Genomic DNA, 124,956 nt, shown 5'->3' on the forward strand with positions numbered 1-124,956 from the left:
TGATTGTCCTGTTGGTGAGTTTCATTGATGCCAGTTAACATGAAAAAGCCAGTGGTATGTGACCCAGCAGCAGGTGTGGCATCTGTCAAACCTTTGACCTATGATAGAAAACAGTGACACCCAGATGCTATGTCTGCTTTTGTCCTCTTCGACTTTATATAAAGCACAGAAGCAGGAGCTGCCACAGAAAATAACACCGGGCATGTTGACATGCGAGCTTAAATACTCAGAAAAACGAGTGGAATCCAAAAAGACCAGAAAAATATATATAATGTGTATTGTGACGGTTTTATTACTATATAACCCTGATTCTGTTTAAGGCAACTTTTAGCATGCGGTTATAGCAAAGGATGCCTTTTTAACACTGCGTATCTGAAAATTGATGTGCAGCGGTTTGTAAAGTTGTCTGTGTCTGCATTTCAAATGTGTGGTGAAGCTCAGATTTAGACAGCCATGTTACACCCTGTAATTCTACTCAAACCTCACTGCTCTGGAAGGAGAGTGACAGGAAGAGGAGCAGGCCGGGGCGCCAGTTTTCACTGGCACCACAAAGATGTTTGTGTGTGCGTGTGCGAATATTTGTCTGTGTTGGTTTATCTAAATGTGAAAACAGACTCTAAGCAGCATAATGGGTCAATTAAGGATGATTGATGCCGTGTTTTAGTGTGAGGGGAAAGGTTTCATTTAGTGGTTGACGTTACTTTTGGACTAAACTACCTTTTTTTACTACTAGAGCGTACATTAAGAGTTTATATATGCCTTTCACACAGCTCTAGATGTGTGCGTCCGTTTGTGTTGTATAATCCCAACTACAAACCAAAGACATTTTCCTCTTCTTTCATTCCAGCAGCTGCAAAACAGCCTGACCAAGACCAATAATGCATGATTTGTATAAAGAAGGAGACACCAAATTGATTATGCACTGTGTTGTGATTACAATACTGGCAAAAGAGCCAACCGTCATTTATATTTTGCCAGGAAAAATATATGGAAATACACATGCAAACATAGAGTTTGTACAATTCTAACGAGCTTGAAAGTGAATATTTGATATATTTGGCACCTCTATTCTTTAAGTAGTGTTCAGGAATAGTTCTCCAGCTTTCTTGAAGGACATCCAAAGCTCTTCTTTAGATGCTGGCTGCCATTTGTTTTGTTGCTTTAATAATGTTGAGGTCCGGCCTCTGGGGAGGCCAATCAATGAATGATGTCAGTGTTTATTGTGTGTTTTTCTATCCCGGTATGCTTTTACTGCCCTGGCAGTGTGTTTGGTATCACTGTCGTGCTGACAAATGAATGAGACAAGTTCTAAATTGTGTTGCATACTGGATCAAAGTCTGACAGTACTTTTCTGTGTCCATCATTTTTGACGAGAATTGAAATATTTCAATTTCTATTATCTTTTGCACTTTTCATAAATTCAACTAAAGAAATGGGAACAAATTATTTTTAACAGGCTGCTAGTTACAAAGTGTCTAAAAGTTATATTTTTGATAAGTTGACACAACACTGGTACACACCTCGATGTGCCATTTTTAAGCTTGAATCTTTCTCGGGTTATTTAATCCTCTAATTATGGTCAGGTACAAGGACTGGACTAAAAAATGAGTGAAAAGCAGCAAATGTCTAAAGAAAACTGTCACAGACTTTCAGGAAACCCAGAGAACTATTGCTCAAGACGCCTTTAATAAAGTATAACAAAGTCTGGCTCCTTGGAAGCTAAATATAAATGATGTGTGGCACAAGACCTTTGAGCAACACTGTATATAATAATATTTTACAAAGGCAGGTCAGTTTAAGGCAATTAAAAATACCACCATAACAAGAAGGTTATCAGATGTCATCCCACACATTGTTTTTCTAGGCATGATGTTTGCTTTGCTAAGAATTTCTTCCTTCACTCTGATGTTCTGGTGATTATCGATGTTGATTCCATGCTAAACAGGAAATTGCATATAACTGTGGGATATTTACAAGATCTCATTAAGCTATGCTGGAGTTCCCACATTAGAGGAAAATCAAGTGTATTTCTTGGTCGTGGGAATCTAATCAGGCTTTCTTACAAATCTATCTTCCTCTTTACCAGTAGGGAATAGTTCCTACACATCATTTAATATTAACCTAATATTAATTTCTCACTTACAACCGTTATCTTAAAGTATCCCTTATCAGCAGCCTGATCAGTCAGGGGATCTTCTGTCACAATCTTCTGCCTCCAAAGGAAGCATAAATCACATGTCATCAGATTTAAATCGGTCTCCGTTACTCATGCCCCCGCGGCTCGCTTTCTCTGCCTCTGTTTTCTAAAAAAGCCAGAAAAGATGCATTCTTTGTGGACACAAAGGGGTGATTCTGTGCAGCCGCCAGCCTTGAGTCATCGGTGGGGTCAGCTGCCGGGTGAAGAGCGAGGCCTGTTGTGTTCTGAGCAGGAGCGGAGAAGAACAACACAGATGAACCCAACAGAAATCAGCATTTTTAAGATGTTTTCATTCTGTTCTGGGTTCTTTTTGCTTTAGCTGAAGTTGTTGTAATACTGCATTCTTGTGGTCATGATAGTGCATTTTGCTTTTCAGATGTTGAAGCACGCACTTACTTTTTTATTCATAAAAGAAAAAGTCAAAGAGAAGAAAAATTAAATATGTGCAGTGAACGTAGGAACTATTTCTGTCTGACTGAACTTCCACAATATCACACATTCCGGCATGAACGAACTGTGGGGTCCGGTGCCGTCTTCAATGGCTCCTCTGTGCCGCTGTCACCTCAGAAACAACAGGAATGCTCATTCACTGCAGCCCTCCCTCACGCCGCAGGCCAAGGCCTGAACCGAGCGTTAGGGGAATGGATTGGGCTGTCTGAAGAAGAAAGCTGATGACAGACAGTAAGGCAAAGTGAAAGAGAACAGGGAAGAATAGAGAAGATAAAAGAGTGGGCAAGAGGGAGCATAAAAGAGGGGGTCAGGAAGGCAGACAGGCAGAGGCAAGATATGACTTTTTGAGCTATAAGTACAGACGGGTGAAACTGAAAGTCAAAGAAAAATGATACACCAGAAGATAAAAAATAGAGGGAGGAAGCTGAGCTATACTCTGTTTCCCCACCTAGCTTCCTGTAATGTATGGGTGTATGAATGCATATTTTAGTATCTCATTTACAATCCCCTGTCTGCATTAACCCACGCTGTCTCTCAGCAGGACCACTGAGACCCCAAGCCCAGAACTGGGGACGGAAAATGACCTTCTTCTGCCGCCCCCCTGCATTTCCTCTCTGAATTATACTGTAACTGAAGGACTCATTTCACATGACAATCCCTGAGTGAGCCCACTTTAAGTGTTAGCTGCCCTGAAAAAGAAACGGGTCTATGGGTGGCTTTATAACCATATGTTTTGTTTATGTCATACATATTAAAGATGTACTTAAATTTAGTTTAAAGGGGAAACGAACACAGATGTCATAAAGTCTTTTACTGCTCCTCTACTTCCTTATATATGACTGGTAATTGCCACCTATCCACACACTGATTTTCCACACCTCCACACCTTCCACAGGCTTGTTACCTCTTTTCTTCCTGGATGGATGAGTCAGAGTTCCCACTTATTTGAAACCCTGATTCATTAGACTATATTTACTAAGAGATTTGGAAGATACCGAGGACAAGCCCAAACAAAAGTCTGAAAAAAGTCTGAGAATGAAACTGTGCGTCACTGTATTTTGGGCAAAATGCTCTCTCAGGTGTCCCTTGTCTTGGTGACTAACCTGCTGAGCTCCAGGGCTTCCTGCAATAACAACCGTCTCCCCTGTAGTTTTAAAAGGTAGCAGGTTTGTTTGTATTTTCTTTTACTCTTGTAGCACCTGGCGGATGATTCACAGTGTTAATGACTACTGTTTTCTTTATGACAATTGCGTGGCAACTAACAATTTGACGCAGCAGTGAGAACCGAAGGTAGACGGTTTAATTTTTCCATCTGACAGCCGTGGAAAGTGTGAAATGCGGAGCTTATACGTGACAGCTGTGTGTGTGTGTGTGTGGACGAGCATTAGTTGAAAGCGCCATCTAGTGCCTCCGGCCTCTGCTACACTGACATCATATATCGCGGTGAAGTCCCGATAAGGAAATCCGCCGTGATTTGGAGAGGAGTGGGACTTTTCCCTCCTTCCTCTTGCCTGACAATTGGATGTTGTGGTTGAGGGTGGAGGAACTGGAGCAGAGTGCGCAAAGGTGTGCGAGCGTGTATCGTGCGCTCCTCGGCTCTGTTTGTTTACCTGACTGGGATGTAAAGACTTGATCGCAGTGCGGTTTACTGGGACTCAGATTCACAGGAGAAAATTATGAGTGGTGAGTCAACATTTAAGATTAAAGTAACAGATTTTTAGTCGCTGTTTAGCGTAATTTTTTAGCTTGATTAGCTTGAACGGTGTTACTAGTAACAGGTTACCAGACTTTTCTAGCAATCATTAACCGAATAAACAGGTGTTACCGGGCAGCAGGAGTGTGCTGCTGTTACTGGTTTATTATCAGTGGTACGCTTTTATGTCTGATTTCTGTAAACAAGCATAACAACTGCTGAAGTAGTAACAGCTGCAGTGATAGTCTCTGCAAGTTTATTTATTTATTTTTGATTTTTTTTAAGGCCAGTTTCTTGCAACAAAATAATTTCAGACCATAGTGATTTGTGAAAACTTCTAGTATATTTTTAGTCATTTCAAATACAAACTAGGGATTTTCCCAAAGTCTGACAGAGTCACTCCTTATTGCTTTATGTTTTAATTGGAAAACTGAAAATGGTTACAGCAGTTTAAAAAATATGCAAACATAAATGGAAATACAGTATAAGGCAAAAACGGAGTCTGTATAATTATAACATACTTGAAAGTCAATATTTGTTATGACCACCTTTAATCAGATTTCTTGTTCTTCAGGAATAATCCAGATTATTCCAGACTCAACAGTGTGTTTTTTCCATTTACACTTTTACTGTATTGGCAGTCTGTTTGGCATCATTTATTGTCGCCAAAAAATGAAATTGTTTCTAATCAAATGCTACTCCACTATTCTGCATTCATAATTCTATCAATTCAGGGAGGATCACCACTGACTGACAGAGTCTCCACGTGTTTTACTGATAGATTTATAAACTCACTTTTGTACCTCTTTCCTGATCTTCTCCAAACTTACAGACGATTAGCCAAAAATTTCTAACTTGAATACATCACTTCATAAGACCTGCTTTCATTGCAGTTCTTCTGTAATTTGGCTACCTCGGCCTTTATTCCCCTTCATTAAGAATGACTTTGTTACAGTAAGCCTTCTACTGAGATCATTTTTGGTTAGGCTTCAGCGGTCTGTTACAGTCCACGGAGCAACAGAAGGGCCAGTTGCATCTTTCAGGTCCTGTGTTGGGACTTTTAACAACAGGACTTCCAGGTACTGTTCATCTGCTTTAAATGGTTTTGTAGGCCCGCCAGTTTTTCTTTTTTTTATCTACTTCTGCAGTTTTTTATGGACACACTGCACACCACACACAGCACATACTGCTGAGATATCCCAAGTTTCCGGCTAATGGCTCTTTAGCTCTTTAGAGTAGTACTTCTTGGCTGTCAGATTGTGTTGCCTTTTTGTCTTTGACATTTTTCATAGATTCAAAAAACAAATGGGAACAAACTTCTAGTAAAAAAGTGCCTCAAGATACAACTTTAAATTGGCTCTTTGCCAAATTTTCTTTTATCTGTAGACACAACAAACACTGTTTCATCCCTCGAGTTAGCCTGAATGCTTCGAAGGTCAGCGTTAAGCAGCTTAACAAACAAAAAATAATACTCCCCTGAAAATTGTCAGGTACAAACACTGGACTGAAAACAAGTGGGGAAAGCGGCCAAAGAAAGAAAGAAAAACTTTGAAAAAGCTTCAGAAAGCTTCAAGAAATATTGATCAAGACTGCTTTTTATATTTACAGGAAAGTCTGAGTCCTTGCAAAATATAAAAAATCAGGGTTGACTCAAGACTTTTGCACTTTACAGAAGGTGTGGGGGTGTATTGCATTTCCAAAACAAACAATAAATGAAATTTACTGAAAGATATGGAGATGAACCCTTTGATAAACAGGTTTCAAGCATAATCTTCTCATTGAACCAAACGATACTTAATTTTATCTTATTGGTGTTACTGTGTGCCGCTATTTTTATTTACTCTGAATATAAAACAGGTCTTTGGTTAGCAGTGCAGATGAACTGCTTCCTACAGCTAATGACTATCCAGTATTTGTTTTCCTTGAGTGTAAGGAGTTGCTTTGTAATCCCATGAAAACAAAGCCTTGATAGACTGTTTATGGGTAATAGCAGAGATTCCAGATCACCCAAGCCTGCCTGAACCTGCCTGTTACCTCAGACTGCTTTGATCACCTGCACAGAGTGGCAGGAACTGACATTATCACTCAGGCATCAATATGGGAAAAAAATCTCTCTTTTTTGTAATGGATCAGTTTGTTGGCCTTCCTGGAAATATAAACCACTATACTTGCCCCACCAACAAAAATGACATATGTCTGCGATCCATGCAGCGTTTGGGGGCCTTACGGTAGATTTTCGTACTTTATAGTTCACTGATAACTGAATCACCGCCCTTTATGTTGTCTCTTCTTTAATATGTAGGAATTCTGTGTGACGGTTTCTATTCACTTTCTCCCCTTGTCTCGTGAAGTGAATCAGGCTGAGAAAGCTTTTGTCTGTGGTCCCCTGGAGTGTTTGTTGATGTGCAATATGAGTCACACCTATCTTTGCATTCCTGTCCTCTGAGCCCATGATTCGGAGTCCTCCCCGCTACTTCAACAGCAGACCCTTTGCTCTACAACAATTTAACTACTTCTGATTTGTTATATTGAAGTTCCTGTTCACTTACTTCATCAAATCAGTTTCTCTTTGTCTCTTTAGTCTTTTTTGGAGACTCAGTTCCACAACAGTCCTGTCAGGCTGTTTTGTAGTGAGTAGACTCTTCTAAGTAAAGGAGCCCCATCTCATTTCCTCGCTATGCAGCAGATTAATCCAGTAATCCTACCAGGATTTATAGCCTTTCAGTGTGAGGCACAGTGAATTATGGCATGAAAGTATATTGAACTTGCTCTCAAAAGGTTTTTGTTATTATTATCTGTTAAAAACAGATCGTTAATGTTTAGAAAGCGCATAAATGACACAATGTTTGACCTACTTTGATGTTTGAAGGAATACAGATAAGAGGGGTCAGACAAAAACAAATTCACAAAGGAATTCTGCTTGGGAAAATATTTAGTCTGGGAGTGGACATAGGGCATGTCTGGAAATCTGGCTCGTAAAGTTGAAGTGGGAGATGAGCAAGGCCCAAGGCAACAAGCATATTTTCGGTAAATGGAAAAAAACATGAACTGAGGGACATTGTTTTATCTTTCCAGACCAGGCTCTTTTCTGAACTGATACGTTTTTTGGTCGTGTGCAGGTGTCACCGTCTGGATGGAGGAGGAGGACGACATCGCTCAGGAGGAACCACAAGCTTCTCCCTCGTGGCCAGAGGAGCGCTGCGAGGAGCTGTGGGACCGCGTGGAGGGAGTACGGCACAAGCTCACGCGGATCCTCAACCCGGCAAAACTGACACCGTACCTGCGCCAGTGCAAGGTCATCGACGAGCAGGATGAAGATGAGGTGCTCAACTCCACGCAGTACCCCCTGCGCATCAGCAAAGCTGGTGAGAGGAAGAAGAGCTCGGCTGAAAAGTCAAATCAGTGATCGGCACCTACAGATTTATAGAGACATGAGGAAAAGATAGTGTGTTACTGCTGTGTTAGTTAGCACTGTGATGCTTCAGAACGATACGAACATGCCATACCACAGGGGTTCAGAAGTATTGTAGCTTTCAACAGTGCACTCACCCAGCAAAACCATCAGCGTACATCCTCCGCAGTCAGTGCGACGCCCAATAACAAGATATGGGTCACATCCCACGCTTCCTATAGTTTTCTTTCTTAATCCGCTTGTACAGACTTGTACTGCCACAGCTGAAAGTGCAGTAATCCAAGCTTTAGTCACAACCAGCAATGGTCTACTACAGTTCGTGGGAGTGTAACATAACACTGGGCCTTTCTCTGTTGCTCAGGGAAACCCAGATGTTGTAATTTGGCCCGTTAAATGATTGTAACTGAGATATAATTAAATACATTTAAAGTCTCAGTGCGAGCGACGCCTTGAGGAAATGATTCATAAATTGTCATTTTCAGGTTTTCTTTAGAATCAAAGTGACATCTGTGCGTCAGCATCGTTTCAATGGTGTCAGAGCACTGAAATTTAAGCAAACACGTGATTACTCATTTGACACTGAGCTGCAGTCTTAAAAGACTACAAGAAGTGGGTTAAACATTAGATGTGAATGTTTGTCTAACAGTTCATCAGTCAGAAACAGGAAAACTGAATAAATGCTCCAGTGAGAGAAAAAAGCAGGAACTTCATTGCTAAGTCGAGGCAGGCAGAGAGAAGGACGAGGATAAAGATGAAAGGTATGTTGTAAATTAAGAGACACTGAAGGCAAACACCTGGTCCAACCCCCGGAGAATTTTGTTGTTTCAGTCTTTTATCATTGTCGTGTTTGAAATACCAACAGCATGTAACTACAGAGGTAATGACACATGCATCAAAGAGGTAGCATTCTTGTGCTGAGACTCTTTAATCTGTTAGTTAAATGTGCTGCTTTACCCTAACCTGACCTTTCATTGCACTTATCCTTCAGCATTGTCACTGTATAATGTCATGCGACGGAAAGTAAATTATTCCACACTTGCAGTGTTACTCACCTTGTGTTTTCTGTTCCCTATTTGTCACAAAAAGGCCGTTTGCTGGACATCCTGCGCGGTCAGGGCCAGCGAGGTCTTCAGGCCTTCATGGAGTCACTGGAGTTTTACCATCCAGAGCAGTACACACAGCTGACCGGGCAACAGCCAACACACCGATGCTCCCTCATACTAGGCAAGCAGAGATTTTTTTGTGGATAGAAAGAAGAATGGCATAGTAGTGGGACTTAACCATAAATTAACCTTAAATTAAAACTTTAAAGATAAAGTAACTCAGGCTTAAGAAAAATCACCCAAAGCATTTACGTGACATGGAAAATGTTCCATGTATGGGGATATTCTAGATTTCATGATGAACTTATACACTCAAATTACTGTGGGTGTGTTTTTTTTTTTAATGCATTTTAGCTTAATTCACTATAAATTTTAAAAACAACTGCTGTTTGTATGTTTGCATCCGAGTGTCTGTGAAGACTACTAAAGTATTTTGATGATTACATTTAAGGATTTAAGGTTTATATTTAGGCAGTACAATTAGGGATGCACCGATACCGATACTGGTATCAGGTATCGGGGCCGATACTGTAAAATGTGTGTGTACTCATACTCGTAAAAGTTAACCGATACCATGAACCGATACTAACTTATTTCATTAGTCAGAGGGTGGCTGGTCATTTCTGCTGTAGTTTTTTAGATTGGCCACTAGGGGGACATCCCGCACTAAACAGGCACAGGGTTAGGCGAGTGAGACTGGCGGCTCCAGATAAAAAAGAGAAACTGGAGGCTGCTGTAGCTAGGCTAAACAAAATGTCAGCAGTGTGGACCGGAACAGCCAACTTTAACTCAGGTTTTGGAAAAGCGATGAAAAATGTCAAGAGAAAATCCATGAGCAGTTTAAATAACAGAGGCTCTGACTCATTTTATCGCTCTGGATGACCAGCCAATGCCAGTCGTGGAAAGCATAGGATTGCACCGTCTTCTCAGCATACTCAAGCCGCGATATGAAATTGGACACTCTGCAATAATTTAAAAGTTTCTTTTATTCTCAAACTTAATTTGTATTTATTTTATTCCAAACAGAAGTGTTTATTTATTATTCTGAAAGCTCGAGGCAGTGCCCAATAGTTCAGTGATATTTTGTTAAATTACAATGTGGAGACTCCGCAATAATTTAACAGAAGTGCTTATTTTTCACTTGAAAATTTTTTTGTGGTCATTTTTATTACGATTTTATTTTTTATCGGCAGAGAATAAAATAAGACCTGTCTTCTAATTAATTGCATTTGTGTGTGTGTGTGTGTGTGGTAGAAGTATCGGTTTTTGTACTCAGTATCGGCAAGTACTCAGATCCAAGTATCGGTATTGTATCGGTTTGAAAAAATTGGTATCGTTGCATCCCTAAGTACAATGGTTAGTCTTTCACGTCACAGTCACTCAGTCCCAAGTGTTAACCCACTTATGTTCTACCCGTGCCTGCATGGGTTCTCGGCGGGTACTCTGAGTTCCTCCCACAGTCCAAAAACATGCACATTGGGCTGAATGATGATTCTAAACTGTGACTTTGAACTTTAATGGTTGTCTATCTCTCTCTGTTAGCCCTGTGACAGACAGATGTACCTGACATCTAACCCCTATGGCAGCCAGGAACCTATCCCAGCTGTCATAGAGGTTCTCACAGTGATGCTGTGAGAACCTCTATGACAGGATAATAACATCGATGGTTGAATACACTCATTTTCACATAATTCAGCTCTGGACTGCAAAAACTAGCCTAGCCCAAAGTGATGAGTTCGATGAGTTCTTCTTTACTGACAACCAAATTAAAGCCAAGACATTTAAACTTAAAAGGGCGCCGTATGTGAATCTTAACTGCAAACACATCTGATTTACTTTCATTGCTGACCAACAGAAATGGTTAACAAACAACTGGAACATAAGCGCTTTCTTTGAAAGTGAGCATATGATTATTTGACAAAGCTATTATGTTGCCCAAGAGCAGAGAAAAGAATGAACACATTTGCACATTTGGCATTGATGTTCTCTTGCGTGCCATTTACTGACGACCACAACACATAAACATTTATATTTGTCCTTTCTCCCCACACATTAAAGCCAGTTTCTCTGGCTCACAATTCAGTTTACAATTTCCATTGATTCACAATACCCTCCTTCCATGATAATGACCTCCACGTGTGACTCTCTTTCTACACAGATGAGGAAGGTCCAGAGGGTTTGACTCAGTTTCTGCTGCTGGAGGTGCGTAAACTGAGGGAGCAGCTTCGAAACAGCCGCATGTGCGAACGCCGCCTGTCTCAGCGCTGCCGGATGGCGGAGGAGGAGCGAAGCCGCGCTGAGCGTAAAGCTCAGGAGTTACGCCACGACAAACTACAGCTGGAAAGGTTTGGGCTTTTCTAGTTTCCAGTTTCTTCCTTTAAAGCTTTTCTGTCAGAGAATCCAATATGTCACAGAAACCTGTAAATTCACATGGGGTGAATTTACAAGGTGACATTAATAATCCACAAAGGCTGTCAGAGCTACAGAGGTCAGGGCACCATTGTTCCCGCCTACTTTCCCTCTACTTTATATCCCAGTGAGAAGAAACCTGATGTGCTGCTACAGCGTTGGCTCCAGAATGTGTTTCTCTGTCATTAAACGACTTTTGAACAATAAAAAAACACTTTTATGAACATTTCATGTTACTTTCTTCAAACTGTTTTACTCTCATTCTGCAGAAATCATTTTAAACACTGAGAAAAACATAAAAAAATAAACATGTTGGTTGTGGTGGCATCTTCCTCTGACACACCATCTCTCCGCGAGTCTTCCTCCACTACATCTATGAGCTTCCTCTGTGGACTTCCTCTTGTCCTCCAGCCTCATGTCTGTGACTTTGTCTTTGCACCACTTAATCTGGTCTGTCCCCCTGATGTTCATTTCTAATCTTGTCCATCCTGCTCACTCCAAATTCAAATCTCAACATCTTCACCTCTGCGAATTCCAGAGTTATCTAAAATTGTTGAGCCACGAAAATTCATCTTTACATTTGTAGAAAAACGAGTTGGTAACAAAAAGTGAAAATGTGTGATCTGGATGGTTTTTGATCTCAAGGCTGCGTCAAGACTGGGAGTTAGCCAGTCGAGAGCTGGGAAAGCTGAAAGACCGACACCTGGAGCAGGCTGTGAAGTACTCCAGGGCCTTGGAGGATCAAGGCAAAGCCTCAACCAGAGAGAGAGAACTGCTGAGTCAGGTCAGTTGGTTTGGGTGAAAGAAAAATATATTTTTATATTAATGTTAGTTCTCTTGCATTTTGCATCTGTTTGATTTCACTTTTAAGCTGCTGTTTTAGGTGCTCCATGTCAGCCAGAAAGGGCTTTGTTTGCTTTGATACAACTTTGATACCTCTTGCTGCCATGCATATAACAGAAACAAGCGCTGTTCTCGGAAGTTATGTGTTGTCTGAAGGCATAAAAAAGGGAACAAATAAAAGCACCTGAGGCAACGAAACTTCTTTGGATGGCACGCAGCAAAAGAGCTAAATGAAGCGGCTCGAGCCAGCAGGGGCAGATGTTATCAACCACGCCAGGATTTGTTACAACATGTTGACAGAACCACTGAGGAATGAACCAGCTGGCTGTAAAAATAAGGCGATATTAATAGCAGCAAGTCAGTGTATGATCTACAGTCTATCTATGATCTTTAAAATCCTATATTTTTATTAGAATAAAATCATCATTATTTAGCCCTGGGTTTTTTCTTATTATTTTAAGTCCAAAATGGCAAAACAAAGAGAGGTTCACCCACCCTATAGGCCTTCCTGTCACCTTCTGAAGAGCCACAGTGGACCAGTTGACACCTTATACTTTTATCCCGAGTCCCAGCCTCTGAATTCAGATTACTGAAAGATTTTCACAGAAATCTTGTGGAATTCTCTTTGGTTTTTGCATTTAAATGTTCCACCTTAAAGCTTTAAGTTCATTTCCAGCTGTTTACTGAAAGTCATTCTTATCTCAAAGTGGGATCTTTTTGCCAGCGGCTGCTGTCTACTGTCTAAAACAAGCCATTTAAGGTTTCTCTCCTTTGAAGGCCACACACCATTTAAGCCACTTTACTTCTGTTTGCTGTCCCTCGTAAACACAGAGTTTGTTTAGCGGTGGGTGGGGCTTCAGTGTTCCCAGCCTGATCTGTGTGACCATATTAGGGATGCCCGCTTTGACCGACATCATGCTGACCTAAAAGCAGAAACGACTATTTTAAGAACCAAGAGGTTAAAACGTTTCAGTGACGTCATTTCCTTTTTAATTTTTTTAATTCTCAGTTAGGTCACACCGTTATCTATTTCCCTTCCTGTCTGTGAGTTTTCCATCCTTCGTGGCTAGATGCCCGTTTTTAAATAGCCAATGCCCCTGCCCCATATACACACCTCCACCTTTGCACTGCTAATATCATCTTTCATTATATTCATTTTGTCTTCTTTGTGACTTTCCTTGGGTCTCACCTTTTGAACTGGTTGTAGATTACGAGTGTAACAAGTCCCCTTAATGGATAATATTTGTAGACTTAGAGATACTGCCATCAGTGGGACCTTTGTGTTATTGTTCACATATTTGCCTGAAAAACAAAAGATCCCTGGTTCAATATCAGGGGGAAAAAACATTTGTCGTGACCCGCTGTGGTAACCCACTGTCAATAAGGGAGCAGCTGATATTAGCTCCTGATATTAATATATAAAAGAGTCCCACACTAGCAGGTTATTGATATGCTTATTATTTGCTTGTTCTTCATACATGCAGGTAGAGGAGCTGAAGTCCAGGCTGGCAGCAGCAGAGAAAAAAACAAGTGCTGCCCCTGATGCCTCTAAAGCTGTAGCTGGTTCTACACCTGCTCTAGAAAACCTGCCTAAGAAAACTGAGACTACAGGAAGTCAGATGACGATCCCACCCACTGGAGTCGTTGTATGTTTTTGATTGCATATTGTGTATCATCTGTAATCATGTTTTTTAAGCTGTTATCATTCTTTGTTGTATTTTTTTTATTTATCTGTGTTCATTTTGTTTTGGTTCGCCTCAGGCTCTGATGGATATCCTGAAGCAGGACCGCAGGGAGGCTGCCGAGCAGAGACAGGAGTTCTGCGATATCATCACCAAACTACAGAGCGAGCTCCAAAACACTGAAGAGCAAAGGGACAAGGTGAGAGGTTGTCTGCCATCATATTATATAATACATTATAACATTATAATGACCTTTTCCTTCATGATGCTTTCTTTTCTGGACTGTACTTGCAGTTGGAGTCTCAGTGCGAACAGCTACAGCTGAAGGTGAGGACTCTCCAGCTGGACTGGGAGACAGAGCAGAAGAGGAGTGTGTCCTATTTCAACCAAATCATGGAGCTGGAAAAGGAGAGAGACCAGGTTAGTGAGAGCACACTGTCTAACCACAAAGAGTTCATCAGTCACTTTAGCTGCTCTGGCTTATCCTCACACATCAGCAACCTATTCACTTTCTGCACTTCTGTCCTCTCATCTCAAGGCCCTGCGCAGTCGAGACAGCCTGCAGCTTGAGTACACCGACTGTCTGCTGGATAAGAACCGTCTGCGTAAACGCATTGCTGAGCTGCAGGCCAACCTGGAGCAGCAGCAGAGAGAGCTGGACAAAGACAGGGAGAGGAGCCAGGAGAAAATGGAGCCAAACAGCTCCTGCCTGCATTGTGTGAGTTCAAACGCTAAGTCATGAGGACAGCGCTCACCTTCCCCTGCCTTCTACAGAAACTTTTTAATGCAAGTGTTGTCCTCCATCTCTGCCCCCCAGTCCCACCTGTCTCTGTGTAGTGAGGAACAGTGCTTTGGCCCCTGCTGTTCCCCCGGCCTGGATCTGAGCCCGCAGCCTAGAAGAACCAATCTGTTACTAAGAAAGGTCAGTGCTGCGGTTAATACCAGTAGTTTAGGTATTATGATGAGAATTGCAATAACAACAGAATCACAACTGCCCTGTTTGATTAAATTAAGATCAGAAGGAATCGAAACAGGCCTTACTGACCTAACTGCTGTGTAATCACCACGTAATTTTTATATCATAGGAATTCCCACAGGATAAAAACTTGTTTTTTCATGCTGTTTGTGTGCTATGCAGAGAATGTATCTTTCTGACTGCAACATTTCATTGCAGCTAGACAAGGCAAGGGGTCCTATTATGAGCAGGAAATGTTGCAATGCATTCTTGTGCAACTCCTTGCATGTTAGTGCCTGTACCTTACATCTCATTATCTGTCAGCTCATACTCTGTTGACTCATCTTTTCTGTGTCACAGGTGCCCTCTAGTGGCCCAGCCAATGAAAACTCAGAGGGTAAGTCAACCACACTGGCAGCTGGATGATGCTTATCTAGTGTTTCTTTGTGCAAATCCTTGTGCTTTTGTACTTTTCATTTACACAAAGTAGGAAGGTCGGTTGGGGATTTCATCACCTCTCACAAATAAGTGTTTTAGGTTAAAGTAAAAAGGGTGTTTTTCTGCTGATTCACAGATTCTGGTTCAAACTCAGAGGAGAACCTCTTGCTGTCAGTGAGTATCAAAGCCCTGCTCTTAATAAAAATAATAAAAATAAGATTCTAAAGATCTGCATCTTTATGTTTACTTCCTCACCCTCAGACAGAAACCAATGAAAAGGAAATAAACCGCCTTTCCACATTCCCCTTTCCTCCTTGCATGAACTCCATCAACCGTCGAGTCAACACAGAGTGAGTTCATATATTTTTCACCCTGCAATTTTCCCCGTTATTCTCACGTTGATTACCATTTTCCTCGTTTTGCTTCCACCAAGGTTTGACTTGGACTCATGGGGCAGTGATGAGAATGACAACATTCCAGGTACATTTGACTCTTTGCATTTACAACCAGCACAATCTTTTTTTTAATCAATGTGTTGGTGATTAATCATGTTCAATCTAATAATAACAAAAATGTAAGTGTGCATTGAAAGGCTCTCTGGTGTTTTCAGGTGAGCAGAGTGAGCCTTCTCTGTCAGATTCGTGGAGCTCCCTGCAGTCTAATTTTTTCCCCCCCGACCTGGTCAACCTGCCCATAGTCTCTGCACAGCAGCCCAGTCCCAAAGTGCCCAGGTACAAGCTTACAGCTTTGATGCCTGTCACTGAAACCAGTAAAAGCTCTGTTAAACTGTCATTTTTCTCCTTAATTACAAGTAATATTAATTTCTGCAGTGCAATCTCTTAATCTTCGTAGGTGAGAATGATGGTCCTAAAAGGTCCTAACATTAACATTAGTATAGAAGAGCATTAACATTTCTTTTGTCAGAGGTATGTTGTGGATATTGGGCCACAGACCATTACACAACTCAAAAATAACTTTATTTATTGTAAACAAACAGGCGAGAACAAACCAACAAAGCTAAGAAAAAAAGAAAGAGCAGATGTCAATCTACAGCTTCAAAAGAAAAAATCTTTCCAGCACATGAAGTAAAATTTTCAAATTTAAACAATTAAAGAAAAAACCTTCATGGTTTAGATGTTGAGATGTCTTTAAAATGTATCTGGTTTGTCCTTCATTTTATTTTCTCCTGGTGGATTATTATTATTATTATTATTATTATTATTATTATTATTATTATTATTATTATTATTATTATTATTATCTTTTTGGTATTAAAAAATGGAGTTCATTACATAATTACTGTATGATAAAAATTTAAACAGTTTTGAATGTGATTAATATTATATAAGTGCAATTTTTTGTCATAGTGTACAACATAATGTAAAGAGCACAAAAGTGGCACCAAAGTAAAGTGAATGCCGTTACAGACTAATGTTATGTAATAACATATAAGTAATATGTAACAGTCTTCTGCCATCTCTCAGGAACCTACACTGCTCACCATCTCCAAGTCCCCCAACCTCTCCAAAGCACGGGAGAGCAAGTCTTGCCGATGACATCACCATCATTGGAGGAAGCCAAACAGGGATATTTGTCAGCCATGTGAGAGCAGGTTCCCCAGCTGAACAATATGGACTGAAGGAGGGCAGTGAGCTGCTGGAGGTGGGCGTCTGCATATGCGATTAAATCATATATGAGTACTTTTAATGTGTCCATGTGGAAATACGTGTCCCACAAGGACAAGTGTGTGCTTATGCTTCTATGAAAATGAGGCCGTAGAATGACATGCAGTTTTTGTCCTGTTGTTTTTAGCTGGAGCAAGTCCTGTTTGGTGGGGGAACTGTGCTGCTGAGTCAGTGCACTGCTGAGGTGGCCCACTTTTCTCTGCAGTGGTGGACCGAGCCGTCAACACTTAAATTCCAGAGCAACCCAGAGGGTGAGTCTGTTACTTCAGAGGTTTGAAAAATTCATATGAGGTCGGTCAGTCTGCTCTTGAAATCTCCCCTCGTGGTGCAGAAAGGTGACGCTAAGGTGCCCCCTCTCATGCTTTCTCATCCTCAGGGTACTCAAACCTGTCCTCGCAGGTTTCATCGCCAACTTTTTTGGGTCCCGATTCTTTCTATGTGCGTGTTAATCTCAGTATGGAGCCTCATGGTGACCCGCCATCTTTGGGTGTTTCTTGTGATGACATTATACATGTCACAGATACAAGGTACAATGGAAAATACCAATGGCGCTGCTCCCTGGTGGATCCGAGCACAGCCAAGCATTTGCAGACAGGATCCATGCCCAACTACAACCGGTATGTCAGTCAGACTTTGACGTGACTTTGCTTTATTATTATTTTAAAGGCACAATTCAGTCCCGAAAGTTCCACGAGGCCAGTGTTATTTAGCTCAAGTACATATAAGAGAAGGTAGATATATTTACAAAACTGGCGAATAAATTTAGATTGATAACAAAATAGCTGTGTGACTAGTGTAAATAACTAAGAATATATCGACTTCTCTTTCAGGGCTCAACAGTTGTTACTCATAAGGTTACGAAAAATGTCAGTGGAGCAAAAGGACTCTAAGAAGAAGATGGTAAGTTGATGCATATTTAAATTACATGATCAGCATGCACAACGACTGTGGTTATAAGTGCCTCATGTTACAGTTTTTGCCCGTTTCCTCATTGGAAGATGTATATTTTTCTTTGCGTAGTTCTTAAAGAAAACATCAGGCCGCGTGCGATTGGTCAAAGCGGTGGATCCAAACTGCCGTGGGATTGGTTCCACACAGCAGGTCCTTTACACGCTCAGCAAACGTAAGTTGAAGCCCTGTCGCTCCCTCAATGAAATAGCATGTTTGTGTCATAAATGACTTGTTTGTGTATGTGCACACTTTGTGTTGATGTATTTGTACTTGTTTTTGCCATGTCAGGCCATGAGGACCATTTAATCCCTTACAGTTTAGTACAGTCAGTGCAGGTTCAGACCAAGCGGCCAGTCATCTTCTCACCGTCTCTGCTGTCCCGTGGTCTGATAGAGAAGCTCCTGCAACCAGCACAGTCTGGATTAAAGTTTAACACCTGCCAGCCAGGTATCTGCACAACACTCAGACCTGTCCACTCACAGTGACCCAACAGTGCACAAAGTTTGGTGCTGATTTGTTGATCATACATTAAATATTTTCAGAGCCCATTCCAGCTTCAGAGAGACAAGACAAGAGAATATTCTTGTTGGATTCTTGCAGTCCAGAGAAGGCCCTTGGCATAAGGCTGCAGTCAATACAGGATGTCATCAGCCAGGTAAGGTCAGCAGTGTTTTCTGGGGGTGTGGTTTTCAAAAAGAAGCTTTTGCTTTGCCAGACAAAAATGCAAAAATGTCACCACATTTTGCTTTACAACCATCCTACTAAATGTCTTCCTCAAGGAGAATGAAGAATGCTGTTTTTAGGACGATTAAGTAACCAATAAAAGTCAATTACCGACAATCGTGGGGAGAAATTTCCACAGGACTCTGAAATCCTTTAAAAAACTAGGTCCACCCTTACTGCTTCCATAATTAAGAATTAAGAGGAAATTTAGAGAAATTAAGAAGGTAAGGAGCAGCCAGGAGCTGCTAATCAAATCCACTTGATTAATTGATCATCAGCAAGTGTGAGCACCTCTATAAAAGGAGATGTTTTGGCAGTTTGCTGCTCCTGAACATGCAAGTGTGCAGGTTGAACTCTGTTAAGACAAAACCACAGTCGTCCCAAGGTCAGATTGTGCAATGATCAGAAAAACTGCAAAAAAACATTTAAAATCCCAGGTGCTCAATCTCAGACTCACCTGGCCTCAGTTAGCATGTTAAATGTTAAAGTTCATGAGAGCATAATTTAAAAAAGACTAAACAAGGATGGCCTGTTGTATGGCAGCATACATACGGAGATGTTTGGTCATAATGGAAGGCACCACGTTTGTAGAAAACCAAACACAGCAGGTTTTGCAATGGCCCAGGCAAAGTCCTGACCCAACCTGATAGAAATGGTGTGTTGGGACCTTAAACGAGCTGTAGATAAACAGATGCTATCTCTTTGTCTCAGGATAAACACTGCCTGCTCGAGCTGGGCTTGTCCAGTGTTGAAGGCTTATTGAGACTTGGGATTTACCCCATCGTCATCCATATTCGCCCCAAGAACAAAAAACACAAGAAGCTGAGGTAAGCGCACACACAGGCAGTTTTCAGTTCATTGTTACAGTAAGTTCTGGTCTCACCATAGCAGCACTACTGTACTTTATCCAAGCTTTGTATGTATTTAATGGCAATCCACTTTGTGGAGTAAGGAGCGTTTAACTTCTCTAGAAGGATTATTTCTTACTTTGAAATACATATATTTGAAAAAGTCATGTCTTAGATACTCTGTGATTATTTATCCATCACTTGAAACAGAAAGTTTTTTCCACGTTGTGGGGAGGACAGTGTGATGGAGGAGCTGTGCCACGCCGAGGAGCTGCAGCTGGAGACACTGCCCATGCTTTACTACACCCTGGAGCCCAACACCTGGAGCTGCACTGATGAGCTGCTGGCTGCTTTACGTACCAACATCCACAGCCAGCAGAGGGCGATGGTCTGGGTTGAACTGGATAGGCTGCAGTAGAAGAGAGAGAGTGTGTGGTACCATGTATTCACTAGTGCATGTGCCAGTATCTACTAAGAATTTCAAAGGAGCCCACACTAGGCTTGTGTACATACATTTTAACATAATTTTGAAATTCTCATAATTATAGGTCTCTATAATAGCCAAGCTGGACTGGCTAGAATAAATAAAAAAAACTGCAACTTATTTGAGCCGCACAAGGAAGGTACATGTAAGTACAAATGTACTTACCTCATTAAAACTGCAATCTTCCCTTCAACTTACCACACTTAAGGTTTTATTATTATACTTCTGTACTTCAAAACTATATTCAATAACACAAGGAGCCTAGTTTTTGGTATTTAGGCCACGGGTCATTTAATTATGTTTTGAGTGAAAAGCTGAAGCTGTGAGAATATTAAGTGTGACAGATGTTGTAGGTTAAGGGAACTGAAGCTTTTTTTCCATACAATGTTATCTGTGCATTATATATCTAGGCCAGTGTTTGTTTGGACAGTTACATTTTATGTCAGCCTGTTTTCTTCAGCTTTTTTCATTTGAAGTGAAATAATGAACGCTCCATTAAGGTGTCGAGTTTAGACAGAGTGGATTCATTATTGTATTTCAATCTGAATGTACTGCAAACTGAACTGAATGCAAAGCAAAGAGCCTGAAACAATAGGTTTAGCTGCTCAAATGTCTTCTAGCATGGACACTAAACAACTATACATATCATATTTAAGTGTTAAACAATGTGACTTTATGTGAACACATTTTAAAACACAAACTGTGCATTTTTTGATCATTGTAAGTGGATCGTTTTTGACTAGTCGGGGAGTACTGCATTTCTCTGCTATAGTGTACTCTTTTTAACTGCTATTTGTATCCATTTTAAAAAATAAATGAATTAAATATCACTCGTGTCTAAAGTGATTTGCTTTTTAGGGGGCGATCGTGGCTCAAGAGTTGGGAGTTCGCCTTGTAACCGGAAGGTTGCCGGTTCGAGCCCCGGCTCAGACCGTCTCGGTCGTTGTGTCTTTGGGCAAGACACTTCACCTACCACCTATTGGTGTTGGCCAGAAGGGCTGATGGTGCGATATGGCAGCCTCACTTCCACCAGTGTGTGACTGGGTGTGTAAAGCTGAAGAAAAGCGCTTTGGGGTCCCTAGGTGGGACTAGTAAAAGCACTATACAAATACAGGCCATTTACCATTTTCTTTAATTATTGAAATGCTGCTATATATATAGATAGATATAGATATAGATATATATATACATACATACAAACATATATATACATAATACAGTGTGCAAAACGGTGCTAGCGTGGTCAGCACTGTGGGCTCACAGCAAGAGGATCCTGGGTTTTAACCCTGCTGGGGGATCTTTCTGTGTTGAGTTTGTTGACCGTAGGTGTAAATCTGAGCAGTAATGTTTACCTAGAGCTGGTCACATGTGCTATAGAACAGATGTGATTTAAGCTCAGGGCCTCATTCTGAATTCGATGAGTGTAAGAAAATGGATGGATGGGTTGATGGATAAATGCAGTGTGTCACAGTGTTAAACATTTCAATGTATAGCTCACGGGAATAAGAAAATTCAGTACAAGCTCCAAATAGTACCATATACTGTATAATATCCTATTACAGTATTAATTAAGTAATTATTAAATACTTACATCTGAGCACATTTATTATTTTATCTAAACTAATTAAATGTCAAACATGGAAAAGGGGGTGGGGGTGGGAGGCGCTTGCTGTGTTGTGTTGTGTTTTGTTTTTTCAGCACATTTGTTTACTTATTTATGCATGACGTCATGTTCCAGAGTTATCATGTTCCAGAGTTAAAGCGCCCTCTGGTGGACAGTGTAGGCGCGAGCCCTGCTCCTCCTCCCCTCTCTGATCAACAACGAGCCTGGTGATATAATACGCTGCCTAAAAACCTCCACACAGAAGCAAAATGGCCGATAGTAAACTAACCGATCACAGAGCGTCTGACAGTAATCAAGGGGTTATGCATGTTTTGTTTACAGCTTGAGAGCTACAGTCGCGCAAAAAAGGATACTCGCCTTTCTTCAGTTTTTCTACGATTAACATTTCGCCTTTCGGTGATGTCATTTCTTATTCAATTTAGCCTTGAAAGCCTCGAAGAACTAGCTCGCTAGGGTAGCTACCTTGCTAACCTGCTAGCGGTAGGTTTGCAAGAATTTTTGCACAGAAGCACTTTATGTCCTGCGTGATTCCCGAGGTGAGTACTAAAACACGGACGTTTGGCCTTCACACAACAGAAGTACCGAGTAGCAACGCGAAGTATTTATTCACTCACACGGCGAGCATTCGAGGTTTCTCGGTTTTTGGAATAGGCTCGCTTGTTAGGCGTTGAAAAGCTGGGTAAACGTCACAGGTTCGTCGTGTGTTTTGGCCCTGACGACCCCTTGCTACGGACTGGTTTTCGGTGTATTCGCTGACATGTTAGTCCTGGGTTTTGTGCCCGCCGTGACGTTACGAATTACAAGAATAAACCGTGTAAAAGGAGGGGGCAGCGTGTGGAAATAATGGGCCTGACGTGCCTCATTCTCGGCAGTCAACTTCGCTCAGGTTACGATCGCGCGGAGCCACAGAGGCACCTTCCTCTGTGACAGCTCACCGCCGCGAGCCCGGGCTCTCGGGTCAAAGCGCGAGAGCTCACCTGCCTAGCTGCTTTAAAACCCGCTACCATTAGCCAGTTGCTCTCCCGGTGCCCCTTCGTGGCTGCAGGTCTGTTCCCTACCCTACCGACCTGTTATATTTACATGAGGTGCAGGTTGTTTGCTCCCAGTACTGCGCAGATATCTGGCTGTGCTTCTCATCATTACCTGTAATGTCAGCGAGCGACATTAAACAGTGAAGGGTCGCGACTGTAACTTGTCGGGTTAGCATTCAGTAGCGTCTTGTGTCGTGGGGCTAATTATCAACAGCTTGGCTAACAGAATTACTTGGCTTAGTCACATTTACAGCTCTGTAGAAGCTGGGATCCCTTTATGTTTCCCTCTGTGGCCGTTTTTGCTATTTTAATGTCATCTGTTTTGTTGTTAGATGCGAGCTGTGCGTTTGCATATGTCATTTGTTTACTTCTGGCATGGTGGGGAGGTCATAAACAAGTGTCTCCTTCATAACAGTGGACAGGTCGCTATTTCTTTTTCTTTTGTACCCTTTGGGTCATTGCAGCCATTTTACTTCCTACTTTACTGCCTGAAAAAAATCCCAGTTTTTTTCCCCTTTTTTTCCCAGAAATGCTGTAGACTATAAAGTCATATGTTTGTTTGGCTGCTGCTCTGTTTGTCCACTGGTTGAATTGCAGTTGCTTGCTGGTTAATGAATTATGCAGTGAGAAACAAGACTACCAAGGGCTGTTGTCAAGCTGTCTGCTTCTGGTTAACGTTACAGTTCTTACAACACTGACTGTGTAGGAGTACACTTGGCGGTGATCTCGTGATAGCATGTTATAAATTTCGAGCCAGAATTTATGTGTGTGAAACAATGGTATGCTCTCTTTATAAGCAACAAGCCAAATTCATTGAGGCTTTAGTTAGATAAATAATTGAACATGTATATTTCTCTTTTCAGACAGGAGAATCAAGAAGGGGAACAGTAGTTCATGGAAGACAAGAAAAAGAAGAAAGAAGATAAAAAGAAAAGGGAAACCTCTCAGAAGGTATGCTGTGCTCTGTGTAGTTTGCAGACAGTCTGTTTCTGTATCACTGACTGTTTGTGTTGAACAGGAGTCAATAAAATTTACATTTTATTTGCCAGATTTTTGAGCCCTAATAACATCATTTGAAATTTTCAGAGCTGAAATTGCTTTAACATGCTGTAACTTGACAAGCTGCCTATCCCACACATTGGTATGACTCTTGAAAGTTTAGCCAAAATGCCCTGTTTAGATAAAAAAGATTAAAAAAAACAAAACAAAATAAACCCCCTCCCAAAAACCAAGCATGCCAAACGATTGTTTTTCTCCCTTTGTGTCATAGACATTGAATTGGTAAAGATTTGCTAGTGAAGATATTATATCCCATTATATTTCTTGTTAATGCTGGTTATAGAAAAATGTTGAGTCGACCAGAAATGAGATTTTGGCTTTAGATTGTGACACTTGAAGCGGATGTAAAATTGCCGTTTGCTTTATTGTGCACACATGGCCAGCCTCCTGTATTCTAGAGGACTAAAAAAAAGGCTGGAAAATAACACTCTAAAATAAAAATCACAAGTTATTTATTTCAAGGGCCTTTACCTCATAAAAGTTTGAGAGTATTGTGGCAGAATCTCCCATATCTTCAATAAATAAACTTAAGGTACTGGACAAAAATCTGAGATTCTCAGATGGGTATTTTATATGGAATGTCCCCTATGGACATAGGTAGTCACATGAACCTTTTTTTGCATTAAAAAAAATCTAATTATCTCCTGCTTTACATCTCAGTTTCTTTTCTTTCTTTCTTCTGTTTTTTAGGTGCCAGAACAAAAAATCAAAGGTATGTGTTTTTCATGTCACTCTTCCTTCCTCCATCACTGAGTATTCCACATGTCAGTTTAATGACTTTGTTTCTTCTTCTTAAATATGCTGTAATAAACTTCAGTATGAGGTAACGACGTAGGGAATTTGTTGGATGTGGTTATGCACATGCTTACATATATGTTAGACCCATAGTGAATGTTATTAAACTAATCATAAATTGAGTAACGCACCTACAGATTGATGGTTTCTCTCATTTGTGTGTCTACCAGTGCCAGAATCAGCCAAGCCCTCCTGTTCCCAGCCACCTGTCACCCCAGGCTCAGTGTCCCCCAGCCCTGGCCCTGTTGCCCCCTCATCCCCCAGTCCTGGTGCAGCTGGGGGTTCTGCCCAAGTTCCTCCTGGTGGTGGGAACAATGCAAAGCAGCGGACTGCTGTGGCCAACGGACAGCCCTCCACCTCACCCTCTGGAAGTCAGACTACCCAGCAGCAGCGATACATGTCTCGCGAGGTTCCACCAAGATTTCGCTGCCAGCAGGACCACAAAGTGCTACTGAAGAGGGGCCAGCCACCGCTGTCCTCCATGCTGCTGGGTGGAGGTGAGGGGGGCTCTGGAGGGGCTGAAGGAGGCAGCGGCTGGGGGGCTGCCCCACCTCTTCCCTCACAGGGAGCAGATAACCCCAATGCAAACACAGCTGGAGGCACAGGTGGGTTAATGTTTCAGAACATACGATCAAGTTTAATAGGTAGACCAGTAACACAGTAGTAGTCTTGTCCTACATTAGAACAGAAACTTTCTTTTAAGGTGAATTTTTACAGATAACGCAATGGAGAGAATCAATCAGTGGCCTTTACAATTAATTTATTAATTATAAAGTTGTTCATGACAGTAGTGATATGCGTTCGCTGTTCTAATTAGTCAGGTAATGTTAGCAACATGTAGTAAACTCTGAAAGTTTTGAGTGTTGTTCATGATTAAATAAAGGTTTGCAATTTTTTTCCGTAGATTCCAACCTGGGTTCATCCTCCCCTTCACCCCCAAACTCCTCCTCATCCTCATTATGTGTCGCTGCTCCGTCGTCTTCTACTACTACTACTTCAACTTATGCAAATTCCACATGGGGGGCAGGCTCTGGCAGCCAGTCCTCTTCTCAGGGCTGCGGGAAGGTGTTTGTGGATGGGACTGACCTGGAGGACTGGCCTACCATTATAGGGGGGGCCAAAGTGAGTTCCGATGGGGCTGGAGGAGGGGTGCAGGACTGCCCCGGAAACAACAACAGTAGTGCCTCATGGAGTGAGATAAGCATCCAGCAGAAGGGAGGAGCAGGGAACATGGACAATCCTTCCCCCCCTCGTTCTTCTCCTCTATCCTCCACTTCCTCACTAAACGAATGTGTTCAGTCAAGTGGTGGTGGTGGCGGCAGTGGTGTATGGGTCTCTCCCACCTCATCTCAGGTGGATGCGGGGCTAGGATTAGCAGCATTTTACAATTCCAAAGTCTCTAATCTTCTTCCTAGCCCTCAGGAGAGCCCTGTAGGTGGCAGCAGCAGTGTCCCTGGTGCCAATTTCAACCCTGACATGAACCCCTCCGCTTGGCCCGCCCTGGTGCAGAGTGGGACATCAACTTCGGCTGGGGACAGTGCTCCACTACACTCATCCGTTACTTCATCTTCCTCATGTTCCGCCAACACCACCCTCATCACCACTCACACTTTTTCATCTGTGAATCAAACTGATCTTTATCAGCAGCACACTGAAACAGCTGCAGGTGCCAGGAGTGGAGAACAACAGCAGCAGCACTTAGGAAACCCAGGACAGGAGCTGGGTTCAGGTGGGGCGGCACGAGAAGCAGGACCAAATCAAGAAGGTGGCAGTGAGGGGGATTGTGGGGCTGCTAGTGAAGAAGAAGGGAGCAGTAATCTTTCTGGCTCTACGTCTTCCTCCTCTGCCAGCTCTTCTTGGAGATCCATACCCCCAGTGTCCACTGACCTCAGTGCAGGGGCCTCACAGGCAGATGGGTGGGGTGGAGGAGGGACTGGAGCTCAGGGGCAGGAAGGGAATGTTTGGGGCTCTGGTACCCCAGGTAACAAGACAGGGTGGGGCAGGAGAAATGGTGGTGGTTCAACTACCCCAGTGGTATCTCAGGGACCGTGGGAAGGAAGCAGTTCAGATGCAGAGTGGGGTGAAACTGCAGGAAGTGCAAGTTCAAGTAATTTAGCAATAGCCAGTGGAAGAGAAGAAGAGGGGAGCAGCATCAGCAGTAGTGCAGGCAGCCTTGGTGTTGTTGGCAGCAGTTTGGAGGATTCTTCCTCACCAAAGTTTGCAACTATGACAAAAGCTTGGGACAATCAGAAAGGGATTGACACTGGGGACGGGGCAGTTATGGAATGGGGTGGAGGCACTGGAGGTGAAGGACCATCCTCTAGTGGAGGAGGATCCATAGCTGGAAGTGGTGGAGGAGGGAGTGGTAGCGAACAGAAACAAGAGCATTCCTCATCTGAGCACCACCACTCCCATCAGACCTCCAATGCTGAAGTGGCCTTACTTAGCTTGCTCAATCGGCCTGACCTGGACCCCAAGGTTCTGTCAAACACGGGCTGGGGGCAGACCCAGATTCGACAGAATGTGGCCTGGGACCTGGACACCTCATCAGGAGTCGGAAACAGAAATGAAAGAAACACTTCATCTTCCTCTGCGTTTTCATCAGCAACCATGAACACTACCACTAGTCGCAGTCCTAGGTACCCATCTAACACTGGTTCAGTAACTAATGATACATCTGGTGGCAGCCATGCAACCAGCCTGAACTCTACAGTAAGGGATGGCTGGGATGGTGGCGCTACACAGTCCACCTGTGGTCCTCATATGCCAAGTAGCACTATAAGGAAGCTGGGATCACCAGAAGAAGATCTAGAGGTCAGCCAGGGGAAGGCAGCTGGAGGCTGGGGTGATCTCCCACCTGAAAGCCAGGGCAAAGCATGGGGGGCTGAAGAACAACAATGGGGGGATCAAAGAGGAGGTAACTGGAGAGACATAGGAGAACAGGGTAGTGGGTGGAAAGATGGTCCAGAAAATAAAGGAACAGGGGGGTGGAAAGGAGGTGGAAGAGGGGAGACAAGTGGTTGGGGGGGAGGTGACAGGAGACAGAGAGATTCTACACCTGGAGGTGGGTGGGGAGATGGGCGAAGTAGAGGTGGGAGCAACTCTGATGAGGGATCTTCCTGGGGTGCATCGGATGAAGGAGGGTCTCAGCGAGGAGGATGGGGAGATGGGGGTGGCGTCAAATCCCATCCGGACTGGGGGAGTACAAAGCCCCATACAGCAGCAGCACAGATACCAAACAGCCAAGCGACACCAATGAAAGCCCCAAATCAGCAGCAGCACCAATCACAGGGTCAGCAACCACCAGGAGGTCCCATACAAGGAGGGTGGAACAGCCGGCCAAATGTTGGAGGTGGAGGTCCACCTTCCAAGAATCAGAACCAAAGTTCAGGCTGGACCTCTGGCCCGATTCCCCAAATCTCCGGAGGTGGCAGTAGTGACACCCTAGAACCCAGCGGCTGGGAAGAGCCCTCCCCTCAGTCCATCAGCCGCAAAATGGAAATCGACGATGGCACATCAGCCTGGGGAGACCCAAACCGCTACAACACCAAGAACGTGAACTTGTGGGACAAGAACAGTGCAATTGCAGGCCAGAGCCACAGTCAGCAGGCCCCACCACCATCCATGCAGCAACAACCACCTAGAAGACAACAGGGGATGCAGTCCAGCAGCACAACTCCTGGCAATGGTGCCGTGGGTAAGAAAAAGCTTCTATTTCAGTGTCAGCCTTGTTAACAACCTTATGGACATTTGCTATTAAAATCACAAACTATTAAGCTTCTCTTACGTAGTACTTTCTTCTAAACTACAATGTCTAATTTTATTAAGGTGCAGGCATGTGGGGAGGAGGTGTACAAACTGTGGATAATGGTACGGCAGCTTGGGGTCAAGCTTCAGATGCAACATCAGGTTGGGGTGATTCAGATGAATCTGGTAAAGCTTCTGGCTGGGGGAACCCTTCACCCAACCCTGGTAAACCTGGTAAGGATTTAAAAAAACAAAACAAACAAAAAAAAAAAAACAGCATTTTGTTTTTCATGTGTTGATGATGCCTCAGAACCACATATCAGACATTTAGCAACATTGCACTTCTTAGTATGACTAGGCTTCATGAATGTTATCTCCACAATCCCCAAATAGAGAAACAGCTGACTTTATCATAACCATCTGTTTTGTTTTCACTGCAGGTGCCAAGTCTATTGAAAACTGGATTGGAAAAGGAGACTCTATTTCAGCTTCCCGTCATCCAAGCTGGGATGAGGAAGAAGATGGTGGCGGAGCCTGGAACAGCACGGGCTCCCAGGGAAGCAGTTCTTCCTTCAACTCTGGAGGCTGGGGTCAGACACATGGGGGGAAAAGAGGAAACATGAAGGTGAGGAAGAAAGATTCAAGGACACACAAACGGCTATAAACTACCAATTGAAGTTCATTGTACTGCAACAAAACACTTTGATTTTTGTTTAGCACTTAAAGGGTAATGTTTGGATTTTTTTTCCTTAAAGGCTGGAGGAGGGGACAGTTGGATGAACCCAGTGTCACGCCAGTTTTCAAATATGGGCATTCTGGTAAGATACAATTAAGATAATTATTTAAAAAAACATTTTTTAGCTCTCCTCTCACAGTCTAAAGACGTGCAATTAGTGGAGTTCAGTTAATTGGTAATTCTAAATTGCCCATAGGTGTGAATGTAAGTGTGAATGGTTGTCTGTGTGTTAGTCCTGCGACAGACTGGTGACCTGTCCAGGGTGTAACCCGCCTCTTGCCCTAAGACAGCTGGGATAGGCTCCACCCACCCCGACTCTGAATTATATAAGGGAAGAGAGTGGATGGATTTTTAGCTTTCATGTATTTGGTCCCATTGCTGCTGTATGATTTGATATGATATTTTTTTCCCCCTCTATCACTAATGTTGTTATAATGGTTACATTATCAGTGAGGGTACTATCACTGTACTACTAAAGAGCGAGGTCACTTTTTTCTTTTTTCTACCTCTCTCTAGGATGATCCAGGTGTCGACAAAAAAATGGAAGGAGACAAGAGAGGAATAACTGACTATAATGGAGAAATGCGGAGGGGAGGAAGAGGTGGAGGTGGTTACCGCATGCCTAGTTCCAAAGACATGGGCCCTGTTGACATGGGGCCCTATGGTGAAAAGGTGTGTTGGGAGTGTTAAGTAGTCTTTAATTATTATAAGAACCTTGTGTTTTTCAAAGGTAGCTGTCAGTTTGAATAATTTGAACTTTAGTACTCACAGTATCGACTGAGTGTTATAAAAATAAAGTAAGGGTTTTAATGACCAATTAAGGAAGCTGGAAAGTTTTTAGATGTAAAGTGGCACTTCTACACTTTGGCAAGCTTTATCAGTGCTATGAAGATTTAATCAATTATGGCAGGTAGAACCATGGAGCTAAAATTGAAGAGAAATGCTCCTTTCCTTTTAAAGATAGCATGATATGAACTGTGGATGCTTCGTTTTCTCTTGCTGTGCTCAGGGACTGCACAGAATATTACCAAGGGCCTCCACTGGCCACACTTCGAGAGCCCTGGCTTTAGTTGTAAATTGTTTCTATTCTGCTCCAGATGGGTGGCCACGGAGTGTTTGTCAGTGGCGGTGGAGGGATGTCTCAGCCTCGAGGGATGCACCAGCCTGGCATGCATTCGATGAACCCCTCCCAGGGGTTACGTGCACAAGTGCCTCATCCGTTCCTGTCTGCTCAGGTTTGTTTCCTACTGTGATGTTATTAATTACGATGAAGCTGTTTGTACAAGGTTTTTGTTTGTTTTGGTTTGTTTTTTTGGTATATTGGATATCTTATACAAATGCAGAGCATTGGGTCATCAAGGTCATCTAACCTCACACATCTGGCGGTCCGGTCTCACAAGTTTTTTGAGAAGAGTTCATACATAATTATTAAATATATATAATAACATAGTCCATTAAACTTTGTGCCAATTTTATGAAGGTAACAGAAACCTGTACATGACACTAAATAAAAAAAACAATTGATTTTCACTATGCATGACATAAACAAATTATAGCATTACAGTTGGTTAGTTAATATTAAATTATATATAATATAGTTATATTATTTTTAACAACTAATTAAACTTTAGCTTAGTTATTTTACTGACTACTCCCACCACTTATTAAAGTAATTATAATGGCGTCGCCAACTAATATTTAGTCATATTCTGCAATCACAGACTATAAAAATTTCAGTTTTATCGAACTAGAAGCTGCCTGCCTACAGCGTGCAGAGTCACTGCAGTATGCAGTAGCACATGTGATACAGGCACATAATCTGCCTCATGTAAATGTGACACCAATTTGAAATGTTTTTAAACTGAATATCAGTTTTTGACAGGGCTTTCATACATTTCTTGCGGTTGGTTTCGATGCTCCAGCTTATCCTGCACTGCTGGAAACCTGACAGGGCTTATTGATAGAGTGTCCCTGTTTCTCATAACGTGCTTTGCCCGGAGTGTCTTTCAGCACCCATATACTTGTGAATTCTTGTGGCTTGCAGGTGCCGGGTCCTATGCTGAAGCAGATGCCCTCTCCTGGTGGAAGTGTGGGTGGTGTAGTTGGAGGAGTAGGAGGTGTGGGTGGTGTTGGAAGTGTCGGAGGGGTTGGCGGAGGCGTGTTCCCTCCCCAGATTTCCCCACAGCAGTTAGCAATGCTCAGCAACATTTACCCCCCCATGCAGCAGTTCCATCTGGTAAGTGCCTGAATGATACGTCATCAATTGATTGATTGCAATAAAACATTGTCAGTAGTTTTTCTTATTAGTTTATAGTGGAAAACATTGATGTGGAAGCAGAAGATGTAGACTAAATAATGTTACTTTGTAATTGATTAAAATGTTTGTGAAAACAGCTGTGTTATGTTTTTTTGTTTTTTGTCCGCCAACACACAGGCTTGTCAGTTCCTGCTACAACAGCAGCAGCAGCAGCAGCAGCAACAGCAGCAGCAGCAGTTTCTGCAGAACCAGAGGAAGTTCCCTCAGCCTCAGCCTCTCAGGCAGCAGCCAGACCCACAGCAGGTGAGCGTGCATGCCAATAAAATGCCATCGGCCACATTTTACAGAAATGCTCAGAAGTTCTGTGAGACTAATTAGCTGAGGTGTAGTTCACAACCATCACTTTATTTTTAACCTTTGATGACAGATGTGACACTAGTGTTTGCTTCAGTCACGTCAGACTAGAATATGTGAAACTATGTAATATAAATATAGATTATTGGTGACCATTCAACTGTACTTTTTTTTTTTTTTTTTTTTTTTTTAAATTTCATCTTGTCAGCTGGCGAGGATTATGGCTATTCTGCAGCAACAGAGACAGCATCAGCAGGGTGGAGTTGGAGGTGCAGCACCAGGAGGGAGTTCCAAACTGTCCCCCTCTCACCTGGGAGGAGGCCTATCCAAACAGGCCATGGTAGACCCTGTTCCACATCCTGGAATTGGGGGAACCTTATCAGACCTTCACACCAAAACACCAGGGATGTACTCTGGTGAGTGCTTGTGATTAGGTGTAAATGCAGCGCTCCCGAGATTTGCATAATATTTGGTTTTATTTTATTTTTTATAGCACCAAATATCACAACAGTCACCTAAAGGCGCTTTATATTGTAAGGTGAAGACCCTACAATAATAGACAGAAAATCCCAACAATCGCCCTGGAAAGACAAATCCATCTGCTGTGACCAGTAGTGGGTGAGGAGAGGGAGACGGGATAAAAGGCACACTGTGGAAGAGAGCCAGAGATTAATAATAACAATGGTTAAATGCAGAGTGGTGTGTAAATATTGAGTGAAGAAGAAATGCTGAAAGCTGAAGGCTCTGACTATCAAAATATTATGTGCGTATTAAAGCTGACACTTTTTTTTTTCTTCATCTTGCCAGGGCTTACTCCTGGAAGTAACCTGTCAGGACTGGAGCTCGGTCCCATGATGGGAGGGATGAAGGATCTAGGAGGACAGCAGTCCCGCTTTAAATGGATGATGGAGGGACACTCTCCAGCTCCCTCTCCCCCCGACTCAACCATTCACAAGAACGGTAGGTAAACAGATGGTCTGTTCCTATCAGCAACTCGTCTGGTAATCATCTTTGTTCACAGTGTATCTGAATGAGCCGCTGTGAACCAAAATGTTGCGAAACATATTCATGTCAGTCTGTCTGACCTCCTTTCTCTGTCATGTCCCATTTTAAAGGCCCTTTACCCAGTGCTGTAAAGGTTAGAGGAGGGTCTCCTTACTCCCAGTATGAAATGCTGGGAAGTGATGGTTTGGGGATTCCCCCTCAGGGCTCTGCAGACAGCTGGCACCGGACCCCTGGTAGTAAAATGGGGAACAAATCTGCCACATCAAGCTGGCCTCCAGGTCAGTGTTTTTTTTTTTCTGTTTGGTTTTTTTTTTTTTTTTCTGCTACTTACCGAAACAGCTGTTTTTCATTTTAATAACTAAAGTAATTAATTTGCTTCTAATGCCGGGGCCATCCAGTATGTGTAGTACTTAGGTTGAAGACTTGGAGCCAGCATAGTTAACAAACCCTGCAGGCACACAGTTATTAGGTTGGACTGTTTTGCACGGCATATTTGTTAATCAGGGTTTTGTTTTTTGTTTGTTTTTCCTCCGTAATGACAGAATTCCAGCCCGGTGTGCCCTGGAAGGGCATACAGAACAGTGGAGACCCAGAGTCTGATCCCTATATGACCCCTGGTAGTGTTCTTGGCTCCCCAGGATCCCCAAGCCTCAACGACTCTGACCACCAGTTACTGCGAGACAACATAGGTATTTGAAGTTTTGACGAGCATAGGTGTTGGTTTTGGCTCTGGTATTAAGATTTGTGTTACAACAACTCTGCTTCTGTCCCAAATAAAGCCCAGAATAGATTACAGGGACTCACTGTGCTAATGATTAGTCATTTTGAGAATGAACCTGAATCTGAAATTCTGCCGTCTAATCTGCTATATCACTAAAGGTGCAGTTGTTAATAGACTGCATTACAATCTAAGTTCCCTTTTGAAGGCTGCAGCTCATCCCTACGAGGATTAAGGCTAAGTACTAAATCTTTTCACCACTTACTGTTATAGCCGTCAGCTGGTGATTGTTTTATATGGCAGGCATTTCTTTTGTTTTAATTCTTACTACAGAGCTGTTAGTTTGGCTCTCTTTCTCAGATTTCTACCAAATAAAAACAAAAAATCCCAAAAAACAGGGACTCGGATCTGAAAATGACATTTTTACTTTGTCTGTTTCTCTTGTAGCCTACAGTTGTCTGCTATGCCAAGCTCAGGACCGGATAAAGCAATTTTAAGCATATTGCTGCTTCTTCTTAATCAGTATAAGTTATAGAGGCTGCATCCCCTAAGGTTCCTAGTTCTGCATTTGTCATATACAACAAAATAAGCTGCACTAGTGCTTTAAACAGTGTCACACTCTGTATAGTATAAAATAGGAAAGACTACTAATAGTAGAAGAGATGAGAGGAAAAAAATAAGCAAATAAAAATTCTCTCACACAAAGGTGGTAATTTGAGGTGGTAGACTATGCTTTAAATATAAAATGAAAGACAATGATTTGGCAATGACAAAGTCACAGCATTCAGGGTGGTGATGGCCTTTGTGTATAAACTTTTCAGAAGTGTAGTGGTGTTTAGATAATATTGTAATGTTTTGTAGGGCCAAATCCTTCTCTCAACACCTCGCTGCCTTCACCCGGTGCCTGGCCCTACAGTGCCTCAGACAGCCCCCTCAGCAATGCACACAGCACAGGTGGGTTTTTGATTGGTGGATATTGTTAAACTGTGTTTACATTTTGACTTATGCTTAGTCTTATTAGCTTCATTATATTGTTTCTGTCATGTGTTAGCACTGTATTTCACAAGTTAAGAGTTCTTTTGTTTTACGCCTCTTTCTTCCACTCACCTTTTCCTTCTTAGGAAAGTACTCTGATTACAAGCCCAGCTGGCCTCCAGAGCCCATTGGACAGAACAAGTTGTGGAAGACCAGTCGCAACAGCTCCCAGCTGCCACGCCCCCCTCCTGGCCTAACCAATCAAAAGCAAGCCTCACCCTCGCCATGGGGTACTGGTGGCCCTAGGTTGACCCGGAGCTGGGGAGGGGGTGGGATTAATCAAGAGTCAAGATTTGGGCAAGGTACCTCTACAGGGACCTTATTTCATAGTTTACAGCTTAACTGTTTATGATATAGAGGATGAAGTCAGTGTAAATAAAGAAATCTTACATTTGTCATTTTATCCCTAATTTATAGGCTCAGCTTGGAGTGATGGTGCAGCCTCCAGAGGCAGCTGTTGGTTGCTGTTGAGCAACCTGACCCCTCAGGTAAGGAGGAGGAGAAGGAAACACTGAGAAACGACTAAACAAGGCAGTTACTGCCATCTTCAGAAACTGAACTTGTGCGAAAGGGTGATGTAAAATCGTAACAGGACCGTGTTGTATGAGCAGTGTGTCTCACACTTCATGCATTTGTTTGATGATCGCCACGTCATTCATATAATTATGTGAAAAAATAATGATCGACAATTTAATAGCTTGAAGGAATTTGGATGAGCTTTTCTTGTGAAACATAAGAGAAGGAATGGGCGGAGGGGGGATCTGTGATGGCATTAAAGAAGTCCCCCCAGATCGAGCTACAGCTGGAAAACCTTAAAAATCAGTCAAGCAGTCACATGGAAAATTGATTATGATGATTCAGTAATAATCAAATTCTAATATAAAGATTTTGTGTAATTTATATATTTGTGGTTTTTATTACATATTCCAAAAGTAGAGTAACTGTGTCATTACTTTGTTCGCCCCTTATTCTTCTTCTGGCTTTGCAATAAAGGCGTTAACAGGCAGAGAGGTGCTACTGCTGCTGGTGGTCAGACCAGGATGAGCTTTCCCTGCCATCAGTAGCAGAACTATATCATCCAGTTTAATAAAATGAATGTGATCTTTGCACAACCGTTAAAGGTGCACAGTGAAGCAGACAACAAAGAAGAGAAACAAGTGCAACAGTAAGTGGCACAACAAAGGGTCCTGTTAATTTGAGCCGATGAAGGAATAGGTTGTAAAAAAAAAAAAAAAAAAACGAAGTGTATAGACTTGTTTGGTAAGAAAAGAAACCTGGAAGCTATACAGTACTATACCCAAAGACAGTGTAGCTACTTTCAGCTCTTCCCTTATTTAAAAGCAGGTGTCTGTTTGATTTGGCAGGGTTTTTTTTTTTTTTTTTGGTTTTTTTTTTTATTTAAACACTGAATAACACTCTTGACATGATCCCAGTGGAATTTGTCTCCTGGGATCAAACCAGGGATCTTTGTCTCATTAGGCAGGTATCTAAACCACAGCTGTTTTCATATGCAACATGAAAATGTGCACAATGGACTTTGTGTAGTATAAAATAGTCATGAGGAATAATGTACGCTATGATAAAATTATAGATGCGTTTCAAATTATTTAAAGTGTTTTTTGTTTTTACCTCGAATGGTTCATTGAAGTCCTCAGTTTTAAAAATCTATTTTCTTAAGTACTTCATGTGTTCACGGGTTAAACCTCTTTGACACAACAGAATTGATCATGGCCATAAATACTTAGACCATATTAACAGCTACATGTACAGATCGGTCAGGGTTTAGGCACTTTAAACTGCTTTTCTCATTCATTTGCATTCCCCTTCACTCTGTCCTATGCAAATTACACGGAGCCATGAATGACCCAGCCGTAATTTGATTGCCAAGTTGGATGAGCCATTTAATCAATTAGAGCTTGTATAAATGACACTTCCACGACTTCCTCTGTGAAAATCATAGAAATTAAAGTGTTTTCCAGAGTAAGACCAAGTTTGTTCTTGTTAGAAAAGTTGGTTTTTCAGTAGTTTATTTACTCACATCTCACATGCAGGCTTGCACAACTTGAAGATCTTACTGTAAATGTAACTTTATTACATGTCATAAAGCCACACCTTACCACTCAAATTATTTATTAGTGCACAGTTTTTCATGTACATAATCATTGTTGTGTGGCCTCCTTACCTGACCTTTCTCTGGCCCGACAAGTGATCACTCAAGATAGTGGATAATTGCCCTATGAACGTTACATCACACATCCACGCGTTATGCTGAGGACATTGGTCAATGTAATATAACTCGCTCCTTACTTTTATCTCTACCATTGCAATAAAGTGACTATCAGTAATCTTTTCTAATCAAAGTCTTACGTTATGTTTGGGTTCCTCAGAACTCAAGAATCTCTTCACAGTAATGGATTTTTCACCAAAATTGGTCCTTCTAAATATGACAAACACCCTCCAGAGTCTAATCCTATACGGTATCTATACAATTATTCCTTCTTCCCTGTAGATTGATGGCTCCACGCTGAGGACTATCTGTATGCAGCATGGCCCCCTGCTGACCTTCCACCTTGGCCTGACCCAGGGCACCGCTCTGATTCGTTACAGCACCCGGCAGGAAGCAGCCAAGGCCCAGGGTGCACTGCACATGTAAGTTTACCTATACCCTCACTGCTCCGCGTGAAGCAAACGGTAACCCTGCACATGCTGACCTGAAGAACCTTGTCTTATAACTTTCTTAAACAGGTGTGTCCTGGGCAACACCACGATCCTGGCGGAGTTTGTGAGCGAAGAAGAAGTTGCTCGCTATGTTGCACATTCCCAGGCCGGAGGGGCAGAGGGAGCCAGCTCAGGAGGGGCAGCGACCGGTGGGGCACAGGGTTCATCCGGAACAGGCACAACTGTGGTGGCCAGCAGTGGAGGAAGTTCTCCGGGGAGTGAGCGGGCAGCTGTGGGGGCAACTTCGGGTGGAAACGGAAATGGCAGTGGAGGAGAGAGTGGAGCAGCAGTTCTAGCTGGAGTTAGGTCCTCTGGCTCTGGCTGGCAGAGTCTTGATGGTACAGGTAGTTCTTCAGAGAGCTCCTCAGCCCAAGGACCCGGGCTGGGGATATTTTCCCAGTGGAGCACCAACGGGGCTGGGGAGGGAGGAGGCGTTGGGGGAGTCGAGTCTGGGAGGTCTGGGCTTTGGGGAGGCATGACTGCAGGATACCCCAGCAGCAGCCTGTGGGGGGCACCGCAGATGGAGGAAAGGCACCAAATGGACAGCCCTGCTGGATTGTTGCCCGGCGACCTGCTGGGGGGAGGAACCGATTCCATCTGAGGATTTTTTCCCCCCCTGCTTCCATTTGTACGTGTAGGTTTGGACACACTGATACAGCATACACTGGGATTCATATGTACTTACTATGGCACACGCACACACATATACACATACACACACACACGCGCATTACATGGTATGCATATAAATGTACTACACATATACACACGTGTGCATACGTATACGTAGTATGCAAATTTATGTGCACACACAAAGCAGAAATGTGAGACATGCTTACACACATTCTCGTGGCCAGACTTAAGCTATTATATAAAACAAATGCAGGGACTGTTAGATGTGTATACAGCCTTTTTTCCACAGATGAAGATTTCAACTGCTTAGACTTGAATCCTGAAAAAAAAAAAAAAGAATGAAAAGTCAGTTGGTCTGAAAGACTTGACTGGATTGCAATGTGCTTAGTAAATAGGTGACTTTTCAGCAGATTTACATACACATGCACACACCAAATACAGAGAAGCCTTCAGACAGATAGGCACTGTAAACAGCATTACCTTCATCGTAAAAGAGAACTTAAAACTACTACATGATGTGAGGTTTAAAGTGCAGTTTGTATTCACGTCCCCTTAAAGATGGAGATCGAATCCAAACACATGCAAACAGCTCTGATTGACAGCAGAACTGTATCTTACTGTGTATGTTAAGTTTGTTTTCTGTTTTGTTTTTGTTTGTATGGTTTTAATTTTTAAACAGTGAAAATACTGAAAAATGTCATTGTTCTGTTTTCAAAATGCTGACCTCCTACTGTTGTATCTCACGCACTCTTTTTCTCTGTTATTCTCTCTTGAACATGGTTGTTACTGTTGCAGTGATAAATGTTAAATTGCAGGCAGTTTGAGGCTATGATGCATTTCTCCATGTGTTGATACTGTGTGCACGCGTAGTGTCGTACACACAGAGCGTGAGTGAGACTGAGACCAAGTAAGTGGATTAAACCACCGCAGTTGTCATGCGTGAGTGCGCGTGTGCGTGAATGTGAGGGTGATGTGTGTGCATGTTAATGCCTGTCATAATGTGGGCAAGGCTGCTTACTTATACAGAAGGTCTATACAAAAATGTTTTTGAGTGCATTCAGTATACTGCTGACTGTGTGTTAAGAAATATTCGCACTAATGCTTTTCTCTCTCATTTGAAGTTGTTTTTTCTTTTTCTTTTTTAAAGCAGACTTGTCTTTTTTTATTGTCCGACCTGCAATAATAAAAAAGAACATTTTAATGACACAAAGAGCTGAAGGCATATGCGTCGAGAAAAAAAGAATGGACATGCCAAAATCTTATCAAACTGTGTAGAGCGGGAGGGAGGGGTGGGATGGGTTGTTTACAGATGCAGAGTAAGCGTTACCGTACGTTTTTAATGTTCTGTTGTTGTGTATTCGTTTTAAATTAAGACAGGCTTTAACACTCCTGTTCAGTGTTTTCGTTTTGAGATTTTACAAATAAAAAAAAAAATTTATTTAAACAAAATGAGAACAAGATTAATAAAGATGAAAGTATTGGCTTCTAAACTTGTCCTGGTTCTTCTTTGTTATGTCATTTGTGTGTGTGTGAATTCAGGTGTCTGTCTGCTGTAATCCACACTTGGCTCAGCAGGTGATCATGACTAAAGAAAAAAGGTGTATGGACATGTCACATGTCAGTCACCCTCTCATCACTATTGACAAACCAATCCTATTTAACACTTGCGTCAGTCTCTGGTAAGCCAGTGCTTACTGAATGAAATTATTTACCCACACTGATAACCTTTATGAGTTCATCCTGTGTTAAGTCTGTATGAGGTTGTCCATGTAACCTTTATTATACACCTTAAATTTTATGGATTGATATAATTTTCAAATGCCCTTGCATATAGTCCCGATCAAAATTTAAGACCACTTGGAAAAATGGCAAAAAAATCATATTTTGCATGGTTGGATCTTAACAAGGTTCCAAGTAGAGCTTCAACGTGCAACAAGAATTGGAGATGAGACAAAAAAAAATTTGAGCATGCAATTTATTGAAAACAACACTGAAACTGAAAAAGGCTGTTTTACAGCTGATCAAAAGTTTAAGACCACATGCCTTTAAAGAGCCAAATCTGTGCAAAAATGTGGCTTCGTTGTCATTTTCTGTCAGGTAGTCACACTGTCATGACAATCTGACAGCAAAGGTGAAATATTTCCCTTTTTAAACGTGGTTGGGTTGTTGAACCTCATAAACGGGGTCTCTCGCAGCACACCATCGCTGCTGAGGTGGGACGCAGTAAGACAGTCATTGGAATTTCTTAAATGATCTTGAGGGTTATGGAACAAAAAACTCAAGTGGAAGACACAAAAAATGTCACCAGCACTGAGCTGGAGAATCCAATTGGCTGTCCATGAAGACATAGGCCGATCTTCTACCCAAATTAAGGCTGTTACTGGTGCCGACTGCAGCCCCTTAACCATCGAATGGCATCTGACACTGAAGGGCTTCAAAAACAAAAAACGTTTTCAATGGCCTTGTCTCCTTGAACGCCACAGAACTGACTGACTTTCCAAGAGAGCACCAAACATGGGACATTGAAAATGTAACCTTGATGGCCCTGATTGTTTCCAACGTTACTGGCATGACAAGTAGATCCCACTACTCAAAACGGCCTACTACGTCAAACAGCCACTGGCTATGTCCAGATGTTGCAGAGAGCATCCCTCATGACTAAGGGCCCTCGTCTGTGTGGTAATGACTGGGTTTTTCAACAGGACAATGCTACAGTATACAATGCCTGCAGGACAAGGGACTTTTTCCAGGAGAATAACATCACTCTTTTGGACCATCCTGCATGTTCCCCTGATCTAAATCCAATTGAGAACCTTTTCAGATCAATGGCAAGGGAAGTTTACAAAAGTGGACAACAGTTCCAGGCCATCTTCCTGCGACCATCTTCACCACTTGCAGAAATGTTCCCACTCAGTTCATGGAAATGCTTGCATCAAGCATGCTGCAACAAATTTTTGAAGTGATCAACAGTAGCAGTGGAGCTACTCATTACTGAGTTCATGTAGGGAACTTGATTTCTGTTTTGGGAGGGTTTACAGATTTTTTTTGGTGGTGTGGTCCTAAAGATCAGCTGTAAAGCAGCCTGTTTCCATTTAAGGGTTGTTTTCAATAAATCGCATGCTCAATTTTTTTTTTTGTCTCATCTCCAATTCTTCTTGTTGCATGTTGAAGCTCTACTTGGAACCTTGTTAAGATCCCACCATGCAAAATAGGATTATTTTTTTTTGCCATTTTTCAAGTGGTCTTAAACTTTTGATTAGGACTGTATGTAGGATGAGCTCACTCTCTCTCTCTCTTTCCCAACTGGTCCTAGCTGACCCCTCCCTGAGCCTGGTTCTGCTGGAGGTTTCTTCCAGGAGGTTTCTTCCTGTTAAAATTGTCACCAAGCGCTTGCGCTAAAGTCTGACTGTTGAGTTTTCTCTGTATTATTTTAGGTTCTTTACCTTACAATACAAGGTTCCTTGAGGCAACTGGTGATTTGGTGCTATATAAATAAAATTGAATTGAAAATGACTGGATTCAAGAAACGACCTTTGGCATCAGATTTTAACACATGGAAGGTAGGAACAAGAATAATGGCAAAGTGAAAAACTGTGCAGGGACATAGTTTATCCAGGGATTTAAAAAAACAAAAATACTTAGTAGTAGTACTACATAATTATCTCATTATTAATGCACACAGTATGTGTGAGTATGCACACACTTGACTATTTACACTAAAAGACGAATGACAGTAATAATGGTATTGGATAGTTATTCGTGAATGGTAAATTTGCAGATATAGGAGTCGTTATATGTGGCGTTTTCCTTTAATGGCAGTGCACTGACATTCAGGGAATGACATCATTGCGCTGTGAACACGCACGTCGTTAAGTAACGAGAGGGGGAGACAGACTCGAGCGGAGAACGGCCGTCGTACTGCCGGAGCATCTCAGGGACTATTAACAGGGAGTGCAGTCGACGACTGAGCTAAGAGCTGGGGGTATGAGAGCCACCAGAATCCGCTTCCATCCTCCACTACCCGGGCTCTTGTCCGACTGACAACCATCGGATCAGAACCTCCACCAACCCAGCTCTCGGACGAACCTAATATCGGGTGAGTGCTGGGTCAGGGAACCGGAGAAACCAAGGGGGAAAAGGGGCCAGATTCGGCCGAATCAGACGCTCCTATTCACGGCTTCCAAGAGAGGGGGAGGGGGCGCGTAGTAGGGATCTGCACAGGCTTGTCCAGTGACATACATGGGTGCGGTTATAATATAAAATGTGACGAAGTATAATATTAAATATTATTAGCTTTCTTTATTTTATTTTTTTACAGTATTAACGGGGCTACGCGTATCACGGTTCCGTTAACGTATTTATCCTAGCTTACTCTTAGCAGCTAACTCTTAACTAATGTTGCAGCCTAGCGCTGATGTTTTTCACTAACGTTACTCGAAACGTCCTCAAATTATACAGAAACACTCAATAAACACTCAGTAAATACTCAGTAAATCTTAGCAATTAAAAAAAAAAACGTAACTGAAACTACGGCAGATTTGTTGCTCTTGCCTATTCGCCACTGGCTTGCTACTTGTCAAATTGCAAACAGGAAAGAGAAATGTAGCGTTGCCGTTATAAAAACAACAACAACAACATACATTTGTGTTGCAACTTTAGGCGATATTAACACACGCATTCAGCGTGGAGTCTGTAACACGCGAGTTGTTTGTGTAGTAGTGACAGCTGTCCGTGTGCGAGAGGCATAACGTTAGCTCTGTTCTTTTCTTCGTGTGATTGTGAAATCTTTTGGCTCTCTGTTACAGTACTTGTTTTGTTTGTTTTAAAAGAGCGATAATCATTTCCAAGTATAGCACTTTTTAAAACATCCATCTAAACGATTACATGTCCGGAAAACGCACGATAATTTAACTTCAGATTGAGGTCATTTTAGTGATATATTGTCTGTGTGTGTGATTTTTCAACCACAGTGTACAACATCCTCAGGACATCCTGTCTCAGCAGTCACCACTAAGACTCCCCCCATCCAGCAGATGTGTACTGTACCATCTTAACCAATCCACTCTCGTGTAGACGATTACTACCGTAATAGCACATGGTGTTTTTCCAGTGCAGTGTGACAGGCTAATTCCACTTGCTTCACTTCACACAAGGCACCTTTGAAACCTCAAATCACAGACTCTTCACGTTACTGCAATAACTGCATTTGCTGTACTAAAGTCTGTCTTAGTCTTTTAGTAGCTCATGAGAAAATATCTCAAATAATATGGGTAGAGTCTTGTATTTAGCGTCTTGTGCCACTGTTCCTATATGAAGTAATTAACCACTGGCACTTTCGTTGTACCCTTTAGGTGTAACCTTGTGTTAGTGTTCCTCCCTAAATTGGGAGACCTGGCTGCAGCACATGAGACACGAACACTCACTCTTTAATGACCCAGATCCATCTGCCTCTATCACATCCCCTAGCAGGCTGTCCTCATCAGGTAGAGTTCATCAGGATCATACGGCCTTTGTGATGCAGTTGCTGCTGATGAAAAGCAAGGTTCAGTTGATCCATGATGGTGATTCCTGGGTGTTTTTTAGAGCTTGTGTCTGCGTTCCAGCAAAACTAATATGTGGAGTCATTTAAAGTTGGGATTTTATAATGGTTCTTGAGTTGGCAGATGCAACACAGGGATTGTGAAGAAGATGCAGGGCGTTCTGTGCTTTGCAAACGTTCGGTTGGAAAGTTGAGGGTTGAAACTCAAAAGTGACAATATTTTATAAACAAGTGTCACCGTAATATGATGTTTTGTTGCAGTAGTGTTAAAGGGTGGCGACAGTAGAAATGTCCATGCTGATAAAGTCTGTGCAGCGCTTTGTGGAGTTTGACATAGATAAAGCCAGTCAGTGCTCCCTGGCTGCTCATGCCTTCACTCGCTTGGCAGTGCCAGCGCAGAGCGGCAGAGAGCTTAGTCTTGCTTTTGCAATGGCTGCACAATGTGGCGTGGTGGAGCGAGCACTAAATAAGTGATGATCCTGCTCCGGCATCACGTGCAAATCAGCTCGACACACACGCACACAAACCCCCCAAAAAAAGCTGTTTCATTTCCTCGTGTGTGCCAAGTCCGTTGATTCTGGTTCACTCCACTTCCAAGTGGAAACTGGCATTTGTGCATGACCTCTCTGTTTTTTTTCCCTGTTTTTCTTTCTCCTCCCTTCCATGTTTTTGCTGATCTCACTGCAGCTGCCTCTCTCTCACCCCTAGCTGCCCTACAAATCTGATCTTGTATTTCTGGGCACCAGACAGCTGTTTGCTAAACAACTGGCCCTGTTTGGGCCACATTCTGTCTCAAAAACATGTGAACACTTGAGTGCTGAGGGATTGGTACACATCATGTGAGCAGTTGACTGACCCTCGAGGATAAATTCCCTCTTTCTGCCCTTAGGGGAAAGTTCAGGAAATGGTCATGGTTATAGCTGAAGTGGTGAAAGAGGAGCGATGATGCTCAGTTTGTATGTTTGTTGCTTTATTTTTAATATCTGCGTTTTCCCACTGTGACAGTGACAAGTTGGCAGCATGGAGCTGAGAGTTGGGAACAAGTACCGGCTCGGGCGAAAGATAGGGAGTGGTTCTTTTGGAGACATTTACCTCGGTAAGTTGAAGCATCCACTTTCTTTTTTCTTTTTTTTTCTTCAGTTCTTAAACGCTTTACCCAGCTTTCTGCCAGTGAGGTTCTTTCCACATTAGTGTGTGGAGAGCCTGTCTTTTCAAACTGTACCATTCTCTTTTTTTTTTTTTTTTTTTTTTCCCCTCCTTTATCCGGGCACTGAACTCAGATTTTCCTTTATGCTCATTCGTCTTTGGTCCTCGTACATGCAAAGGTGCAATTGTCTTGACTGCTGTGGGTATTTCTGCACGTGTCTCTTCAGGTGCCAACATCGCCACTGGTGAGGAGGTAGCCATCAAGCTGGAATGTGTGAAGACCAAACACCCACAGCTGCACATTGAAAGCAAGTTCTACAAGATGATGCAAGGAGGAGGTAAGAAATTAGAGCTTGGACATGCTTGTCAAGATTTTTCAACACATTCCTTCTTGAATTTATTGGCCAAGACGGCATAGGAGATGCTAATCCTGTGAAATCTGCTAAATGTGTAAAGTGAAGATGACGATAAATGTCCAACCAGCAGTGTGTGTGCCACGATTGGAGGGCTTTGTTCTGATTTGATGTGTTTCTTCACTAGTGGGCATTCCATCTATAAAGTGGTGTGGCGCAGAGGGAGACTACAACGTGATGGTGATGGAGCTGCTTGGCCCTAGTCTGGAGGACCTCTTCAATTTTTGCTCCCGCAAATTCAGCCTAAAGACTGTCCTGCTTTTGGCTGACCAGATGGTATGCTACGAGCCTCTCAGTTAAAGTCAGGGATAATTTTGTGATTTGTGTGTTTTGTAATATTGGCCTTTTTGTAGACTGTGCTGGCCTAGATGTTCGATTTCATTGGTGGCTCTCTCAAGCACAGCTGATCTCACCTTTTGTTCCAGCTTAAGCTTCTCTTTATACATCCTCAGGCACATTTTGCCTTGTTTTCATATCAATGGAATGAGAAAGCCAAGGTGTATTGAGGACACTAAGGGTATGGCTGGCTTTTTAGATGGGATGAGAACACATTTTGTCTACATAGCTTTCATTGCTGGTTGCAGGGATTTTAAAAAAGCAAAAAAACAAAAAACAAACTCCACAGGAAGTGGTGACGCTCAGTCTGTTGTGGAGATCATTTACACCAGTAGCTTCAGTTAATAGATATTAATTGCATATGGTGGGCAGGAAGTCAAGAAGTGTAAAGGACAGCCGGAAGGTGACATGCAGTCTCACGCTGGTTGTTATGACACATTCAGAAACAGTCATACACAAATTGTGAAATTTTTGGACTCCAGAACTCTTTGTTTTTGCATGTTTATATAGTGTTTTGATAGTATTTACTCAGAAAAGAAATGGTCATGTGACAATAACTGTTTTTCTGAGTCGGGAAACGCCACAGGGGCAGTGCTGAACTCATGGGATGTAAAATATAAGATGACCTGTCATGTCCCATTGTAACCTTTGTTTTTACCTAGAGGCTTTTTGTGCTGCTAACATTGTTTCACCACTCTCCCACCTTTCCTCTCCAGATAAGTCGCATTGAGTACATCCATTCCAAGAACTTCATCCATCGAGATGTAAAGCCTGACAACTTCCTGATGGGACTCGGCAAGAAAGGCAACTTGGTGTACATCATTGACTTTGGGCTGGCCAAGAAGTACCGTGATGCCCGCACACACCAGCACATTCCTTACCGGGAGAACAAGAACCTGACGGGCACAGCGCGCTACGCCTCCATCAACACACATCTTGGGATTGGTAAGACTTGGAGGAGACACATGAGCCTAATTTGCCTGCATTTTAATGAAGGCTTTGGTGTGTTGGATATGAAACCATGGTGTTAAATTTTGCAGAGTACTGCTGTTATTGAGTTATTTAGACATAATCTGAAGCATTTATCTTACAGCTCTGTATTGTGATTAATGTTTCTTACTGAGATAGTAGAGAGAGCTTCCCTTAAGCAGAAAGAACTGTATTAAGGTGCCATATGTTAGTTCAAGTTCAGAGATTTTCTGATGCACCAGATCTTTCCTTGTAAAGTAATCAGTCAAATGATTTAAACTGATATAGTCTCTCTGTAATGTTGTTCTTATGCTCGCTGTGGCCCCACAATGTTTGTGGTCGTGCACCTCTCGAGTTTTGTAACCTGGCATGTTGCACTGCAGCCGCTGTAGTATGATCCTGTTGATTTTCACTGCTATTTTAATGATACTCAAGTACAGAAGCTCAGAGATGCATAGATACACAGAAGGAGCTGTGCAATAGTTTGAAAACTTGAGACTTTGGAGAGTGTTCATTGTAAAGTTTTCAACAAAGTCTTTGTTTGCAGTTTAACAACTTCTCCTCTTATGCTATCCAGCTATCTGGTGCTATCGTCTGAGTGGCGATACCTATTGTTCAACAGCTTCCTGTACCCTAATGGAGGGCAAATAGAAATAACTGTGTGATCATGACCAATGGAGACGATATACCTTAAAACGGGGTTTATCCTTGTAAATATATTCATCTGCGTACACTTTTTGGTCAGACAGAGGGGAGAGAGGTTCTCACCCATGTGAGATGTGCTGCCATGCACCACTCCAAGATCCTAACTGCGTGCCGCTTAAAGCAGAGGATGTATGCGACTACCAAATGTTTGCCGAATGAACGCTCTTCTCCGTGGCCGGCTAACGAACCAACAACAACATGAGCAAGAGTGGCCCACAGACTGTTTTTGTTTGTGTGTGTGTGTGTGTGTGTGTGTGTGTGTGTGTGTGTGTGTGTGTGTGTGTGTGTGTGTGTGTGTGTACACTGCCTCCATCTGACCACAGCGCTCACAGCAGGCAGGTGGGCAGGCTCCACAGTGGAGCTGACAGCAAATGCACTCTCTCTGTCATAAGCTTTACATTTCATTGAACTGCTGTGACTGTGTTAATGAAGATGTGATCTTAGTAGCCTTAGACTTGTGACTCAAAGAAATCTCATCAGCTCCACAGCAGATGTAGAGATTTCATCTAAACATCACTTTAAATGTGATTCTTTAGAGCCAATCTATGGCACTCATCTCTTTTTAAACCCTCTAGCACTTACCTGGATTTGTGGAATACCTGGAATCTTACAAATTACTATAATCTTTTGCCTTTCACCAAATCGTAACATGATTGAGTTAAAGCACCCAAAAAAATGTATGGTGTTTGAAGTTCTTCCTTGTGCTAAATATTTCTTCTGTGTAGAAATTTACTGACTCTAGCTCTGTTTTCTGTTTAGTGAAAAGCCCCTCTTATTCAGCCACATAGGATGTGCCTCTTCGCTGCGGCATCGTTTTATCATCACTGTATCTGATATATATACTAGAGATGGCACGATACCACTTTTTTATGTCCGATACCGATACCGATATCATAAATTTGGATATCTGCCGATACCGATATGAATCCGATATAGTGTGTTTTTTAATCAATAAAATTTTTTAATATCTTGCTGCATTTTGTATAAGTTTATACTCAAGTTTAAATAAATAACAACACTAAAGCTATTCTGTTAAACCTGTATGTAAAAAATACACTGCGCCCAAAATATTTCATAGTTCAGCAATACTCATCAATCTAATAAACTTAAACCTGCTCCATCCTCCCTATTCTGGTATGAGTACTATACTAATAGGGTTGCAAACTCCCAGCAAAAAAAGAAAAAGGGAACCACCCTCCACCTCATGATGCTTAATCGATGTAATCAAAATTAATTTGATGCAGGGGGGAAAATGCACAAAAATAAATTATTTTTCAAGAATAATTAAATAGATTCAACATCTTTCTTCAACAGAATTGCAGACTGCACGGATGGTATCTTCCCGAAGGAAAAAGTAGTATAGCTTACTATATTAGACTTAACAGTTACTATATACAGTAATGGACTTCTATATATTTTATATCAGATTAAAACTTTGGGTGTAAGAGTCAGATAATTATTTATTAAAAGCTAGACATTTTAAATGAGAATAAGAAAGAAAAGTATGTCTTTGTGCCCCCTTTTGCCTGTTCATGCCCTATCGGCCCCCCCTGGCTACACTTTGCTAGATCCGCCCCTGCACAGTTACCAGCGGTCAGCTGCTAGAAAAGGATCCTGGTGTAGAAAGTAATATTAAATAAATTCTAACAACAGCATATCAAGCTTAAACGTGCTGCTGTTGTTCAGCCGCTGGTTTCCTCTTTCTGGTGAGAAGTGGGCCAAAAACAAACAAGAGAGACGGACTCGCGACAGAAAAGCCGATCAGCTGATCATTAAGCAGTTTCACGATTGAAGCAGCAGCAGGAGAGAGAGAGGCAGTCGCTCCATATCTCGGTTGTTAAGCTTAACGTGGGAACGCTTTACAAACATTCAGAGATGAACTTACACACTTGCTTTACTTCTCTCTGGGATAACTTCCTCGGAGATGAAATGCTGGTTTGCTAGCAAGGCTACAAATACACACAGCTATATCACGTGATGCATACTGCTGCTACGTGCTACGGTTATGAGCCGAGTTACGCCGTGTAGCAAGTTTTGTGAGGTGCTTTTTTGATATTTAATGGATCGGATTACATTTTTTATTTCTCACCGATATCCGATCCAGTAATTTGTGTCAGTATCGGACCGATACGTAATATCGGATCGGTCCATCTCTAATATATACAGGCTGTAAAGAAGGAAGAGTTATCTGGGATTGTGGGGATAGGGGGGGTTCACGTTGCTTTGTAATTTCATTCTGATGCTCTTTAAACAAATTTACAGGGCACTTTTTTTATTTTTATTTTAATGATTGTTATGACTAATGATCATTTTCCCTCTCTCTCATGCGTTCTGTCTACAGAGCAGTCCAGACGTGATGACCTGGAGTCTCTTGGCTACGTCCTCATGTACTTCAACCTGGGGTCACTCCCGTGGCAGGGCCTCAAGGCTGCCACAAAGAGACAGAAATATGAACGGATCAGCGAGAAGAAAATGTCCACACCCATTGAAGTTCTTTGCAAAGGATACCCATGTAAGTGAGGCTCACAGGGCGCCTCTGTGTACTACACATACCTCTGAAATTATTTTAAGATGTTGTATTGTATTTTCTCAGTATGAAATTGAATGCTAACAATTATCTAATCACACAAAGTTTACAGCTACAGTGAACTTTCTGTTCTACTCTCATTATTTTTATTTACCCTCTTACAGCGGAGTTCTCCACATACCTGAACTTTTGCCGCTCACTCCGTTTTGATGACAAACCAGACTACTCCTACCTTCGACAGCTCTTCAGGAATCTGTTCCACCGACAGGGCTTCTCTTATGATTATGTCTTTGACTGGAACATGCTCAAATTTGTAAGTTTATATCTACAGTTTCTAACTTGAGCTTTGATTTGTATTTTCACCACATTATAATACGGCTACCTGTCAGTAGTTAGGCTTAAGATGGCTTATCTCATCTAAAAGGGTGCCAGTCGGACAGCTGAGGATGGGGATAGGGAGAGGAGGACTGCAGATGAGAGAGATGAGCGGATCGGAGGAGTCCCCAGGGGGTCTGCATCGCGAGGCCTCCCTCCAGGTCCAAATCCTGGAGCTCCCAACAGAGTCAGGAACGGCCCTGAGCAAGCCATTTCTAACCCTGCCTCTCGGGTCCAGCAGTCTGGTGAGTTTTCAGCTAACTGCTGCATTACAAGAAAAAAAAGAGGAAACCGAATAAGACGGGACACCAGAGTATTTTTCTTTTTTCTTGAATATTTTTATCTAATCTAGGTGTTTTTATTGTGTTTTAGGTAACACGTCACCACGTGCAATTTCTCGTGCAGAGCGAGAGAGGAAGGTGAGCATGCGGCTCCACCGTGGTGCTCCTGCCAATGTATCATCCTCTGACCTCACAGCCCGCCACGACCAATCGAGAATTTCTACGTCACAGGTGAGAAAAGGCCCTGGGGTTGATCAGGTAACCCACAAGGCTGGTGATGATAATCATTTGTTTTGCTTGTTTTTTACCTCTACATTTTTATTCTTGAGCCCTGCTAAAGTAGCTTTGTTTGATTCTTATACTGGGACTTTTTGCCACATCTGTGTTCATCCACAGTCTGTAATTAGCCATTTTAGTTCCGTTCTGTTAAAGATTTCTTCTTTTAGGCTTAGCTCTGGCATCATAAATCTCTAATAGTAGATAGCCGAGTGTTTAAAGGAGTCTGAAGCTTGAGCTTTTGACTCAGGCCTGATTATTTAAATAATATATATAATGCTACTTTGTACAGCATTGATTCGTCTAAACTGGAGTCGGCAAACTTCGACATTGAGAGAGACATTTTAGCCCCTCCTACTTAACAACAGAAGAAAAAACGGCATACAAGGGTGACAGAAGGTTAGACTTTGGGGGTAGGACAGGCAGATAGATGACTGATGTAATTGGGAGAGGATAAATTAATACATGGTATGTAGGGCTGCAACGATTCGCCCGCATATATGTTTTTGTAACTGCAATACACTACAGGACGCTATGGTGTAGTATCGCCTATTCTGTCTGCCAAGACTGCACTCAATACTAACAAAGAAGAACAGCAAGGACAGAACGAGATTTAAAAAAAAAAAAAAAAGTGAAAGCATTAACAATGTAATTAGCTTGCAAAGTTATCAGTGTTGTTGTTTGAACTGTATCTAATGGGGTTAGGACATAATTCGTTGTGGTATAATTTTGTCCTGCTTTAGTGTGAGTGTGTGTGTGAGAGAGAGAGAGAGAAAGAGAGATGTAATTGCTGACTCTTTATCTTGAATCTGTACTGTCCTCTGCAGGTCAGCGTGCCATTTGAGCACATGGGAAAATAGAATTTTCCAGCTCTGCATGCAAGTAAAACTGACAGGTGAGGTCTAGCGTGGTTTTTGTTTTTTTTGTTTTGTTTAGTTTTTTTTTAATCGCTTGTTTAATTTAAATATTTGCTCTTGTTTCAGGGCTTCAAGGTATAGTTGTTGCTACAGTTTATTTTCCTTCATTCTTACTTTGTTCTAAGAAAAGATGATTGCAAATGGACACATGGGTCTTTGGAAAAGGACAGTAACTCTTTCAGGATCCAGGAAAATACACGAAGGTATCCAGCAATTTTTTATTTTTTTTTCTGCTTCTTCCTTCCTTCTCCATGAACCCTCTTTACTGAACCCTGGATCATCACTACCACAATACAAATGACAAAGCTGCACCTTGACAGTTGCTCATACCTGCCCTCCTCTTCCTCAAAACATTCCCTCAGCATTCTGAAAAATGTGAAGAACTGTTGGCATCAAAGGAGCAGAAGGGTATCCGGGACATGCATGTGTTTAATCAAAGGTTGATTATAAGCTGACATTATTTTCCCCCAAAAAATGTATTTTTCAATTTAGACACAGCAAAAACATCTTTTGATTTTCTTAATGACATTGGAGTACTTTCCTGTTCTTAAAGGGGGCCTCTTATGCTCGTTTCCTGCTCCATATTTGAATTCTTTGAGCCTACTAATAGAAGTAGCTTTGCATGATTCACAGTTTATAATAATCCATGTTTGTCTTACACTGGGTCTTGCAGCCTCTTTATTCATCTCTTCCTGGAACGGCTTCCCCCTCTAAGTCAACTTTTCTGTTTCTCCCAAACATAACAACTTCATTAGGATATCCCCTCTCTATGACATCACAAAGAGCCAAGACTAGAGAGAAACTGTCTGAAATTGGGCATTCAGAGCAGTCTGAAGCCAAAACATTTAGCTCATGGATTACTTATACTGGGAAACTACATACAGACTATGGAAGAAAATGAAGCATAATGGGTCCCCTTTACTGTTTGTTTTTAATAACCTCTTAAATATAAATAAATGGAGACATGTAGGTCAGGTGATAGAAGGCAAAATGAAGAGTAACTTTGAAAAAGGAATAGTAAGTGATGTTTTTAGCTGCTGTAATGTTTCTGGTGAAGTAGCATTTGGTGATTGCTTGTCCTTCATCCCTTTTGTGATTACTTGCTGCCCCTCAAAACGTAGCCATGGAAGTCTTCGCCACCCCTTACTTGCCTGTTTTGAATCTTTTTTTTTCTTTCTTTTTTTTTTTAAATGTTAGTGGAAATGGTAAAGAATGACGGTAGATGACGCAAAGACAGAACTCTGAAGTCTTGAGGGAAGCTCCTCAGGAAATTTTCAGCAAACCGATTATATTCGACCAGAGACCACAGCTGCCCACTTTGGCTAACAAAAAGTGGCTGCAATTTTTATGATAGTTCTTAACATTACCTTTTTTTATTATTTTATTATTGAAGGTAAAGGGGGTACTGGGTAGGCTCTTTCAACATTTGGGATCACATTTCAGGGTACGGTTTGGGAGGGGGGGCATCCAGTAATATACTATAACTATACTTTTTTTTTTTTTTTCCCACACCCAAGTTTGTTTACTCCACTGTAAATATTTTTTTATTTCAATGTAAAGCCAAATGTGGTCATTTTTGTTTTAAAGTGTAAAGTAGAAAAATGGAAACTAACAACAGAAATAGGCATTTGGAGTTTGGGTATTTAAAATGCTAAATTGTGGGATGGATTACTGTTGCTGTGCCAGCTGGGTCATCCAACATTTTGTGTATGTGTGAAAGGAAGCGTGATACAGTGAATCCCTGCAAAGAATAATAAATTCCCTTTGTCTTAGTTTGTATGCAGTTTTTTTTTTTTAAATAACTGTATTTATGTTAAACTGTCACTCATCATCCTGTAATTTATTGGACATACCTTCTATGTTTTTTGAATGCCTTTATTTCTCAGTTGTTCAAAGCCTGTCCACCTTCATCGTTATTCAATACTTAGGGCTTTCAGTATCCTGCAAAAATAAATTGCCAATAGTGTGATGTCACCTTTTGGATTTTTTTTTATTTTTATTTTTTAAACCTCCAGAAACCTTGACGATGTCATTAAGAAGAAAGCTTAACTGATGCAATTTGCAGGGATTTGTAAATAGCAGTGTACTGTGTGTAATTACCTTTGTACAGGCCACCATGACCCAGTGGCATTGTAACTGTTGGGTTGGGGATGGTATGGAGAATGAGCCTATTTGGGGGGGATTTCACTTTATGTATTGTGTACTGATATCATGTACAGTTCTTAAACACTCTTTATTTACAGTATTTGTGTATATTTTATGAAGTAATAAAAATTAATAACGTTGCTCACAATTTCTGACTTTTCATCATTTTGTTAGCGGGCGCTGGGTGTGGATATAAAGTTGCATTATGTTCAATGGCCAAGCACGGAGAACGACAAAGGCGTGACTGCGCATGCGCTGAGCGGAGTTGCTGCTGTTGATACAGAGAACTGCTGATGTGGGTGAAATAACGGTGTTAGTAGCCCATTAGCATTGGATTGGAAATGGCAAGCTAATACCAGTTATTTTCTCAGTTTACACCTCAGCGTCGTGTTTTATGTAAAGCTTTCTAAAACCGTGTTATACGTCTTTGGTTTGCCTCTACTGGAAGAAGTAACTGCTAAGTTTGTGTTAGGCTAGAAAAGGGCTTGCTAACACTGGTTAGCAGCTGAGGTCGGCGTCATTAAAGCTCAGCTGTCGACTCTTCCCGCAGAAGAAGCCAGTTTCCGGAATTGAAAGAAAGATGCAGTGATTACATACGTGAATTTCCCTCATTTGAATGTAATAGCTTGGCTCGGTAACTTTTTATACTCCCGAAAGGCTCGAGATTGGATTCGAGACGATGAGCTAAGTTGATGCCTGGATTCAAATCGGCGCACATCAAACAACTGCAGAGGAGGTAAGCAAAGCGGCAGCACGGAGTCAGGAGCGCCGATCAGCGGCTGCAATTTTCCGCTTTTATTGTGTCTTTTCTAACACTCATAACGGAATGGCTCAAATACCTTGTCATAAATCAGCATTTGTGTGCTAACTGTTATCCCGCCTGAATTTTTCACCTGTCTGATATTGCATGTATAGCACGGCGGTGTGCACTGATACGAAGGTTGAAAGCTGGGAAGCTTGACTTCTCGTCCTTTGTGTATTTTCTTTAATCTGCTCTTAACACTATAAAAATGACTTGTAACCACTGCTGAGTCCTGTTGTGTTCACTTCATCTGGCTGAACACAGCCTCGGTGCCCTGGTGTGTTACAGTATGTTTCAGACAGCTTTCCTGGCCTGAAGTCTTAATTCTTGTCACAAAGACTGCCAATTCGATTGATGTCGAAGTACAATGCATGTTTTGAAATCTTTCCCCGGGTGCAGTCAGCAGGACTGATGATCTGCCTTTCTGTCTTGTCTGTGGCCCACTGGGAACCAGCGAGGTGTTATTGTAAGTGCAAGGTGCTGATCATCTCCTTTGCGTATGCACAGCAGTGAGCACAGACTTTAATATGGATGATATGCAGATAATTTGTATGTGTTTATTTTAACATGGCATGTTTAAACTGATTTACATTGACTATAAATAAACTAATTTTCTAACTGTTGACTTACCAGAACATGGCAAAACCAAACATAACATTATCATTTTGGACATAGAAATTCAGCTGTTAATTCAGCGTGATCCTGATCACACTGAAATATGGACCTGTCAGCTTCTTTAATTACTCAAATAATAATATTTACTAGTGCAACTAAAATCAATAATAATAATACTAATAACAATATTCTACTTGTCTTTGTGGTGGTATTAAAAACAGGCAAATCATTTAGACTGAATTGTCTGTAGGGTTCTAAATTTATTTCTGTTTTGTTTTGTTTTATTTTGTTTTCAACTAAAACATATTCTGGGGTATGTGTGTGTGTGAAAGCGAGAGAGTGAAAGAGACACACACTGGCTCATTCCCAGTTGCTGCATTGCCACAAGCTGATTTAGGCTTTGGCAAAGTGGCATGAGTCATCCATGACAACACTGTGCAATCACTCTATATTTAGCTGGTGTTTCAGGAGGCTTTGAAAGTAATTGTGAAATTAGTTTTCACTGCAAACTATTAGATTATTGCCTTCCTGAAAATCTGTGCCAAGACATTGATGTAGGTGGAGCGATGACGGTTGCAGGGAGATGTAATTTGATGATTGGGGGCGGGGGAGTGTAGCAGAGCATCTGTCTCGATGTGTGTGATGTTGTGAGTGCCGGTTTGGCCGGTCGCCTGTCTAGTTTTCACTTGTCCTCATCAGTCCTGTGTAATTATGAGATGAATGCCACTTCTGCAGCTCATAATTATGTCATTATGAGCTGCAGAAGTGGTGTAGTCAGGCAGCTGTGGGGAGTTTGTGTGCTCCCTCTGTGCCTAAATTGGTTATAGGTGTGAATGAGAGCATGGGTGTGTCTGGCCATGTGATGGGCCTGTTCGGATGCACAGCCTGGATACCCTCCAGCCCCCAAGATTCTGAGGCTGTTCCATTAGTCTTGTGGAATAGAAACTTCAGAACACCTTTATCCATTTTCCTAATGTGCATTTGCGAGCAGTTGTTTCCTTAATTCCTACTGCTTTCAGCTTTCACCAACCACATGCAGCCACAGGCATGATCGTGTTAGTTCTGCATTTTTTTTTTGACTAATTTGTGCAAAGGTGTTTCACTACTCTCATGAGATATGCTTGTTCATAGTGCTATTTCTAGCTGCACTCCACTTCATTCTACCCAGAGCAGAGCACCGGGAACAAGAAGAGGAGAAACTGGGTCACCAGATCTTACGGATCTGTCACTGTGTGATTTAGGGATTTTTCAGCCCTCTGCTCCATGTCTTGTTGTGTGTGGTTTTTGCCCGTTTTCACCAGTGCCTCCTCACCCGCCTACCTTGTGCTTCCTCTTTTCACTCCTTCCATTTGATCTGGCTTCATCCGTCTGCCAGCCGTGCAGTGTCATTTGCACTTTTTTGTGCAGTGTCCTACTTTGCTCTGCTCTTTATCTTTTGCTGTTTTCTCGTTCCAGCTTCGGCAGATATTGGCATGAGATTTAGGTCGTTGGCCGCACGAGCCCACTGAGATGCTTTTACACATCAAGAGTGTTTTATTCAGGCTTTACAAACTGGAACATGATGTTCTGTTGATTGATGCATGCTATTAAAAATGTCGAGGGTAAATTAAGTGTGTTACAAGAAGCAAATTTGTTGATGAACTGTCCTTTCTTCATTCAGATGAGTCAGCTTTGGTGGAGAGTCAAACGGCTGTCAGAGAGGTTGGAGAATGACTCTCCTAGCGGCCTCACCCTGGGGTCCCCAGCCACTACAGCCCCACAAGGATCCAACACATCATGGGTGCCTAAAACCCCAGTGGTAACACCAGATGAGCCAATTTTCCTCATGACCTCCACTGCCCAAACTATATCAGGGTTTTTTGTTTGGACAGCTCTTCTGATCACATGCCACCAGGTAAGCAGAGTGGTTAAATGGTCAGCGGGTTTAAATGAAATGTTCCACTAACAGCTACCTGTGAGAGGGTAAACTGTGATCTAAGAGGTTAAATAATAATAATTACAGGGTTTTGAGAGTTCTTTCTACAGTCCAAGGGTATTTGAGAACCTGTTGACTATGTGGTGGTTTCACTAAAGGAATAACTAGGTTATGCTTTTTATTTGGTCAAAATATGTCACTAGGCAAAACTCAAATGCCCTCTTTGCTAACATGTTGTTATTGGTTTCATTCAATGTGGTTACATCTGTTTTCCCGTCTTTGCCCATAGCACTTACCCAAAACATTGATCTCAATGTCAGTGCTTTGGGTAAGTGACTCAAAACCCAAATTTGAATCATGATCATGATTGTTTGGTTTTATTTAGACTTAGTTAAAGGTTGGTTGACTCTTTATGTGGATGTTCACACACCAAGCACATGTAGTTTTATGTGCTTCATATGAGGAAATATTCTTCTTCCAAATATTATGGAATTTTCTGTCTGCAAATTTGTTTTGTTTTTGATGTGAAGGTGATAAATAACATCCCATTCCCATGAATTGGCTACACTGTGTTTGTAAAGAAGTTAAATAAATAAGTACTTATTCTCATCTACAATCTGCTTTCTAAAGGCTCCTACACATGGTGAGATTTCAGCAACCTTACAGGTTCATTGCAAGCCAAATTGTGCCACGTGGATCTAATTTGTTGTGGTTGTTTGGAAAACAAGTTTGATGCATCTAGGCTGTATACTAACAATTCCTGCTGAAATGTGGACTGACACAGACAGCTAAACCTACTCTGCTGTTTGTTACCATGCCCAGTTGTGTTAGCTGCAGGAGACGTCATACAAAAAAAAGCTTCCATTGCCACAGCTCAGATATATTTACTTCTTTATGGCTTTAATTCCACTGACTTGCAGGGAGCAGGGAGACAGTCATCCTAAATTGCTGACACTGAGTTTTGTCTTAGTTTAGTGTCTTTAGTCACCGAGCCACATTTAAATCTTTAAAGCACCATTTAGGAGCCAGGTTTAAGATGGCTGCAAGCATTAAACATTAGAAACAAGTAATACGAATACATGTCTTTGTGTTTTCTTTGGGGCTGGCAGTAGTACGATTACATAAGTGCAGTGAAACAGAGATGGGCAAAACAACATGCAATAAATTTTCCTTGCAGGCTGTAAAAACTTGGAATATTCTAGTTTGTGGCAACCTTGAGCGCAAACACACAAGGATTCCAAGTTTGACTGAATTTAATTCGGCCCTCTTAAATTTATCCAGCTTGGGACAATTTACGATGGCTGTATGGCAAGACCTCAGCAGTACTAAAAGCCTGTGGAGTGCTGTGTGCGAGCACTGCAGAGAACTGCAATTCATGGAATAAGAGCAGTTTACCTTGTCAGGTTTCTTTGTTTGTCAGCCCTCATGTTACACTGAAGCATTCAGGTAACATCCCTTTTATGTAAGGGGGATCTATTGTACCTCGAGGCATAGTTGAATGATTTCTCTTCCATTGTTTGCCGATGCTCTTCACACACTCGGATAATGAATAGCCTTGTGTCGCTCTGGCAACAGGTGCCCCTGGCTTGAGTATAACACCATACAGGAGCAGGAGATGTGTGTGCTGAAAGTAGGGTCACCTAGCAACGATTGCCTGTGAGTGCACTGTCTGGCCTGGTGTGTTGTCCCCCCCCCCCCCCCCCCCCCTTTCAATGTTTGTTATTTTACCAGAGGTGTGTCTGTTTACAGGCCAGGAAAGGTGATAGGTGTGGACATTGTGTAAGTGGAAAAGAGCCACAGGGCGCAGACAGAGGTGCTGGTGACAGCAGCCCACCCTGTCCTTCCTGCCATCTGCTTCTCTGAAAAGGAGTGATAGAAGCTCAGTATCAGTTACCCCCATCAAGCACACACTCACAACACACACCCTGCAAACTCACTCTATTCCAGTATCAGACTCTGGCAAGTGTATACTGACTGCACACATGCAGGTTTCATGAGGTAGCCATTACTTTGGGCCACCCTGATTACCTAGCACATTTTGAACTGTGGTTTTGCAGTGAGAAAACTGATCCATGTTGAGCTCATGTTGTGTTTTTAGTTGTTTTTTGTTTCTTTGTTGTTGTTTTTTTAATGTGACACCTACTAACCCATTTTTTTCAGTTACAATTTTTGGCTTCAATTATTATAAAAACAAGAAAATCAAGATAAAACAATTATTGGGTCACATTTCATTTGTGCGTTGACGCTTTTATTTGGTCAGTACCAGCACGCCCTTTTCCATGACACTGATAGCTTTTGTCTCACTCTATGTGCAGGCACCAAAAACACTCCCTGCCAGACTTTGCCATGTTTTAGTTTAGGTCCTATTTTTTTTTAACTAAACTTTATTTAAAGTTTAGGAAATTTAATCATTATATAGGCAAGTTTAAATACAGTATTTTTGCGTTTTAAAAATTAGAAATATTACGTGGTACATTAGGTTGTTGGTGGAAACCTGATACCATTTTCCTTCGTTGTTCATGCAGCCCATACATAGCATGTCAACAGGGTTTTTCATTATCTCTGTTTTTATAGGTGTTGATGCTCTCATGAGCAGATTTAAATTTACTGACCATTTTGTTCGGTATACCTTGCTAATACCTGGTTGGACCTGCTTTTTCCGTCAGAATTGCCTGAATTCTTCATGGCATTGATTTTTGGCAGAGATTTTGGTCGACATTGACATGACATCACACAATTGGTGCAGTTTTGTCAGCTCCACATCCATGATGTGAATTTTCCATTTCACCACATCCCAAAGGAGCTCTATTTGATTGAAATCTGGTGACTGTGGAGACCATTTCAGTACGGTGATCTTATCATGTTCACGAAACCATTTTGAGATGATTTGAGCTTTGCAACGTGGTGTGTTATCCTGCTGGAAGCAGTCATGAAAAGATCGATACACTGTAGGCTTTCACCTTTAAATGATGCGCAGTTGGTGGTCCAAAGTATGTCATGAAAATAACCCTGAATACCTTTACACCACCACCACCACCAGCCTTAAACTTTGATACAAGGCAGGATAGGTCCATCCATGTTGTGTGGACCTACTATCTGAATGTTGCATCAGAAGTCAAGGCTCATCAGATCAAGCATTGTTTTTCCAATTTGCTCTAGCTCATCAAGGTCAACCATATTGTCCGTTCACAGATGCTCTTCTGCATACCTTGGCTTCTCTAACATTAACAGGGCATTTTCACAGGATGTTTTCTCTTTTTCAGACCATTCTCTGTAAACCCTACAGATGGTTGTGTGGGAAAATCCCAATAGATCAGCAGTTTGTGAAATACTCAGCCATCTGGCCTTAACAACCATGTTAAGTTTAAAGTCACATAATTTACATTTCTCATTGCTCAATTCAAACTTCAGCAACTAACTAACTTCAGTAACTAATCAAATGGGTGGTGAGTGTAGATACACCTTTGCCAGTGCTGCACAATATTTACTTGCTCGTTTAATTTTGTCTTTAAGTTATGGAGGCTTTTTCCAGCATAAGGAGCTCCTTGTCAGATGATGGTGTCTTTTTATAGGAGCAGTGTAATCTTAGATTTCTAAATAAATGACTTTATATGTTTAGATGAACTTATGTTTCTCTAACCTCTTTTCCTTTTTCAGATCTACATGCACCTACGTTACTACAGCTCTCCAAACGAGCAGCGGCACATAGTTAGGATCCTCTTCATAGTTCCCATCTATGCCTTTGACTCCTGGCTCAGCCTGCTTTTCTTCACCAACGAGGAGTATTACGTGTACTTCGACACAGTCCGAGACTGCTATGAAGGTTAGTGGACAAAGGAACAGAGTCAAATAAAATGGTACACTAGCCTATTATGTTGCACGCAGGAATATACGCTGCCACATGTGCCATCACAGTATTTAACACAACGACGAGAGTAAGTGTGAGGGTGTAAGAATTTATGTGCTGTGCCCACTAACAGAGGGCCTTTACAGTGTGTTCATTTACAAAGGTTGCCATCTTTGTTCTCATGTCTCCATGGCCTGTTGGGATTGCAGGGAGGGGGGGACAGGTATCCTAGCAACTGAGTGGAAAAAGAGCAAATGCTTGAGAAGGCATCTCACTTCTAAGCAGATAAATCATGATGTATCCCACCATTATTCAAAGTGGGCCCGCTGTGCTTTTTGGTGTTTTCTGTCATTTATAGTATATTGTTGGTAATTAGTAGTGGATGCTTATTATAAACATGAACAGAGTTTTAGGTTAGGATGTCGGTGTACGTACACATAACCCCAGTGAGACAGAAGCTCAGATTTCAAACTGCTCTAAGGACCACATGTCAGTTTTTTTTGTACCCTTGGCTCTGTATGATGACATTGTGATCTAGGCACAGAAGCCCCACCCACCTACTGTTCAAACCTTAGGTTTACGTGGAGAAGCCATTCAAAAGAATGTTAGCTTCTTCGTATGTTCTTGTTTCAGAGTTAAAACATACTGTATCTGTAATTATGCAGTACTGAAAAACCCAGGACCCAATTGTCGTCCATGTGCTGCAATCACAGGCTTACTTTTAAGATCAGCAGCTTTCAACTGTAAAGAAAGCTGAGGCAGCAGGGAGCCTGGGTCTGTGGATTACCCTTAGATTAGCCGACGAACACCTGGGCCAGCAGGAAAACTGCGATCACTGTGCAGCCCAGTCAGTTTTTTTTAAATTGCGTGTTACTCCTCAGCAAAATAGAAAGTAAACCACTGACCACTGCACAGAATATGATGCAACTGCCCTATATGCTTTAAGATTTTTCTAAAAATATTTAGATTTTTAAAGAATAATGGATATTAAATCCAGGAGAATGTTTTTAAATTTTTGATATCAGATAATGATGAATTACACAATGGTCTACATATATAACTGTAAATTGTTTTTTTGTTTTTTTTAAATTTCTGGCAAAAAAAATGTTCTCTCTCAGTCACAGATGGGCAGTAACGCGTTACTGTAATCCGATTACTTTTTTCAAGTAACGAGTAAAGTAAGGGATTACTATCGCAAAAAACGGTAATTAGATTACCGTTACTTTCACGTAGGAACGCTGCGTTACTGCGTTACTAAAACAGTGATTTTTTTTTTTTTTTTGCAAGAATGTCTCATGACAGTGACGTAAGCAAGTGCGACGTTCGTGACAACAGCTGTGTGCAGATCAACAATGGATCATATATTGAGTGCGGGAGAGAGTATGAGCATGCAGCGTTTAAAGCGTGGAAGTACTGACCTTACTTTGAGTTTGATTCCATACAAAGTGACAAAAACATTAGCGTCCGTTGTGCGTGGGAAGAAAACTTCTTTTTACACTGAAAAAAACCCCCTAAACTTCCAAGCAAGCACCGAGTGAGCAACGACGTAATGGGAAATTCACAGAGAAACTCACGGATTCTTCAACTGACCGCTGCGGCACACCTGCACCAGGGTAAACCTCCGCCTACCCCACTCCTGCTTTACAGGTGAAAATAGAGCAACAGAACCGCTAGTCTTTGACTTTATTTTTTTTTCTGCTCTGTTTTACGTGCATCTATTTGAAAGAGTGAGTGTAAACACACAAAAAAAATAAAAAATTATGTGCTGGAATGTGCAGAAAATAGGTTTAAATATTAAACAAATTTCTTCCAGTCAGAGAATGGTGCATATAATTAAATTTTTGCTTGATGCATAAAGTTAAAAGATTAAGACTAATAAAACAAGTTTTAAAAAAGGACTTTTGATTACATTTTGTATGATGGATTATGTAGAAAAAGTAGAATTGGGCTGAAAGATCTAACGCTTTATCACCTATTCAGGTTGTAAATCGTGTTTTTAAAAAGTAACTAAGTAATTAATTACTTTTGAAAATAAGTAATCAGTTACTAATTACTGATTACTTTTTTTGGGGAAGTAATCAGTAATTGGTAACTGATTACTTTTTTCAAGTAACTTGACCAACACTGCTCTCAGTAAGCGTTTACTGTCACAAGCTTTTACTGTTGCAGGGTGTTTTTTGCTGCACAGAAGAATTACTGTGCCTGGATGCACAGTCAAAGGCTCGTTCTGTGTTCGCTAGTCATTCATAAGACTACTGATAAGTTTCACTTCTTGTCTAGAAATGGCAGTCTCGGCAGTTCTGAAATAGAGTCAGCAAAATCTAACTATTACTATTAGAGTTACACCAAGTTATTGAAGCATAGTAATTCCTTTACTAGTGTGATAGATGGACTGATTCTTATATCGCACTAAATGAGCACTCAGAGTGCTTTACAACTTGCCTCGTTCACCCATTCACACAAGTACTTTTTTCTATGCCTTTCCTGTGTAAGTGTTTTCTACCTAACATTCACACACAATTATACTCTGATGGATAACAAATTGGGGTTAGTATGTTGCCCGTGCAGACTGGAGCAGTAACCACCAACCTTCTGATTAGTAGGTGAGCTGCTCTACCGCCTGAGCTCTACCACTGTGTGTTGATCACATTGTATATCTGTCATTTCAGTGTATTTTTTTTAGCTTGTTTGTTTAGTTTTTGGTGTTCTAAATCCTGCAAGATTATGAAGGTTGCGGTTTCTCTTCCTGTCATATCACTGATATGCAGTTCCTTAGTTTGATGACGCAGTTTCTCATTTGTGCTTTCTGATGCAGCTTAACTCCAGTTAAAAAAATATATTTTTTAAATCTAGCAATTGTTTTCCAGATGCAGACAGCCACTTTGGAAAACTGTAACCTTTTTCTCTGTGTCATCCTTTCCAGCTTTTGTCATCTACAACTTCCTGAGTTTGTGTTACGAGTATCTGGGAGGAGAGAGCGCCATAATGGCTGAAATCAGAGGGAAACCCATCGAGTAAGTCTGATTCCTTTTCATAGTATAATTGCCCGTATAATTGGTTACTTCAGTTGTTTCATGTTAAGTGTGTGTGTGCGCTTGTATTTTTTAACCTGTATGTCACTTTAGGTCAAGCTGTATGTATGGGACATGCTGTCTGTGGGGCAGGACCTACTCCATTGGCTTCCTCAGGTTTTGCAAACAGGTATGAGTGTTTTAGTTTGGGCGGAGGTTTAGGTTGTACTGACTCTGTTTGAGTGTTGTGGTGTCCACTGTGACAGACAAGTATTAATACATGTTTTCTCCATTTACTAAAAATGTAACGTGTCCGTAAGCATACCCAAAATATCTACTTGCAAATATTTTAAGCTTGAATGACTGTAGGTATCACACATCACCAACTGTTATGTCTTTCACTTCTGTGCAGGCAACTCTCCAGTTCTGTGTGGTAAAACCACTGATGGCAGTGATCACTGTCATCCTTCAGGCCTTTGGGAAATACAGAGATGGAGACTTCAAGTATGTTTCCACAGCACTGTCAACCAGAGCATCAGCATCTTAGTGTTTAGCTTTAGTTGAAATGACTGTTTGATTTTGCATTTATATAATCTTTTTTTTCTGTCTCCTCCAGTGTGGCTAGTGGCTACTTGTATGTCACTATTATCTACAACATCTCTGTGAGTCTGTCCCTCTACGCTCTCTTCCTCTTCTACTTTGCCACACGTGAGCTGCTCGTCCCGTATAACCCAGTGCTCAAGTTCTTCATGGTCAAGTCAGTCATCTTTCTCTCCTTCTGGCAGGGTAAGTGTGTGTGTGTATTAACTTTATACATCCTCTCTTAATTCACCTTGGAAGTAGCTTGTTATACACAACTGGAAACCTAGCAAAGGTGACCAATGTAAACTCAGAGTTGAAGAGTTGCGAGTTGGAACAAGGAAGACTGTTCATTCTAGTCACTATACTGTAGATACTGTAGAAACTTTCCCAGTGAGAGGTGATCTCTTCAGTCCCTGGCTCCCTAGCCTAGGCTGTATATAACACATGGATATAGCCACTGGTTCTCTTACATTTTGAAGCCTTGATTCTTGCATCATTGCTGTTGCCGCTGTGCTTTTGCCAAAATGGACAATTTTGGATGATGTGGTGGAGTGCAAATTTTTCATCTAACCCTACCAAGCTTAGTTAGACTCCATGAAGGGTTCATACCAACACAGATACCTGCTATTTTGTGCTAAAAACAACCCACCAAAACCGGAGCACAGAATTCTTTGATGGGTTGTTTGAAGAATTGATCACAGAGGAATCTATAATATATGTCATATAAGGAACTGCAACCTCGAACATAGTGACTTTATTTAATGGAAAAGAACCCTAGTAGACAGCTGCTCATTTTGTGTGTCAGTATTCACTAATCAGTGTGGCTCTGGCCCTAACATTGAACGAGTTTTTACTGTTTAAAGCAACCTGTCTGTTAGCTTTACAGACCAAAAAGGTTTTTTGTGCCAGGTCCAAATATGTTTATTTTAGTGCCAGTTTTGGGCATTTCCATGCACAGATTCAAATGTTGCTGAACTCTCATGGAGTAATACATCAGTGTTTTGATTTATGTTTTCATATCTTATCTTTGTATATTTCAGGGATGTTGCTGGCCATCCTGGAGAAGTGTGGCGCTATCCCCCAGATCAACTCTGCTGATTTCTCTGTGGGGGAAGGAACAGTTGCTGCTGGCTACCAAAACTTCATCATCTGCATTGAGATGTTCTTTGCTGCTATTGCTTTGCGCCATGCTTTTACTTACAAGGTCTACATGGACAAAAGGCTCGATTCATATGGTAAGAGGCATGTTTATGTGTGTGCGTTGATGTCTGGTTGTAGTAGAGAGTGAAATGTTCAAAGAGCAACTAACAGTATTATAGTATTGTAATTATGTGATTAACAGAGGGTTCTTGATGAAGTCTTTCAAAGCTAATCTGACCTGACTCTTTGTGTCCCTTCCTCTTTACTTTGATTCCTATCTTCAACAATCTGTTTATTTTTGAGTTGTTCTCTTTTCATCTGCCCTCTTTTCTATTCTTTTATTTTCATCTTGACCTTCTTGTGTTTCTTATCTCTTTCTCTCCTTTTCCTCCTCCTTCACTCTGCGGCACTCAAGGCTCATTTCCTATCTATGGACAGTACGGTACGTCTGATGTTAGCTATGTTTTGTCTGTATGTGACTCAGGTGTTTATGTTAAAATGGAATTTGATGTCTTTTTTTTCTCTTTGATTGTGGTTTAAAAAATATTGCATTTCCATCGCTTGTGTTATGTGTTTCAGTTCAGTGTTTCATTTGCAGCATTGTATAGAAATTACAGATATTTATGTTTCCATTAGATTTTGAAATGATGGATATTTCGCTGTGTTGTTTTGTGTTCTTTCATTTATTTTGCAGTCAGCTAATTCCACCTTCCCACTTTGTTCAGTCTGTGGTCCTACCCTTGTCGTAAACCCTTGCCTTGATAATAAATATGCCAGATGGAGGGATAATATTTATCTTAATATATTTTATATTCTTTGCAGCAATGCTTAGGTTTATTTGGACAATCCAGCTGGCAGTTGGGATGGAAACTTAGTTTCTTTCCTTTTTCGCTCATGTATCGCTTCCATTCAGTGTCTCGTTCTTAATATTTACCGACCTCCAGGTCGCTGTGCCCCAATGAAGAGCATTTCCAGCAGCCTGAAGGAGACGATGAATCCAGGAGACATGGTCCAGGACGCCATCCATAACTTCTCCCCAGCTTATCAGCAGTACACCCAGCAGTCCACGTTAGAGCGAAGTGGAGGGCCACCGCTCTCCCGCAGCCACAGTAACATCAGCACCCGCGGGGACAACGAAAAGACCCTTCTACTCAGCTCTGATGATGAGTTCTGAGACTCAAACACACACTCAGAGGCTAACCCTTACTCCTGTAGCCCTTCTCAAGTTTTTAGCAGCCACGGAAGAATCGGATCTTTTTTTCCCAACCTCAACATGGAAGTTCAGGCTGTGGTTCTGGTTATTTCACATTTAGATAACAGTGAAAGATCAGATTTATGTCATGGTTGCCAGATCGCTGAAACCGAGGCAGGGCAGAGCCCTTTCTAAGGAAAAAGGAAATGATTGCTACAGCACGGAAATGAGGAGCGTGAAAAGAATGTAGATGTTACAAATAAAGTGAGGGAGGAGTGAGGTTGATTCTTTAACTGTCCAAGCTATTATTTGTGTTGTTTTAGTTGTGATTTTAGGCCATCGCTGAAAGAAATACGATTTTTGTATTCACCCGTGGAAAATGGATTCGTACAGATAACCGTGCCTGCATTATACCATCTTAATCCTGCACTAATGACACTATGGCATTAAAAAAGTTAGATATGAGCTGGAGAAAATAAGTGCCATCTTATTCTGAGACACATGGCCTCTTTATTCTTTACTCTTTACACTGATTCATAATCAATATCAATATTCCTCCTCACCTCTCTGCTAGCGCTCTCGCTCTTTGTAATTATATATTGCCAAATAGCACCCTTTGCTCCAAATAACAAGACACTGTCTTAAAGTTTAGGTTTGTTGTTTTTTTTTCAAGTGGCCTTTGAATTGCAGGGGTTATTTTTAATATATGACTTCAATGACAAATATTTTATCTAAATGTTGTTTGAGCTCGAAGGTGTAAGTTATTGTTATCCTAGAAATTTTATGAGTTTACTGTGGATGTCATCATTATGTAATGTAATGGCATTCCAGCTCTTGGCCAGACTCTATATTGTTTGCAGAGAAGCACGGTAACAGCTGTAGGAGAGATTTTTAGCGTAGGCAGGAGGATTGACGGAAGGACAACGCCCACACAGATTACAGATTACTGATGGAGCAGCACTTTCCTGCACAGTCGGCCCAGCTGTGATGCGCCCTGGATTGTGATCTCATAATTAATGGCATTACGTGCTGCACAGATCGGCCCTGCCTCTGCTGGTGTCATTTGTAATGGCAACACTATGACAGCAGCGGCAAATAAGTCACGTTGTTAGCCGCTACAGATAGAGAATGCAAAGATGTGTTGGTGAAAACAAGGCTTTAAATCAGATTGAAATCACATTTGTACTTGAATATATTGAGCATTTTAAAATTGGTGGTCAGTACATTTACAGGGACACGGAAAGTGACTAAACACCTTCGGGCTGGCCAGAAATCCTCTGGTTGGCATTATGTTTTCTTTTTCCAAAAGATGGCTGGAACTGTTTAAGTTATGCATTCATATTTTATCTAATTATGTTTAATATGCGTTTACACAGTGGCTGGTATAAAACTCGCATGTGGTTTGTGGTTCTAAATGTTTGAATGGCAGAGCACAGCTGTATAAAAGCTGACATTCTGTTTATGTTGAGTGTATATCGATTTAACAGACTGGAGTTAGTGACTGCGGGTCGACACATAGTACATCACAGCCCAACCTTTTGTGAGAAAAGGAGTCAAACCAGCCAAAGTGATGTGTGCTTTTTTTCAGTTTGTCCTAATGAGAAAATCATATTCGGTCAAGAGAAGGTGGGTGAATGGATTCCATCTGTGACCCACATCCCATCCTGCCGCCTCCTGCCGCAGTGACCGCATCACTTGTGTATCTTTCTACTAAACCTGCATTGCTTCAGTTAAAATCAAGGTCGAGTGTGTTTGTTCTGAGCGTTTCATACTTGAGCATTTTCTTCAAAACACTGTCAGATCATAGTTTTGCAAAGCTTATTGTATTTTAATCCAGAAAATACTATATCCAAATGGAAGGAACGCTGTAAATAAAGTCAAACTTAGTGCTGCAAAACCTTTATGACGACGACTGGGACGCCATTGCTTGGTATAGTGCTCTGTTTGAATATATTTGTGTTTTAATGGTTTCATTTCATATATACTCCTGTTTTATTTGTAATTTTTTGTTGTATGATATTTTTTTGTTTGTATATTGGTAATATTACATGTTTTGATGCTATATCGATTTCTGTTGATGTTTCAAAAAGAAATAAAAGATGAATAGTAAAATAAAAATACATTTCTGGCAGTTTTTGCAGGCTTGTAGACTCCATCATTGTCATTAGCAAAATATTAGAACCCCTGCAAACACCATTGACAGAAAGACTATGGTTCAAGTAATGTTTTGGACAGTTTTTGTTTTTTACTCAACTTTTGGTATTTAGTAGTTATCCCCCCTCCCTCTCTTTCTCAGACCATTCTCTGTAAACCCTAGAGACGGTGATGTGGGGAAAAACTTAATATTTCATTATTTTCTGATATACTCAGATTAGCCCGACTGGAACCAACAACCATGTCATCTTCAAAGTCACTTAAATCGCCTTCAATTCTAAAGCTCGGTTTGTAGTTCAGCAGGTCATCCTGATGGCCTGTTTGTTTTAGGGAGCAGCTGACCACGTGAACCGGTGTTCTGGCCAGTGAGTGTATTGCATTAAGTTTCCAAAGCTGTTTAATAAATGGCCAAGTAAGTAAACAGACGTACGCGTGCCATGAGTACGTCACTCACGGTATGGGGGCGGGGCTTATCCAGCCGCCAGCCAGTCACAGCAGCTTCCGGTTCTGTGTTAAGCTAACAACAACACAACCATCTCCTGCGTCTTATTACTATTGCAGCCCTAACGACGCTTGTCACAACGGAAATATGGCGGGTTGTGCTACTTAACCTTTCAGCAGGCATTTACGAAGACGACATTTTAATTTATTTTTGATTTAGTCAGTTTTCCAAGCTAATTCACGGTCTCGCCGATTGAAGCTTCTGGAGTTTTCAAGCAAGGCCAGAAAAACTATCTGTAAGCAACAGCCGTACAACCTGTTGAAGATAAAGGTCCATTAGCAAAACTTAAGAGCCCTCAAAATGAGAGGTTCTTACGGAGACAGAGACCGAGACCGTGGTCGTGACAGAGGGTAAGAAGACTGCTAAGTTAGCTTGTCAGCTAATGCTAGTTAGTTATCATAAAACCCTATTATATGTTTTTATTGTGACGAGCAGCGGTTGCTTTGACCTTACAGTTCGTTGTCATATTCCAGCAATCCCCGATTCGGATCAAGCAGAGGAGGACCACCCCCGGGTAAGAAGTTTCGGAATCCTGGGGAACGCTTACGAAAGAAGAGATGGGACCTGAATGAGCTTCCTAAATTTGAGAAAAACTTCTATAATGAAAATTCCGAAGTGCAGCGAATGAGCCAGGTATTATGTCCGTCATGTCACAGTCTGACCTTCAGCTGCACCTGTTGTGTTGTTTAGTCTGTCTTCACTTGTTGCTTTTCTTCTCTTTGCTCTCAGTATGATGTTGAGGAGTATCGCAGAAAGAAAGAAATCACAGTCCGAGGCTCAGGCTGCCCAAAACCTGTCACCAGCTTCCATCATGCACAGTTTCCTCGTAAGCACATGCACTCATGGATACACCTGCAGCACTGTGGACAGTTTGCAGACATACACAACCAGAAACTTTGTCGTCCCTTATTTTTGCTTCTTCCAACTAGAATATGTAATGGATGTACTGATGCAGCAAAACTTCAAGGAACCAACAGCCATTCAGGCTCAAGGTTTCCCTCTGGCACTCAGTGGGAGAGACATGGTGGGCATTGCTCAGACGGGCTCTGGGAAGACTTTATCGGTGAGATGCTTCTTCCTCTTCACCTGTACGCACCACACAGATGAATTTCACAGGTGAAAGATTAACCAGTCTTCCATATTTTTCTTCTTTCAGTATCTCCTGCCTGCAATCGTGCACATCAATCATCAGCCCTACTTGGAGCGTGGAGATGGACCCATTGTACGTGAAGAGAAAAGGAGAGCACTAATCACTGAGTAGTCTGCCTTGGAATAACCTAATTATATTAAAGATATTAAAGACCTCAAAGCACAACATAAAACTAAAACACTAAAGAGAGGATTGATGTGGCTTTATATATGTGCTGTGCAGTGCTTGGTGTTGGCCCCCACGAGAGAACTAGCTCAGCAGGTCCAGCAGGTGGCATATGACTATGGAAAGTCATCACGCATCAAAAGCACTTGTGTGTACGGCGGTGCTCCCAAGGGACCTCAAATACGAGACTTGGAGAGAGGTGAAGACTACTAGAGCATGCAACCATACAGTTGTGTCCTTTTGGGAACCACTTTCGATTAGTCTGTAACTTGTTTATTTTCAGTTTAACTGATTATATTACACACTGAAACATGCTAACTTTGTCTCGTCCAGGCGTTGAGATCTGCATCGCCACTCCGGGTCGTCTCATTGACTTCCTAGAAGCTGGAAAGACCAACCTGCGGCGCTGCACATACCTAGTTCTTGATGAGGCTGACCGCATGCTGGACATGGGTTTCGAACCACAGATACGCAAAATTGTGGATCAGATCAGGGTAAAAGCTAATACTCAAAGGCTGTATCTCTGTCTTTTTGGGGGTTTTTTTTTTTTTTTTTTTCTGTTTTTTGCTGCTTACTCTTATGTTTTAAGTCAAAGCTGTTTTAGTGTATAGTGTTTTATTTGGTGGGTTCTCTTGCCCAGCCGGACAGACAGACTCTGATGTGGAGTGCTACCTGGCCTAAAGAAGTTCGCCAACTGGCAGAGGACTTCCTGAAGGACTATGTCCAGATCAATGTTGGAGCTCTGGAGCTCAGCGCTAACCACAACATCCTTCAAATTGTTGACGTTTGCGTGGAGAGCGAAAAGGACCAAAAGTAAGAGTTTGGTGGTCTGGTCACATAGGAATTAATTTCTCATGTTAATAATAACAGCATCTGCTGTGTTTGGTGTGTGCGTTTACATCCCTTTAATTATAATGCATTTGCTTCTTTTGCTTTTCTCAGGCTTATCCAGCTGATGGAAGAGATTATGGCTGAGAAGGAAAACAAGACCATCATCTTCGTTGAGACCAAGAAACGGTGTGATGACCTGACACGTAGGATGAGACGTGACGGGTGAGTATACCAACTCATCCCAGCATCCGTTTTAACTGCAGGCTGTAATAAAGAATGGGCACCATGATGTCACCCAGTGGTATGGTCTATGCTGAAGTTGGGCAGTTTAACACTGGAGTGTGTATATGGACTGGAGCTTTTTAAGCTATTCCCAGCCTTAGCTAAGCACAGTCATTTAGGAGGAATAATTGAAGACTTGTCAAATTGGTCCACTGTAAATATTGAATTGTACTTTTGCTTGAATTGCCCATCACAGGTTTGTAGTACATCAGATGAGTGGTTGTAGAGAAAATCAAAAGAGCAGAGACACACAGACACACTGTTAAAGTTGCTGATTTGTCTTCTAGCTGGCCAGCGATGTGCATTCATGGTGACAAGAGTCAGCCAGAGAGAGACTGGGTATTATCAGGTACAATAAACACACTCGCTGACATTTCATTGTACGACAGTTCTTTGTACTGTTATATTGTGCTGTCCTGAATGTGTTGGCTCTGCTTGCATAATTATACAAACTGAACTGAATTAAATTAAATAGCTGATCCTAATCACCTTTTATTCATCTCATGTTGCAGAGTTTCGGAGTGGCAAAGCACCCATCCTCATTGCTACTGACGTCGCCTCACGTGGGCTTGGTATGTCATGTGTGCTCAAGTATAAAGCAAGTAATTTCCTAAGTATAGCCCCACATACATGCAATATATCTCCCTCTTCAGTATTTAGAATGATAATGATCAGTATATATTGATCTGGCTGTTGTCTGCATTTTTATTCACAGTAAATTTGGTAAAGGCCAACCACAAACACATGCGCTGCTTCTCAGATAAAGTGTGTATCTAAGAAGTATGTCATTTGAAGCAGGCTTTCCTCCAGACACTGAAGTCTCTTTGCTTTATTAAAGAAACACTAAGAAAGCCGAACGAAGGATTGATGTTGAATGAAGTGTGACGATGTAAGGGGAGAGGCTAGCCAAGCAGCCCCTTACAGCACAACAGTCCAACTTTGAACCTAATTCTGTGTTCATTTGTTTTCTTTTCATTTTGTTTATTTGTGTTGTTTTTGTTTCAAGTCTCTCTTCTGGCAACTAGAAGCACACAGGCTCTCGGGAGCCTGCAGCCGGACCTAGGCATGACAAATCGAAAGCTGTCTTGGGGAGAAAGACAGCCTGATTAATCTGATTCCCAGACACGGCCGTCTCTGCTGAAAACTTAACAAAGAGCCCGCTAATGAAGCTCTCCCCCCGCCTTCCAGGACACTGGCAGCCTGGGTGATGACGGGCGGGGAGGGAGTGGCAAGCGCAGGGTGCCGCTGGGCTTCCAAAATTTGATCGTATGCTCGAGGGCAGCTGTCGGGTGAGAGGGCGAAGAAGGGGGCGTGGAGGAGGCTGGACTCTTATTTGGCATGCCATCAACAGAGGGATGAACCCAAAGCACTTGCTGATAAGATTCACTCATATTCACAGCCGGTATTCAATCTAACGGCTGTAACGGATTAAGAAAACTTTCCCGTAAAGTCCTCGAGGAGATTCAAGTCCATTCAATAACAAACTCATAAAATTGTGCCTAAATTTGAACTTTTAGCTGATGCACTTAAATAGAAAACAGTTTTGTGAAGATGAGCTGCAGTGGTGTGTCACAAGACGATAAAGACAGAAACACCTGCCAGGAAATGAGGGTGGAAAGCAGCCGAGCCGGGCACGGGCGGCTATTCTGGAGACTTTCCCTCTGAACTGCCCCCTGATGCCAGCCCCCAACACCACCCCCCCACCACTGGCTGTCCAGGGCAACCTCTCCCTCTGAGGACGTCATGTCTGGTCCTGGCTGGCAGGAGTCCTGGCCTGGAGGAGCCACATCACTGTGATCAGTCTCCCTCCTTTTCACTCCCCTTCCTTTTTATTCTGTCTTTCTTAATTTGTCTGCCTGTTTCTCTCTCACCCCTCCTTCTCTTCTTCTTTTTTCACTACCTTTCCCCCCCCACCCTCCACCTCATTTTGGTCTCTTATTTATCTATTTGTTTGCCTTTAAACATTTCTGACTTGTCCGTTTTGTCCCTTTCACCTCTGTCCCTGAATCCACAGCTTTCACTTTCCCCTTTGTCTTGAACTCCTTGGCCTGTTGTCTTTGTATACATCACACCAGATCACCAGGTCAGACTTTCTAAATACCATCATAAGAACTAGAGCACATTCCCTGGCAGAGCTCACTCCCAAATCTCTCTTAAAGAGAACGTCCTCCCTCCTTTAGTGTCTGTTTCTTGTTACGAAAATTGAAAAGCTGGGCTCGGTAATACCACTGCCCTTTGACGTGACCTAGGAGGCATTTGGAGCAAGCAGCACCAGTCAAAGCCCGTTTGAAAAAATCTACTTCTTTCACTAACCAATCTCTTAATTAGAAGTTAGTATCACCACTTCTTGGTAATCTAAAAAATGGCAAGGATATGAGATCCTTGAAGTTGACATAAAAGAATCTAGAAGGCCTCTCCACTGACCTCTTCCTCTAGAAACATACATAAGCCCAGCAGTAATGGTTCCAGGCCGATCACAGCTGGGACACACGAAGAAGCACAGTTAGGAGTAGGGTAGGACCGCAACCCAGCACAGTCCAGCTGGAGCTCTGGCCCAGACAGCTTCCAGCTTTGGGAGGGTTGTGGAGGAGTGGCGAGGTTGGAGAAGGGACTGCATTTGTCCGGTGCGCTCTCCTCCTACCCCTGCAGACCTCCCAGGACTGGTGATGGGTGGGGGGACAGAGAGGGAAATCCCTAAATCTCTGATTACAGGGTAAGTACCGTACCTAACCCTTCCCCCTTCCCTCTTTTTCCTCCTCCGCCAGTCTTTGTCATTATGCTTCCAAAACAAGACGTCCATTTCCTCTAATCAGCAGTGTTTTCTGAGCCCTTCATCAACTGTAATGAGAAACAGACCTCTTAACTTTGAGTTAATCTTTTCTGTCAGAAATTTCTCTACATTATATATTTAATTTTAGGGTCACTGCCTTTGAAAATTAGTTTCTTTTTAAATGTTTATCCAAATTCTCGTACTGCAACTTTTTCCTTATTTTTGCAGCTTATATTTGACTGCATGTAACCTGTTTTCATGTGTGCACATACTTTATTTCTCTGCTACATTATTTGTTTTTCTAATTGGCACGTTAGGTCATTTTCTAAATGTGTGCAGAGTACAAATAGCCGATGATTTGACTGGTAAGTGATGCTTTCAGAGGACGATGGGTGTCTTGCAGTTATTGTCTGACTGTTCCCATTTTAAAAGACAAAATTAATGAACACTGCAAAATAATGTAAAAGTCAATTAGCGTTAGTTTTGATCTGACTTCTGTTTGCATCTTTTCCCTCCCTGTTACTCACCTCTTCTCCTCTCGCACCGCCCTTGCTGCCAAAGATGTGGAGGATGTCAAGTTTGTCATCAACTATGACTACCCTAACTCATCCGAGGATTATATCCACCGCATCGGGCGTACAGCTCGCAGCACTAACAAAGGCACCGCTTACACCTTTTTCACTCCGGGGAACCTCCGGCAGGCCCGAGAGCTGATCCGGGTCCTGGAGGAAGCCCGGCAGGCGATCAATCCCAAACTGCTGCAGCTGGTCGACAGTGGACGCGGCGGAGGAGGTGAGGAACGGTTTAAGCATCATGTGTTGCTTAAACAGTTTAACTGCAGATTTCTCTGCACCACAGAAGAGTCTTTATTGATTTACCTAAATGGGGATGAGCTTTGGTAGTATGTGAAGGATAGATTGACTGTATTTAACGGAGCAAGTGATTAATCACATAAACAAATGCTTGAGTAAATGAATGAGCTAGCAGTTTCATTGCAACTCTTAATTCCCAGGTGGCCGTTCCCGTTTCCGCAACTCCAATTCGAACAATCCCAACATGATGTACCAGGATGAGTGTGATCGCCGGATGCGTTCTGCTGGTGGGGGCAGCAGCTCAAAGGATGGCCGTGGCAGCAGCTACAGCCGCAGCGGAAACAACCGGGATGGGGATCAATCCTCTTCTTACAGAGATCGCAGCAGCAGGGATGGAGGACGCAGTTACGGCTCCGGCTCCTATGACCAGTACCAGAATAACAGCAGCTCCAGAGGTGGCTCCGGCTCAGCAGGCAGCGCTGCGGGGAATGCCCCACCTCCTTCATCAGGCCCTCAGCCTCTAATGGCCCAGCAGTTCAACCCTCCGCAGCCTATGATGGGTTTGATGGGGCACTCGCCATTCCAGTTTGCGCCTCCTCCGGCATCTCTGTCTGGGAGGAAATGATGTAGTATGTGCATCAGTGTTACACAGCACAACACAAACTACACCCGGGCAGATTTGTGTTGAATTTTTTATTTTATCGCTCTTCCAACATTCCAGTTAAAAGCATGTTTTAGTTGACTGAGAGATCTTCATTTCTTCAACATTAGTTTTCGACTGGCTTCAGGTGTTTGCGTGGAAAACTTTTTTTCAGCTTAAAGTTGGTTTAAAGCAATTCTGTGTTCGTTTAGCTTAGTTTGTTGCAGCTGTATTGGATGGAAAAAAGCAAAGCTGCTGTTTTGTATTGTGAATCTCTTTGTGAGCTACTTCCAAGAGGTTGATAGTGTTATTTTCTGTTTAGGTATGGCAAAGGTAGGTGTTGAAGTTAATTTTGTTTTTTCTGTTTCAGATAATTGTTGGAAGCCAAAAAAATCCTTCTGAAATATTAAAAACAGATCCTGATGTGATTTTAAAAAAACGTGGGTTAAAAACTTTTACCACATTGGAGTGTTTTTCTTTGAGCTTTACCTCGATCTCGTTATGTAGGTGCAAATTGAGGCCTTACCAACTAGTGATTTCTAAGTTTGTATTTACTAACAAATCTCCTGAGGCTTACCTGTTTAGAGGATCACCAGTGTGGTCTGGTCTTTGCAGCAGTGATGAATGAGATTTCCTAGCAAACAGTAAGTCCCCTTTTTAAATTTGTTTTTCATGTTTAATAAAGTTCTTTGGTGTACAGGACATGTTTGTGTGTTTCTGTAAACACTTTAACACTTCTTTTGATCACCAAGAATAAATTTTATTTCCCCATTTTACCAGTGTTATGCTCTCACACATGTCAAATGTACATAACAGAACTGCTATATCTGGCATTTAACAAAGCAGTCTTACTGGAAATTAGTGCAGTGGAATGTGATCGGGATCCTGTGGGAGGAAGTGTTCAGCATGGCTGTCATGCATCGCAGATTGTAGAAACGATCTGAACACGTCTGAGACGGACACCGCGCTCAGAGCACCAGAGTGCAGCTCAGTTTGCATATGCTCAAGTTTTCCATTTTTAATTTTTCCAGATAAATGCTTACACAACAACTCAAATGTCAAATTAATCTCAAAATTGAACTCATAGCGTATTAAAGATGACTATATTAATACGTATCTGAATCTGCACGCCTCACATGACAAACATGTAACAGATGAGAAAAAGAAAACTGAACTTTAAATAATATTAGAACTGCAAAATAGGCACATATGGCAGAAAATACACAGCTTTGATGTTAACAGTAAATTTTGTTCATTACACAAGATTCGAGGGGTCAGCTAGAAAAACAAAAGGGTTAAAACAATCATTCTCTGTGATCACAAAGTGCACTCAGTCAATGTGAAAGAAAAGCAATCAACGTAAACACACCACAACAAGTTGATTCAGTTCAGCCTCGTTTTGCAAACTTAAGAGTCGCTTTGTGTTGACGTTGGTTTTTGCAAGCACTGTGTCCCATTTTTCACCGACCGTAGCATGCTGATGTGAAGGTAAACAGCTGATAATGGATTTCGACTGCCTGAGGTGAAAAATAAAGTACACCAAATAACCTAATATGCACACAGTTGTTGTAGTTTACTTCCTTTGTAGCACTGTGTTTTAAAAAAAAAAAAAGAAAAGGAGAAAAAAAACAACTGCAACAACTATGAAGAGTCTGTTGCAGGTTTGTTTAAGCAGCCACATACAGCAGACTAGACCTAGACACGTGACTTGTTATAGCAAAGCGTACACACATTACACTGACTGCGCATGAGTGTAATCAGAGGAACACAATCAATACCAGTCAAAGAAAGTACAACATGACTGCAAAGGAAAAAGGTTTCAGCAGGCCTCCAGCTCAGGAGTCAGTTTAGGGGGTGGGGGCGAGTCTGAGAGCAGAAAGTCTGTCAGGTTGTGGTTGTGTTTAAATGCTATAGGTTCCCCCATTTCTCCGGAGGCGGAAACTGTTCTAGACTGCCGCTCTCGCTGTGCTCCTGCTCTCCCATGGTGAAGGTTAATCTGTACTGTAGCTTCACTTTCTCCTGAGACACAAACACATGCAGAGAGAGGCTAAGTATGACAACTTGAATTAATGCTTTGGGACAAGAGGAATGACAGGCTCCTTGACCTTGCCATCAGATGACGGGATTCAAATGGACCCATTATGCTTTTCCTTATTTTCTGTCACATCTGTAGTTTTCGTTAAAATCCACTAATCATGGGCATGAATGTCAAAATAATTTTGGGATAGTGATTTCTTTTAACTTCTTGTTTTTAAAGGCTAAAAAGTGTAATGCTGTACAAAAAGAACAGTCCAAAGAAATAATTAAATGCCTATAATTACCATGACATTCATCCCCATGATGAGTGCAGGTAAACCTTTGATGACAATTGTATAGTGTTACACTAGTTGAGTGTTAAATGGAGGAGGAAAGGAGTTAAAAGTTCGTTTCAGACAGAGGATTAACAAACCAAACCTGATAAGATACTTATGCATTTCTTCTGTGAATTATAACAAGCTGCACACACAGACACATCTGTTTTGCAAATGGAGGTGATAATGCACACACCAGATCCCCTTTAGGTCTATTGTAGGAGGGTTTTTACTGAAATCAGGCAATATCTTAAAAAATGTGACAAAATGTTGCAGTTTTCCAGCCACTGCTCCTCGAGACTAAAACTGACCTTAATCTGCCCAAAACCAACAACCATTTAGTCTACTTTTAGGATCAAGCTCCTGGGGGGGAAGTGCCAAGTATGGGAGGAAGGAAGGTGCTGAGGAGATTTTTTTTTTCCTGTCAACCTATAAAGCCTTTCTATTAGGTAATAGCTAATGCTACAATAAGTTAACTAACTAATTGTTATTACCTGGAGAGACAGGGATACTGTGTCAACAAACAGGAGATGGAGCTTCTCCCAGGACTTGTTCAAAGACAATGTAGCAAGCAGGATTGGTTGTACTGCAAGGGGCTCGGTTTAAAATGGGGTACAGCCCAGTGCAGAGTTGCTTTCAAGCTTGTGTTTAATTTTGCTTTCTCATTAAATTAAGTTGGGACTTCATTTTTCTAGATCTGTAATTCTTTTTTCCAACCTTGGCCAAGATAATCAGCACTGAAACTATGCTGCACTTATCTATTGCTGAACAGTTTAAAGGCTCTTTTTTTCTGGCCTTTGCTCAGCCAGACATCACAAGGACACTTCTATCTATTCTGTGAAAAATCCGGACCTACCTTGTTTGGGTTTGCTAGCAGCAAGATCTGTGTGACAGCAGCAGGAGGGAGGATGGGGTTAAAAGCCGGGAGCTCCGTCCCTGACGGGGGCTGCAGCTTCACGGCCATCGTCTGCAGTTGATAAACAAAAACAACATTAGGGTTTTGTTTTGTTTCTCTCTCTCTTTTTTTTTTTAACTGAGACACTAAATCAGCAGCTGTGAATCTCATTTACTCTATCTAACAGAGGGGACAAAGGCCTTGGACTATATCAGTGCTGACCTTTGGAGCAGTAGTCTGGAAGTTTATGTTGGTGACAGGCGCAGGGGCTGACGAAAGCATGGAGATAATCACCACCAGAACATCGGGTCGAGACGGAGGAGAGTCGCGAGCGAAGTGAAAGAGAACCCGCAGACTGTGGCTGTCAAACACAGTTACAGGTAACAGACTACCTGCGGACAGACAGGACAGAAAGAAAATTAGTTCATCATATACCCAAAACACTCAAAACCAAACAAGCTTCCTTGGTATAAAACAATAAGTGATCTCGGTTTACTTACTGGGCTTAATGGATTCTAAGGGTACAAAAACGTCAGTCAGAGAAACCTCTGCAGAAGCAGCCTCAGTGTGAGAGGGAGACACATCCAGCAGTGTGGCTTTAAGGCTGGGCTGGGAGTTGGGAACAGGTGCAGGAGGTTCAGCGGTAAAAGCTGGAATTGGATTTGGAGCGACGTTTGTCCCGGTCTTGTTCTGGAGGTCTCTCAGAGTCGGTTTAGACTGCTGCTTGTCCCTTAGAGAAGAAGAATGAGCAACTCTGCGTCAACTTTTGCTCTGAGCTCTTAAATGATTTTGATCTGCTTTTTCCAGAAACGGTAGTTTAACCAACTCCTGACTCAATGTTGATGCTGTCCAAACTACAAAACTACAAAAGTATTGTGGCCATCTAGAAGCCTTTTCCTATGAATTCAGCAAAAATGTGATTGTGCTCAAATCCTGTTAGGTACCATTTGACCTGCAGGCCCTCTGGAGGTAGAGACTGCTGCAGCAGAGTTTTTCCCAGCAGGTCCAGTTCATCCAAGGCAGAGTTCCCAGGAGTGGAGCCAGATGAAAGAGGCTGAGAGTGGGGAGGCAGATCTGGACTCAAAAGGAGACTGGGCGCTGTTGGGATATCTGTATCTATGCTGTCAGAGGACTGAAAGTTTAAAAAAATAAATAAATAGAAAAAATGAGTACAGGAAAAAAACATGAGAGCTTCACAGATGCAATAATAGATTTTCTCCACCGCTCACCTGGAACGAGTCCCATGCTGTGGAGTCCTCAGGCTGTGAGGCGGGGTTAGAGGTGTGTGTTCCTTCACTTAAACCTGTGTGAGGTGCAAAGTGTTGTAGTATTTAGGAACAAAAGTTTTCTTTCCCTCAGTTTCCATTCAGGACTCTGAGATTTAAGTTGTATGCTACATACGCCTGTCTGACGTGTTTTATTACCAAGTGACATGAGTTCGTCATCAAGGAGACTAATCCCCATGTCCCCATGTGAGGGAGGGTTTAGGCTGTCTGTGGGAGTGGGAAACTCTGGGAAGGAAGGCGGCGACTGTGGTGACGTGTCCAATCCTGACAGATCTAGCAGCGCTGTCCCTCCTGTGAGAAATCCATCAGTACTGTTGATCCTTCACTAAAAGATTCTTTTAGACAGCTCATTGTAACACAGTAAAATCTTTTTGGCTTCTTTAGTGTTCAAAGCTTCACCCACCGGTTTGTTTCTGTGTGTTTAATGTGTTGTTTCCATTTACAATCTCCCCCTTCACCTGCTGCTTGTACAGGTTGATGACTTGAGTCAGGCTGTCGTTGGCCTGCAGGATCTCGGCTGAGGAAAGATGACAAAGTGCTCATCCTTATCACTGGATTTAATCAGAATCACCTGGCTCTGTTAGAAAGACTGCTCATAAACTGTTGAACCAAAAAAGAAAAATAAATTCATGCGCTAATAGAAACCATCACTTTATTTCTTTAAAAAAAGAAATACTATGAGAGATATTTTTTTTAGACCATCTATAGGTCACCCTTGTTCTTGAAAAATCAAGAACACTTCTCCATTCCTCTGAGATCCAACCTCACTGTCAAGGGTTGTGTGGTCAAAAAGTCCACTTCTCTCTTTCCTAGACATCTCTACACCTCCACAGTTATGTCATCTGGACCAACTCTTCATAGTTGCCCTCACTTCCTCCTCTCTGTCTCCCACTTTCTACATTCATCAGCTCCTCAAAGTACTCCTTGCATCTTCTCAACACACTCTTCACTTGTTAGTACATTTCCCCTAACCTGACTCACACCCTTTCCAGGTCGATCGCTCCGTCCAGTCAGTCGGTACAAACCTTTTTTTTTCATTCCACAGTGTCCAGCCTCTTATACAACTCACTACAAACATTTACTTTGTCCCTGTGTCTACTTTCCTCACTTTTTCTCTGGTAGCTTCCTTTGAAAAATTTCCTTTACTTCCTCATTCCATCACCATTCCCTCACTTCCTCATTCCATCCATCACTTGAGTGATATGACAGTGGAAAAAAAGGAGAGATCTTCTATTAAGTGTCAGATGAATAATAACTAAGCTCACCCAGAGCCTCGTCGTTGTCCTCCGTGTCACTTGCCAGTCTGAACAGTGTTGGCCTCATTTTCTCACAGCGTTGATACAGGTCCTGACCACACAGCACACACACCACATTAAAAAATACTTTAAATGGAGACGGCTTCAGGTTGATTCACAGCTTGATCTTTTGATTTAAAGCATCTGTCTTTTTCTCACCTGTATGAGTTCAGCATTGCTCTGATCGGTGGCCGTGCTGTCGTAGTCCTGCAGAAACTGAGTCAGTAAAGTGACGCTCTCCTTTACCTCCTGAATGGCATTCACCCGCTTTGACACCTTCTCTGCACGCCTCTGATCCTAAAACCAACGAGACACAAACTCACAAACTGCACACATACCGGGTTTTGGCCAAAAGCAAGTGCACATGTAGGAAACAGTCATGAACGGACCAAACTGTGGTGACCTGTAACACAACAAACACAGCCAGAGGCAGTAAAGCAAGAGCGCAGCAAGGTCAGGGAGAAATCAGTTCAGGTTCACGGATGAGAGCAAAGACTAATTCCTGTTAGTCATGAAAGGAGTACAAATTTACTCTGAATCACTCTGCAAAAGACACAAACACCCACAGGGCAATTTCCCAATTTCCTCTTTCAGTTATTGCTCCGCTCTGAGTGCACCATTTTACTCCTGTTCCTAAAAATCACACATCGCTGCACCGGATGAATGTGGTGAAGAAAACAGGAAGGAAAAGGAAAGAGTGTTTACCTCTTGGACCATTTCCTTAATGAGTTTGTTGGCGGCTTTGAGGTCTTCGGGGTGCGAGCTGTTCAATAGGCGAGACAACATCTGACAAAGTAGAAAGTCAGAGTTCACATGAGGAAGAACATCAGATGCTAGTTCATCACATCTACATAATTCGTTCATATATTTTAGTACGAAAGTCCTTACTTTGGATTTCTCTTCATCTTCAAAAATAGCATTCTTGGGTCTGGGTGGAGGAAGGTTGAGCAGCTTGTCAGGTGGCAGCTCAGGATCTTGTTTAACAATACCTGATTAACAAGCAGAGAACATGAAGGTGTTGAGTTATTTAAATGTGTCTAATCATTTTCATTAGTTGATTTACCTCATCTGTTACAACGTAAGGCATTTTATCCACGTGAGCCTATTACTTTAATTTTCAGCTCCAAATGTTCAACTCTACTAGAGCATCTTCATCTTCAAGTTCAGCATAATTACTCTTTAAAAATGGGTTTTGGCAGGATTCATCAAATGACAGATCGACTCTTACCTTGTTTTTTCAGCATTTGATAAGCGTCTGAAATCTTGGCTTCATCTGGTAACGCCAAAGTCCAGCTATAGATCAACTCCAAAACTTTTATTTTAACTGGCTCAGGGGACCGTGCTCCAAGGTACTAAATTGGAGATGAAACCCAGGTCATTTGCACAAAAAGCTCAACAACAAGAGAGAAGGGAAAAAAAGACATGTATCAAAGAGGCACAGACACAAAGAGACCTAAAGTCCTACCTTGGGAGAAACAACTTTGATGAGTTCATTTAGAAAACGGAATTTGCCCACTTCACTGTGAAACCTTTTCCCGCAGTTTTTCATACAAGTCTCCAGGACCTTGAAATTGAAGGGTAGAAAAAAAAAATCTAAAAATGGCAAAAGCTGAATCTAAAGCATCTGAAAATAACTGAACAGATCCTGATTCTGATCTGAACTTACAAGTAATGCCTGCATGGCCTCCCACTCTTGTGGAGACTGGATCTTGTGGGCCAGGAGCCTGGTGGCCAGCTGCGGTCTATGAACATGTCACATTTTTTGGGGGTGGTTTATTTAAAATAAATGATGCATAAAATTATTCAAAATTCTAAAATGACTGCTGACAAAAGCTCTTTCCTAAACAAACAACAAAAAAAAAAAAAATGTGCTCAATAATTTCTATTACCCTTGCCGTTTTCAAAAACAACTAGAAATTGGCATAATATATGTGTTGATATAGCTACAGTTACCAATGTTGTAGAAGAAAAACTGTCCTTTTGTAGAAAAGATGAATATATCTCTGAAGACATGATCACAAGGCTCAGTAAGGCTATAATTATGTAATGATGTGTAAATAATGTCTTGGCCCCGGGGCCAGCTCTTACCCCTCCAACTCATTGTTGAGCTGGTCACAGAAGGCATGGATGCTACTCCAGTCTGTGTCTCTGTTTAGTGGATTTGTGGCTCTGTCTGAAATGGGATACCACATAAAAAAATGTATAAATGTTACTAACCTTTCTGCATCTTATTATTTTTTATGTTTAAATGCTTATGTTTACGGATTTGGTTACTGCGAGTTGTTATAATGCCCTAGTATCTTCCTTCAGTTAATTACACCCATATAAAACTAATGAAATATAAGCACAGCAATACAGCCTAAATATAGCCGCCAAAATGCCTCTAAAACGCTTCTATGTGGCAGTTTAAGTAAACATTACAGCCTTTATTAATCATTTTTGGACGTTTATGCTATGTTCATAAATGAACTACAAGTATTTAATATACTGGCCACGGAGTGCATGAGGTCTTTCACTAAACATAAGGCTGTCTTGTCGAAATATAATGTACAAAACTTGGACTAAGCAGGCTCGAAGTGTATCCCAGCATGTCATCAAGTAGACTACATGGGACAGGTGCTAACTGAGTGTAAGGTTAGCTAGCTTGCTGTCGACAGTCACAGTCGTGTCACAGTGTCTTCTCGAGCTTTTCCACGAAGTCACAGGTTTGCTTTAATCACAGTCTATCCTATGTGAATGCAAATTCTGGGTCCCACGATCTTGCCCCCAGCATCCCGGTTTAGCTATAGAGCCGTAAAACCAAAGCCAGCATGTCTGTGCTGTGTTGACAGCTGGAAGGTAGAGCTCCGCAGCTAGGTTAGCATCCTGGGTGTTACGGCGGGGTCCGAGTCCCCTCTAACGGGACAAGCGCAGCTACGGTGAGCTTTCATCTCATCTACAACAACTCACGGATAGTAACTTGTCAGTGTCGGAGTCCCCGGACAACACGGGCGCAGGAGAATAAGTTTAAAACACTCACTGATACGTGACTCCAAACTCTCTGCATCGGGAGGCGCAGCCATAACTGCGAGATTTATGTGGTGCCTCGATCTCGCGAGAAGTGGATGGACACGTAGAAAACAGAGTTGAATTACATAGAAAGCACTACGATATTTGTAATACATCATGTAAAGGATCTATCTCATCTGTATTACATTTATTTCATATATATATATATATATATATATATATATATATATATATATATATATATATATATATATATATATATATATATATATAAAGTAATAATATTTGGTATGTGGTATGCAATACATAATTCTGACTATATCAAATAATTCATATATTAAAATATTGCTCTATTTCACATCGAAACGTCCGTTAAAACACAATAAATAAAAATTTTCACTTTATTTATGAATGAAATTACAAAGTCTATTTGCATAATAGATTGTATCAAAGTGTTTTAAAATATTTTTTATGATTTGAATACGAACCTTTCTAGTAAAGTAATTTTCATAGGACAAAGAGCTCGCGTGCAGAACATACCGGAAGTTGCGTTCCCTCAAACCAAAGCATTAAAAAAAACAAATAAGCCTAACCTTTCACTTAGATGTTTATTTATATATTTATTTACGTTAGGTTTACACACTTTTCTCCTCTTACTTTCTTTTTTTCAATAATACCAACTCATGTAACTGAGTATCTATTTGTGGTCCGAGACTAAGGAAAGCTTCTCTTCCATAAAAAAATGGGGGGGAAAAGTAGTAAAAATGGATTGAAATAAGAAAAAAAAAAAGGCACGGCCAGTTTTGAATCGGTCTGTCAAGTTTGCACCCGGACAAACTTATAATTACAAACCTTTTCTTCCTAATTAGCAAGAATAGCTCTGTGTCTCCCTCCAGTGGCAGCTATTAGGCATTTCATAGATTGTGGAGCACAACTGCAGAGCTAATAATGGAACTAAGTTTAAAATATCAGCCCCGTGTAACAGACCAGAGGTCTGGCAGTGTTTCTCTAACAGTTCGCTTCACTTCAGGGGCTCGGTGCATCTTTGCGGTGGAGGAAATAGCATCGAGCTGTAACGAGTAGGAGACTTGTGGTCGTGGTTTGAAACGCTGGAGCAATGCGCGGTCGCTTTACTTGCCTTTGTTTATATTTGACAAAAACAACACTAAAGGGGGGGAAACATAAACTTCCTTCCTTCCTGCTCTTGCTGCTTCGCCACCACGACGTGCAAGTCTGGCCGCAGAGAAATAGTTGCAAAGGTAGATGCTTTGCTTCCTGTTTCCTCCGAAAAAAAAAAGCCAGACCTGCACCACTTGTATCTGATCTCTCCGCGACTCTGATACGGTGCCATGTTCTGCTCCCTGCCCACTTGTGAAAAGTCGCACGAGAAATGGCATCACCGAGAGTTTTGCTGGAGTGGTGCCGCGTCACATGCGCCACTTATCCCGACGTGGAAATAACTAACATGTCAACCTCATTCACAGATGGACTTGCGTTCTGTGCTATCATCCACAAACACCGCCCTGACCTCATGTGAGTAATGCCATATGTTAACAGAGCTGTCATGGCTGTGCTGAGTGAAGTGTGCCTTGCTTCTGACTTTCTAACTGCTGTTTACCCCTGTCGGTTTCTGTTTAATCAGAAGCAGAGGGGCTCGTGTGCACTTTGATTAATCTGCCGTCATTTTGCTGATCTGCATCTCTTTTTAACCCTTTTCTGTCCAGTCTCATTGGCCTGAAATCGGTTAATTTGGTTTATTTGACACTGAACCACTCCTCTGGAATCATCTCATCTCTGATCCTTTAATGCTTTTTGCTTCTATTGTATTTAGAAAAGTTCATTATGTAGCTAATCATCAACTTTGTCGCTCATTTATTGTTTTGTTTGTTTGTTTGTTTGTTTGTTTGTTTTTTTATTGAATCTCTCCAATTTCTTCACTTTACTCCAGAGACTTCAGGTCCCTCTCCAAAGATAATGCTTATGAAAATAATAAGCTGGTGAGTTTCTGATTGGAAACCAGAACGAAAGCATCCCGCATCTTTGTTTCGGTTTATTCACTTTCATTCCCTGTTTCTCGCCGCAGGCGTTTGAGATAGCAGAAACAAAGCTGGGTATCCCTGCCTTCCTGCATCCGAAGGATATGATTTCCACCAAGGCGCCCGATCGTTTAAGCGTCATCTCCTACCTTGTTCAGTACTACTGCTTCTTCAATGGGAAGTCTTCGGGTGCGTTTAAGATAATCTGCCTGTTGTAGCCCTTAATTTTATGTTGTTGTTGTTTTTATAGATACTAGCATAAATTTTCAGGCTGAGGTTTGCTGTCCTGCTCAAACATATACAGTTGAATTAATATTTTGGATGCAGTGTTATCCCTCACTCTTCAGGTCAGGTGAATGAAATCAGACTGGCCCGCCCTCAAAGCACGTGATCATGCACGGTGATTTGCGTGTCTTATCTTGACTTTACAGCAGGTCCTGCCAAATTGTGGTCATCGCACGGCACTTCCTCACACAGCCTCTCGAAGAGCAAAACTTACCATCATCCAAAGAGCATTAAGGTGAATGTTCACAGGCTATTTTGGTTCTGATTTAGTCATCTCTGTGGTTGTCACTTAAGCGACTGGTTTCTCTTCTGTTTTCAGAGCTTGACTGACAGCAAAACCAGTCGAGAGGAAAATGTTTCTGATGCGAGGCCGCAGACTGTGTGCAGTTTGTGTTTGAAGCCCGTGCACCTGATACAGAGGCATTTGATAGATGGAAAAGTTTACCACCGCAGCTGTTTCAGGTAACAGAAGGTCACAATGCTGTGCAAAAGTGTTAAGCCACCTCTAGGTTTCTTTATATTTTGTTTCCAAGGAGCCAGAATTTCTTGTCACTTTTTAAAAGTGGTCTTGAGCAATAGTTTTTCAGAGTTTCTGAAAATCTTTCAGAGTTCTTTGGTCATTGGCTGTTTTTTTGCTAATTTTTATTAAAGTCCTTGTAGCTGTTATTCTTTTTAAATTTTTTAATTCCTTGGTTAAACCGCTCAACACTGGCCTATGAGTCATTCCAGCATAAAAAATCCACCCAAATTAACGAGTGAAACAGTGTTGTGTTTGCACACCACAGACTACTTGGTGAAGAACCAGTTTTAAATTGTATATTTAGGCACTTTGTTACTAGCATCCTGTGGCAAAAGTACGTCATTATTTCCCATTTATTTAGCTGAATCTACCAACAACAATAAAATGCCAAAGATAGAAAAGTTTGCAGGCATGAAATAGTATTTTTGCACAGTTTAGAAAGAGTTATTAGTTGAAAACTAGACATATCTCGGCATGGTGTGCAGTAGGTTTGAGGAAACTGGACAGGTGGGTGACATAAAAAAGACATTAAAGACCCAATAAACTATCTACAGTATGAAAAGTATCTAAAAGCCATGGACTTCAGAAATGGGGAAAAAAATCCATCCACCTGAAACAGGATCTGAGACATGCTTTTGGACCTTCAGTTGCTCCATCTAATGCTCCGTAAAGCTTCATCACAAATGGTCTCGGTGGACGAGTGGCTGTCAAGAAGCCATTCTTAAGGAAGGATAGAAAAACAAATAATAGAACACAAACAGTCACGGATTGGCCTCCCCAGAGCCTGCACCTCAACATTATTGAAGCAGTGCAGGATCATCTTGACAGAGAACTGAACAAAAGAAGAGCTTTGAATGTCCTTGAGAAAGCCTGGAGAACTATTCCTGTTTGCATGTTTCAATAAATCTCACTGCCTGTTTCCCACTTTCCTAGCAAAATAGGAAGAAATGAAATCAGGCTCAATTCTTTTGAAAAGTACTGTAATACAGTAATATCTGATCATATTCGACACCCTTGATTCAGTAGATTTGGTAGATTTAGATTTCTCTTTTGTATTTCAGGTGCAAAGTGTGCCACGCAACTCTTTTACCACAGTCTTACATGCAGGGAAGTGACGCTGGCTCCTTGATCTGCGCTTACCATGCGACAAACAGTAAACGTACTCATGTCGACGTCAGCAGGCAAACTGGATCTCAAAGTAAACTTCAGACAGTTTGTTATTCTCTGGGTGGACAGCCTATCACCAGCGTCCCTAATTACACAAAGAAAACAGAGTCACAGGACACACTGAGTTGCAAGACAGCAGAAACAGGCGGGACAGAAAGGAAGGAGGAGAACAGAGAGGTCAAAAACAGAGAAAATCACTGTGTGCAAGTGATAGATGGAAGGACTCGTCCTGTTCCAGCACCAAGGCGGATTTCTGTAGGCCCTGTTCCTGCAGCCAGGATCAGAAGTTCACAGACTGTAAATAGCTCCCCTGCTGCAGGTAAACGGGCACACTTGTTTTCTTGTAGCTGTTCAGTCGCAATTATTACATTCCTGCTTTCTGTGTGTATTCTGGTCATACATCTGTTTCTCTGTTAAGACATAATCATCATATGTTTTGTTTTTCTCACTCTTTCTCTCTGCAGGTAGTTCATCCAGTCAAAGCAAATGTGCAGCCAGTCCGCCTCAAGGGTAAGTGTGACAAAAACAACCTGTTCATCACTTCCTTTTGGCATGCACTTGTCTTTTCTTATGCATCTTTTCTGATTTGTATCTAATTATTTATTAAATGCTGAAAAACGAATTGTCACATTTGCCAATAAAAATATAAACCCAGACCTGATTTAATATTGGCCAGGGTGCTTTTCAAGGTTCTTACCTTGGAGCTCTTTAACATTTTGGGAAAGAAGAGGAAGTTCCAGGAGGCTAAATTGAGTGAGCAGTGAGCGTTGGTGTGGCCAAATTAGTAAAAGTTTACACTGACCTGAATTTGATCCTGGGTTACAAATTCACAATGCACAAATCCGTCTGAAACGTGTCAGTCTCACAAAAACGTTGATGTTCCGGCTCTACACAGGTTTGAGGTATGTTCTGACATCACAGACACTCTTGGCTTACGATCTAAAAACAACTACAATAGAGAGGCGTGAACAGATGACCTTGAAGGGGAGATGGGCCAAATTTAAATTGGATGTTTTCTTCCTTTTATGGCCAAAGTCAACAGGCTTAACAGCACATCGTGTGTTTTGAAATATAGGTGCAAAGTTTCTGTGGTGGAATTGAAAGAAGTAAAAGAAAATGCTCATTCATAAAATGGAACAAGAGAAAAGGTCTTAATAACTGACTTTCTTCAATGTGTTTTTATATTCCAATACTCTATCGCACCAGCCCAGTCAGCGCTAGATCTAAAATGAAAAGCAGCCATCCATGGATGGCCCTCGTGCATCCAGGACCCTGGACACAGCTGCCTCCAGCTCCACCTCCACTTCCCACTTTTCGATCCAAATCTGCTTCTAACTTAGATGGGTCGTCCAAAAGACCCAAAGTTCCTGCTCCAAATCCTTTTGAAGATGTGCTGGAGGACGACTCTCAAAGCGAGGCTGCTAAATCTGAGTCTGAAGACCAAAATAAGCCTTTTTTGGGAGCTACCCAATCAGAGGGCAGCACCTTGGCATTGCAGGAGGCTGAAGAAAAAAAAGCTCTCCCACAGAAGAGCCCAGATCTCAGAGGACGTGTTGACGTCGCAGAACCTGACCAAGTAAAAGAATTGACTGCAGATACTAACACAGAGAGACCTTGTGGTGAAAGAGGTGGAGATGGTGGTCAGATTGCTCCGTCAGATGTGACAGAAGCAGCAGGTCCGTGTCCCATTCCTGCATCAAGACAGAGTCGCATTTTACCCAGAAGTCTTTCTGTGCCAGCCATTGCATCTGACCCTCGTTCTGCACCTGTCGGTGAAACACAGACAGATGAAGCTGCCACATCGTGGCAAAGTAAGGTACGACAAGAGATCAGAGTTAACCAATAAAGGCCAAACATTAATGCACGTTTCACGTTCTACCAGAGGACATCTCATATGCCGTTTCTTACAGTTTTCCATATTATATATATATTTTATTTTCAGCCTTCCTGTGAAAAAGATCCTAAGGCTCAAAGACCCACATTATCCAAATCAAATACCGTTCAGGACCTCTCGCCTTGTCGGGGCCCCGCACCTGGCCATGGATTCCCACTCATCAAGAGAAAGGTACAGCAGCTGGATTTAAAACAAACTCAAAGGCCACAAAATCTAATTCTGAGTCATTTCTAGATGTGCCTTTGTGTCATGTAGATGCAGACTCATCATTAAGACGAGGCGTTTTGAGCAAACTGAGTAGTTTACCCAGAATAACAAGTCACTTTTTTGTGTGTGTGATTTATTTAAGAAATTATTTATTTTTTTGAAGTCTTGAGTTTTGGTGATATTTGTTGCTTGACAGGTGCAGACAGATCAGTGCGCTTCCCCAGAAGAGCTACAGGTGCAGATGAGAGAAGTGGATCAACATCTGGAGACACTGGAGGGAAAAGGAGTGGAACTGGAGAGGAACCTGAGAGGCTGCAAAAATGGTTCGTACTAAATAAAACAATTTATTGGCACAAAATTCTCAATATTGTGAAGCTGCTTTGTGTAAATACCATTACATTGACGCTCCCTGCTTTTTTATTTCAGATAAACAGGAAGAACAAATGCTAATGGAGTGGTTCTGTCTTATCCACGAGCGGCATGTTCTGATGTGCCACGACACGGAGCTGGTTTATCTGTAAGCGTTTTTTTTCACTTGTGCGGCTTTTTTTTTTCGTGTTTTCTGAGCATCGTAAACACGTGTGTAATTTTTATTTCTCAGGACAAAGCAGAAAAAGCTGGAGGACAGACAGACCGACGTGGAGTACGACCTCCGGTGTCTCTTTAATAAACCTGGTTAGTATGTCGCTCTGTGCATTGTTCAGGCACTTTTATCACCCACTGTATTTAACATTAATGGGAATTACTGATCTGTAAATAATTCAGGGATCAATATTCTTTTATCCAAGGTTCTGTAGGTGTGTTGAAAGGTCTTTAGCAGAAAGTTGACATAACTGCCATCAGATTTTTGCGTGTCAGGGGTGATTTGTGACAGCATGGCTGAAAGGGTGAAAAGGAATGTTTACAAGCCGAGACCTGCTGTGACATGGTTCAGAGACATAGTTAGAGGGGTTAGGGGGTTAGACGTGTAGAATCTTTATGATCATGTAAGAAAAGTACAGTGAAATTGTATGCAGTCCTATTTAGTGCACAGAAGGCAATCTAACGATCTCAATCAGTGTGTGTGTGTCTGTGTTTGTCATTATTATTGCACTGTTGTTCACAGCTGTGAATACTGGTTGCACGGGTTAGTGAAAGGAGGCAAACTCTTCAGTGTTCATTTATTAGTTCTGGGAGATGTGCTGTTTTTCCAGTTTGTTTGTCTTGTTCCAACTGCACCGCCTCCCTGAGGGTAACGGCTGGGATGTGTGATGTGCCCATTAGGATACTGTGGGCTTTACTGTGGCACCAGGACCTGTAGAGGTCCTCTAAAGAGAGAGGAGCACAGCCGATGATTTTCCGTGCTGCGCTGATGACCCTCTGGAGTGTTTCCTGAGCAGCGCAGCTTGCAAACCACACTAGGAAACAGTTCCGCCTGTACACTTTGAGCTCCTTGGCTAGGGACTTGTTTTTCAGGAAACCTCAGGGAGTGAAGTCGCCACTGTGCCGTCTTGATCAGCACAGTTGTGTAGGTTTTCCAGGTTAAATCATCATCCAGATGCAGGCGCAGAAACTTCAGTCACTACACAGTCCCTGCTGATGTGATAGGCTAAGGGTCTGTTTCTCCAGAAGTCCATTATTTCCTTAGTTTTTGTGGTGTTGAGGAGCACTTTGTTTTTCCACAGAGAGGACAAAGACTGATGGTCTAAGAAGAAGACCTCACACTTGATTGTTACGTCTGTCATTGAAAACACTTGTTTCTAATCACATATTTGAATTACCATTTAATCTTAGAGGGTCACATACTTTTGCCATTCACAGACTGGTAAGTAATACTGGATCTTGACATGCTTTTTGAGGCTAAATGGTGCAACAAGAACAAGAAACACTACAAGAAGGCTCTGAGTTGACTCTTAAAAGGCATTGAGATGAATTAATATGTTTCTATAAGAATATTGTTGCTATCCTATCAGTGGAATCCAATGGAGATCGCTGATTTGTTAAATGAAATCTCATTGTGTTGAACTTTCATTGTCATCATCTGCACACACAGACAAGAACTGGAATCAGGAGGATCGAGATAAAGAGAAGAAGCTGATGGATGAGCTGGTCACCATCATTGAACAGAGGAACCACATCATCAGCTGCCTGGATCAGGACAGACAGAGGTACTTAAGGAAAAAAATTAATTGTGCTTTTGCATTTGTACATTTTATCTGAGTGTAACTTTGTTTTTCTGATTAGGGAGAGAGAAAATAACGTGCTTTGGGAAGATGTAATGAACAAAGGTAAGATAATGAGCCTTCTAATAAAAGCTCTTTGGTACTGTTTTGTATCTCACAAATAATGCTCTATGTCAATGTTTGCTTACTGCTTAATGTTTGTTTTGCTGCTCCTTCATCTCTTCTCAGACTTCCAGAAAGAAGGATTAAAAGAGCTAAGGAAGCCCAAAAAAGATTTCAAGCCTACAAAAGTACTAAAAATCCTGAACCACAAAGAAGAAAGCACGAAGAACTCTGTGGACAAAAAGAGTTGAAGTGTCAGAAGCGCTCATTGTTCATGTGTGAACAGTATGAAATATGCACTTATTAAGTACATGCTTACTAATTATGTGTTAAAGCCCAGCTCAGTAACATCACCAAACAAAATGTATTGTTCTCAGTACATCTCATATGATGTATACATTATTATTAATGTGCTTTTTCACTCTAAAAATTTATCAACATCTTATTTTTATGGTATTGTATCACATACTTGTGGGTTTTTTTTAACTGTGCAATAAATCTTCTCATATGTTAAGTACTGTCTATAGTGCATTTGAATTCAAAACAACAGACAAAAAAATATTTAATATACACGCACAATGTATCTCTTAACACACCAGTAATGTAGGATTATGTTCATTCTACTTCAATTTTTTTTCTTCACCATGATTTTAAGTAAAAGGAAAATAATAAAGAGCAGAGGCTGAAAATACTTGGTGACTCAAAATATGCGTCTTAATTTGTGGTTCTAGAAGATCTTATTCTGAAAGTTTGTTTGATGTCTGAACATTAATGAAAAAGGGAGAAAAGCGTGTTGGATGTCAAGTCTAAACGAAACCCAGGCTAAATTGCATTTAAGCAGCTGCATTTATGTTAACAAAGAAAATTATCTATTTCTCATAGTTTCAAAAAGAATGTTTTCCTGTATTAATACTGTTGTATTTTATTTTGCAGTAAAATTAGGGGTCATAAATAGCTACAGGCTCATTGACAGGGCTGTAAAAAATAAAGAGAGAAAAAGACAGAAATACCGCTCGTACGACAAATGGCGAATTTTATTTATTTATTTTAATTACAACAATCAACGTTTTGTTGTTGTTTGTTTTTTGGGATTTAAAAACAATAAATAAATGTAATTGTACTGGAGTACAAGTGGAAAGAAAGTTCCTTTTCCTGTTTTTCATCCGGACTATTTTCCAGCGCACCAAACCACCGGAAGTTTAAGCTTCGTAGCGTTCATGTGGGTCCGTGTTAACAACAAAGTGTGTTGACTTTCTTCTACTGTTTGAGTAATATTGTACGTAAACTTTAGGTTAAAACATGTCCGACAACGAAGATAAGTAAGTAATGATGCCACTTTGATGAAATTCATATTAAAATGCTTGTTTCTTTATTATAACTTGGCGCGAACTAGCATTGTAGCTAACACGGTTAGCCACACTGCTAAGTGCTCTGTATAAACTTATTGACAATTTGCTGTCTTTAGAATCTATTTATTGTCTTTAAAAACAAAACTTTGTGTCATATTTGCAGCTTCGATGATGGAGATTTTGATGATGCCGAGGAGGATGAGGGATTAGATGATCTCGAAAACGTGGAAGACGTAAGTTGATGACTCTCTTAACTGGACAGCACAGACACTGCTTTGATTTTGTTGTTTGTTGTCAGTTTTATTTTTAGCACTACTGATCGCTGCCTTTGTATCGTGTTTATTATCGGTTGTTTTCTGGTGAATAGGATGACCAGGAGAACGTGCAGATCCTGCCCGCGGGAGAGGGCCAGCAGGCAAACCAGAAGAGGATCACAACTCCGTACATGACCAAATACGAGAGGGCCAGAGTGCTGGGGACACGAGCCCTCCAGATAGCGTGAGTGTTTCTTCATTGTCATTTACGGCTTCCACATGAAAATGAAATTTGTCCTCCCGCAACATACAAGACAAAAACCTATCATTAAGAATAAGTCTTAACAAATAATGAATAGAGAATATGATCAAAACAAGACATATTAATAACTGAGCAGGGCAAAACAGTGCAAGTGCAACCACTGACGTATGGAGACTGGAGTGGACCAGTCCTCCAGCCTCTGGGAAGAAGCTGCCTTTGAGCCTTGTGACTTATGGCCTTGGTACTCTGCTGGGTTGTGGGTTCCCTCTTGATCCAAGGCACTACTACTCCCACCTGCTGAGATAAATGTCCTCAATGGAAGGGGGAGGAGAGGAGGTAGCTGCACAGCTTTCATTACTTTCTGCAGTAACTTCCTGTCAGCAGTAGAGCAGTTGCTGTACAAGGTGGTGATAAAGAAAGTAATTGTACTCTCCACCACACACCTGCTGCCGGCACTGAGGTGTTAAGGCAGGGCCGCCTCACGGTTAGGTTTAAGGTTAATCATGCTGGAAGTGTTAACATTCCACGTCCAACTGATACAGAGGTTATGTTTCCCACACCAGTCTGCCGATATTCCTGAAAACCTGACATAGGAGTTTCCACTTTTGTGTTTATGAGAGCAAAGCATTTCATAACTATCAGAATGAGTCGTAAGGCACCACAGTCGGTGAGAGTGAGATGTTGAAAATATTCGTCCACACTTCTTTTGTCAAGTTTTGTCATTGAATATAGAACTATGCTGAAAAGTAATGTAAAAGAGTACTGCAGTATTTGAGTGCATCTGACTTTCTGGTATAGTACATTGTGTTACTTTGTCTTTTGTAGGAGCAAAGTTAAGAACCATGAATAATAGAGTGAAGCTGGTGCATTTAATGTCATGTTAATATAAAGTTAATTAGCACCAGAAATATCAGTTTACCTGTGATTAGAGTTCATGTTTTACAGATGATAGTTGGATTCATGTGAGCACCTTCTGATCTTAACCTTAGGTGTGTACTACAAAGTGAGATTAATGGGTTAGCAAGGTAGGATGAGGCTAAAGCCAGCGTTTTCAGTGTCACAAAGATGGCTTTCCTTTGACCTGGCCAGATCACCACAGTAACTAATGCTAAATACACAGCCTGGTCAGCAACATGTTGTGGTTAAAGTTTTAGTTTAAAATCATTCAGAAGTGCCACATTTTCACTGATTTTTTTATTTTTATTTCCAGTAGCCTGAAAATGTGATATAGATTCTCTGCTGATGTGAGATGTTTTGTAAATGCTACCTGTAGAACTTACAAATGTCTCTAATGCTCGCTCGACCCATTCTGCGCTAAAGGAGAGTCAAACATCGTGTCAGACGCCCCCTTTCTTATATGTGAACACACAAAGAGCCCGAGTTAACAAAAACAGTTCTGTGATGACACCTGTCATCTTTGACTGGGGTTTTAGGTTTTGTCAAGCCAGATAGTGTAGGGAAAACGTAGCTATGTTGAACTTCATTTGTAGTATATGCCTCTCATTTACCTTCTACAAACCATTTCAATTTTTAAAAAAGAGAAAGGAAACTCTGTGGCACAAATTAAAGCACAATCAAAAATGACTTGCTTCCTCTTAAGGCACTTCCACCTGTCAGTGATTAACCCAGACTTCCTTAAATACTAACCCTCAATTATCTAAAAGAAGAAGACATGGTGTTTGTAGACTGAGCATTGAAAAAAGGCTCTAACACTTTACTGATGTGGTTTACCTGCTGACTTGTCTCCAACAGGATGTGTGCTCCAGTTATGGTGGAGCTGGAGGGAGAAACAGACCCGCTGCAGATAGCTATGAAAGAACTAAAGTAAGCCATAACTTTCTTTGATGACTTTTTGTCATTTCTCTTTTTCATGTGTGAGTGACATTATTTAAAGAGCAGGTGACTGTAACAGTATCTCTGTCTTTTTGTCCTCACCGACAGGAGCAGAAAGATCCCCATCATCATCCGCAGGTACCTTCCCGATGGGAGTTACGAGGACTGGGGTTGCGACGAGCTCATCATAACTGATTAAACATCTTATGAAGCAGTCTACGCTGACAGATCAGCCTAAGCTGCTTCACAGCCACCAACCTAACTGGTTTTACAGCTACACAAACCCAGTGGAGGAGTCTCCTTCACGCCCACTCCCAGATCCAGTCGCCGTAATTCTCCGGTGACTGTAAACATGAGGTGTACTGCATAAGACTACTTAAAGACTCAAAATAATGCAAAACAATTTAGTATGCTGTTCATAATTCATAATCCTGTAAACTTACTTATTGTTTTCCCCTCTAATGATTTGTTTAGTTTTCATCACAACCCAGCTCATTTTTTCTTCTTTCTTTTATCTTGTACCTACTGAACTTTGTTTTAGCAGCTGCAATGCTTCTAAGAGCCACAAGGGGGAGATATATCCCAGTCAAACACTTAAGTTTTATAAAGGAATCCTGTATTATGAAGTATTTGTGTTTTTGAAAAGAGGCGATTGTAGTGAAATTACAGTTTTATTGTTATAAATAAAGATTTTTGTATAAAGAGTTTCTGATTTATGTTACTTACACTATAAAATGTAAACAGAGGTTTACAATGAGGGTGAACTTACACTCTCTGGGTTCATAAGTCATAAAGACTTAGGAATCCTAGTGCAACAGGCACTAAATGCACACATTACTGTAGTAGATCGATAGATAACAGTAAGAATCCTCACTTCCGACAGTGGATGTTGATGTTTGCACGGAGAAGTATTGTCACAGTCATGATGCATGGTGTGTGTGGCTCCCCCCGCCCCACTCCATAAACAGAAAGCAGCCAAACAGTCAGTGTATTGTTTTAGGAGAAATGGGTTGTTGCCCGGGCAGAGAGGCGGCGAGTGAATGCGGGAAGACAGAGTGAGAAAGTTTGTGAGAAAGCAGATTAAAGGATTTCTTGTAGGAGACAGTGTGTGATGATACTCTAGTAAATAGGCGAGTGGATTATATGTTGCTTGTGTGTGTGTTTGTGGGAACTCCGTGACATGTATGTAAAGACAGAACTGATTTAAAAGAAAAAAAATGCAGCTGGTAACAAAACTGATGAAGAAACTCGTCTTTTTCTTCTGTAGTCGACTTAAAGCAAAGGCGTGTCGGTCACTGTGACCTCTGAGCGTCAGCAGGCAGGAGCCAGATGGCGCTGGCATTAGTAATTATGTGTAAAATGTGTGAAAAACTGCTTTAATCTATGAGTCTTTTGATTGGAGGAGACGGCGCCTCGGGGTGATGCTGCGCTTCTTTCATGGGCTGGAGAGGGTGGCTCATGTGATGCTCACCAGCACCAACACAGGGAGGCCAATATCAGGTCGCCTCCAGCAGAGGGAATGACTACAATCTCCCGAGGCCTTCGCTGGATCAGGAACTTCCACCTCCTCCTTGATTTGTTTGTCATTTGTCTGATTTGTTTTTCAGCCCTTTACAACATGACTTCTCTTATTGCTTTCCTAGATATACGCTGACTGGCCACTGTATTAGGTACACTTGTTCACCTGCTCATTATCACAAATATTTTATCAGCCAATCACATGGCAGCCACTCATTGCATTCAGGCATGCAGACGTGGTGAAGATGACCTGCTGGAGTTCAAACTGAGCTTCAGAATGAGGACGAAAGGTGATGTAAGTGACTTTGAAGAGGCGTGGTTGTTGGCGTCAGACAGGCTGGTCTGAGTATTTCAGAAACTGTTGATCTTCTGGGATTTTCCCACACACCCATCTCTAGGGGATACAGAGGAGAAGGGCCAGACTTCTGCAAGCTGAGAGGAATGTGGCAAAAGCTAAAAAAAACACTTAACCAACTAAAGTCTGAATGCACACCAGAAGACCACACCTGTGCCACTAGTCTCAACTTAGAAAAGAAAACTGAGGCTACAATTTGCACAGCTCATAAAAAAGTGTTTCCTGATTTCTGCTGTGATATTCTGATTGAATGACCAGAATTTGATATAATAAAAAAAAATATATAAAAAGAACATTTAAAAAAGGTGATATAATTGCATGGTGGTTATTTTCTTTGCAACTTTTAGGCCCCTTTGAGCACTGAGCAAAGCCTACCCGAGTATTGTTGCTGACCATGTCCTTTCCTTTGTGGATGGAGATAAAAGGATCGGACATGTTATCATGACAGGATAATATACCATGTCAAAAAGCTCAAATCATCTTGATGGTTTCTGAGTTTATAAGATACCTTTATTAGTCCCACGAGTGGGAAATTTCATGTTAAATGTGTTCTTAAATGGCCTCCTCAGTCAACAGATCACCATCCAGAATAGCTTCGTTTGGATGTGGTGAAACAGGAGATTCACATTATGGATGTGCAGCTGACAAATCTGCCGCAGCTGTGTGATGCTGTCATGTCAACATGGACCAGAATCTCAGAGGAACATCTCAGGAAGGTCCAACCCTGTACTAACAAATTGAACTGCATTTTACTTCCTTTGATCAGCAGTGGTCATCTCATAGCTGCAACACAACTGAGAGTCTCATCTCTCTTTCTTTCACCTGTTGCACCCTCCCAAACTTTCATTTGATTCTCTATAATTGATTTTTTTTATACTCGATCAGTAGATTGGATTATCACAGGCTGATCTATTACTGCATTCTGGAGTTTCTCCTCTGATTCGTCAGTTTGGTCGTATCAGCACAGAGCCTTTGTTCTATTTTATTTTTTCATGGATCATCAGAGCGGAGCGTGCCACCTCCTTTCACATCTCAGGCGAAGGAGATTCTGAACAGAATGTGCTCAGCTAACGTTTCAGTGCATCAGCATGCCTGCGAGAATTCAAATGAAGCCTTTTGAGCAGTATCTCATCAGTCACCTGTCTGACCTGTCTCAAAATCCCATAACCCTGTCTATATCTTCTCCTTTTTATTATTTGAATCCAATTTCAGCTTCTATCTGATTTATTTATTTATTTTTTGTATTAGGATGGGGTGAGTGTTGGGGACGCTTAGAGGGTAGCGAGGGTTGCTGGGTCTCTGCATGGAGTGTAGGAGTCCCTTTGTATCCTGCTGAAGCTGCAGGCCAGGCAGTTATGGGTACGCTCCCTCATTGCCCATGTTTCCCTCCTCCCCCTAGATCCCTTTCAATGACCCTCTTTGTCTTTGCAAAGTATCACACAGCCGATTAAAAAGAGGGAATTAAGAGTCAGGCTTAACCCACAACACGCACACACATACACACACAATATAAGAAACCTGAAATATGCATGCATAACCAACCCTGCCCCCCGAGGCTGCATTACTTTAAGTTTATGTAAAGGAAGGTAGCTGCATCACAGTCTCATTCATCGCCCTCCACGTGCACGTCACTATCAGCCGTGTCCAGCTTACCTCTACCAATGGCCAGATTGAGCATCAGCCAGCCAAAGTGAATTATCCAGTAGCTGAAGAGATTATGTTGGGAATGTGAGCAGCATGGGCTGAGTCATTAGATGCCCCAAAGACGTGAGCTTTTGTTTTTTTTTCACTGCAGTTTGTAGCCAGAAGAGAAGAGTTTTTCTGGTCTTCGCAACCAAAAGGAACCTTTTTTCATCATTTGTAGTATTTATGACTTTTTAAGAGGCAAGCTTGTATTCAAGCAGAAATAACAGAGCTTTATTTCACGTGAGAATACAAAGTCATCAGTCATCATCATTGTGTTCAGGCTTTCACACCTGCTGTTATTCAGACGCAGTTACACAAGAAATGTGAAATGCTCAAATGAGAAATTGAGAGAAAGGACGTGCACGCAAACATGAAACCAAATCATAAATAAATGTGGAATTAAAAACATTACCCATAGCTCACACGCACATATATAATAGCAATGAGAATGTAAGCTTAACTCTTATGCTGGAGGTAATTGGTTAAAGTAAAACTGACTTTGAGCTCTGCCTGAGCTGTGGTGCATGCATATGGTCCACATGTGTGCAGTACCGATATACATTATATATAAAACAAAGAAATTCAGTTTAGCTCTTTTGCAGATATAGGTTAAGATATTTATAATGCAGATATATTTGAGAAGCAGTGAAGAAGAATGCGGGATGTAGGGAAGAGAAATAACAGGTATAATGTGTAAATAAAGATGGTAAGTAATCATCAAAAGGTAAGTACTGATACAAAAGCTGTTAGTAGTAAGTCATAATAAGGACAAGGCACATTTTCTATTTGACATCAGGCTGCGTTAAAACATTCAGTGCCTGGAAATTGTTTCTCAGTGTTGGCATTATTTACAATTGAACTTTTTAAACTATAATCAAAAGATAATTTTGTCTCACACTCAACCAAAAAAACAACAACAACAGACAAAGGCAGTGCTGCAGACTTTCAGTGGATAACAATGGCAAAAAGTCATTTTAAACAGTACAGTAAACACAGCACGTTGTTAAAACAACAAGTTTCTGTTAAGGATTTTGTCATGAAACGCTGAGTGAAAATGGATTATCAGCAGATGAATAGAACTGCCTTTCATCGTGAGTCCGTGTCAGTGCCTTTGTGCTACAAACTTAAAGGAAGTTTTTGACACGATTGCATTTTGAATTGAGTCAAAGCTAAAAAAAAAAAAAAACACTAATTGGCCTCAAAATGTAAGGTAGCTTTGAATGTTATGTTGGGAGAAACTTTCTTTTAAAAGTAAAGTTTCTTCTTTATAAAAAGTACAGGTTTTGGTCTCAAAACTTTGGTCATGTTTGTGTGTATCGACATAAGTACATTTGCAACTTCAAGTACACCCAATAAGCTAAATATACACTTCAGTTAACGAAAGCACAGCATGGATTTATGGCATTTTTTTCCCCTCCGTGCCCATTTGTCGAGTGTACAAAGGCATTTTAAGTGAACACAGCATAAACAAATTAAATTCAAAAAGGGACGACTGTGGCTCTGAGAGGACAGTATGTCATGAGTATTTGTTGTGTTGACTTTCGAAAGGAATACAAGGCTAACGTTTGTTTGACAAAAGGTCAGTCAAGCCTGAGAAGTGAAAGGCCGGCAAATAGTTTGGCACTCTGTTCTCCTGGCGTTAAAACAAACATCTCGTGTAAAATGAATTTGTCTCCTTTGTCGCGCTCACAGGTCGAAGTCTTGCTTTTTTCTCGCTGTGTCCCTGTCACCTCTGACCCCTCCGTTGGCCCGTGGCGTTGTGGACTGCTGCGATACACGCTGACAAGTACGTGATCTCATACCACCCATGAACACAGCCAGAAGTGCCAAAGGCTTTGCTGTGGTGCTGCTGGTGGCGTTGGGTGGGTGATTCTTATTTTATTTTACTTATTTGCATTATCGATGTATTGCACTCTGACTCCTCCACCGAGTGCCGCAAATGATCAACCGCTCCTCAAAAGCACCACGCTCCAAGCTCATGCTCAGGCTATGACAGCATGTTTTCATCTGGGCAAGAGCAGAACGGTGTTTCCCCCCTTCTGCCTCCCCAGACGCATCCCCCAGTGCCCGCCCACTCCCCCCAGACCAGATCTCGTTCGACTCTGACACCACCAGCGCGACTCTTGCTGCTGCTGCTGCCTCTGCTCCTCTGGTCTGACGTTGGGGCTGAACCTGCACCGGCACACTCTGGTCTCGTTATCTGTCATGGCCGCGACAGCGTTGTGTAGACAGGCTGTTCCCAGTGTGTGGGGCTGTGCGACTGCGATACGCTGGCTGAGTCAGTGATGGCAGTGTACAAAGGCCTCTGGGAAGGCCCCATGTAAGAAAAGGCGGAGTACAACCCCGGAGCCTGGCTCGAATGGGCGTAGTATGACCCCGAGCCCTGGTGGTCGGCGTATTCTGCAAACTGAGCTCTTGAGGCCAACGAGGGGAAGGCAGAGCTGTAGTGAGGAAGGCTGAGGGGGGTGTAGGTGACGTGGGAACCTGCTGAAGCTGCTTCCACAAAGTGACCCGCAGCACCTCCGGCCTCACTCTTAATCTGGGCTTTGGAGGGATCTGAGCTAAGAGGGGAGCCATGGTGTTGCTGTGGCGGCTGCTGCTGCTGCTGCTTGGAGAGCCAGGCTGCTGAGTGTCCACTGGCCGCTGCCAGAGCTGAGGAGATCCCATAGGCGTACGGAGAGGCCGGAGTAGCTGTCGTGGTTCCTGCAGCTCCCGCACTCGGCCCAACCCCTGGGTGCCCATTAGGGGGAAGGTACTGATCAAACTCATTGACATCAAACGGCTCCATATTAGCCATCACCTCATGACTCATCTCACCAATGTCCACGTTACCAAAGTCGATATGAGGTTTCCCAGACCCCGGAGCACCTGAGCTTCCTTCCGCTCCCATTGTACCACGAGAAGTCCCGTTCCCGGCTCCCTCCCTCTTACCATCTCCTGCCTTTGCAGACTGAGGCTCGGTCTTGGGAGTAGTGGGAGGTGTTGGAGGACTGTGGCTCTGACCTGTGGCAAAAGAGAAAGCAGTTACAGCTCGTTTGCCCTGCAGATTCACAGACAATTACCTAAGCGTGTGTCATCATGTTCAGTGGACTCAGGCTTAACAGTGGAGTAGCGGGCGGGAGCCGGCAGCCCACCTACAGCATAAGGGTGATGCCCATCTGCCAGAGGCGACCCGGCTCCCCCACTGTAGGCCACTTCCAGGTGGGTGCCTTTGTAGTGGTACTGGCTGTAGATGACCTCACCCTCCAAATGGCCTTCAGCCTCGCTTCCTGACCCAGAACCAATCTTCCCATTCTTGCGGCGTCGCGGCTGATACTTGTAGTCAGGGTAGTCCTTTTTGTGCTGCTTCCTCAGCCTCTCTGCCTCCTCAATGAAGGGTCGCTTGTCACTTTCATTAAGAAGCCTCAGGGGAGGGAAAATGGTAAATGTGATCGTTTAAGTTACAAAGATCCATAGTCACTTTTTTCTGTTGAATACAGTACATATTCTACAGGATGGTGCAAAAAAGACCATAGACTAAAAAAGAATAAACCTTTATGACTGGCAATGATTTGCAAATTGCAAATGATTAAAACCTTAGATTTATTTGAAATATGTAGAAAGACAGTATAATAAATGCTGAAAGGGTAAAATATTAAATATTTGGATTTTGAAGAATACGCTCATTTTGAATGAGAAGCCAGCAACAGAAATAATTTACTGGTTTGCTTTGTCACCTCATCTTTGATTTAAGCGCTTCACACTCCCATGAAGATGGATGACCGAGCACCTCAGAGAACACATCTCATCTCTGACCAACACTTTGTAAGAATTAGAAACCGAGGAGACTGATTGTTCCAGTTTTGGAACCTAAATGTTTTCCAATTCTTCCTTGGTGTAGGATTTCAGATGCTGAAGAGTTTCGAGGCTTCTTTTCTTTTTCTTTTCTTTCTTTTTTTTTGTTTTCCATTTTCCATTTCAATTTCATAACGAGATAAATCTGGATTTCTGAACCTTATATTAGTTCATGTTTCACTGTGAACTGATTTAAGGTTGATTAAGAGTTAAAGGAATGGATTTGATCCCAGAGTAGAAAGAAGTGATTCCAAATGCCTCTTTACTCCTCTGGAATGCTCTTTAACACCCAATAATGTTACCACTTTCTGTGTTATAAAAACATTAACAATATTTTTTTGTTTTTTGTTTGTTTGTGTTTTTGGTTTCCTTTTTTTTTTGGGGGGGGGGGGGGGGGCATGTTGTCTGTCCCCTATCTTCAGTTATGTGTTTAAATTATTTGCTAATCCTTCTGATTTGCTAATATTTCTGTCAACCCTGCCAGGATGACAGGGTTGACAGCAGCAATAGTTTCATTTGCTACATCTCCACAGCTGCATCTAATGTCACTCCTGCAAGCGGCTTCTGACTGCCAAACTGTAATGAAATAACACAGCCCAAAGTTGCATCCTGTCTGCAACATGGGACTGAGCTCCTACTATTACACCCCTGACAGGAGTGGCATGAGAAAACCCTGACCCTCCTCAGCCTCCCTGTTCATTGTGTTTGTGGGTCAATTAACTACTACTGACTGAGCCCAAGGTCAAGTCTTTATCAAATTAATATGATCCCTGCAAGGTAATGCATTTAACCTTTTCTGTCCTTCTTGGTAAGAAATAATGAGCAATCTGAAGAAGTCAGCAACCAAGAAGGAAAGACTCTCCAGTGCCTGCCTGACAGAAGGTTGAAATGAAAGAAGTGCAGGTTTTCTGTAAGCAAATGAAGCAATTAAAGACTCAGAATATTAGGAAACTGTAAGTTTATTAACTATTAAAAAAGGCTAGATCATTCTTCTTCTTCTTAAACTTTGAATGTACTTTAAATGAACTTTGCCAGGGGGAACTCCTTGCAGCTAATGTTTCCCAGGAATTAAAACAGTGAATTGAATTAGCCAGGATTCAGAAACATGTGACCAGGGCGCACTCACTGCACCAAAAAACAAGAGCTGCTCAACTGGTGAACTGTGGCCTAAAGCGGGAAAGAAGACTGAGCTGCCTCCTAATAGTCTAAAAATACTTTTTTTTTTTCAGGAAACATATCACATATAATATCACGTGTAAAACAGAGCGAGGCATTTTTTTTAAACACGTTATAACTGTGTTGGTTTTCATTGCATTCGACTTTAAGAACATTAAGTGGAGGGTGTGCACTAAATTACACGAGTCAAAGTGATGAATATACAGTGGTCTCTCTGTGAGCCTGCAGAAGCTGAAATAGAAACGTTAAACACGTTTTGATGTGTTTGAGCTGATATGTTTGAGTTTATTGAGATGATGCCCCTGTAACTATAACTGTAACGTGTGTGTGTGCGCGCGCGCGTGTTCATTTTTGATAAAAAAGTCTTCAGTGTCTGATTCAATTATTCCTGAAGTAGCTACGTAAGCTGTGACCCTTGAGCGGTGGTGTTCATGTGGTTGCTTATTCGGGACATTTTAATCTGTCAAAGCTTAATCGTCTCTTTCTTGTTTGGTGGAACCAGAATTCACCTAAATTTATTATTCAATTTACTGTGTGTGTGAGCCAGACGTTTTCGGGATTTTAAAGTGGGCCTTAAGACGGACTATAAGCAACCGGCCTGCTCACCTCCAGAGCTTCCCCAGGGTCTTGCTGAGCTCCGCGTTGTGCAGGTGCGGGTGTTGGTCGGCCAGTTTCCTCCGCGCCGCCTGCGCCCACACCATGAAGGCGTTCATTGGCCTCTTCACGTGCTGTTTGTTCTTGCTTCCGCTGCTTACGCGAACGGGCATGGGCACGAGGGTCCAGTCGTAGCACTTGAGCACCTGGCTCACAGCGTCGCGGATTCCCGCGGGGAAGCGGTCATCCTCGTCGTCGGATTTGACGGAGGAGCAACCCGCCGACGCGTCGTCCAGCCCGACCAGCTGCGGCTGATGCTGCTGCCCGTGGAGAGGCGAGTCCCCAGCACCAGCGGCCCCGGAGGAATGACCCGGTGACAGGGAGCGGCTGTCGTCAGACATCCCTGGGCTGAGCTCAACCTCTGAAAAGCTCTGCTCCTCTCTGGACATCGTCCTTCACACAAGCCTCCAGGCGCGCAGAGGATGTAAAAAGCTGTTCTTAAATGCTCAGCTCTACCTGTCTGGTTCTTGTTTCTGTGTAGCTCTGCAGTTTACGCACGGAGGGTCGGCTGTCTCTCTGGCCTCATCTAAGTTATAATATAAACTGCCAGTCTGTCTCTACTCTCAGCCTCCGTTGCAAAACTCTGTGAGGATTCCACATTAAAGTTCTTTCCATCCGTGTTGTTGGTATCATAGGCGGCTCGATGCGCACCTTGGACCCCAGTTTACCTGCTATTGCGCAACTCTCTCCGCCAAACTCACCCGCTCTCACTTCCCTCCTGACTACACCTTCCTTCTCTCCTCCGTTTATCCCGCGATCGAGATCCAACTGCGAGGACCTGAAACAGCAGAGGGATGAGGAGCATCAGCTTAATAAATCAGCGGTAGAGCGACAGTGGATTTGGGTACGGTTGGCCACTATTTAGCAAAACTTTCTGTTCTTTTCGAATCCAGCATTAAGATGCTAAAAGTCCTGGATCTGAAAGCATTAACCCCACATAAATACTCAAGACGATATCACGATATGTGGAACTATGCCTATGTGTATATTTGTGGCCCTCTATAGCGCACATCCCCCCTGCAGGTCCGGGCCTCGGCTCCCAAAACAAGCTACTGTTTAAGGTTTTGCAGTTATTGCAAGCTCCCGGAGAAAATGTGTTGGAATGATAGGAGACCACAGCAGCACAAAAGTCGGATTTATACCGCGTGGTTCTTGAATAAACACATCATGCCGCTGGAAACATAACCCCCCCTTGTGTGTGTGTGTGTATGGGCACTCCTGTAAATTAGACAGCTTGTTAAACAGGGGCAGGTTTAAAGTTGTCCTCGTTTTGTCCATTAAATCAACAGCCTGTCTGGAAGTTTGCGTCCTAAACTTCATGGAAAAGAGCAACACGCAGTCCGATTATTTGTTTTCTATTTAGAAAATCGCTCTGGTCGTTTTTTTTGTTTGTTTTTTTAAAGGTTGGCCACTCACCCGCTTCCCTCATATTTCTTTTTTTTTTTTTTTTGTTAAATACGTTTACAGTTTTTCGTAATCATGCAGCACACTACATGTCCGAATCAATGTTCTGCATTTCCTGGCGGTTAGTTTGCTGTGCGCAATTCTAATTAATTAACCAAATCTATAATTTAACAAACGGCACAGGAGTTCAAATTACATTTGTGAGCGCTGTGACTCTAAATACCAGCTTTTAATTAGCCTAACATCTAATTGGATGTTAGGAATTGTATTCGTTTCCAACAGAGCGGCTGGTGCAGCTTCCCCATCTGTCCGAAGCGTATTTTGATGCTCGGTTGCCACCTGGTCTGCAAGGACACTTCGCGGGCTGTCATCACACCTCTAAAGGTCTGTGTGCGTAAACTGTTGAGGAAAGCGCATTTACGCGCGCGTCTCTTGTGTTTGTAGTACATGCTGCTTGTTTCATCCTTACGAAACAACGAAAACACCATCGGTGCCCTTTCGTTGTTTCGTAAGAATGAAACAAGCAGCGTCACCTGACCGAGCGGGGATCATTTGCTTTCGCCACCGGGCAATTGGTTAAGTATGTTTTCCCTTTAGGAGATCAAACCAAGATCAAATCAGTGGAAAAGCCAATAAAAAAAAATCAACTGCGCCCATCTATCGATGTGCAGCAGAACAACAGATATCGCTGAATTTATTTGATAACAGCTTAACTGCGTTCGACCAACCCTTTAGATAACGCGTGTTATTACATTACTGAGGATATTTACTGTGGGCTACCTACTGAACTAACACTCAACACCCGACTTGCCAGAAATCTGGCTTTCATTTGGTTTTGAAAAAAATGGTCTGTTGTTCATAATCTAAAGATTAAAAAGGCTTAAAGTTAAACGACAATGTCTGCCAGATACCGAAATATAACTCAATTAAATATGGGGGATAATCGGACTTTTTAATACGTGTGTAAAAGTGTAGAGTCATAAATGGCCTTTAGTTCTGGCAGTCTCCTTTGTTGCGCTTGTTGTGCACTTTTCTTTAATTAATGATGAAATCCTGAAGAAAATAAAGGGGAAAACACTTGAAGACCCAATAAATTATGATGATCGGCACATGAAACTTTAACCACAACACAAATCGGCTGGAAAACTTCGCAGCACTTGTTGAACAGAGGAGAGGTGATATTACTGTAGCCCTACAACATCGTTAACTTTTGGCAGCAGGACTATTCTCACATGGTTTAACAGAATCATTGTGGTGGCTAAAACAACAAAAAAAAACAAAAACAAAAAAAAAAAACCCACCAGAAATAAATAAACAATGATCCATGTTTATGAAAGGTAAGAGTGCATTATAAGTCTGAGTTTCGGACTCTGACGAGAAGAAATAATCAAACGGCAGAGTGAGAGCAGCAGCAGCTGTAGAGAGGAAAGAGTTGGAAATGCTAAGCGCCTTACTTCAGTAATGAGGAAAAGGAGGTCGTCGGTTTAGCACGAGAATCCGTGAGTTCCCGTCCGAGTTTCCAAAGTGACGCTCGCTCCCCAGCCCCCTCGCTCGCGCCGCCCGAGTATGAATGCTTGCTCTGTGTGTCTGTACCAGGGCTTAAAGAGCTCCTTGTACGCGCCTGAGAGAAAAAAATGAAAAAGATGCGGAGGAGAGATCTTAAAGGACCAGCGCACATATACGGGCGCAGACTCTGAGCTCTCTGATTGGCCGGGGACTCTCTCTCTCTCTAGCTCCTTAATATCCTCTCCCTCTATCTGTCTATCTATCCAGACCCATCGCACCATTTGTATTTTTGTATTACGTTAAACAGAGTAATTTGGTACACGAGCACCCATTTCTAATTATTTTACTTTGGGAGATGCATATTTTCATCACACCAATAATGATAAGACGATAAAGGTGAAATTGGGCTATCTGTGTTTGGGTATTAATTTTGGCAGGGAAACCAGCTGTATTATTATTATTATTATTATTATTATTATTATTATTATTATTATTATTATTATTATTATTGTTGTTATCTAAAAAATACATCTACACATTGAAGCCTCAATCCTGTACATTGCTTTTTTCGGGAAAAAAGAGTGAGAGAAAATTTCCTCCTGTATATAACATAGTGGCTATGGGGAAGGGGTTTTTCATTTCAGAACATGCTCACAGACAGCACTGACAGATCCGAGTCCGGATTATTTACTAAGAGAAGAAATGGGCGTCAGTCTTGGCCTTGTGAGCAGAAAGAGACCTGGTACTTAAACGCGCTCTGCGATGCAGGCCTCAAATAAGTTTGGAAATGGCAGGTTTTACGCACCAGTTGCGCAATTGGTTTAGAAAGAAAGAAATATAGCAATATTCTCTGACTTTTACTTCAACGCATGGTGTTAGGTAGCTTACGTTTACAAACACAAATTAACCCACAACACAATCAGGCATGTCTTGTGAATCGGATATAAAATGGGAACCTTTTGGCCTAGTATAAAACGATCCAAACCGTTTAATTTTAGCCAGATTGAGTCACAGGTGTTAGCGCCAATCTCAGAGCCCGTGCAGTTTGTGCTGCATCTCGTGTGGATTTCATAATTGCATCAGCGCCTCTAACTGAGAGAGAGAGCGCGCGTTTCAAACCAAACAGTGCTGGTAAGCAGAAAGGAGAGACGGCGAGGGGACGTAACTGGCCGCACGGATACAACCACCAGCGCTGTTCCTCGCAACAATGACCCCTTGTATCCCCGCCATGCGACACACCGGTCCCCAGTCCAAAAATCACCACTTTTTTTTCATTATCCATGAATGCTGACTGCGATAAGGGAATCCTAACCACGAGTGAATCTCTGTGTTGCCTCTTTCATTCCCCCCAGTTCCCCTCCTTTCTTTGCCCCCTTTGTTTTCTTCTTCTTCTTCTTTTTTCTGTCTCAGGTGAATTGTAATCATGTGATCAAAACGAGCACCCTCTTCCCCCTTAAATTAAAAAAAAAAGAACTGTGGGACAAAAAGCAGTTCTGTGTCTATAAAAAAAAAAGAAAAGAAAATTGTGGAAAACGCTTGTGTCTCCCCCATCTACCGCCACTCTTTGTCCGAGTCTCAGTCTGTGGCATATAAGGGAAAAAATGCTCCAGGAGCGGCGAGGACACAACCCGGGGAGCTGTGCTGGGACTTCCCGGCTCCTGAAGCTGTAAATCTAGGACCTGCGGAGAGAGACACTCCGGGGATTCCCCGCCCCCCTCCTGTGCAGCTGAGGATTTGCGGCCCGGCCTCGGGTTGACGTGAGTGCTTTGGCTTGTGTTTGTGAAATGATGCTAATGGGGAAGAAGAGCCCCAAAATATAGCCCCTTTCTCTACAAGAGCTAAATACTTCTGTGTGAGACCATAAACGTCAATTTATGTAATTTCTGGAAGAGAAATGGTTGTGAAAATGCGCTGGTTTCTGAAATTTGCGTCATTTTTTAAAATGTTTGAACCACAATTTAGATTCTGAAGCAATAAAGAACAAAAGGCAGGTTAATAATTTTGATATACAAATTTTTAAGAACTATTTTGTGTTGGCGCCTTTCTGGGAAAAGATGAGACTAGTTTTTATTTTCTCGTACGAAAATGTTGCCCTTCCAGCGCTTCGGATAGCCTGATGATGGATGGCTTGACATTATGCGCACTTCGTTTAGAGAGAAATTCAATTAAGCAAAGAAATTAAGCATTCAGAAAAACAAGACATTCATTGTGCGATACACCGAGTCTTTCTAAACAGACTGCCTTGGGAGAGCTCATTGTGACTTTTTCATAACCATCATGAATTCTTCTCTTACATGTATTTACTGTCCAAGGCTTCGTCTTGGAGCCGGTTAATATTTTCTTATTGGAAAACGTCAAAGGTTAAATAATTAAAATAACATTTTAAAATGAAAGAATTATTTCTATCATAATAATTTTAATACTTTATTTGTATTATTTAAATTGTTTTCGTAAGTCATATATTTTATTAAAGTAGTTAAAAAATAAGTCATATTAGATTTAAAAACTTTATTAGGGCAATTTTTGCTGAATAACATCCAGAAATCTGTTATAAAAATATTTTAAAAGCTTTGTAGTGAACTGAAACGATCCCCTATATAATGTCGAGATTCTTACACCGAAAACGCCACAGTGGAAACACTGTTGTTTCTGGAATGTACATTTCATGATGGCTCATCTTTTATTCTTATTCTTAGGGATGTCGTTTTACTGCATTAAATCAGTTTCTTGTACTTTCCTGCACTGAAGCAGTCAGTGGGCGATTAATATTTCCCAACATAGACTCAGATATGAATGGACACCCAAACAGGCCCAAATGATACAAAGTCCTTTTGTCATGTGAAGATGTTTTTCGAAGTCAAACTTGGAGATACAAACACATGAAAACATCTCTTAGGATGACAGCTAAAGGTCGGCAGTTAGTGGGTTGGCAGTGTCAAATGAGAAGTCTCGGTGCAGTCCTGTGACCATGGCAGTGTGTGTGTGTGTGTTGGTGGGGGCTCACCCCCATCAGAGCCGCAGGGTCATGCTGGAATCCTCTCACAGCCGACCATCGTCTCTAAGACTCAACTTGGCTTTGTGCAGCGGTGTTAAACATACTTTAGAGGACAAAGCAAAGCAAATGATAAATGGAGAAAATACATTTAATTTTGAATTTTTAAAGTAGTAGGAACTAAATTATTAAGCATGGTTATCACACAGAGATATTTTATATCATGCTGTGTCTCGTCTTTAGTGTCAGGTTATGTCTATATCTCTATAACCTAGTATATCACTACGCAGAAATAGCACAAAAGTTAAAATATATAAGGTTTTAAAAATTATATGAAGACACATTCAAACCTTCAGAATCGTCTATATTTCTGCAGTTATTCATTTCGCAATCAATGAGGTAAATAAAATGTAAAATAATAACAAAGAGACTAATGCTGTCAGTCAAATTCATCATGTGTTTTTTTAAATTATTAAATTCGAAATGAAAATGTATTTTGGTGTAACAAAGCTCCCGTTCGAAAACATATCAGGAGAGCAAATACACAATTATACACATTATTATCATATATATATATACAAAAATGGCACAATAATCATTCTTAAATATCAATGTTGTGATGACAACCCCACTGAATGAATATGACATAAAACATCCTAAAAGTCATTAAATGCTGATACAAATGAAACTAAAATTTAAATCAAGACAGATTTACTTACATTTAGAGGTTCACAGGGATATCAAATGTTAGATCATTTTCTTTAATAAATAAGTTCAGCATATCTATTTTGGGAGTTGTGTGAACTGAACTGACTTTGCACCAGGTTATTTGCACCAGTTAATAAAGGCTTTATTAACTGTATTAAGGTAGTCAACGAAATCACAAAGATTACATATTTAACATATTTAAATATGTATTTAGATATTTAAACATCTTTTTTCATGCATGTTACTTGGTGCACTTTTCCTTTATCTAAAACTATATTACTGTTTCTTTTGTTTTCTAAAAGGCTCATTTAAACAAAAAACAATGCAAAAATCTGGTTGTTTAGATTTATTTAACATGTCCTGAGGTCTCTGAAAGATATTACAGCCACTGTTGGAGAAGAGTAACACACTCAGTAAGTCTCCAGGTCTCAGATGCTCAGAACATTACCTAACCCTAATCACGTTTTCTCTTTATTTTGTGCACCTGTGCAGCAAACAGCAGGTGTTTCAGTGTCCCCCTGTTGAAGTAGGTCAGTGAACCTTGCAGAAGGATCCGGTGCAAAGTTAATAGTGCAGTTATTAAGTCATTACAAATGTAATCAACTCGTTTTTTTCATATATTTTTTGACAAATTCACTCAAGTCTGAGTAATAGAGAGTATAATACCAAGATACTGATGGATTCCTCTTTAATTTCCCTAAAGAGGTCAGGGTCCGGCAGACAGTGGCGCAGCTGGAATCGGTAAGGATTCAGAGGCTTTCCCAAGAACTTTGTGGGAGTTTATCCTGATTTCATTATTATTATTCATTCTGCACATTAGATTGTTTCTCCGAATAAAAATTAGCCTGTAGTAATCCCACATCAAAGCCAAACACTGTGAATAATGGAACTTTTACAATTTATGTTTATTTTATAGAAGTGATGCGTATCAGTTACATCCAATTTATACTATCAAGAGATCGTCAAATAGATAATAAAAAATAATTTAATCTATCATTCTTCCTCATGTTTTCCTTTCATCCATCATTCTTAAATTCCTGCAGCTGTGTTTCGTTTAAATCGTCTCCCTTTGGCCACCAGTGAATCCAATCTTTGTGCCTATACCACCAAAGCGCCTGTTCTCTTTACCAGTTTGTAAGGCTGGGTGGGTTGGGGGGACTTTTACTGCAGCTGGGGAGTGAGGTGGGATGCTGTGTGAGTGTGTTATATGTGGGCACAATGTGTTTACATGAAAGTCTATGTGCTTAAAGTTTGTGTGTGTTCATGTATGTTGTTACCTAAATGAATAGGCCATTGTGTGTTCTGCTTCATCTCTCCATGGCCCGCCAAAAGGAAAGACTCTAGTTACTTCAATTGTGTGAGGGGGAACATCTAAAGGAAATTGATATATGGGGGTTGAGGTGGGGGGTGTGGGTCGAAATGCAGTGCTGGTGTTGGAGTGGGTGGGGGTAATGGGGTAAGGGCCCCAGGTGAGATGGAGAGAGGGACCGTTTAGTTATCTGTGGCTGTTCTTTGTTGGGATTCTTTAATCCTCATTCCACTTGTTTGTGAACCAGGACATATTTTAGATTTTCACTTGCAAAAGGCGAGTGGGATCGATGCAGCGGCAGACCACCACACTGGTCCAAATTCCCACACCTAAGCATTTTTTAGGCACAGTCGTGATCCAGCCACACACTCCTTAAAGCAAGTTCAAACAACAAGCTGTCACATGACTCTCAGAGGGAAAATGTTGTGTTAACCGAGGCACAGAAAGTAGCCCTCTTCTTATCTAACAGAGTCAGGCTAATGGCGAGAAGCTGCTGTGCAGTAAACTGCACCAACCTCAAAAATGAGGGATATTCAGAGGTGACCGCATGCTTTAAAAACAAATGTCTTCACAGCGATCTGATCATGTTTCACAAAACTACATGCTGACAAAGTGCATATACAGTTCTATGAAAAACTAAGTGTACCCCAGTAGATCTTAGAAACACTTTTAGCAGCAATAACTTGAAGTAATAATTTTCTGCATGATTTTATCAGTTTGGGCCCACTCTTCTGTACAGGCTGGCAGGTCATTTGTCTACAGCTCTCTAAGGTGCAACTGCAGCTTTTTAATTGGGTTGAGGCCTGGACTTTGACTGGGTCATTGCAACACTTTGACTCTTATATTTTTCAACCATTCTGTTGTAGTATTGCTGCTCTGCTTAGGATCATTCTCCTGTTATGCCAAGTGTTAGCTGTCAGACAGATGGCTGCACATTTGACTCTAGAGTACTTTGTTATACAGAATAATTTGTAGTTGACTCTGACTGCAAGGTGCTCAGGTCCTGTGGCTGCAAAAAAGCCCAAATCATCATGCCTCCACAGTATGACAGTATAAGAGGGGTTTGTGCTGAAACATGGTGCTGTGCATTATGGACAAACATTTTTATTGATGCTCTAAAATAGATTTGTTTTGCAGTTGATTGAGCAGGCATCCATTCTCTTTAGATACTGGAGACTGGAGAATACTCACAGAGACATGGTAAACATTTCAAGAAAAGAAAAAGGAGATCAGAGTGAATGCTACAGGCGTCACTAAAACAGCAACGTTAAAAACATAATAAATTAACAGATTAACTGTGAAAAATTTGTCCTTTTCCTGATTTCTTATCTTTTTGCATATTTGTCTCACTTACACATTAGACAAAAATAACCCATGAAAATACAAAATGCTGTTTTTGAATGATGATTTCAGTTATTAAGGGAAGAATAAAAAGCTATCCAAGTCTATCTGACCATCTGTGTAAAAGTCACTGCCTTTTAAACCTAACAACAGTTTGTGCCGCCCTTGGCAGCAAGAACTGCAATGAAGTGTTTGTGATAGCTGCCAATGACTCTTTCACATCGCTGTGGAGGAATTTTGGCCCACTCTTCTTTGCAGAATTGTTGTAATTCAGCCACATTGGCGTGTTTACCAGCATAAACAGGCTATTTAAGATCATGCCAAAACTTCTCAATCAGATTAAAGTACAGACTTTTGACTGTGCTACTCCATAACGTTAAATGTGTTTCCTTAAAACCATTCAGAGGTGGGCCAGCTGGTGTCTGGATCATTGCCCTGCAGCATAACCTGCTGTGCTTGAACTTTACAGCAGAAATTAATGGATGGACCTTTTCCTTCCTTGTTTTCTGGTACAAAGCAGAATCAACTACAGCAAGTCATCCAGGTCCTGAAGCAGTAAACAGCCCCAGACCATCACACCACCATCACCGTGTTTGACTGTTGGTATGACGTTCTTTTATGAAATATTGTTAGTTTTACGCCAGATGTAATGGGACTCAAACTTTCCAAAAAAATCAGCTTTTGCTTCATCTGCCTACAGAATATTTTTACAGAAGTCTTCGAAATCATCAACGTGTTTTTTGGCAAATGTGAGATGAGCCTTTGTGTTCTTGTTGGTCATCAGTTTTCATCTTGGAAATTTCCCATGGATGCCATTTTTGTCCAGTCTCTTTCTTATTGTTGAATCATGAACTCTGGGAAGGGAGGCCTGCAGTTCTTTAGATGCTGTTCTGGGTTATTTTATGACATCCTGCATGAGTTGTCGGTGCGTTCTTGGACACTTGTTATCACCACGGTTCACTCAAATCCCAAAGCCTAAAAATGGCTTTGTAACCCTTTCCAGACTGATAGATGTGATGTGGTAGATGTGGCCTGGGTGTAACTGGTTAAACTGAGTTCAGCTTTCTAAAAAACAGTTTTAGTCAGGTCAGGTCATAATTTAACAAGAGGACGCAATTACTTTCCTCCCTTAATAAATAAAAATAAATAATGCAAATTTAAACTCTGCATTTTATATTTACTAAGATTATCGTTATCTAACATTAAAATCTGATGGATGATCTGAAACATTTAAATTGAACAAACATTCAAAAACCTAAGAAATCAGGAAAAGGGCAAATGGTGTTTATTACATGAAGGCACCAGGAAATTAAACCCCATCTCACTCTTAATGAACTGGAAACAGGTCAGCAAAGTATGGAAGCCCGTTTCCGCCACAAAAAAAAGGACCCATAACTAAATTTCGAGTTATTTTCTCAAAATTTCGAGTTATTAACTGATTACTGCCAATCAGTAATCTACGTGAATGACGTAATTTCCTTGTTACCCGGAAGCTGAAGCCCTCAGTTACAAATGCTACAGCTAAGCTACCAGTATTACATCCAGTCATGAACGCACAGATTGCTGAGTATTTTCATCGTGGCTTCAAAAATAATGAAATTCTTGTGTTATTAGCTGAATCACATGGCGTTACTATCAGCTAACATACTTGCGAAAAAGCCAATTTGTTGCGATCCGGTTTTGAGTGCGCGTTACTCTGCGCCATATGCTTCCATATACTAACAAGAAAGTGACCTCATTCACGTAGATTACTGATTGGCAGAGCTAACTCGAAATTTTGAGTTATCAACTTGAAATTTTGAGAAAAGTAACTAGAAATTTGGAGAAGTTTGAGTTAATAAGTCAAAATTTCAAAAAAAAAAAAATTAACTCAAAATTTCGAGTTATGGATACTTGTTTTTTTGTTTTTTTTAGTGGCAGAAACGGGCTTCCATAGAAATGTGATTGGTTTAAAAAAGAAAAAAGCCTCCCAGTCAGGCTGAGTCTTTTGAAAAGATGAGGAGGAGTTCACTACTCTGAAACACTGTGGGGCAAATAGTTCAACAATTTAAAAATAAGATGAAATTGCAGAAACTAGTCTATGGTACATAATATTAAAAGACTCAAAGAAATCACTGTAAGAAAAGCGGAAAACTGTCTATTGCCATGATAGATTAATTAAACCATCTGTTTATTGACATTAGTTTAACCCCTTATGCAGCTTCTTTTTGTTTTTACTAAAATAGGCTGTTAGCTCAGAAGCTTTTACCTCTTCCACTTACAGTGAAACAGTATGCAGCACATAGTGATTCACCAAACAGATGCCTGTATATTAAATGATAAGAAAATATCTTTTTACTGTGTACACATTGATTGGAAATAAATAAGTTTGCTGCATCGCATGATCCTTTTGTATCCACCAAGAGAAGCCTATAAATCCATGGCCTGCTGAGCCCAGCTGCAGCTGTGGCTGCAAAAAGAGACACAGTACAAAAAGAGGGATGATGCAGAAGGAGTAAGAGAAAGATTAACCTCAATGGTGCCTTGTATCATTTGCATCTGTCTCTTCTGTTAGAAAACCCAGTCATATTATTATGATTTTTTTTTAAAAATATCTACCAGTTTCTGCATATACCAGACAATATAATGTGTATCTACCTATATATACATATATGTGTGTGTTAAATTTTTGAAGGCCCTGTTACACGTCCCTACATATACACATGGTAATATCTGGAAACTCCCAAACAACCCATCTCTGTAGGACGAGGGGACACACTTGAAAAATGATAATTGGGCGGAATGAGAGGCGAGGGATGTGGAGATTGAGTCATTTGCAGGAAAATGTAGAAAATGATGTTCAAGAATTCAGCGGGGAACAAGGGTCCCCTTTGTTTGGATGTCTCTGCTGCATTTCTGGCTGGTTGCTGTTTGGGACATCATCGCACAGCAATGATGTTTCCTCCCGAAATGTTCATTTTTTAATGATTCTCTCAGACTGTTTTACCCTTGGTCACCAAACAAAAGTCTTAATAAATAACTTATTTGTCTTGACATTTTAGTGGCTGAGGACAACAACATGCTTTTCAGATATGCGCAAACACAAGTGATGGAAAGTAATGGAGTGTATTTACTCAGTAACTGCAGCGAGTTTGATACTGTAGAATTTACAGTTAATCATTCTGTATAGTTCCGCTCATTCGGCACCGTGCAAAAGGTACATAACATACCTTTCCATGCAATCAGACATGTATGTAAATACAGCACATGAGGCAAAATGGCAAATGGCCTGTATTTGTATAGCTTTACTAGTCCCTAAGGACCCCAAAGCGCTTTACGCATCCAGTCATCCACACACTGGTGATGGCAAGCTATATTGTGGCCACAGCCACCCTGGGGCGCACTGACGCCACCGGGCCCTCTGACCACCACCAGTAGGCAACGGGTGAAGTGTCTTGCCCAAGGACACAACGACTGAGACTGTCCAAGCCGGGGCTCGAACCGGCAACCTTCCGATTAGAAGGCAAACTCCCAACTCTTGAGCCACGATGCCGTGTTTTACAGATGGCATTTTATATCAATTGAAGATATTCTACTTACCTTAGTTAATTGTACACATACTAAATAAATGTAAACTGGGAGATTACCTGGTAGCATATAAAAATAGAACTAGTTCTGATAAACAACAGCCTCTAAAATGATCATAACATTGGATTAACTCCAGTGCAACTCTAATGAAAAGTGGTGTTATTGCAGGACTGGTGTAGCCTGTGTTAGTTATTTTGTACAGAACCCATTCATAGTGTTAAAAAGTGAACACATTCAGAGATTCGCTCATTGATGTCAGGGTTTGATAACGTCCCATTCACCAAACACTGCTCAACATACTCTAGGATATGTTTTGACATTTTATGACAGGTTCACATTTATAGCATCTGTTTTAAGTCATACAGCTTTAGAGGAGGTTCTGTAGGGCGTATACAATGAAGATGTTGTCACATCTTTATTACTCAGGGTTCAAACTTTTATATTAGTTGCCTCTTTTCTTTTCTGATCAACTGCATTCAAAACCATTACAGTGAACATGGTAACATTATTTGTGTGATGTGTAATGTAATGTTCATGCATCTTAACCGAATCAGTCAGTGAAAGCTCACTGGAAGTGCTTTGAACCATCACTGTGTAGTCCAGCGCTGGGAGAGGGCTGACCTGGGTTTTACTTCTTTTGTGTTTACAGGACATGAGTTGTTTTGATGATAGACAGAAAACCAGAGTCAGGGAGAAGAGGAAGAGGGCCGATGCTTCTTAAGAAGAGATACGGAAAAGAAGAAGGATAAAAAAAAAAAAAGAAGTCATTTTCCAATCATGAGTTTTTCTCGGAACATTGAATTAAGCAGCGTGAAAGGGTGGGGGCCTCGAGGGTCTGGGGGTGGCTGCTGCAAAGTTGCCTGAATGAAAGAGTCCGTTGTTTGATGCTGGGAGAGGGAGATGAAAGGGGAGAGGGAGATGGCGAGTTTGTCGAGCATCAGTCCCCTCTCCTATCGGCTTCTCACCCTGCAGCCCTCCCTCACTCTGCCCATGTGAGCTAGAGTTCAAACGCAGGGCCCACAGCTGCTCATATATATATATACACACACACACACACACACACACACACATCCATACACTGAAATGCACATACTTGTCCACATACATGTAAAAAAAACGCCTAACTTCAACATTTAGGTAGACGTGCAAATTACAATCCTTAGTTTGCTGTGTAAATGTAAATAAAAATAGAATGAAATTATCTTACAGATCATTTAAATCTGCTCAATACGTTTAAAAAAAAACATAGCAAGAAAAATACTGCAATTGCTAAATAAAGAGATAGAGAAACCTCGGGTGGACACATCTAAGCAAAAAGCATCTGGGTGAACTGAAAAAAATAATGTCACTGATCGTACATCACTTCATTTGAAACAGACATGATCCTTTAGTGGAAATAACTGTAGAGGCTCAGGAACTTCATTCTGTGTCCACAAATGAAGATTAAAAATGATCCATGCAAAGAAAAAATCGGATCCACAAATGCCGGCACCTTTTCTTGGCTTTAGCTGGTGTGTGATGGACTTAGCATTTCTTCGTGGTTCACCTCTTTTCACATCTGTGTTTTTATACACCTCAATTTTATTAATTGTCTTTTATCCCGTCTCTGGCCCCACAACTCAAATCCGTCACAGAGGATGGCAGCCTCTCCCTGAGCCTGGTTCTGCCAGAGGTTTCTTCCTGTTAAAAGGGAGTTTTTTCTTCCCCCTGTTGCCAAGTGCTTGCTCAGAGGGCGTCGTCTGATTGTTGGGGTTTCTTTCTGATATTGTAGGGTCTGTATTTTACAATATAAGGGGTCTTGAGGTGACTGCTATTGCAAATTAGAAATATAAATAAAATGAATTGAACTATGTCCTCACCAAACAATATTTCTTTACTGATTTTTTACTGATTTTTCTTTCACAATATCCTAAAGTGAAGTGGAAGCTTACAAGCACACAGGCATTCGTGGTGTGCATTAGTGCATTAAGTCTGTATAAGTTTTGAAGGCACCATTAATGCTGAAAAAAAGTATGCAAGAAAAAGCATTGCATGTTTCAGCAACCCAATCCCAAACCTTATCCTGTGTGCATTACAGCAGCATGGCTGCAAACTAAGAGCCGAGCTGCTAAAATGGCTCGGTGTCGTCACCTACTGAAAAATATTTGTTCCATTATGAAGTGAAAAATACAACAAAGCTTTCCCTAATCTACTGATAAGCTCAAAATTGGACTTTAAGCAACAATGCGTAAAATGATTCACTTTCAAAACTGTAGCAGATGATCGCCCCAGTCCCCAAATGCCGACAGAGCGCTGTTAAAAGAAGAGATGATGCATCATGTGTTATCAAACCAGTGCCTCAGCTTTTTTGTTTTTTATATGCGTTGCTGCCATCAAATTCAAAATGTGCATATAAGAAAATAAACATCAGATTTGTCACGTTTAAAATTTGAATGCTATTTTTGAAGACTCGCGAATAAAATACATAAAATTAAATACACCATACAGCAGACATGATGGATATTATTGAACTAGTTATCATTTTTTTTATTGATTTGTTAACATTTTTTAAATAAACGTTTTGTAGCTACAGTGTTACAAACGTTGGCGAACTCAAATTGCAAATTCCTTTTTGCAAATTAATTATTTCTTAAATTTACTTTTTCTTCATTTTCTTTCATGGCCACAGTCTTTCCTACAAAGGTCACTCAAAAACTAAGATCAGTGCATGGGTTTAGTTCGTTTGGGTTGAAGGGTACACATGAAAAACTGGAACTATTGTGGAGAGCTGCACCAATAAGCTTATAAAGAGATAAAAATAATAATACTGAGCAGAACTGAGTCCACTCCTCCACAGAGGCGGCCCCACAGAAAAAATTAGCTGACCTCTTCTTTAGATGAAGCTCCATCTAAATATCCCAGCACAGCAGTTAGCCTCAGTACTTGTCTCCTGGCTTGAGTAATGGACATTATTGAAGTTCAGCATCTGTAACTTCATTACTCACAGTATAAAGCATTCAGATGACAAACGACATCAAAGTAATGGTTCGAGTTATCAGGTCCAACAAAGCTGCCCTTGTTGTGTAAACAGTGAGTGACATTTCTCATTGATTCTGTTGCGCTTTTTCAATTTCTTCCGAATCATCTGAAATAATGCTGTTTAACTGACACCAGCTCACTGTACACTGAAGACACACACAACCCTGTGAATGCCACACATATGAGGGATCTGTTGTGGAAATGGATTGTAGACAGTCATTTAAATGTAGCATTCAACAAAGTAAAGAGAAAATTAAAATGGCCTGTTTCAACCAGTGAAAACCATTAATTTTGCATCCTACAGTAAAGTTAGTAGCAGTAAGACTCAGTTTCTGAATTTGCCTCCCATGACGAGTAAAAGAACCAACACAACAACAAAAATAAGATAAAAAGATCTTAAACTGAATTTAGTCCATTTCTTCCACTGATCCAGTACAGGGTTTCAGTAGCCTATCGTCCAGGAATTTAAAGCAAAATTTTAGAATCACGATCCAAAGGTTTTTGGATCGTGATTTTTTGGGGTGTGTTTTTTGTACTGCCTCCACGGTAATCTTAAATCAAATATCAATGTCTGATTGAAGTGTAGACCTTCAACTTCAATGGATACCAGCATTTTTATACACAGTCGTCCATTTTGAGTCCCCCAAGACTCAAAAGTAATTGATCAAACTAACATAAATATAAGGATTGTGTTTAATAGGCCTGGAATGCGTGGATATCAAGAAATGCTGTGTTACTGAAGCCACCTTCAGTTGGTGCTTGTTTGTGGCTCTCCCACCCTTCAGTTTTGTCTTTAATAACAGAACAGCATGCTCTACTGGCATTTAGTGGCTGAGATCAGGTGACTGACTCGACCAGTGAAGAATATCCCATTTCTTTGCCTTGAGAAAAACTTGGGGTGATTTTGCAGCACACTTTTGGTCATTGTCCATTTGCACTGCGAAGAGCTGCCCGATCAGTTTTACAGCATTTGAATGTGAATCTAAGCAGAGAGTACAGCCCTGTACACTTCACAGTTTATCCTGCTGCTTCTGTCAGCGGCCACATCATCAATAAACCAATGGAGACCCTGTTCCATTGGCAACCATGCATGCCCATGCCATAACTATCTCTGCTATGTTTGACAGATGATCAGATGACAGGTCACGCTATAGATCAGGGTGTCCTGCAGGTTTTAGATGCGTCCTTGATCCAACACAGCTGATTTAAATGCTAAAATTGCCTCCTCAACATGTCTTGAAGTTCCCCAGAGGCCTGGTAATGAACTAATCATCGTAATTAAGTTGTGTTGACACAGCGTGAGATCTAAAACCTGCAGGACACCGGCCCTTGAGGCCTGGAGTTCCCCACCCCTGCTATAGATCATGAACTGTTGGTCTCAATTAGACATTTCGTTTCCTGTCATTCTGGTACGATTCAAACCCTTTGAGGCATTTCTTGATTGTAGACTTTAACAGTGTTACTTCTACCTCCCTAAGAGTGTTCTTCACATGGTTAGATGCTGTGAAGTTGTTTTTCTTAACCATCATCCTGCACCTCAGTTGTCTTCTATGGTCTTTCAGGCCTTTTGGTGTTGCTGAGCTGGTCAGAATAGTAAGAATGAGCTGAATTGTTGTGGTGGCCACTCCTAAAGTTGTTGCTATCTCTCTGATAGGTCTAGTTTGGTTTTTCGTTCTAATGGTGACCTCCTTCATTTACATCGACATTTCTTTGGACCTCATATTTAAAGATTTCAGTGACCCTAATGAAAGATCATAACTTGGAATCCAGCACTTTAAGCAGCGTAATTTGTCACTGAATAAAATGAGCGCCTGACCTGATCATGAAACTGTTTGTCAGTCAATTGTTCAGTTATGTTTGAGTCTCTGAAAATGTGGGAACTTGTATAAAATTGGCTGTCATTCCTAAACAGTTTAGGCGATACTTTTGTTAAACTTTTGCTAATAATTTATGATCCTGACATAAACAATTAGAGCTTCATTTACAAAATAAACATAATCTTGTCTTGAGTGTGACTTACAGGTAGCGATTGAGACTGAAACGTGTTTACTAAAGTCATAAATCAAGTAAAAAGTAGGGACATCTTCTCATAGACTTCTATAGAATCAGACAGCTTTATGTAGCCACATGTGTCGCCCACTTCTGGGCATTAGAAAGAATGCAGATTCCACATTACCCGGAAGCTACGTCCATCGTACATAATATTATACATATATATATAAAAATGCAAGCCTTACTGAAATGCTGAAATAAGAAAATCCAATGGTTAAGATTTTGATTGGATTTTCATGTGTTTAAAAGAAAAAATATATCTTGAAAATGTGTTTGTCATCGTCATTCTTGAAATTCTTAGGCCAAAATAATTTGGGAATCTGGAGTTATACACCCATAATGCATAAAAAGAAATACAGAGGAAGCGCAGGCTAAAGTTTTAAGAAGGAGTCATCAAAGAAGGGCATGTCTGAAGATGAAATTTTCCGTGGTTAAATGTGAGGATAATGTCCTACACAGACTTTAAGAGAGGCTTAATGTTTGAACGATCGAGCGAAAGCGAAACGAATCCAAGCATGGCATAATCAGAAACAGCTGATAAGTAAAAAATAAATAACACTGAGGGGGGGAAAAGAAGAGGATTAGGAATGAAGAGAGAAAATGAAGAAGACGGACACAACAGGAAAGGAGCTTCAACCGGGGTCAGGCAGTGACTCTGAGATCAGTGGGGTTTGGTGCCTTGGGGAAAGATAGAAAACGGAGACAGAGAGGAGCTGGAAGAGTGTAAATCCCAGGAGAGAGATGGAAGAGACCAGAACATGATGGATACTTGCTGGCACACAGAGAAACACACATTTCCCATAATTAGCATGCTAAACGGCAGTTAAATGTCCCACACAAAGGCTTACTGTTGGGCCTCATTTGCTCACTCTGGAGACAATGCACAATGGGAGTCAGTGGGAGCCCCCAAATCACCCTAATAGCCGACGTGGCCCAGCACGGCTTCTCCTGTTTTACCATCCCAACGATTGCGCTCATTCACTCACTCACTGACTCGCTAATGAAAAGCCGATAGCCTCGAGGCCCGAGGTTACTGAGCAGCTTGCCCCTTCATCCTCCTGTCCCTCTTTTCATCCCCCCGACAGAAATGCTTCTCCACTTCTCCTGAGGCTCAGAGGTCGCCTGTTTTTGCTGTCAGGATTCTTGTGCATGGGAAATGCTTTAGACTGACAGCCAGAGATGGCATATCATTAAGAAGTCTGCAATATCTGGACGGTGAGAAGACAGGAAAGTTGAGAGAAATTATTTAATCAGAAACCCACAAAATGCATTTTGGATATTAGTATATTAATATCAGCTGTAAGG

General features: G+C 41.6%; 9 protein-coding genes across 17 annotated transcripts; 7 read left to right on the forward strand and 2 right to left on the reverse strand.

Moving 5' to 3' along the window:
• Positions 1-4,025: 4,025 nt before the first annotated feature.
• Positions 4,026-20,701, forward strand: LOC146520508 (caspase recruitment domain-containing protein 11). Of its 2 annotated transcripts, none has more exons than XM_085157842.1 (24): positions 4,026-4,330; positions 7,460-7,705; positions 8,839-8,972; positions 11,010-11,200; positions 11,910-12,048; positions 13,592-13,753; positions 13,869-13,988; positions 14,084-14,209; positions 14,328-14,507; positions 14,607-14,711; positions 15,105-15,141; positions 15,319-15,356; positions 15,444-15,532; positions 15,616-15,662; positions 15,793-15,913; positions 16,667-16,844; positions 16,995-17,118; positions 17,244-17,484; positions 17,698-17,767; positions 17,888-17,990; positions 18,107-18,265; positions 18,361-18,473; positions 19,253-19,368; positions 19,600-20,701. In XM_085157842.1, exons 1-24 carry the CDS (start codon positions 4,324-4,326, stop codon positions 19,805-19,807), a joined length of 3,054 nt encoding a protein of 1,017 aa, XP_085013968.1. In that variant the 5' UTR covers positions 4,026-4,323; the 3' UTR covers positions 19,808-20,701. The 2 variants fall into 2 exon arrangements, with proteins under 2 accessions (XP_085013968.1, XP_085013967.1); XM_085157841.1 differs by having other exon boundaries at positions 4,027-4,330; positions 8,839-8,976; positions 11,014-11,200.
• A 969-nt stretch (positions 20,702-21,670) lies between these two features.
• Positions 21,671-39,782, forward strand: tnrc6bb.1 (trinucleotide repeat containing adaptor 6Bb.1). 2 transcript variants are annotated; one of them, XM_085156722.1, is made up of 21 exons: positions 21,671-22,033; positions 23,392-23,479; positions 24,278-24,299; positions 24,553-24,987; positions 25,287-28,079; positions 28,217-28,363; positions 28,570-28,754; positions 28,885-28,947; positions 29,382-29,537; positions 29,963-30,100; positions 30,910-31,101; positions 31,300-31,425; positions 31,685-31,892; positions 32,284-32,436; positions 32,592-32,759; positions 33,024-33,170; positions 34,061-34,153; positions 34,321-34,536; positions 34,652-34,722; positions 36,744-36,883; positions 36,980-39,782. In XM_085156722.1, exons 2-21 carry the CDS (start codon positions 23,423-23,425, stop codon positions 37,551-37,553), a joined length of 6,084 nt encoding a protein of 2,027 aa, XP_085012848.1. In that variant the 5' UTR covers positions 21,671-22,033; positions 23,392-23,422; the 3' UTR covers positions 37,554-39,782. The 2 variants fall into 2 exon arrangements, with proteins under 2 accessions (XP_085012848.1, XP_085012847.1); XM_085156721.1 differs by having other exon boundaries at positions 21,677-22,033; positions 28,211-28,363.
• A 1,683-nt stretch (positions 39,783-41,465) lies between these two features.
• Positions 41,466-52,252, forward strand: LOC146520510 (casein kinase I). The gene is made up of 11 exons (XM_085156730.1): positions 41,466-41,681; positions 44,130-44,220; positions 44,498-44,608; positions 44,811-44,959; positions 45,736-45,964; positions 49,035-49,205; positions 49,385-49,533; positions 49,645-49,840; positions 49,968-50,107; positions 50,980-51,047; positions 51,136-52,252. Exons 2-10 carry the CDS (start codon positions 44,145-44,147, stop codon positions 51,010-51,012), a joined length of 1,254 nt encoding a protein of 417 aa, XP_085012856.1. The 5' UTR covers positions 41,466-41,681; positions 44,130-44,144; the 3' UTR covers positions 51,013-51,047; positions 51,136-52,252.
• A 133-nt stretch (positions 52,253-52,385) lies between these two features.
• On the forward strand, positions 52,386-68,436 carry LOC146520511 (transmembrane protein 184B-like). 2 transcript variants are annotated; one of them, XM_085156728.1, is made up of 10 exons: positions 52,386-53,950; positions 56,292-56,525; positions 60,204-60,369; positions 63,317-63,407; positions 63,519-63,594; positions 63,817-63,908; positions 64,021-64,190; positions 65,027-65,221; positions 65,542-65,568; positions 66,071-68,436. In XM_085156728.1, exons 2-10 carry the CDS (start codon positions 56,292-56,294, stop codon positions 66,298-66,300), a joined length of 1,281 nt encoding a protein of 426 aa, XP_085012854.1. In that variant the 5' UTR covers positions 52,386-53,950; the 3' UTR covers positions 66,301-68,436. The 2 variants fall into 2 exon arrangements, with proteins under 2 accessions (XP_085012854.1, XP_085012855.1); XM_085156729.1 differs by lacking the exon at positions 65,542-65,568.
• Positions 68,437-68,921: 485 nt separating this feature from the next.
• LOC146520512 (putative ATP-dependent RNA helicase DDX17) lies at positions 68,922-77,241 on the forward strand. Of its 2 annotated transcripts, none has more exons than XM_085156726.1 (13): positions 68,922-69,324; positions 69,430-69,607; positions 69,704-69,800; positions 69,904-70,037; positions 70,131-70,196; positions 70,347-70,488; positions 70,623-70,783; positions 70,930-71,102; positions 71,232-71,342; positions 71,690-71,751; positions 71,915-71,974; positions 74,734-74,964; positions 75,185-77,241. In XM_085156726.1, exons 1-13 carry the CDS (start codon positions 69,275-69,277, stop codon positions 75,607-75,609), a joined length of 1,890 nt encoding a protein of 629 aa, XP_085012852.1. In that variant the 5' UTR covers positions 68,922-69,274; the 3' UTR covers positions 75,610-77,241. The 2 variants fall into 2 exon arrangements, with proteins under 2 accessions (XP_085012852.1, XP_085012853.1); XM_085156727.1 differs by having other exon boundaries at positions 68,929-69,324; positions 69,448-69,607.
• LOC146520513 (ADP-ribosylation factor-binding protein GGA1-like) lies at positions 77,230-84,589 on the reverse strand. 2 transcript variants are annotated; one of them, XM_085156723.1, is made up of 17 exons: positions 84,471-84,589; positions 83,540-83,624; positions 83,118-83,193; positions 82,917-83,015; positions 82,680-82,803; positions 82,340-82,440; positions 82,157-82,237; positions 81,611-81,748; positions 81,422-81,503; positions 80,560-80,673; positions 80,295-80,447; positions 80,100-80,173; positions 79,815-80,002; positions 79,371-79,600; positions 79,093-79,262; positions 78,832-78,942; positions 77,230-77,643 (listed from the first exon to the last, which is right to left on the reverse strand). In XM_085156723.1, the coding sequence occupies exons 1-17, from the start codon at positions 84,511-84,513 to the stop codon at positions 77,533-77,535; spliced, it is 1,980 nt and encodes a 659-aa protein (XP_085012849.1). In that variant the 5' UTR covers positions 84,514-84,589; the 3' UTR covers positions 77,230-77,532. The 2 variants fall into 2 exon arrangements, with proteins under 2 accessions (XP_085012849.1, XP_085012850.1); XM_085156724.1 differs by having other exon boundaries at positions 84,401-84,496.
• An 808-nt stretch (positions 84,590-85,397) lies between these two features.
• Positions 85,398-93,860, forward strand: LOC146520514 (MICAL-like protein 1). 3 transcript variants are annotated; one of them, XM_085156338.1, is made up of 16 exons: positions 85,398-85,719; positions 85,945-85,993; positions 86,409-86,457; positions 86,544-86,685; positions 86,931-87,016; positions 87,101-87,243; positions 88,363-88,787; positions 88,933-88,978; positions 89,675-90,284; positions 90,411-90,533; positions 90,766-90,892; positions 90,996-91,086; positions 91,171-91,244; positions 92,602-92,716; positions 92,793-92,836; positions 92,960-93,860. In XM_085156338.1, the coding sequence occupies exons 1-16, from the start codon at positions 85,578-85,580 to the stop codon at positions 93,082-93,084; spliced, it is 2,391 nt and encodes a 796-aa protein (XP_085012464.1). In that variant the 5' UTR covers positions 85,398-85,577; the 3' UTR covers positions 93,085-93,860. The 3 variants fall into 3 exon arrangements, with proteins under 3 accessions (XP_085012464.1, XP_085012463.1, XP_085012465.1); XM_085156337.1 differs by having other exon boundaries at positions 85,399-85,719; positions 86,928-87,016; positions 92,960-93,859; XM_085156339.1 differs by lacking the exon at positions 85,398-85,719 and having other exon boundaries at positions 85,740-85,993; positions 86,928-87,016; positions 92,960-93,858.
• Positions 93,861-93,995: 135 nt separating this feature from the next.
• polr2f (RNA polymerase II, I and III subunit F) lies at positions 93,996-97,233 on the forward strand. The gene is made up of 5 exons (XM_085156356.1): positions 93,996-94,152; positions 94,346-94,415; positions 94,550-94,680; positions 96,451-96,522; positions 96,640-97,233. Exons 1-5 carry the CDS (start codon positions 94,133-94,135, stop codon positions 96,728-96,730), a joined length of 384 nt encoding a protein of 127 aa, XP_085012482.1. The 5' UTR covers positions 93,996-94,132; the 3' UTR covers positions 96,731-97,233.
• Positions 97,234-99,559: 2,326 nt separating this feature from the next.
• On the reverse strand, positions 99,560-108,963 carry sox10 (SRY-box transcription factor 10). Of its 2 annotated transcripts, XM_085156342.1 has the most exons (4): positions 108,613-108,963; positions 105,707-106,532; positions 103,333-103,493; positions 99,560-103,093 (listed from the first exon to the last, which is right to left on the reverse strand). In XM_085156342.1, the coding sequence occupies exons 2-4, from the start codon at positions 106,141-106,143 to the stop codon at positions 102,294-102,296; spliced, it is 1,398 nt and encodes a 465-aa protein (XP_085012468.1). In that variant the 5' UTR covers positions 106,144-106,532; positions 108,613-108,963; the 3' UTR covers positions 99,560-102,293. The 2 variants fall into 2 exon arrangements, with proteins under 2 accessions (XP_085012468.1, XP_085012469.1); XM_085156343.1 differs by having other exon boundaries at positions 103,225-103,493; positions 105,707-108,737.
• Between the last annotated feature and the right edge of the window lie 15,993 nt (positions 108,964-124,956).

The sequence above is a fragment of the Neolamprologus multifasciatus genome, chromosome 4, assembly GCF_963576455.1.
Source record: "Neolamprologus multifasciatus chromosome 4, fNeoMul1.2, whole genome shotgun sequence".
Taxonomy (NCBI): Eukaryota; Metazoa; Chordata; class Actinopteri; order Cichliformes; family Cichlidae; genus Neolamprologus; species Neolamprologus multifasciatus.

Excerpts from the sequence above, each read along its gene's own strand:
- LOC146520508 (XM_085157842.1), top strand. Across the intron at positions 14,508-14,606 it reads ACAGCTCCTGCCTGCATTGT|TCCCACCTGTCTCTGTGTAG; the intron begins GTGAGTTCAAAC and ends TCTGCCCCCCAG. Across the intron at positions 19,369-19,599 it reads AAAAAACACAAGAAGCTGAG|AAAGTTTTTTCCACGTTGTG; the intron begins GTAAGCGCACAC and ends CACTTGAAACAG.
- tnrc6bb.1 (XM_085156721.1), top strand. The coding sequence starts at position 23,423 with ATGGAAGACAAGAAAAAGAAGAAAGAAGATAAAAAGAAAAGGGAAACC. Across the intron at positions 31,102-31,299 it reads CCATGCAGCAGTTCCATCTG|GCTTGTCAGTTCCTGCTACA; the intron begins GTAAGTGCCTGA and ends GCCAACACACAG. Across the intron at positions 34,537-34,651 it reads AGAGTCAAGATTTGGGCAAG|GCTCAGCTTGGAGTGATGGT; the intron begins GTACCTCTACAG and ends CCTAATTTATAG.
- LOC146520510 (XM_085156730.1), top strand. The coding sequence starts at position 44,145 with ATGGAGCTGAGAGTTGGGAACAAGTACCGGCTCGGGCGAAAGATAGGG. Across the intron at positions 44,609-44,810 it reads CAAGATGATGCAAGGAGGAG|TGGGCATTCCATCTATAAAG; the intron begins GTAAGAAATTAG and ends TTTCTTCACTAG. Across the intron at positions 45,965-49,034 it reads CAACACACATCTTGGGATTG|AGCAGTCCAGACGTGATGAC; the intron begins GTAAGACTTGGA and ends TTCTGTCTACAG.
- LOC146520511 (XM_085156728.1), top strand. The coding sequence starts at position 56,292 with ATGAGTCAGCTTTGGTGGAGAGTCAAACGGCTGTCAGAGAGGTTGGAG. Across the intron at positions 60,370-63,316 it reads AGTCCGAGACTGCTATGAAG|CTTTTGTCATCTACAACTTC; the intron begins GTTAGTGGACAA and ends CATCCTTTCCAG. Across the intron at positions 63,909-64,020 it reads TACAGAGATGGAGACTTCAA|TGTGGCTAGTGGCTACTTGT; the intron begins GTATGTTTCCAC and ends TGTCTCCTCCAG.
- LOC146520512 (XM_085156726.1), top strand. The coding sequence starts at position 69,275 with ATGAGAGGTTCTTACGGAGACAGAGACCGAGACCGTGGTCGTGACAGA. Across the intron at positions 70,197-70,346 it reads AGCGTGGAGATGGACCCATT|TGCTTGGTGTTGGCCCCCAC; the intron begins GTACGTGAAGAG and ends TGTGCTGTGCAG. Across the intron at positions 70,784-70,929 it reads AAATTGTGGATCAGATCAGG|CCGGACAGACAGACTCTGAT; the intron begins GTAAAAGCTAAT and ends TCTCTTGCCCAG.
- LOC146520513 (XM_085156723.1), bottom strand. The coding sequence starts at position 84,513 with ATGGCTGCGCCTCCCGATGCAGAGAGTTTGGAGTCACGTATCA. Across the intron at positions 82,804-82,916 it reads TCAAAGTTGTTTCTCCCAAG|TACCTTGGAGCACGGTCCCC; the intron begins GTAGGACTTTAG and ends TCTCCAATTTAG. Across the intron at positions 78,943-79,092 it reads TCCAGACTACTGCTCCAAAG|ACGATGGCCGTGAAGCTGCA; the intron begins GTCAGCACTGAT and ends TATCAACTGCAG.
- LOC146520514 (XM_085156337.1), top strand. The coding sequence starts at position 85,578 with ATGCGCGGTCGCTTTACTTGCCTTTGTTTATATTTGACAAAAACAACA. Across the intron at positions 88,788-88,932 it reads AAATAGCTCCCCTGCTGCAG|GTAGTTCATCCAGTCAAAGC; the intron begins GTAAACGGGCAC and ends TTCTCTCTGCAG. Across the intron at positions 92,717-92,792 it reads CTGGATCAGGACAGACAGAG|GGAGAGAGAAAATAACGTGC; the intron begins GTACTTAAGGAA and ends TTTTCTGATTAG.
- polr2f (XM_085156356.1), top strand. The coding sequence starts at position 94,133 with ATGTCCGACAACGAAGATAA. Across the intron at positions 94,416-94,549 it reads ATCTCGAAAACGTGGAAGAC|GATGACCAGGAGAACGTGCA; the intron begins GTAAGTTGATGA and ends TCTGGTGAATAG. Across the intron at positions 94,681-96,450 it reads ACACGAGCCCTCCAGATAGC|GATGTGTGCTCCAGTTATGG; the intron begins GTGAGTGTTTCT and ends TGTCTCCAACAG.
- sox10 (XM_085156343.1), bottom strand. The coding sequence starts at position 106,143 with ATGTCCAGAGAGGAGCAGAGCTTTTCAGAGGTTGAGCTCAGCCCAGGG. Across the intron at positions 103,494-105,706 it reads ACCCTGGGGAAGCTCTGGAG|GCTTCTTAATGAAAGTGACA; the intron begins GTGAGCAGGCCG and ends CCCTCCCCTGAG. Across the intron at positions 103,094-103,224 it reads GCATCACCCTTATGCTGTAG|GTCAGAGCCACAGTCCTCCA; the intron begins GTGGGCTGCCGG and ends CTTTTGCCACAG.